At 52.7% G+C, this 124,917-nt stretch overlaps 2 protein-coding genes across 3 annotated transcripts; one reads left to right on the forward strand and one right to left on the reverse strand.

Moving 5' to 3' along the window:
* Positions 1 to 39,657: 39,657 nt before the first annotated feature.
* Positions 39,658 to 80,825, forward strand: GARS1 (glycyl-tRNA synthetase 1). Its single transcript, XM_062179297.1, has 17 exons — positions 39,658 to 39,928; positions 50,595 to 50,696; positions 51,311 to 51,413; positions 53,490 to 53,631; positions 54,859 to 54,947; positions 55,764 to 55,840; positions 61,877 to 62,022; positions 62,839 to 62,988; positions 66,058 to 66,220; positions 67,250 to 67,414; positions 68,967 to 69,074; positions 69,757 to 69,902; positions 73,690 to 73,775; positions 75,949 to 76,058; positions 78,527 to 78,620; positions 79,227 to 79,417; positions 80,537 to 80,825. Exons 1-17 carry the CDS (start codon positions 39,686 to 39,688, stop codon positions 80,660 to 80,662), a joined length of 2,241 nt encoding a protein of 746 aa, XP_062035281.1. The 5' UTR covers positions 39,658 to 39,685; the 3' UTR covers positions 80,663 to 80,825.
* A 10,426-nt stretch (positions 80,826 to 91,251) lies between these two features.
* Positions 91,252 to 113,059, reverse strand: CRHR2 (corticotropin releasing hormone receptor 2). Of its 2 annotated transcripts, none has more exons than XM_062178358.1 (12): positions 112,957 to 113,059; positions 112,719 to 112,844; positions 102,584 to 102,669; positions 101,893 to 101,999; positions 101,503 to 101,620; positions 100,314 to 100,467; positions 99,838 to 99,898; positions 98,352 to 98,424; positions 93,270 to 93,355; positions 92,970 to 93,105; positions 92,633 to 92,674; positions 91,252 to 91,432 (listed from the first exon to the last, which is right to left on the reverse strand). In XM_062178358.1, exons 1-12 carry the CDS (start codon positions 113,057 to 113,059, stop codon positions 91,292 to 91,294), a joined length of 1,233 nt encoding a protein of 410 aa, XP_062034342.1. In that variant the 3' UTR covers positions 91,252 to 91,291. The 2 variants fall into 2 exon arrangements, with proteins under 2 accessions (XP_062034342.1, XP_062034341.1); XM_062178357.1 differs by having other exon boundaries at positions 101,893 to 102,002.
* Positions 113,060 to 124,917: the final 11,858 nt, after the last annotated feature.

Consider the following 124,917-nt stretch of genomic DNA (forward strand, 5'->3'; position numbering starts at 1 on the left):
GAAATTTAAACTCAGTAGGTTCCTGGTATCCATATATTAATTAGCCGAGAGCCAAGAGTGTTCAGCAGGCCCCCAGAAGAATAATGGCTTTGGAATGCAGCCAAGCCTGAGCATTTGGAAATATTTATAGAAAGTGAGAGCCATGCTTGAGTTTGCTGCTTAATTAACATGCATGGAACTCATGTGTTCCATCTACCCGACACTCTCCCATCAATAATTAACTCTTCTCAGAGGCTGACGCTCAGACGAAGCACTTCAGTTGACCGTCAAAAAACTCTGGATGTTTCAGAACCTTTCCAGAATCGCTGATCTAGTGCTGATGTCACCTTTTCCCCATTATTTGCGGCCTTCACATGAGCACGACACCTCCTAATAATGGAGCTGCCGAAAGGCACCTCTACTTATTGTCTCTGTTGAACTCTTATTGGCTGAGAAGACAACAGACATTCTATGGAGCTGAGTAACTGGAAGTCAAATGGCTCACTAAAAATGCAGTTACTCGTGGGAGAAATAAGGGTTTTTTGTGTAGAGAAACTTGCTTCGTAAGTCATTCTCTAAGCTTTCTGAGGGTAATGCATTTTATATGCACCATTGTCAAATGCTTTAGAAATTATGTCTCAAGCTAGCTAAATCATGAACTGCTTAAAAACAGTTTTTTAAATTTGGGAAGCAGAGTGTGCTCCCACCCACTGGCATGCCCAAATGCCTGGAGTATCCTATGTGGGCAAGAGGAACCCAACTACTTGAGCCATCACTGCTGCCCACCAGGGTGTGCATTAGCAGGAAGCTGGAATCCGCAGTAGAGTGGGGACTCGAACCCAGGCACTCTGCTATGTGGCCTGAGCCTCCCAGTAGGCGTCTTAACCACTGCACCAAACGTTCACCCCCCATAAGAATAATTTACTTGCCTTAGGATTCCACAAAATTATAGCTGCAAAGTTTTATTTCTGTGACCCAGCAATGCCACTCCTAGATATACCTCCAGGTGAACTGAAGCAAACCACTTTGCCAGGAATCTTCATGGCAGCAGTAATCACAGTAGCTAAAAGGTGGATGAGTGGCTAAACACATGGTGGTCTATCCATTCCACCGAGTATTAGCCATAAAAAAAGATGATGTACCTACTGCAATGTAGATGAACCTTAAAATAGTGTACTATTTGAAAGAAGCTAGCTGCAAAGATGACTCCAGTTGTATGAAATACGCAAAACAGGAAAGGCCATCAGAACAGAAATCTGGTGGCTACCAGAGACAGGGATGACAGTGACGGGGCCGGGGGCTCTCCAATGAGATGTTTTATTGCGGTGGTGGAAATGTTCTGGACGTAGAAAGACAGGGAGGTGGCACAACATTTAGATGTACTCTGTGCCCTTGAACTGTTCTCCTGAAAATGGTTAATTCTATGTGAGTTTCTTCTTAATAAAAAACAAAACCCAGAAAGCCTTTATTCCCACAAAGTCTGACCAGTGATGGTTAGAAGTAATAGTTGAATGTAGGTAGCTAACTCGGACATCCAGTTCCTTTGCTGTGGAACAGGGCTGAGGGCTTTCAAAGATTTGATGTGTCTTCCTGACAGGTCCCTGTCCCCACCTTCCCTGCACTCGGTGTGGCGAGGCCCTTGTTGTTTGGAGAGGGGGTGGTGCCAGAAGACCTGAGCCCGGGTAGGGCCCCGTGGATCTCGTGGGAAGTGAAAGTCACCCTTGGCTGACGCGTTCTCTCTCTCACATTGTCCACTGCTCTGCTGACTCTCTGGGGTGTTCATGAATAGCAACTGCACAGAGCCTTTCCCATAGGACGATCTGTGGGACACCAGTCCCCCAGAGTGGTCCTCACACATGGCTTCTCTGCTCAGATGAGCTGGAAAACAAGGTGCAGTCATCATTTGGTCTCCTTGTGGAACTGGGGCCACAACCACCCCTCTCCCTAGCAGGCACCAAAATCCAAGGATGCTCCAGTTGCCTGTGTGAAATGACACAGTGTCTGCACGTAACCTGTGCTTATACCCCCATAGTGTTTAAATCATCTGCAGATTACTAACATAACGGAAGTGCTATGTAAATAATTGTTGCACTGTATTGTTCAGGGAATAATGACAAAAGCCTGCAGATGCAACATTTTTTTTTTCAAGTATTTTCAATCCATGGTTAAGTTCCAGGCTTCCAGCTTTGGCCCTGGCTCAGCCCCAGTCATTGCAGGCACTGGCAAACGAGTAGTAGATACTCTCTGTCTCCCAAACAAGAACTGGAAATTGGATGTAGGGCTGGTGCTGTGGCACAGTGGGTTAAAGCCCTGGCCTGAAGCACCGGCATCCCATATGGGTGCCGGTTCTGGTCCCAGCCGTTCCTCTTCCGATCCAGCTCTCTGCTATGGCCTGGGAAAGCACTGGAAGATGGCCCAAGTCCTTGGGCTCCTGCACCCACGTGAGAGACCAGGAAGAAGTTCCTGGCTCCTGACTTTGGATCAACGCAGCTCTGGCTGTTGCAGCCATCTGGGGAGTGAACGAGCGGATGGAAGACCTCTCTCTCTGTCTCTACCTCTCTCTGTAACTCTGTCTTTCAAATAAATAAAATAAATCTTAAAAAAAAAAAAAAAGAAATTGGATGTGCAGACCTGTGTGTGACTGCCTAGGGCTAGCAATGCACATTTGTAGTCTGTGGCGTTTCGGTCCATGGTGGAACCATGGATGGAGTACCCGCTGCATTCCGACCTGTTTCCTCTTGGGGAATCGGTAATGTGCGTTACTGTATGAAGGCACCTGAGAATTCCTGTGTCAGGTAACCTGTGGATCTCTGTTTTTCTGGAGTTTCCCAAACCTCTTTGATCACAGAACCCCTTTGATGTGGAAACCACGTGGCAGAGAACGTGGGGACGCTGCTCTGCAGTGACACGCTGGCCTTGATGCATTTAGGATGAATGACTCACAGTCAATACAATCCTAATTATCTAGAAAGTTGAAGATGAGCAGTAGTATGTCAGCTAGAAAGGAATAATCTCAAATCTCTCTATTGTTCTGCTTTGCTACCAACTGGCTCACTGGGTGGGAACCCCTTAGTACAAGATTGACTCAGAAATGTTGCATCATGGGACTGGCGCTGTGGCATAGTAGGCTAAGCCTCTGCCTACAGCACCAGCATCCCATATGGGCACCAGTTCGTGTCCTGACTACTCCACTTCCAATCCAGCTCTCCGCTATGGCCTGGTAAAGCAGCAGAAGATGGCCCAAGTCCTTATGCCCCTGCACCCACGTGGGAGACCCAGAACAAGCTCTTGGCTCCTGGCTTCAGATAGGCCCACCCTGGCCACTGAAGCCATTTGGGAAGTGAACCAGTGAATGGAAGATCTCACTCTGTCTCTCCCTCTCTCTGTAACTCTGCCTTTCAAATAAATAAGTCTTAAAAAGAAAAAATAAGTGTTGTATGGCTTTACCAATTAAATACCTGATAATCAGTTTGACTATTATATTATTATTTGGCTACAAATATCCATCAACTGCTATTAAATGCAATAAGGTTGCAACCTGGGAAAAATAAGAATCTGATGGCAAGGCAGGGGAGCAAATGTCACAGAGTCCCAAATTCTTGATTAAACAGGAAGCAGGCTCAGCTGTTAGGCTTCCCATTTTTCATCTGTCTCACTCGGGTCCTTTTTGTGTCTTTTGATTGTCAAAGTCTTTCACAGGCTGAGCAGAGCAGGTTCGACCACTTGGTGGAAGCACACTTGATTAGCATAGGGAACCATGACAAGTCTTGTTAGGCCGGTAGTTTCTTGAAACAAAGTGCTTGGGCTTACTCATGAAGACATTTGAGTAAGCGTCCGTATTGATCCACGCCTCTGAATTCCACTTTAAAGGACACTGCTGTAGCAAGTTGACGTGATTCAGAGTTTTGCGACATACTTGATCACTCATAATTGGCAATGACAAATCAGATGGTTGCATTCTGCTCTTCTGAGTCCTTCTGCCATTTGGATTTAGTGTGTGCAATACCTGCTGGTTCCCTGGATGGCTCCAAAGAGAGCAGATCACAGTAAGTGCTGGTCTGGAATGGAACAATGGTGTTTTCTGGGCGCTCAGCCAGGTCCCCAGAGAAAGGTTCAGAGGTAACAATATGGAGGCCATTTTTAGGAAGAATATTTTCCACTGGATTGGAAATTACAAGAAATTAAAAGACTCGTTCAGGAAGAAGACTAGAATACATGCTGTTTGTTTCTTGAGCTAATTTCATCCATTTTGTTGGAATTCATATCAGGATGGTGTTTGGCCTGGCAGTTAAGAGGCTTGCATCCCACATGGGAATACTTGGATTTGATGCCTGGCTCTGGCTCCTGACTCCAGCTTCCTGCTCACATGGATCCCGGGAGACAGGAGGGAATGACTCAAGTGGTTAAGTGTGGCCACCCATGTGGATGGCCTGCGTTGAGTTCTTGGCTCCCAGTTTTGGCCCTGGCTCAGCCCCAGCCATCATGAGCTGTCAGGGAATGAACCAGTATATGGGAGCTGTCACTCTCTCTGTCTCCCAAACAAAAAGCAGAAATTGGATGTTTGCTCTCTGTCTGTCTCGGACTACAGATGTGTACTTAAAATTTTTTTAATGCAAAAAAATTCTCTTGCAGAATTGTTTCGCATCTAATTTCGCCAGCTGATCACTCTCTTGAGAACAAAAGCAAAAGGAAACCCAAGAGATTAAAACCCAACAAAATATTGACACATATTTATATTGGCAGGTTGGCATTACACTGGAATGACAAAGAATCCTTCTAAAAATAAGATCCGTGGTATGGTTGGATGTGATCTGTTCTCCTAGGGTTCATGTGGCAGAAACATGGTCCCCAGTGTTGCAGCGTTAAGAGGTGGTGGGTCCTCTAAGAGGTGGGGCCCAGTAGAAAGTTATTGAGGATGTTGCTTTGGAAGGGATTAATGCTGGTCTCTCGGAGTGTGTGAGTTCTCTCCAGAGTGGGTTGTTACAGACGAAGGCCCCCCACGTACAAGGCCCCTTCTGCTCTCCCTTCCTTATCTGTTTGTCTGCCACCTTTGTGATGCAGCCAAGGGGACCCTCCAGAGAGGCCAGACAGATGACGCTGCCTGATCTTTAACTTCCAGACTCTGAAACTGTGTACTAAGTAAACTTCTGTTCTTTGTAAGCGCCCAGCTTCAGGCATTCTGTTACAGCAACCCAGAGAGGACTAATACAACTTGTCGGTAGCTTTGGCCTCCTGCAAAGCTCTTATTCCTTCTTCAAGATCAAACAAATGTTACCTCCTCTACCAAACCGTCCTCAGCTTACAAGGTAGATGCAGGCATCTATGCTAAGAATACTTGCAAAATTCCATTACTATTGCACTAAAACAATTTAAATTATTTTTTAACATGACACATTCCCCGTATTAGACTGTGAACCCCAAGGAGGCAGGAATTCTCAATCATTCAACACCTGTTGATCGCGTGCTTACCGTGTGCCACCTTGCTACCATTTTTTTAAAAATTTATTTGACAGGTAGAGTGATAGACAGTGAGAGAGACAGACAGAGAGAAAGGTCTTCCTTCCGTTGGTTCACTCCCCAAATGGCCACTACGGACAGCGCTGTGCCAATCCGAAGCCAGGAGCCAGGTGCTTCTTCCTGGTCTCCCAATGCGAGTGCAGGGCCCAAGCACTTGGGCCCATCCTCCACTGCCTTCCCAGGCCATAGCAGAGAGCTGGACTGGAAGAGGAGCAACCGGGACTAGAACCCGGCGCCCAAATGGGATGCTGGTGCCGCAGGCGGAGGAATAACCAAGTGAGGCACGGCGCCAGCCCCTGTTGCTACCCTTAAGACTGCAGCATCTGTCTCTTCACTCCGGACGTTAGCCCATGCCTATCCCATGACTAAGGAGGTGCTCTGTGAGCTGCTGCGTGATTGAACAAGGAGGGGTGAGAGCTTGAGTGAATGAATGGGCCCCATTGTGTAAGGCACAAGGGGCACCAGTTTTGCAGTTGCCCCATCTGTAGATAGAATCAGCACAGAGAGAGGCTTAGCTGCTGCAGAGAGCAGGACTCATCGCTCTGTAGGGAGAGGCACTCGGCTCCTGCTGGGCTCTGGGGTCGCGAGACCAGGGCTAAAAAGTGCTTTTAAAATACTCTTGGGGCCGGCGCCACGGCTCACTAGGCTAATCCTCCGCCTTGCGGCGCCGGCACACCGGGTTCTAGTCCCGGTCGGGGCACCGATCCTGTCCCGGTTGCCCCTCTTCCAGGCCAGCTCTCTGCTGTGGCCAGGGAGTGCAGTGGAGGATGGCCCAAGTGCTTGGGCCCTGCACCCCATGGGAGACCAGGAGAAGCACCTGGCTCCTGCCATTGGATCAGCGCAGTGCGCCGGCCGCAGCCCGCCTACCGCGGCGGCCATTGGAGGGTGAACCAATGGCAAAAAGGAAGACCTTTCTCTCACTGTCCACTCTGCATGTCAAAAAAAAAAAAAAAAAAAAAAAAGAAAAGAAAGAAAGAAAGAAAAATACTCTTGGGAGAGGGTCATCCTGGTCTGGTCCTTTCATGTGCTGGGGGTCCAGCCTGTTCTGAGATGAAGACTAAAGACAGGGCCAGTGCTGCGACATAGCGGGTAAAGCCGCCGCCTGCAGTGCTGGCATCCCATATGGGCGCCAGTTCGAGTCCTGACTGCTCCACTTCTGATACAGCTCTCTGCTATGGCCTGGGAAAGCAGTGGAAGATGGCCCAAGTACTTGGGCCCCTGTATCCAAGTGGGAGATTTGGAAGAAGCTCCTGGCTCCTGGCTTTAGATTGGCTCAGCTCTGGCCATTGCTGGAGTGAACAAGTGGATGGAAAACCTTTCTATTTCCCCCTCTCTCTGCCTCTCAAATAAATAAAATCCTGGGCTGGCGCTGTGGCACAGCAGGTTAAAGCCCTGGCCTGAAGCACCGGCATCCCATATGGGTGCCGGTTCTGGTCCCAGCTGTTCCTCTTCCGATCCAGCTCTCTGCTATGGCCTGGGAAAGCACTGGAAGATGGCCCAAGTCCTTGGGCTCCTGCACCCATGTGGGAGACCCGGAGGTAGCTCCTGGCTCCTGGCTTCGGATCGGCGCAGCTCTGGCTGTTGCAGCCATCTGGGGAGTGAACGAGCAGATGGAAGACCTCTCTTTCTCTCTCTCTCTTCTCTCTGTGTAACTCTGATTTTCAAATAAATGAATAAATATTTTAAAAAAAGATGGCCCAAGTCCTTGGGCCCTTGTACCCACGTGGGAGACCCGGAAGAAACTCCTGGCTCCTGGCTTCAGATTGGCGCAGCTCTGGCCATTGAGGCCATCTGAGGAGTGTACCAGCAGATGGAAGACCTCTCTCTCTGTCTCTACCTCTCTCTGTAACTCTGTCTTTCAAATAAATAAAATAAAATAAATCTTTTAAAAAATAAATAAATAAATCCTAAAAAAAAAAAAAGACTAAAGACTGGTGGCCAAATCAGGAGAAACTGCGGGGCTGTCCTCTAATGACCAGTGAAGAGAGGGAAGGCAGGAACCATGGGAAGCCACATTGCATTAGCCCAGTGCGGAAGGCCAGCTGGTCCCACATCAGCTCAGCCTTTAGTGCAGGATTATCCAGTTTGAACTTCGACCAAGAGAGAGTGTTTGGACATCCACCAACTGTTCAAACACTCCCAGAGACACAAGACTGACCGAATCATTAAAGCTGAATCTGAGAACTCTTACTAAAAATGACTTTAGAACTCAGAACCTCATGTAAACGTGAGCCGTCCAGGAACGATGTGAACTCGGAAAGCCCAGGGTTTAAAACACCCCGCAGACCTGCCGTCCAATCGGGAGAGGTCTCTGAGAGCTCCACATGGCCTGCTCATTTCCACACAACAATAACTCGTGTGCAAGGCAGCAACTTGCAGCCTGCAAAAGCCAGCAGAACCCACCGGAGAGCTCAGTAAGGCGTGCACGCAGCCGCCTGTCCCCGAGCACGCCCACACGCAGCCATAGGAAGCCATCTTCTCCAAGAATACGCCTTTCAGAGGAGCCATCATCATCTCACAAGACAGCTGCCAGCAGGAACCCCAACAGGAGGTAACACGAGGACACCTTATGTGCCGCTTCTGTGGCGACAGCACAAGACGAAGAAGATGGCTGCCACATTTCTTTGAAAAGCACTCAAGTACATGACAGCATTACTAGTCACGGCAATGGATCCTCTCCCTGGTCACTCTCCAGGAAGAGAACTGTGCCAGGCCTATGGAGGGATGTGTGTCTTTCAGGACCCCACACAGCTGCAGAGGGCGGAGCCAGGCACCTGCGGGGAAAGGTGCCCAGAGCCACACTTCATCAGTCCAGCACAACGGAGGTGAGACCATGGCTTTTACCCAGGCCATGCAAGTCCTCACATGGGCCTGTCCCTACCGATCAGAGCAACGAGGGGGGAGCTCCACAGGTTGGGGAATCCCAAGAAAGATCCCCCAAACCCTTAAAATCTGAGATCTTTAGAAATTTCTGTCCCCTATTAGCCCGTCAGAGAAGACACGGAAATGAGAGGTTGTTGTTTGTGCCGAGTGTCACAAAGGCTTCTTGCAGGCTCCAGACCTACATGGGCATCAAATGACTCCCAGAAGAGAGAAGCCCTCCCGGAGCAGTACTTGTGAGAAATCTTTCAGCCGCAGAACCCACCCGAGGGCTCACGAAAGACATCACACGGGCGGGCAAGCCTGTATGTGTCCTTTGCCAGCGAAGCTACCACCAGCCAACCACACACCACCGCCGCCAGAGCGTGCACTGAAACACTGCCATCAAAGCGTTCCCTCATTCCGAAGCCTCCAGGCTTCCTCCCTGATGGAATGTGTGCTTCTGTACTACCTATCTGTTTAGAAGATACCAGGAGGCCGGCGCCGTGGCTCAACAGGCTAATCCTCCGCCTTGCGGCGCCGGCATACCAGGTTCTAGTCCCAGTCGGGGCGCCGGATTCTGTCTCGATTGCCCATCTTCCAGGCCAGCTCTCTGCTGTGGCCAGGGAGTGCAGCGGAGGGTGGCCCAAGTGCTTGGGCCCTGCACCACCCCATGGGAGACCAGGAGAAGCACCTGGCTCCTGCCTTCGGATCAGCGTGGTGCGCCGGCCGCAGCGCGCCTACCGCAGCGGCCATTGGAGGGTGAACCAACGGCAAAGGAAGACCTTTCTCTCTGTCTGTCTCTCTCTCACTGTCCACTCTGCCTGTCAAAAAAAAAAAAAAAAGAAGAAGAAGATAGCAGGAAAGTTCCTGCTCAAGTTTCCCATGTGTCTCCATTCCCTAAAACGTGAGGGTCAGGAGAACATGAAATTTGTCCATTTGCAAGAGCCTAGAAAAGTGGCTGATACGTAATACATCCAATAGATATTTGTTAAATGAATGACAAAAAAAAAAAAAAGAATTCTGCAAACCAGAGGCATTGGAAGACCAGGACCCTGCAGTGTGCTTGCTACAGACTCCATAGGCTTATGGGGTTTCCTCTTAAAAACCTCCCTTCTGAGAGCCTCCCACTCATAAATAATGCACCGAACTCCATCGAATGGTTGCAAATCGCTTGTGACAGCAGGGAGCACTTGCTCGGGATGGGCCTGGAGCAGCCCCAGCTCTGACCTCCCCAGGCAGCAGTCTGCCCACATGAGCAGTCTCTTGGGCCGACTGCCACTGAGCTTTACCCTGGACACAAAGGCTCCTCACGCTGTGAGTTCTGTGGCTGGGTTTGGCGAGAGGGCAGGCAGGTGCACTGGAAAGCCGGGCCTCCCGTGTGCGCTGCTCGTCTCCTTCCCTGTGTTCTGCGCGGTGGCGCTGCCAGTCCCTTGCCAGGTCATCAAGCCCACTCGTTGTCAGCAGCTGATGCGCCTCGTGTGTTAACTTTACAGAGAAAACGGAGACCACCAGGCACCCCACCTTCTTTCCTTTCTCTACCATGCACCTGTCACTCTGTTCCTCTTCTGTCTCAGACAAAAAGAAGGCACACTGGTTATTCACTGCTATGTAATAAATGAGTCCCAAGCTTAGCAGTTTAAAAGAACAGTTGGGTGCAGCCACTTCCAAGCTGGTGCACTTGGTCTGCACCACACAGGCCTCCTCAGGGTCACTGTGGTGTTCCCCTGAGACATCAGGTGGCTTCCCCCAGGAGTGAGCCAAGAGAACAAACATGGAAGGAGTTGCAATGCCTTTAGTAACTTACTCTGTTTTTTTTTAAAGATTTATTGTATTTATTTGAAATAGTTATAGAGAGAGGTAGAGGCAGAGAGAGAGGTCTTCCATCTGCTGGTTCACTCCCCAAATGGCCACAATAGCCGGAGCTGCACCCATCCAAAGCCAGGAGCTTCATCTGGGTCTCCCACGTGGGTGCAGGGGCTCAAGCACTTGGGCCATCTTCTACTGTTTTCCCAGGTGCATTAGCAGAGAGTGGGATCAGAAGTGGAGCTGCCAGGACTCGAACCAGCGCCCATGTGGAATGCTGGCACTTCAGGCCAGGACTTTAACCCACTGCACCACAGCACCAGCCCCAAATAACTTATTTAAGTCTTAAAAGCTGTGCTTCTGGGCTGGCACTGTGGTGTAGTGGGTGAAGCCACCATCTGCGGTGCTGGCATCCTATATGCGCACTGGTTCAAGTCCCTGCTGCTCCATTTATGATCCAGCTCCCTGTTAACATGCCTGGGAAAGTAGTAGAAGATGACTCAAGTGCTTAGGCCCGTGCACCCAAGTGGGAGACCCAGATGAAGCTCCTGGATTCGGCTTGGCCCAACCCTGGCCGTTGCAGCCACTTGCACTTGGGGAGTGAACCAGCAGATGGAAGGTCCATTTCTGTCTCTTCATCTCTCTGATCATCATCTCAGATCCACGTTGACTCAGGGTGACCACCGGGACAGCAGCGCATGTCTTGATGCAGTGTGGTCCACAGGAACGTCACTCAGCTGCACCCTGGGCAGGGCAGGATGCTGGGGGGTTGTCAGGAGGCCTGAGGATGATCATGAATGCAATAACAAACATTTGGAAGCCACTTTGCATCTGGTTTCCTAGCTGGCCTAGGCCTAACCAGGAAACTAGTGCGCTCTCTCTCTCTCTCTCTTTTTCCACAGGCAGAGTTAGACAGTGAGAGAGAGAGAGAGAGAGAGAGAAAGGTCTTCCTTTTTCCGTTGGTTCACCCCCCAAGTGGCTGCTACGGCTGGCGTGTTCGCTGAAGCCAGGAACCATGTGCTTCCTCCTGGTCTCCCAATGCGAGTGCAGGGCCCAAGGACCTGGGCCATCCTCCACTGCCTTCCTGGGCCACAGCAGAGAGCTGGCCTGGAAGAGGAGCAACCGGGACAGAATCCAGTGCCCCAACCGGGACTAGAACCCAGGGTGCTGGCGCCGCAGGCAGAGGATTAGCCTAGTGAGCCGCAGCGCCGGCCGTGTGCTCTCTCTTTTTATCTTCTTTTCCTCGGATGGCAGCTAATGGGGCACTGGGGTTCAGCTAAGACCTGCAGACATGCTAGCATGCCCTTTAGAAGAGTCCCAAGTCATACGGCAAAAGCATCCATTGGAACAATTGGCAGCCGTCGCATGTGCTTGAGCTGGGCTAATCCTGGAGTCAAGACAGCTGAGAGAGGAGCGAAAGGGACATGACGGCCATCTTACGATTAAGCTTGTCACCCCAGAGTGACAGCAGGAAACAAGTCACTAGCTGCAAGCCCTCATCACAACACTTTATCCAAAAGTCCTGACTGGAAACTGCCTCCCCTTCCTGGAACAGCTATCTCTGCGGCTGGGTGTATTCCCAGTGGGACTGGATGTCCGGGTGGTAGAATCCTTAGCTCACCCACCCTGGGAATCATGAATCCTCCAGTTTGAGACCAGTGCTTGTGGTTAAACGCACTAGAGATGACCTTGCCAAGGACGATGTCGTGGTGTCTTTCCCAGCACACCCAGGCTCCTGGTTTTAGATCCTGCAGCGTGGTGTTTGATGGCATCATTTTGAAATCGCAGCTTGCACCTGCTGGGCATGTGACTATGTGCCTGATACTGGTTTCGACAATAGCTGACAAGAACGGGATGTAGCGAAATCCAGTCTATTGGAGAAGGAGGTGGTTTGAGCCACATGGGTCTTCTAAATGTATTTCATATGAAGACAGTTTGAGGTCCTGGGTGCACTACGTTTTCATTAGGATAAAGGATAGAACTTTAGGACAAGCCAGATAGAACTTTTTAAAAAATCTGCATGGTTTTGATTTTGATATTTTGAGTGCAACATCATGAGCTTGTTTTACCTTTCTTGAACTCTGGGGAGAATGTAGACAAGGAGTTCCTGTTTTATTTGAAGGTTCTACAGAGTTCCTTAAGTATGGACCCATCAAGTGAGTTCTTTGATCCACATGGGAGAAAAAAAAAACTAAGTGTTTTTGGTACATTTAATGCATTTCCTGTTAGCAGAAGAAAGCTTCTATCCCAACCAGAAAACATTTTAGCTGACATGTAAGAACTGTTCATATTTATGGAGTAGAGTGTGATGTTTTGATGCACATTTACATTGTAAAATGGTCAAAGCAGGATAATTAGCATATCCATAACCTCAAGTATTTATCAATTCTTCGTGGTGAGAACCTGGAAAGTCCTTCCTTCCAGCTAGTTTTAAATCTACAGAGTGTAATTATTGAGAACTATACGTTATCGTGCTTTATTGTTAAGTGTAGGCTCAGGACTGCGCAGCAGAGCACAGACCCCACAGTAACCCCACAGTGCTCCCGTCTCTCCCCTCGTGGTCTCAGGTGGTGACTGTTCTAGCCCCACGTTTCTGGTGTCCACGTAGGAGCGGGATTATGCAGGATCACTCGAGTTCATGTCTTGTAGGTGCACCCATGCTGTCACAGGTGACAGGATTTCATGTTTAAGGCCGAACAGTATTCCACTGTAAACGCATATGCCACGTTTTCTTTATCCGTTCACCCCCTGATACACACTTAGGTTGCTCTCATATCCTGGCCCTTGCAACAATGCTGAAACAGACACGAGTACGTGGATACCTTTCTGACACACTGACTTCATTCCCTGCGGTCATACACAGACACCCGGCGGTGAGCGGCTGGACACTGTGTGCCTCCATGTGTGATGTTCTGACGAGCCTCCGTGTTGTGTTCCGCAATGGCTGTCCTGGGTTACACTCCCAGCCACAGTGGGGAGGGCTCCCTTCTCCCCACGCCATCACCGACACCTGCTGTCTTTTGTCTTTTTTAATAACCGTCCCTCTGACTAGTGTGAGGTGCTCTCACATGGTGCGTCTGACTTGCATGTCCCCTCGAATATATTTAAAGTGTTGTCACTTGTGCAATAGAGCAAATCCACTTACGGATGCTCGAGTGATTGTTGAGGTGGGCTCTCAGGATTCTCGCTGGCTTTCTTTCCCGGCCGGCAGGGAGGTTTCAGGCCCTGGGTGAGGCTGGAGTCAAATTCCCTCACCGTTGTTCATGTTTTGGCCCAGTCACCCATGGCACAGTCCCAGGTAGTCCCATTAATAAAGGTCCGGAGATGCACCTGGCAGCCCCAGGCGCCCATCTGGGGAAGTCCCACATCCAAAGCTCCACAAGAAAGTGTTTGTCTAATTTCTTTTTATTTAATTTTTTTACTTATTTGAGAGATAGAAAGAAACAGGCAGATTAACAGGCTCTCATCTGCTGGTTCACTCCCCAAATGTCTACCGTGACCAGGGCTGGACCAGGCCAAAGCCAGGAGCCCAGAGCTCAATCTGGGTCTCCCAGGAGAGTGGCAGGGGCCTGACCAAGTGAACCATCGCCTGCTGCCTCCTCAGGTGCGCGTAAGCAGAAAGCTGGACTCCGAAGCGGAGCTGGGGCTTGAACCTGGCACTCTGGTATGGGATGCAGGCATCCCCAGTGGCATCTCAGCCACTCTGAAATGCCTGCCCCAGACCACTGTATTAAACAAAGCTTCGGAGCCAATGGCATCACGCTGAGGAATGTTTCTTACAGTACCGATCCTGGGGACTCAGCAGAGGCTGCCTGTCTAGCAGAGACGGTGAGGGCATTCCCCTCAGCCTCAGACGGGTGTTTTACGGCGTGTGCTCCAGGTTCCAAGTGATGCTGCTTTCAGACGTCGATTTACCTCTAATGAGTCATCATTTCATTTTCCGTTTTTGATTCAGGTGCCCAAGAAAGCGAGTCAACTCAGGGGTTTTTGTAATATGCCAAACATCTTGAACAAACTGAAGACATACTACTAATACTACTATCAGTGAGCGGTTGTGAACGCTTAAATCCTTTTTTTTTTTTTTTTGACAGGCAGAGGTGGATAGTGAGAGAGAGAGAGAGAGAGAAAGGTCTTCCTTTTTGCCGTTGGTTCACCCTCCAATGGCCGCTGCGGACGGCGCATCTCGCTGATCCAAAGCCAGGAGCCAGGTGCTTATCCTGGTCTCCCATGGGGTGCAGGACCCAAGCACTTGGGCCATCCTCCACTGCCTTCCCGGGACATAGCAGAGAGCTGGCCTGGAAGAGGGGCAACCGGGATAGAATCCGGCGCCCCAACTGGGACTAGAACCCGGTGTGCCGGCGCCGCAAGGCAGAGGATTAGCCTGTTAAGCTTAAATCCTTAACAGGTGGCGTAGTCTTACTAAGGGTCAGAGAGTTCAGGATCACAGCATATGCATCACGGAGTGTACTTGGATTACTTTGAAGATAAGAAGCATGAAAAACTATGTCAGCACTGGCCAAGGCAAAGGTAGTGAGGGACTGGGTAAACTTGCTTCGGTTGCTGTGGCTGCCCATTAGCTGGGAGGCGAGGAGATGTAATTAAAGACAAGCTACTGGCTGGTGCTGTGGCTCAACAGGCTAATCCTCCGCCTGGCGGCGCCAGCACACTGGGTTCTAGTCCCGGTCGGGGTGCAGGATTCTGTCCCGGTTGCCCCTCTTCCAGGCCAGCTCTCTGCTGTGGCCAGGGAGTGCAGTGGAGGATGGCCCAAGTGCTTGGGCCCTGCACCCGCATGGGAGACCAGGAGGAAGCACCTGGCCCCTGGCTTCGGATCAGCGAGATGCGCTGGCTGCAGCGGCCATTGGAGGGTGAACCAACGGCAAAGGAAGACCTTTCTCTCTGTCTCTCTCTCTCACTGTCCACTCTGCCTGTCAAAAAAAAAAGACAAGCTACTGCCAGTGGGCGGTTATTTTAATAATGACATAGGACATGAGATGCTGGTCCGCGCTGGAGAAACTCACGCTCTGCAAGACTCCCTGAAGAGGGTAGCCGGTGGTTCTGAACTTCCTGTTTGGGTGCAGACCATGTGCAGATTCGGATGACTGTCCCCGACGGAAAAAGCAGGTGCTTCCCGACACATGGCCCCTGGCCTCCTATGCCAGCGGGCGTGCACAGACGCCTCCAGGGCCACAGCTGAGCTCTGGGTCCTGGTCCTGCTCCTGCTCTCGGCACACACCTGGGCCCAGGCTTCCATCCACCTGTGGCAGCAGATGCAGGGGCACCCTCATCCTATCTGTCTCGTTGGCGCAGATGTGAGCTGATGATCACACGTCTCTCCATTATGTTAGAAACAGGGGTAGCAAGGGGAATGGAGGCGAGCCCTCAATGTTCACAGGCAGGCGCTTTTTCTGTCAGTAGCGCTGAGTTGACTGAGGCCCTGTCTTTGCAGACAAGGGGTGAAATGCACAGACCTAACAGCACTTTTTGGTCATCTGTTCCCTGCTGTCCCTGCTGTCTGTGGCCTGCAGAGGTAACTTCCTTGTAAGGAAGCACAGACGAGGCCGGCGCCACGGCTCACTAGGCTAATCCTCCGCCTTGCGGTGTTGGCACACCGGGTTCTAGTCCTGGTCGGGGTGCCGGTTCTGTCCCGGCTGCCCCTCTTCCAGGCCAGCTCTCTGCTGTGGCCACGGAGTGCAGTGGAGGATGGCTCAAGTGCTTGGGCCCTGCACCCCATGGGAGACCAGGATAGGCACCTGGCTCCTGCCATCGGATCAGCGCGGTGCGCCGGCTGGGCCATTGGAGGGTGAACCAACGGCAAAAGGAAGACCTTTCTCTCTGTCTCTCTCTCACTGTCCACTCTGCCTGTCAAAAAAAAAAAAAAGGAAGCACAGACGAAAATGCACATACTCTGAGCTTCTCCAAGCCCCACCTGGAGGTGGGGAGAGGCAGGGGTCACAGCAGCAGTTCTAAGGCTTCTTCCCATCCCTCCATACAGGACGTGCAACGTCTTGCAGACTTCTCTCCCAACATTTCTTTTCCATTCCAGCAAGTGCCTCTCCCTCAGGGCCCAGAGTCCTACATCATCATGGCCACCAGGTGGCAGCACAGCACCAGCCGGCACGGGCTTCAGTGTGACCGGAGTACTGCTCTTTGTGTCGCAATGAGACAGTTCCCAAACAGTTGTGAGTGTGTGAGTGTGTGTGTGTGTGTGCGCGCGTGCTTAGCGGGTGATACAGCTTGTTCAGCCCTTGTCTCTGCGTAGGAATCGGACCGCAGTCCCCTGAATGCCAAATCTGGGCCACGGCCCCTTGGTCTCTGTCAGTTGCTTCGCCCTTGTGGTGACAAAGGCTTGGCTGTGGCCCTGCTCATCAGAGAGCGAGGGAATAAGCCAGACTGCGGGAGAGCCTACCCTCGGCCACTCACTGGGTGTGAGACTTCGGACACTTGGGCCTCTCAAAGCCTCTGCTTTCCCGTCTGTAAGTGGTGCCCAGTGCACTGACCCCGGCCCGTGGCCTGCAGTGCATCTGTGTTGTGCCCCCCGGTCATCATTAGACCATGAGCACCAAAGAGGTGAAACAGTTATACGCGGGCCTTTCTGAGCCAGGACCTGAGATTCTAATTTCTCCTTCACTTTCCAAATTCTCCGCAGCAGGCGTGTGTTGTTTTCTGGTCATATAAAAGGGGGGGACTCAGGTAGAGTCAGTGTCAGGGCTAACTTGGGAGAGGTGCGGCGCTAGAGGGGTTTGACGTTGTGCAGCCTCCACGGACCTGCGTGGTGGCAGCCCCCGCTCGGCACAACTTCTGCCCGCAACCCATGGACGTCACAGCGTGAAGCCCAGGAGGCCAACGCTGGCTGGACGGGGCGCGTTGTTTCACGGTTCCTGTGTTTTTGGAAGTAGGAAGGTGCGCACTCTAAAATAACATCCACAGTGTAGCTAGCATCAGCCATCGTTGGCGAATAGCCTACCGTCGTTGTCAGGCGTGGATGTCTGTTCCGTCAGTCCACGTGGCTGGCAGAGCAGCGGGCTTGTTGACAGCACAGCAACGACATCACCAGGCGGCAGGAGTCTCTCAGCTGCAGTGCAATCGTGCAGGGCCACCCACGGCCGTTGCTGATCCATACGTGGTGGTGCTGCAGGTGTCATATGTGATTCCTGGCGCCGGTTCCTTCTTGAAAAATTTTGTATATTGTTTTTATTTATTTGAAAGGCAGACACAGAGAGAGAGAGAAAGAGAGAAGATATCTTCCATCAGCTGTTTCACTTCTCAAATGCTTGCCACAGCTGGAGCGGAGCCTGCCTCCCAGGGTGTGCGTTAGCAGCTGGAACTTGAACGCAGGCACTCTGGTGGGAGACGCAGGTGTCCCAAGCTATGTCTCAGCCACGGTTTCAAATGCCCACCCTGGGCCCAGTTCTTCATGATTGCCCTGAAATGTTCAAATACTTTCTTCAAAATTTTTATTCATTGCTTTTTATTTCTTTGAAAGGCAGAAGAATAGAGCCAGAGATCTTCCATCTGCTGGTTTATTCCCCAAATGCTTGCAACAGCCTGGAATGGGCCAACCCGAAGCCAGGAACCCCAAACCCAGACACTTTCTCCATTGCTCAGTGAGTTCCTGAGGAATTCCAAACCTTAAATCCACCATCAGACAAGCAGCAGGTAATCCAGGATCGCTTTCTGAGCAAAATCTCCTAGGTAATCGCTCAGGCTTCCCCAGTGTAAACCAGCATCTTTTTTTTTTTTTTTTCATTCCAAGATTCTCTTTTCTCATTGAGCTGTGACTTTGAATCCTTTTACCAGATTAATGGAATCTTCTCCAGTCCCTCCCGGGCCAGATCCTGCTAAACTGCCGAATTGGCTTTAGGCAGGTGTCCAGAAAGCATTTCACCTGCACTCCCTGAACCAGGCGGGGAGTGGGGAGGGCTGGGGTCCTTAGGCTCACATCAGATCTTGCAGTAGCTGGATGAAAACCTAAGGGCCAAGCTAGCCTCGGTGATATAACGAGATCACACAGGCAATAGATGCTTCCAGGGGTGTTTGCATGTTGGGTTGAAACGCATGGTGAAGAACGTGATTGGTTTTCACTCACGTGTTTCTGCTGGTACTTGTGGCCGTTTTTCCAATTTGGCTCCTTTGATCTTAATTTTGCATCAGTGACACTGTCCAGACGTCCTCTTGGGAGGACAGGCACTACCCACGATGCATCAGGGTTTCTTCTACAAAAGAAAAACCAAAATAGGAGCGGGCCTCTGGAGCAGCAGCCGAAATGCGGATTGGGATGGCCAAATCCCACATGGGAGTGCCTGGATTCAAGTCTCTGCTCTGCCCCTGATCCCAGCTTCCTGCCAATGTGCACCCTGGAAGGCAGCAGGTGAGGGCTCAAGTACTTGGGTCTCTGCCACCCACACAGGAGACCTGGACTGAGTTCCAGGCTCCTGGTTCCTGGTTTCGCCTGGCCCAGCCCTGGCTGTTGCAGGCATTTGGGGAATGAGTCAGCAGATGGAGGATCTCTCTCTCCCCTTCAAATAAAATGAAAGCAAATAGAAATATTTTTCAAAATGCAAAACCAAAACAGATGACATTAGCCCTTAGCAGCTGACATGACTGGTTCCTTCCTCATATCATTGATGAACCTGCGACTCTTTCCAGGCAATTTGAATCTGAACAGGAGTCCAAAGATGATCACACTGAGCCACTCTGGGGTGGAGCCCCCAAGAGGCCCAGGAACCTCCTTCGTGGCTCCGTGTGTACACAGCCTGGACACACAGCTCTTCTCTGAGCCTGCAGCGCACACCCAACCTCCACTGAACACCAAGTGATGCAAATCTCTCCCCAAGGCCAGGGCTTCGACTTCAACATCCCCTCCAAAACTCACGATGAGTGTAGGTGTTGCCACTGAGGCTCCGCCCACACAGATGGGTGTGGCTCCATGTGCTTCCTCTCCACCAGGCTGGGACAGGCAGGGAAGCCCTCATCAGCGCTGCTGTGAGCCTCCAGGAGTGCAGGAAATACCTCTGTGCTTCCTAACTTAGGGGAAAATGATTTATTTATCTTCATCCATTTGAACACAGAGAGACAGAGATCTCCCATCTGCTGCTTCCCCAGGTGCCGCAGCAGGGCCAGCTCCACTTCTGACTCCTTCCAGCTCATGGGCACCCTGGGGGGCAGCAGAGGATGGCTCAAGGACTTGGATCCCTGCCACCCACGTGGGAGACCCAGATGGAGTTCCCAGCTCCTAGCTTTGACCTGACCCCAGCCCTAGCTGGTGTGGGCGTTTGAGGAGTGAACCAGCTGATGGAAGATCTGTGTGTTTGTGTGTGTGTGTGTGTCCCTCTTTGTCACTCTGCCTTTCAAATAAATAAACCTTTAGGAAAAAAACCAGAGCTGGGACTTGAACCCAGGCACTCTGATACGGGATGTGGGCCACCCAAGCAGCACATTAACTGCTGCGCCAAGCACCTGCCCCATGTTCTTTTTAAATCACCCAGTCTCAAGTATTCTGTTGCAGTGCAGAAAAGGAACCAAGGCCGCCAGTACCTCTGGGTTGCCAAACGTGCCCAGACATGCCTACGCTGAGAAGCACAGGCTGAGGACGCTCACGCCTAGAACCCGGGTCAGGGGAAAATTCCAGCAGACAGAGTGTGCTCCTGGCTCCTAGCAAGGAGCTGATTCGGAAGAAATTCCACTCACTCCAAGATGAGTCAGCACAAAGGAAGCCACGGAGGACCTCTGCAAGCCCAGGAGGGAACAGGAAGGGAAGGTGCGGGCTGTCGCCTGGAAGCTGCTGCTGCAGTACGAAGGTCGAAGGTCGCGGCCAGGTGACTGCCAGGCACTTGGCAAAACCCACTGGAGCATCAGAAAGGAGCCTGTGCACGTGTTGGGGATGAGGTGAGAGTTCCCGGCTGAGGAGAACAATGCTTTCTTTGGGAAGGAAAGTAGCAGCCTTGCAAGCAGCCCAGTATTTCACTCTTCAAGCCGCCCCAGGAGACTTCTCTGTGCTCAGCACCAAATGGGTTACCCAGCCTGCTCGTAGTCTGCCTGCAAGGAAGGCGCCCTAGGGGAACCACCTCTGTCCTGTGCCCTGGGCTCCCAGTCTGACAGCACTGAGTGGTAAAACCTTGGGAGGAATTTTACCCAATTCATACCCAGCAAACCCTCTCCCCAGGAGAAGGGGGAGGTGGGGGAGGAGAAATGGCTGGGCAGAACCAGACCCCACTCCCTTGTAAGTCCCTGTGTGAATGTGAGCTAAGCACTCCCTCTCAACTTCCGTCCGGAGAGGCGCCCATTCGTCCTGGGGGATGCTCTACCCTTCAACCTTGCCACTTGGCCGACCACTCCTCTCTGTCTCACGTCTGAATTCTTTCCTGCATGAAAACAAGAGCACCATGAGCTCTGGGGAAGGATGGCAGATAGCAGGAGGAGGAGAAGACTGTGGGAAAAGGAGGGACTATGAGCAGGGGCAAGATGGAAATCAGCCCAAGGCAGAGGCAACCACGCTGAAGCTGGGGCTATTTTGAGAACATTAAAGGGAAAGACAGACAAAACCCCCACAAAGCGAACTGGAAACAGAAGAGTTGAAAAGAATGAGAGGAGGGGCCGGCGCCGTGGCTCAATAGGCTAATCCTCCAACTGCGGCGCTGGCACCCCGGGTTCTAGTCCCGGTCGGGGTGCCGGATTCTGTCCCGGTTACTCCTCTTCCAGTCCAGCTCTCTGCTGTGGTCCGAGAGTGCAGTGGAGGATGGCCCGAGTGCTTGGGCCCTGCACCCCATGGGAGACCAGGAGAAGCACCTGGCTCCTGCCTTCGGATCGGCGCGGTGCGCTGGCTGCAGTGCACTGGCTGCGGCGGCCATTGGAGGGTGAACCAACGGCAAAGGAAGACCTTTCTCTCTGTCTCTCTCTCTCACTGTCCACTCTGCCTGTCAAAAAAAAAAAAAAAAAAAAAAAAAGAATGAGAGGAGGACATGGTATGGAGGGGCAGGCAAAGACATCCATTGTGCAGTAATTTATCGCTTGGCGTGCGGCGCCAGGCACCACTGCAGCCCGGGAGCAGAGCTGCTGCTGACCGACCCTGGCCCTTGAAAAGACACTGTGTCTCGTGTCCGGCTCTCCAGACCTTCGGCATTGGTGATGCGCCTTTTGTGGCGTGGGCCATCCAACAAAGGGCCCACGGTCAAGCTGCTGGTGTGCACCTGTGCTACCTCCGGTCTTCTAGCACCTGGTGCCCTCTGCCCTTGGGGCAGCCTCCCTGACAAGGTACGCGTGAAGTCGTCACCCCACACCCTCTCCCTGGCCCAGGCACTACCGGGAATCACCTTGGTTCTGGCTTTGCACTGGATCGTGTTTTCCCCAAATTCCTGCGCTGAAGCCCTGATGGTGTGTGTGATGGAGGTTAAATGAGGTCCTTAGGGACAGAAGGGAGAGCCCTGATCAGATGGGAGTGGGGTCCTCTCTCTCTCTCTCTCTTGCTCTCCCTCTCCCTCTGTCTCAGGCTGGGCACCGTGGAAAGGCCAGTGAGGACATAGTGAGAAGGCAACAGTCCATGAGCCACTAAAGGGCTAATGTTTCCAGACACTGAGTTAGCAACACCTTGATCATGACGTGCAGCCTCCAGACTAGGAGAAAACAAACGCCTGTTGTTTAAGCTGCCCAGTTCCTGGTTCTTCGTCACGGCTGCCTGAGCTAAGACAGACACTGCATGTGGCCGTCCCCAGACGCTTGGGCCACTTCTGGAGTCATGACCAGGACATTCTGACCAAGGACGGGGAATAGGATAAACCTACATGGAAAGTCTGGGATCCTATTCTAGCCATTCCTGGGTACGGGGCTTCTTCCTTCCCCCTAAAAGCAACACCAGGCCGTGCTCCCAGGTGCAGCCCCTCCGCAGATGGATCCGATTTTGCCACGTGGGTTTCCCTATTGGACTGAGCAGTTCCATTCGGCAAGGGCACTGCTCCCTGAATCACTGGGGTCTCTGGGAACTGTGAAACTGTTTGGGAATAAGGGTCTCCCTTGTTATTCCAAGTCCTCGCCCCTGACAGAGACAAGAACTCAAAGCAGAGACGTAAGTCAGGTGCACAGGTGAGAGCAGGATTTCTATGTCAGAGTGAATGGACACGCACAGGCCGTGTGGGCCACCTGCCGTGGAGATGCACCTGCCCAAGTGGGCCAGAGAAGGAACACCAAGGGCCACTCCTACCGGTAGCAGTTTGCTGTGTGAGGCAGGGGCTGGTGCCCTAACTGGACCCACAAATGAGGCGGAGTTTGAATGGGGTTTAGCGTGTGTGGGGAGCATTCTGGGAGCTTCATGGCTCCTCCACATGGGGCTTAACAGCTCCTCCACATGGGGGTTAACGTCCACAAGGCCATAATGGCCCCTCCTGCTTCCTAGTCCCGTATGGGACACAGGTGCATCATGGGAAGGTAGGTGCATCATGGGAAGATTCACAGGTAAGAGATGGTGTTACAGGGCAAAAAGTGAGAGAAATCTTCTAGCTCATCTATTCCAGCCTAATCCTCCTGTCCATTTCCCCCAGGCGAAAGCGGGCCTTATGTTCTCACTCCTGACTCTGCTCAAGAAAGCTGCAGGCTTGTGGGAGTGACTGAAGGACGGAGAAGCTGGAGGTGCGGCCGTGGGAACTGCCAGTTTTTTTTGTTTTTTGTTTTTTTTTTGACAGGCAGAATTAGACAGTGAGAGAGAGAGAGAGACAGAGAAGAAAGGTCTTCCTTTTTCCATTGGTTCACCCCCAGCCCCCAAAGTGGTCGCTATAGCCAGTGTGTTGCGGCAGGCGTGGTGCGCCGATCCGAAGCCAGGAGTCAGGTGCTTCCTCCTGGTCTCCCATGGGGTGCAGGGCCCAAGGACTTGGGCCACCCTCCACTGTACTCCCGGGCCATAGCAGAGAGCTGGCCTGGAAGAGGGGCAACCGGGACAGAATCTGGCACTCCAACAGAGACTAGAACCTGGGGTGCCGGCGCCGCAGATGGAGGATTATCCAAGTGAGCCACGGCGCCGGCTGGAACTGCCAGTTTTCTGGAAGGGGAGAGGAATAAGAGCCCCAGCCCTTGTCCACCAGGGCCGGCATATCACAGGGCCTGCCTGTGTCCAGCGGCAGCTACTGCTGCATTCTGACTTCCACAGGGTTTGTCCTTACTGCCCAGGTGCTATGGAGAGAGGAGAATTCACGAGGAAGTGGCCTAAACTGTTCCACACCTGATGCCATCAATAGCTCTGGAACACGCCTCCCCACAGTGCTGCTCAGACCAGGACAGGGGCAGCACTGTGCCACATCGACTGAGAGCACTGATAAGCATCTGCTGATGCCCAAGTGATCGCAGGGATACACGGCAGTGAAGGCTGCAGAAGTCAGCGACAGTGTCCGCACAACCTACTGTACAAGTACTAACCAGCGTTCTTTAGAGTAAGGGCACTAACACACACACACACACAGAGACTGGTTTTAAGGAATTTGCTCACACACTTACAGGGGCAGGCAGGCCCAAAAAATCTCCAGCAGGCTGCAGAGCCAGGAGAGCCAGTGCATAGCTCCTGTCCCAAGGCCCTCTGAGGGTAGAATCCCCTCCTGCTGGGGGTGGGTCACCCTGTGGTTCCACGCAGGCTTTCCTCTGATCGTCACGGAGAGTGACCTGCTCTGTTCAAAGTCCACCAGTTTAAATGTCCATCTCATGCACCACACCCTAACTGAAACGTCCCAGATAATATCTCAGCAGATTATCTCGGCACTGCGGCCCAGACAAGCTGACACATAAAACCAATCATTGGGCCGGCGCCATGGCTCAACAGGCTAATCCTCCGCCTAGCGGTGCTGGCACACCGGGTTCTAGTCCTGGTCGGGGCACCGGATTCTGTCCCGGTTGCCCCTCTTCCAGGCCAGCTCTCTGCTGTGGCCCGGGAGTGCAGTGGAGGATGGCCCAAGTCCTTGGGCCCTGCACCCCATGGGAGACCAGGAGAAGCACCTGGCTCCTGCCTTCGGATCAGTGTGGTGCACCGGCCGCAGCAGCCATTGGAGGGTGAACCAACAGCAAAGGAAGACCTTTCTCTGTCTGTCTCTCTCTCACTGTCCACTCTGCCTGTCAAAAAAAAACAAAAAAACAAAACAAAAAAACACCAATCATCATCCTTAACCACGCCAATGTAAAGTGACTCAGGCCAAACCTAACGCAAAGGCTAAACTGAGCGATGCAGGTCCTTTTGTCCGTATGGGAGAAAGGGTCACAGAATTTCTTACCACTGGAGATGGGGGCTTGGGCTTCCTCTACTGCCTGGCATCATTACTGGTAATGATACCAAGTAGCAGGCCATCCAACTGGAGCGGGCCAGGCTGGACTCTGGACTGGCACTAGATGACATCATGGCTGTCGGGACTAAGAGCTGCTGCTCTCCCCGGGACGTTCTCTCAGTTCGATAAGCCCAGGACCCTGGGGGACAAAGGTGAGATCAGTATTGCCAGTTGGCCTCACTCTGTGGCCGGGAGATCTGCTGTTAGTAACCTTAACTTTTTTTTACATTAAATATTTACTGGGGGCCGGCGCCGTGGCTCAACAGGCTAATCCTCCGCCTTGCGGCGCCGGCACACCGGGTTCTAGTCCCGGTCGGGGCACCGATCCTGTCCCGGTTGCCCCTCTTCCAGGCCAGCTCTCTGCTGTGGCCAGGGAGTGCAGTGGAGGATGGCCCAAGTGCTTGGGCCCTGCACCCCATGGGAGACCAGGATAAGCACCTGGCTCCTGCCATCGGATCAGCGCGGTGCGCCGGCCGCAGTGCGCTACCGCGGCGGCCATTGGAGGGTGAACCAACGGCAAAAGGAAGACCTTTCTCTCTGTCTCTCACTCTCACTGTCCACTCTGCCTGTCAAAAAAAAAAAAAAAAAAAAAAAAAAAAGATAAAAAAAAAAAAATATTTACTGGGTCTGGCGCTGTGGCACAGCGAGTTAAAGCCCTGGCCTGAAGCGCCAGCATCCCATATGGGTGCCAGTTCTAGTCCCAGCTGCGCCTCTTCCAATCCTGCTCTCTGCTATGGCCTGGGAAGGCGGTAGAAGATGGCCCAAGTCCTTGGGCCCCTGCACCTGTGAAGGAGACTCGAAAAAAGCTTTTGGCTCCCGGCTTCGGATAGGCGCAGCTCTGGCTGTTGCAGAGTTGAACCAGCAGATAGAAGCTGGGGAGTGAACCAGCAGATGGAAGACCTCTCTCTCTGTCTCTACCTCTCTCTGTAACTCCATCTTTCAAATAAATAAAATAAATTTTAAAAAATAAATATTTACTTATTTATGTGAGAGAGAACACTTGTACCTGCTGGTTCTCTCCTCTAATGCTCATAATGGCTGGGGCTGGGTTGGGGCCAGGAAATCAATCCAGGTTTCTAACTTCTTGAGCCATCACTGATGACTTTCAGGGTCAGCCTTGGCAGGAAGCTGGATTCAAGAGCAGAGCCAGGAATTGAACCCAGCTACTCTAACATGGGCCGTGGGCATCTTAATCACCGGGCTATAGGCCTGCTGCGGTGGCCTCAACTTTAAATGCTGCAGGAACCAAGGTGAGTGAATTAGTCTTGGCTCTATTGGTCAGACTAACAAGAGTGATGATGGAGTCAGATACTCACGAGAAAACATGCATGTGGCCAAGTATCTGTGAGGCCAGTGGGGATTTTCGTGTGAGGCCGTCGGTGCACCATCGGCCCTGGTTGTCTCTGGATGTACTTGCTGGGGGCGGCAAGAGTGCACGGACCTGACTGCTCCTTGCTGGACTGTTCGCCAGGGGCCATGTTGAACCCTCACCCCACAGACAGCAGGCTTGCTCACTGCCTGCTGCGCATGGCCTGTTCCCACCAGCAGGGCTCCTTAACCATAACAGGAGCTCACTGCACCCATGGCCCTGAGCCCCTCCACCCCTCTCTTGTGGGACATGTGGATGTCGGGAACCAGTGCAAACCGACACATACCTCCTGCACCTTGCTTGGCTGTGAATGAGGACATCCTCTGTCTCCCACCCAGCCTCATGTCTCCTGCCAGCACGCAGGAAACTGTAGCAGGCCGACCTACAAACTTGTAAGATGTGTAAAATCCCTGACTTTGGGAAAGGCTAAACTCCCCCCGCCCTTCTTCCCTCTGTTAGTTTATATGCACATTCTTGGAGGTTATCTTTACAAAGTAACTCTTGCTAACAGAATGTTTAATGGGACTGGAATTGAATCCCAGGTGCAATTAACACAGCCAGAGAAGGATGCGACAGTGGTTGGCACTGTGTCTTCTCTCTTTGGGGTGAGGGTAGGGATGCTTTTACCTATAGGCAGCATAGAGGTTTCCTGTCCTGCTCACAGAGCCGCTGTGTGCAAGAGTGTGTATCTGGAGGCTGAGTGACACTTGACAGGTGCACAGCACACCCAGGGCTGTCACCTCCCGGCTCCCGTGAGTTCTGCTGGCCTCTCAGCCAGCTCTCCAGCAAACATGGAGTTCTCCCCGCAGGCAGGTCTACAGCACACTGTGGAAGCCCTGAGCAGCTGCCCCATGAGTCCCACAGGTGCTCTGGCCGTTGGTGCCCCAGGGAAATGAAGGCCTGCGGAGCTGCAGCAGCACTTCAGCATGGGCAGGCAGTGTGGACAGCAGCCCTGGGAGTGGCCATATAGGAGACAGAAAGAGCAGCAGAAATGCTGGAGGAACACCAGCAAGTGGCAGGCTCTTAGCATCACGCTCATTGTGAGATCCAGAGAGGGTTATGCAAAAGAGAGGGGAGGCAGGAATCGGAGGCTGGCAGATGCTAGCAGGCTGGGCGTGAGGCTGCAGCTGACTGCAGCGAAGCCTGGCAGGCCTTCGCCCCATGTGCTGCTCCACGCCTGTCTTCTGCACCCTGGGGTCCCCGTGCTCTGGCCATGCCCAACATGCCCCAAAGGTGCCACAGCTCTTAAGCTTCTCTCTTTTCTCTGACCCACTCCAGTTCATGCTCTTGACCAACTCCAGCTGATTCTCCAAACTTCCACTCCAGGGTCAGCATCGCACTCCCAAAGAGGGGGGAGCTGCTCCCCTACACCTGCAGCCCTCCCTTGTTGGATCCCTGACTGCTGGGCACGTCTGTGCTCCTTAGAGCCCGCCACTCGGGCTTCTGCATCTCCGTTCACGCACTCACTGCACGGCCTGAGCTGAAAGGAGGTCGGTGCGCATGGATGAATCAGGGCCTGGGGGACGCGCTGCTCATCCCATCCTGCTCTGATAGGAAGGCATGATCTGGTTGCCATGGCGCTAAGAGACCCTTCCTTACACCTGCTGTGTGCAGGATGAGCAAATCATGTTCAGCTGACCTCACTTGGGCATCGGGCCCGCAGCTCTGCAAAAGCACGCAGGATGGATGCTGGGCCGACCCTGAGACAGCAAAGCTGCCTCTCCAGCTACAGAGACCTTGCCACCCTCCTCTCGGGCAGGTGCATGGCTGTGTGGCATCAGAGAAGTTCCTCTTTCTGTCCCTGGAAGATGTAAAGGCTCCTCCTTTGTCTGTGTGCCCTCAACTCTCCTGACAGTCTTCTCTCCACTCCAGCACCGTCTTTTCCATCTTAAGCTGTCTGCTGCTGCCTTAAGACAGGCGCCCACAAGCGAAAGCCTGGAGGTGGAATTCGGTCCACAGCCTGTTTTGGTAAATAAAGCGTTACTGGGACGCAGTCGTACTCGTTCACTGACGTATGCCTTAGGAGGCTGATGGTAGAGACAGAGGTTGCGTGACTGCCAAGCTGGAAGTACCGACTGCCTCGTCCTTCGTGTAGAAGAGGTTTCTGATCCCCACGCTGGAGAATGAGCCTCACGTAGTGAGAGATGATCCGCAAGTAACGCAGCGGAAATGGGAGGAGTGTGGACAGGGAAGAGAGAAAAGTGGAATACACTGTTTCTGATGTATGGGAGTGGGGGGGAGATGAAGGGGACCATCTACAAATCAGACATGGAGGGCTTAGGTAGGAAGACAGGAATAGAGCATAAAAAGGTCTGCATACAGGCCAGCGCCACAGCTCACTAGGCTAATCCTCCGCCTGCAGCACCAGCACCCTGGGTTCTAGTCCCGGTTGGGGTGCCAGATTCTGTCCCGTTTGCTCCTCTTCCAGTCCAGCTCTCTGCTGTGGTCCAGGAGTGTAGTGGAGGATGCTGCACCTGCATGGGAGACCTGGAGGAAGCGCCTGGCTTCTGGCTTTGGATCAGCGCAGCGCGCTGGCTGTAGCAGCCACTTGGGGGGTGAACCAAAGGAAAAGGAAGACCTTTCTCTCTGCCTTTCTCTCTCTCTCACTAACTCTGCCTGTCCAAAAAAAAAAAAAAAAAAGGTCTGCATACAAAATAACAGCTAGAATATAACGATAAACCTTCCGAAATACAACCATTTACAATTTTATTTGACAAAGATGAAGGTAGCTCTCATTTGCCAGGTCACTCCCCAAATGTCTACAATAGCCAGGAGCTGGGGACTCAGGTCAGGTCTCCCACATGAGGGGCAGGGACTCAGACACTTGAGCCGCCACCTGCTGCCTCCCGGAGTGTACATCAGCAGGAAGCTGGAGTGAGGATATGGAGCTGGGTATTAAACGCAGACCCTCTGGTATGAAATGCAGGTGTTCCAGCCAGAATCTTACCAAGACACCAAACATCTGTCTCCACTTTTTTTTTTCTTTAAAGTAAAAGAACACACTGCACAGGAAATATAACAGATACAATACACAGAATAAGTGTAAAATACTAAGAGTGGAGGCCCCAGAGATCAGCTATACCAGAGAATAGGAAAGGGCTCAAGAAAAAAATAAAAAGGGAGGGATGCTTTATTTGAAGCCATCCAGTCAGCTCCAGTTCTCACCCCTCCTCTGAAGCTGCTCCTGCCTAGTTAGCCAAGGCCCTTCACAGACACTGTACAGTGCTCTGTGCCCCGTCCTCGTCCCCCTCGGTGTCTCAGCAGCCGTGGACCAAGGTGACCGGCCAGGAAGCACTTCCTCCACGTGACCTTGGAGAGAGCCTTCGTCCGCTCTCTCCTTCCCGTGTGCAGCTCGGTGCTTCCCGCTGCAGTCTCCTCCCGTTCCTGATCTGATCAGATGCCAGGTCTCTTCCCCGGGACCACCGTCCCTGCCTTCAGTCCTGGCCCAGCCCTGGCTGCCGCAGGCACTTGGGAATGAACCAGCAGATGGGAGCTCCGTCTGTCTCTTTCTCTCAATCTGCCTCTCTAGCTCTCAGAAAATGCTAATTGAAAGGCTGATCTTCCTTCCAAAACCTGTTACTTCTGAAGCACCGCTCCAAAGATTTGTATAATGTGCACACAGGCTAATTACTATGCACTTTGTCTGTAAGAACACTCCCTGTTGGTGCAGTCGGGCCAGGAGCTCCCTGCTGTGCGGTGCGGCAGTGCAGACAGCATGGACTGATGCGATGGAAAGCCCGTCCTCCCGGTGACTCTGTCTACGGCTCCACAAGTGGGAGTGGTGATTTCTGACTCCCAGGGCCCATGCTGCGTGCTCTTGCTCGGAGTGAACCCTGCGCACCAGCAACGTCTGGAGGTTTACGGTGCCCACGTGGGCTGCATTAGTCGCAGACAGTGGCTTAACTCGACACATCACAATGCCGGCCCCTCTTCTTGGCTTTTCAGCCGTAGCTTCCGGAAGGTAGGCACACTGTGGAAGTATTGGCTGGACCTTGAAAAGAGGCTAGGGCCCCAAGGGTGCCAGCGTTTGCCCCTCTGCCGCTCTGTGCTGTCTTGCCGTCCTGGGGGGCTGGGGTCAGGAGGGTCCTCCCCTGGCCTCATCTTGCTCCGTGTGCCAGTGGAGGAGGGAGTTGCAGGACAGCTGGGGCCCAGCAGAGCTGAGTGGCGAGAGCAGACTCTCTAGAATGGGGAGAGCATGACAGGAACCACAGAGCCTAGACCGCACAGCTCTTGCTGTGTAACACGTGCCCCTTCGGCAGGCATTTTCTAGAGGATAATGTCAAGCAGTAAACAGAGCGGGGGAAGGTGGCATTATGGCGTAGTGGGCCAAGCCACCTCCTGTGATGCCGGCCTCCCATGACAGAGCGCTGGTTCAAGTCCCAGCTGCTCTGTTTCCGATCCAGCTCCCTGCTAATGCGCCTGGGAAGACAGAAGAAAATGGCCCAAGTACTGCCACCCATGTGGGATACCTGGATGGAGTCCCAGGCTCCTGGCTTCAGCCTGACCCAGCCCTGGTTGTTGCAGCCAATTAGGGAGTGAACCAGTGGATGGAAGATTTCTTTCTCTCTCTCTCTGTCTCTCCCTCTCTCTCTATAACTCTATCTTTACAATAAATAAATAAATAAATAAATATTTTTAAAAACTGATTATTTAAATGTTAATCTCACCAAAAATACACCTTCACAGCAACATCAAGATGTGTTGGACCATGTATCCGGGGCCCGCGGCCCAGCCACACTGACACCACACCCTATGGCTCCTGCAGAGGGAGGCCCCACCCTCTGGGGCCTGGCCCACACCCTGTCACTTCAGCCTCCACCCCCTTGCCCAGGGAGCCCGAAGACTGGCAACTCAGGAGCCACCTGGAGCTAGCCCTGTGGAGGAACTCAGCTCCAGCATCCTGGGGCCTTGCTCTCCCCTAGACTTCCCACCACGAGGCTCCTGCATAGACAAGGGGAAACAGCGCTGTGCAGCCCTGCCTGCTCCTCATGTCCCTGTTACCTGCAGGCAAACGTGCCTCTGACGGACAGACCACTCGCTGCTTCCTGGCCAGCCAGACTCTCCTGGGTCTGAGCAGCCTTTTTGCTTTTTCCTTAAAAAGAAAAAAGGACATATTATTTATTTATGTATTTTAAAGACAGAGTGGCAGCGAGAGACTCAAACCCAGGCCCTCAGACTTGGGCTGTGGGCCTCCTGAGTGGCCTCTTCATCACCGCAGTAATGCCCGCTGCAGAATCTCCCCCTTCTGAGATAGACACTGGTCCTACTGGACTCGGGGCCCACCCTACTCCAACACCAGCTCACCTTCATGGAATTAATTACATCCGCAAATAAGACCACACTCTGAGATTGGGGGCGGGAGCGTGGAGAAACACGGTTCAAATCCTGGGTGCACCCAGCTGGAGTCCTGTGAACCTGGCCATGGCGCCTGGCTTCTGGGAGGCGTCACGGCTTTTGTCTGTCTTTGCCTGTCCTGTCTTCCCCGCTTAAGTAAGCCTCCTCCCTCTGACGCGGCCAGAGCACCACTGTTATTTGGTGTCTGGCCCCGCTTCTCTCTGCAGAAGAGAATTACGGAATCTGACCTGGGAAGGGGCTTGGAGGACTCCCTGGGGGAGGGTCCCTTCTGCTTGCAATCTTTGACCCAGAGCCTAGAGTTTTCCGGCACTGAAGGCAGAGCCAGGGTCTAGCTGCATGGCAACGCCGGTTTTGTCCAGTGGCTGTATGTGGGTCTCTACTCCCCTCTGCTGGACAGAATGAAATCTGCGGGCCTTCTATTTCTTGGGGATTTTCTCTTTAAGCCACACTGTCACAAATTCATAGTTGGAGCTAGAAGGGACCAGAAGGTCAGCAGGTCCAGCTCCCCTCATTGATCAGCTGGGGAGACCGAGGCCAGATGGGGAAGGGCTGTGTTTAAGGTCACACAGGTTTGGAGGAGGACTCCTTCCCTGCCACACCTGATTCTGGGGAGCACTCTAGGATCCGGGATGTGCGGGTGGAAGAAAACCAGGCTGGGCTCCTGGGAAGGCAGCCACACCCTGGTGTGCAGAAGGTGCACAAGAAAGGTGGGTACGCGGGTTCTTGGAGAGACCAGAAAGCTGGGGAGACTGACCCAGAGAGTGTACCCATCACCACCAGCTCAATCCACTCACACGGGCTGGGCCCCAGCAGCTGTGTGAACCAGCTCAGCTTTGCCCAAGTCCATGCTCCTTAGTAGTCACCTGTAAATAGACCTTTTATAAACTCAAGTCGCCAGCCAGCGCCGTGGCTCAACAGGCTAATCCTCCACCTTGTGGCGCCGGCATACCAGGTTCTAGTCCCAGTTGGGGTGCTGGATTCTATCCTGGTTGCCCTTCTTCCAGGCCAGCTCTCTGCTATGGCCTGGGAAGGCAGTGGAGGATGGCCCAAGTGCTTGGGCCGTGCACCCGCACGGAAGACCAGGAGAAGCTCCTGGCTTCGGATCAGCACGATGCGCCGGCCGCAGGGGCTATTGGAGGGTGAACCAACGGCAAAAAGGAAGACCTTTTTCTCTGTCTCTCTCTCACTATCCACTCTGCCTGTCAAAAAACAAAAAAAACAAAAACAAAAACAAAAAAAAACACCTCAAGTCACCTTTTTACCCTCTCTCTCCTCTTACATATCAGATGCAGCTTTTGTGGCTCTTATGTGTTTCTGTGAAAGGAAGGGAAAGAGGGAGAGAGATAAAGAGAGAGAGAGAGGAGAGAGAGAAGGGATTTGCCATCCACTGGGCTCACTCCCAAAATAGCCACAACTGCCAGGCCTGGGCCAGGCTGAAGCCATAAGGCAGGAACTCCATCAGGGTCTCACACATAGGTGGGTGGGCATGAGTATTTGGACCACTGCTTGCTGCCTTCACAGGTGTGTTAGCAGGGAGCTGGATTGGAAGCGGAGCAGCCTCTGGCACTCTGATAAGGGTAGCTGGTGTTGCAAGCTATGGCTTAACCTGTTGAGCCATAACACCAGGCCCTGGCAAATATGCATTAAAGAAGGAAAATGAGCAAGTTAAGGGGTGGGTTGGACTGCTGGAAACCGTGGAAAAGAGCAAGAGCAAAGCAACGGGAACAGCCACAGAGGTCCAGCCTCACCTTCCTCTCCACTGCAGGGGGATCCCAAGGCTTCTGGTGCCTGGGGACAGAGCATGGCTTGGGAAGCAAGTGGAAGCAGCGAAGACTCCGTTGGGCCCCAAGGCACCTGCTTCAGCAGTCAAAGAGCCGCTTCTGTTCCAGGCTGTGCTGAGGGCCTAGAGGAGAAATCTTCCTTCCCAGCAGTCTCTGCGGCCCTGAGCCATTCTAAGCTGAAGGCACCTGGGGAGGTTTTTGGGGAAGGCCATGCCACTGGCAGATCCCTGCCCTCCACCCTCAAGGTAGCTCGGAGTTCCAGAAACCCAGGGCTCTCAGAGGAAATGGTCACGAAGAGATTTTGCAATGTGTTGGGGAATACGAAGGGAAAAACAGATGCCAGCAAGGAGGCTGGGACATGGTGACTGTGACCATTGCAATGGCTGCATGTTATCAGAAGAGAGGGGATTCTCAGACACAGCTACTTGAAGGAAGAGACAGCCCGTGGGGCAGGTCCTCTCTCAGATGAGGCAAATGGACAGTGCCAAGGTAGCCTCACCATGGGAGAGTCGACTGTCAGAGGCCTGACCTGATGGGTCTGGGGAAGCAGAAGCCAAGACCACATCCAGTGGCCTCTCCATGCTCCGAAACTACTGAGTCTCTTTGTGATGCTGGGACAGCCCTCCCTTGTCGGTTCCTGGGCCATTCTTCAGCCATATGATGGCTCTGGGGCTGGGGACACATTTGTTTCTAAATCAGGTGGATGTGGAACCAGTTTGCCATGGATTCTAGATTCTTTAAATAAATGGCATTTGCTATGGTTTCGAAATGGCTTGTCCTACAAATGTTTGGGTGCTAAAAGCTTGGTTCCTAGTGGTGGTGTTGAAAAGGTGGAACATTCAACAGGTGGGGCCTAATGGAAGGCGGTTAGGTCCCCAGGAGCACCACTCTTGGAAGGGATTGATGTAGTTCTCACGGGACCCCGGTTAGTTCCCTAAGAGTGGACTGTTATAAAAACAGCCAAGCCTGGCCTCTGATTCCTTCCTGGGTCTTGTCTTGCCCACGTGACACCTCCCTTCCTCTGGTTTGTGTTCCAACCATATTTTATGTAGCCATAGAGCCCTCGCCAGAGGCTGGGCTGCTGGGGCTGCCTGTTCTTGGACTTCTCCCTCCGTACGAGTGAGTTAAATAAGCTGGATTTATCAATATCCAGAGACTGTGACAGGAACAGACCAAAACAGCCTATGACAGCCCTTTCAGTTTCTCTGCCCCGAGGGATTAACACACCTGCCTGGGCTGGAGGTGCTGACGGAAGCTCCCCTTCACCTAAATACAGAGACACCCCCTGCCTGAGCCTGAGCAGCAGAAGAAACTGAGGCAAGGAGGAGGCTAGGACCTGGAATTACTGCGTCATCTCGAAGTGGTGAGTGAGTTTAGCGTTTGAGCCTCCATTTCCCACTGGGGACTTTACAACAGCATGTTGTTTCTTGTAGACTCTGGCCTACACCAATGCAGGCATCGACTTGGGGGTCTGCATGTTGTCCTATGGATCCCATTGTGGAACTGTGATGAGCTCCGCTGGATATGTGGATGCTCACAGTTTGGGATGGGAATGAGACTAGGGAGGGGACTTTCAGCAAAGGGGTATAGGATTTTAACTGAAGCCTGGCATTTCCCACGGGAACCCAGGCTCACACTGCCCTGTCTACTGGGTGTGGCTCATCTCCTATTCCTGAGTGCTCGCCCTCCCTGGGCTCTTCCAGAACATTCCCCCTCCGAATGGTAAAGCCTCCCTCTCCCAAGGCTCTCGGCCCTCATCCACAGCAATGCCTACCACCTTCATCTTCCATCCTCTAGCATCCTGGTCTCTGCCTGCCTCAGTGAAGACGGCCCCTGGCCTTAGCCCCCCTCACCACCCCAAGTCTCCTGTCAACCACGCAGTCCTGTGAAGGGCCCTGCTCACCCGAGCACCCTCGTAGCTTCAGCCTCTGCATCTGCAATGACCCCAACTGCACTCTAAGTGCCGTTCTCAGGGACAAGACTTGGGCTTTGTCACTATTCAGAACTCCCCACTTCTGAGATATTTGCTTCCCAAATCCGACTGTCTGACCTCAAACTCCCATTCTTCTACTTCTCTAATTCTCTTCTTTCCACTTCACTTCTCCTTATAAAGTCTTGGACATGCAGCCTTGGACTCAGAATTCCAGAGCAGGGCTTGTTGTTTGTAAGAACAGCATTGCAGGGAGGAAAAAGGAGGCTGAGGCCATGGCCCCACATTGCTCCGCACATGGGCAGGGTTGGTTTTCTTTATGAATATTTATTTATTTATTTTTTATTTTTTGACAGGCAGAGTGGACAGTGAGAGAGAGACAGAGAGAAAGGTTTTCCTTTGCCATTGGTTCACCCTCCAATAGCCGGCGCGGCTGGTGCACCACACGGATCCAAAGGCAGGAGCCAGGTGCTTCTCCTGGTCTCCCATGGGGTGCAGGGCCCAAGCACTTGGGCCATCCTCCACTGCACTCCGTGGCCACAGCAGAGAGCTGGCCTGGAAGAGGGGCAACCGGGACAGAATCCAGCGCCCCAACCGGGACTAGAACCCGGTGTGCTGGCGCTGCAGGCGGAGGATTAGCCTATTGAGCCGCAGCGCCGGCCTTCTTTATGAATAAAGGGTCCTCCCTGAGAAGCACCTTGTGGTCAGCAGATAAAGGGCCCTTGCCCACTCAGAACTGGGGAAAGTTCACAATCTAATACAAGAAGGGAGGAGCAGACTTTGGGGACAAAGGGTTCATAAACTGCAATTCCATACAGTGAAAGGAGCTACGGAATTTGTCCAGAAGGCACTCAGGCCTACCCTAGGGCTACAGTTCGTCCTACAGTCTAAAACTAAGGAACTGTTTACTGAGATTCAGCTTCCTCTTACTCCTGGCACAGTGTTCGGTCACGGAGGGCCGATGTCCTCACAGTAGGTTCTGATGTCCTACTCTCCATTGCTATTCATTCTCTCTCTTCCCTTCCCTCCGTTTCAACCTGGAAGGCTGTATTGCTTGGCCCAGGCTGCCACAACACATTACCGCAGTCTGAGTGGCTGAAACAACAGATGCTTATTTTGTTTCACAGTTCCAGAGGCTAGAGGTGCAAGATCAGAATCAGGTCCTTACACAGCACTCTTCTGGCTTCTTGCACACGGCCGCCTTCTCACGGCATCCTCTTGTGGCAGAGGGAGATAGTGTCAGCACCAAACTCATCATGAAGACCCCCCCCCCCCAAGCCCCAACCTCGTCTACATCTAATTACCCCCTGCCCCCCAAGGCCTCATTTCCAAATATCATCATATTGGCCACTAGAGCCTCAAAGTGTGCATCTGGGGGCTGGTGCTGTTGTGCAGTGGGTTAAGTTGCTGTGTGCAGCACAAGCATCCCATATGGGTACCGGTTCAAGTCCCAGCTGCTCTACTTCTGATCCAGCTCCCTGCTGACATGCCTGGGAAAGCAGCGGAGGATGGCCCAAGTGCTTGGACCCGTGTACCCACATGGGATACTCGGATGAAGCTCCTGGCTCCCGGCTTTCACCTGGCCCAGCCCTGGCCATTTAGGGAGTGAAACAGTGTATAGACGACCTCTGTCTCTCTCTCTCTGCCTCTCCCTTTCTGTAACTCTGACTTTCAAATAAACAAATCTTTAAAGAAAAAATATCGGGGCCAGTGCTGTGGCACAGGAGTTTAAAGCCCTGGCCTGAAGCACCAGCATCCCATATGGGCACCAGTTCTAGTCCTAGCTGCTCCTCTTCCGATCCAGCTCTCTGCTGTGGCCTGGGAAAGTAGTGGAAGATGGCCCAAGTCCTTGGGTCCCTGCACCCATGTGGGAGATCCAGAAGAAGCTCCTGGCTTCGGATCGGTGCAGCTCCGGCCATTGTGGCCATCTGGGGAGTGAACCACTGGATGGAAGACCTCTCTCTCTGTCTCTACCTCTCTCTGTAACTCTGTCTTTCAAATAAATAAAATAAATCTTAAAAAAAAAAAATCAAGGAGTGAATTTGGGGGACACCATTAAGTCCAAAACTAGTTATTCAACATACAAACTGGGGGGAACATGATTCAGCCCTCACAGTCTCCAGCCTCGCTTGGGCCTCCCCTACTGGCCTGACTCCTTCCCACATCTCCCCAGCACAGTTCACTCTACTGTTCCCCACAGGGGACCTCCCAGATCTGCTGCATCCCACTCAAGGCTCCAGCCCTGCCACCTCTCCCCTCCCATGCAACCAGTGACTCAGAGAGCTGCTCAGGAATGTTCTAGACAACATTAGTCACAGGGCAGTAAATTACAGTGGGTTCATACAGTGGAATCCTACAAAGGAATATAAAGGAGGAACTGCTGATACACAAAACATGGGATAATTTCTCAGAAATCTTGCTTAATAAGAGAAGTCAGACACACACAAATAGAATCTCAGCATAGAACAAAAGACAGTAGTCTAAGAGGAAAGAAATCAGAATAGTGATCGCCTGCTTGTGGGGGACAGGACGAATTAGGGAGGCACACAAGGGAACTCTGCCGGGTGTGGGTTACAAGAGGATATTATCTTGTGAAAATCAGCTGAACTGCATGCTTGGTTGGCTCAACAAATGCAAAATTTATTTATCTCAAAGAAAAAGGACTTAAAGAAAATAAATATGAGCATGCAAGGACCTCTTCACGGGCTTTGAAAGAAAGCCTTCCAGGGAGGAGCCCCAGGCCACTCCTGGCCTCGCTAACTCAGGTGAATCTGCTCCATGGGCAGAGCCCATTCTGGGGCCCTGCACAAGCTGTGCTGAAGGACACGTCTCTAAACCGGGAATAATTATGGGGTCTACCTCCCTGGAGTGATAGCTAAGTCACACGAGATCATTTAGAACACTAACTGGTACACAGCGAGCCCTCAACACCGTGAGCTGCTATTACTGTCTGCAGGTAACAGTTTTCAAGGGGAGATTGTTTCAGGAAGTTCTGCTCAGGGCCAGGAAGGGCCTAACCAGACGTTCCCTGGTCAGAGTTATCTTTTAAAATTATCCCCGATGAAGGAGTGAGGAGGAGCAGGAGGGGGCTGAGGAGGACCAGAGCCCCACAGGAATGTCCTCACGTGAAAATGGGTGAGACATCATTGCTCTAAAGAGCTGAAAACAAAAATTAGATTCCAAGGATACAGAACTTGAATGCTTTAACAAAAAGGAAATAAAAGTTAACACTGAAATATTTTCACATTTAAAACTATTAAGACTTAAAATTTCTGGGGCTGGCGCTGTGGCATAGTGGGCTAAGCTTCTGCCTGTGGCGCTGGCATCCCATATGGGCACCAGTTCATATCCCTGCTGCTCCACTTCCAATCCAGCTCTCTGATACGACCTAGGAAAGTAGTGGAAAATGGCCTAAGGAGCTCCTGGCTCCTGGCTTTGCATTGGCCCAGCTCCGGCCGTTGCGGCCATTTGGGGAGCGAACCAGCGGATGGAAGACCTTTCTCTCTGTCTGTAACTCTGCCCTTCAAATAATAAATTTAAAAAATCTTTAAAAAAGATGGGAATTGAAATTCAATGAATTGATAGCATGCTGATTTGAAAAATTTAAAATTTCATAAAAATTATAACGAGTAAACACCAAACCTTGACATAAAAGGTTTACAAATGTGAATTGTTCAATATTGCAGAAGGCTCTATAGCCACCTGCCCTGCTTAGAGCCAATAATGGGGACAGGGAGGAAGCTACACTCTTCCCCTGGAAGGCGTGCGTGGTCAGCTTGGGCAGATCCGCCCTGCAGCTGCCACTCCACACCCCCCAGAGCAGCCTCGGGCTGTCCCGCAGATCACTTGGCATCTTCCATCATCTTCACTGTGGCAGTGTTTGTGGAGGTAGCACAGTATTTTCCTCTTCCCATTCTGTGTGCATGTTGGGGGGGGGACCCAGCTTTTGCAGCCAAGCCGTTGTGGGGATATAGGGACCCCCGAATTACGCGGGGTGGATCGGGAGCCCTGAGTGGACTCCCAGAGATGGTCCAGGGTCTTGTCTTCCCGCGTGTTACAAATACACCGGAGCGACGCAGATCGCGGTGAGCAGAGCAGGATTCACGGACACAGAGGTGGGGCACACTCCGCCCCGGCTGGGCTCAGGGCAGGGCCGGACCGAGGGTTCTAAGGAGGCAGGGCGTGGGTGGGGCTGCCGCGCACGTGGGGTCCGGCCGCGAGGATCCTGGGCTCCCGGCAGGTGCAGAGCAGAACTCGCCTTCTCCCAGGCCTGCTTCGCTTTGCGCAGCCTGGGTCCCGACAACGGCGGGCTCGGATGCGTGCCGCCCGGCGAATCACTAACCTCTGGGGGCCCTTTTCCCTCTTCCGAGCTTGACCACCACCGGGTCCCTACCTGCCGTGGAGGCTACGACCCCTTTAAAGCGCAGGCGGCGAGGGAACAGGCACCGAGTGTGTGCGTTCCGGCGGTCCAGGCAGGCGGACAGGCCCCCGCTGCCGGTGCCTGGGCACGGCGGGTGGAGCCGTGGCCCCCCAGACGACGCTCTGCTCACCCTCCAGAGCCGGCCCGGCCTGCCTCTGCGCTGACCCCGCCGGCCCGCGGCCCTTCCCGGCACCCCGGTCCTTCCGGGACTTTGTGTCGAATCTGCCGGCGGCGAGCGGGCGCCGCGGCGCGCGGCGGCGGGGACAGTGCGGCTGCGCGCGCCGCGGCGTGGACGCGGCGATTTCATCATGCTCCGGGCCGGGCCGCGCGCGCCGCTTCCGCCGCAGCCCCTTGCGTGCCGCCCAGCGCCGCCGGCTCATGCCCTCTCCGCGCCCGGCGCTTCTTAGAGCCGCCCGCACCGTCCAGCTGCTGCTGCTGCTGCCGCCGCCGCCCCGGCTCCCGGCCCGGCCCTCGCGTCCACCCCGCCGGCTGCTCAGCGCGCCCGTCCGCGCCCCGATCTCCGTCCCCGCCGCCGCCGCCGCCGTCGCCTCCCGGAGCAGCATGGACGGCGCCGGGGCTGAAGAGGTGCTGGCGCCTCTCAGGCTAGCCGTGCGCCAGCAGGTACCGGCGTGCTGCGCCCTTTCCCAGTCCTGCCCCCAGCCCTCCCCGGGCGCCCGCCCGCCTCGCCGGCTGCCCCTCTTCCTTCACCCTTCTAACTCGCCGTCCCCGCTTGGGACCCAGGTCCCCAGTCGCCGGCCGACCCTGGCCCTCCCCTCTCCGTGGGTGGTGACCCCCTCGGACGTCCGGCGACCCTCCTTTCCCCTCCCGGCTCCGACGGGGCTGGAGTCGGAGCGTGGGTCCCCCTCGTGTCCTGGCTGAGGGAGCCCAAGGTGGGCTTCCCCGGCTGCGCGCCCGGGGCAGCCCGGGTGGCGGGGCCCTCGGCTGGGGCCAGGCGCTCCGAGCTCCGCAGGATGCGCGCGGCTGCTGCCTGCCGGCTGCCCGCCTGCCTTCGGGGCCGGGTCGGAGCGCGGCGATCGGCTGCGGAGGTGCGGGTGGAAACGTGGATGTGGGGAGGTGTCCAACTTTCTCTTCTGGGAAGGATGCGAGTTCCTCGCGCTGCGCCGCTGGCATCATCTCCGGCTGCGGTCGTAGCCCCGGGAGGCTGTGACTTGGGGCTGAGACCCTCGTGGTGGGGAGCAGGCCGCCTCCCCCTGGGGCTTCGCGTACACTCCAGAGGGGGCGAGGGGAGGATGATTTCAGATGGCTCGCACGTCCGCTTGGGTAGAGCCAGAAGCTTGGAGGAGGACCCCAGGGATTGATGACCTGGTAGTAATCGCCAGACGGGTTTCTCCTGCGCGGGCGCCTGATGCAATAATTTGCCTTTGCTGCGGAGCGTGGAACTCGGACATAATCCGCTGGGGCATAGCTGCTGTAAATTCAGTGACTCCTGCCACTCTGCAGTCGCTTCTGTCTGCTCTGAGCCCGAATGACTTAGAGTTCTGATTTTGAAGTCTCGCCATGAGCTGAAGTTTTAAATGTATTGTTTCCAGCTTCACCGACCAAATAAAATTAGGTGTGGTTCCTTTGTCCTTTCTGTAACTGTCATTTTTTTTTCCCCTTCCATTTAGAAGGGAGAATACATCTGATTTGGAAGGAAAAAAAAAAAAAATCCCAAACCCCTCCCTCTGCCACGTTAGCCTGGAACCGCAGTGCAAATTGTCCAACTTTAGGAAGACTGCATCAGTTAACTGAGTAAACTTCGATTGTGGAACAGCTTTCGTTGCTGCCAGCTCCTTGTGTATCGGCTTTGTTGGCTTGATTGCTTTTTCTTTTTTTTTTTTTTTTTGGTACTTTAAAATATTTTCCTTTACTAATATCCCAAGACCACACATATGTCAGTTACGTGCCAGGAATTTTGAATCATACTGAATCCAGGGTCAGTGGAAGGGAATTTGAATTTCATCTGGGTAAGCCTCCTGCTTGTGCGTAAGGGAAATGAGACCTCCTGTCACCTCGACCTGTCTTACAGATTTCCCTCGGGAAGCTGGTGCTCTTGCAGCCGACCCTGGAGTGGGGTTTTAGGGTGCTTAATGACTCATTTAGAGAGTGGCGTGTGCTTCATGCATATGTGCTTATTTGGGAAATGAATGAGCGAGCCTGTGACTTCAAGAAAACAGCTGTGTTTGTGGCCAGTGGTAAAATTCAAGTGTTCAGGAAATTTTAGAATTGTGGGAAACTTGTGTCTGTTCTGTGCCCTTGGCGGCTGACTCCTTGGTACTGAAAGATTATTGTGATGAGTGATGTTTTTAACAACTGTGGGCTTTGGGGGTGCAGTGTAGTAAATGGGGGATATTTGGAAGACCTGCATTACTCAGTTAACCTGTATTTTCCAGATACTGTAAAATCAGGTATTGGTAAAAAATCAGCTCAAAGTCTTAAGATACATTAATGGATTTAATAGAATACAAAAAGTTCATTACTATAGCTTCTGAGTTAAAAGTAATCTTTAAAAAGCTACCACCTGTGGGAGTTTTGATAGAGTATTAGAAAGTCTGTAATACTCACTTCCCACATAAGGTGCCTGAGTTTGGTGCCTGGCTCCGCCCCCATCTCCAGCTTCCTGCTACTGTGGACCTTTGGAGGCACGATCATAGCTCAAGCAGTTGGGTCCTTGCCACCCACTTAGGTGGCCTGGATTCAGTTCCTGGCTCCTGGCTTTAGCCTGGCCCAGGCCTAGCATTTGGAAAGTGAGCCAGGGGCTGGGAGCAAACTCTCTCTCTCACTGTCTGTCTCCCAAATAAATACATTTATAAAGAATATCCATTATTTTCTGAAAGGCTTTTAAAATTCTTTTTCTAACTATGTACGAATCTCTAAATGTGCTTTATCAAGACATGATATTGTAAAAGAAGCAAGTATGAAAGTCTAGCTGTCTTGTATTAAACTAGAAATTAAGATATGCAGAATTATCGCTGTTCTCACTATTCTAAATTTTATTTTGGAAAATACTTATTTTCACAAAATGTTATTTTATGCATGTTAGCATATATTAAGCATTTTAAGAATGAATTAGTATTTTTCGGGGTGCCGGATTCTGTCCCGGTTGCCCCTCTTCCAGGCCAGCTCTCTGCTGTGGCCCGGGAGTGCAGTGGAGGATGGCCCAAATGCTTGGGCCTTGCACCCCAAGGGAGACCAGTAGAAGCACCTGGCTCCTGCCTTTGGGTCAGCGTGGTGCGCCAGCTGCAGCGCGCCGGCCGTGGCAGCCATTGGAGGGTGAACCAATGGCAAAGGAAGACCTTTCTCTCTGTCTCTCTCTCTCACTGTCCACTCTGCCTGTCCAAAAAACAAAACAAAACAAAACAAGAATGAATTAGTATTTTTAAACTTCCTGTTTTAAAATTTTTTAAAGACTTATTTATTTATTTATTTGAAAGACAAAACACCAGAGCGAGTGAGATCTTCTATCTGCTGGTTTATTCTCCAAATGGCCACAACAGCTGAGGCTGAGCCAAGCTGATGCCAGGAGCCAGGAGCTCTATCCTGGCCTCCCACATGGGTGGCAGGGGCCCAAGCACTTGAGCCATTTTCTATTGCCTTCCCCAGTGCATTAACAGGAAGGTGGATTGGATGCCACCGAGGCTGGAACTGGCCCTCGTATATGGGATGCTGGCGTTGCAAGCAGTGGGTTAAGTTGCTGTACCACAATGTTGACCCCTCTTTTAATTTCTAATAGAGATGCTCTTCAATTTATGTTGAGGATTATGTCCCAGTAATAACATTGTAAATTGAAAATATCCTAAGTCAAAAATGCTTGAGTGCAGCCGACTTGCTGATCACAGCTCAGCGCCACAGTACAGGGTAGGGTGCTGGTTGTGTCCCTTTGTAATCATGCGGTTGTCACCCGCCCAGCAGCAGGAGAGAGTCATACTGCATAGCTTACCCGGGAAAAGATGAGTTCCAAGTGCAGGCTCAACTGAGTGCATACCTTTTTTGCACCATCATAAAGTCACCTGATAGCCTACATAAACAGAAGCTTTTGGGGGTTTTCAGTGATTTTTGACAGTACAGAGAAGTCCAGAGACTCCAAGATTTGAATGACTGCTCTAGGTGAGTGGAAATGTCTGATTTTTATATGAAGAAACATTTCAAATGCTGTCTAGAACACAAGAGTTCCCCAGAAACTCCCCCTTCCCCCAGCTTGTGGGTTTTTTTTTTTTTTTTTTTTTTTACCTTACAGCCTTGGTTTTTCTCCTGTACCCTTAATGTCTCTACTTTCTCCTGTTCCCACTCTGCCTTTGGTCCCCACCATGGCCCTTGCCTTGTTCCCCAAGAGGTACTTTTCTGTGATCAGCACGTCACATTTGGCCTGTCTCCTGAATTTATCTGTGGACTACTCTGTGCTGTCGCGAGTTGCTCCCCCTACCGTGGGATTGTTTCAGTGTTAAGTGAGGTCTAGTCTCGAGGTCTCAGTGTAAGGCAGGACCTGTTGAAGTGACTTACGTCTGATGTGGGAGATTATGGGAGAACTAGTGTGGAGATGTGGTGAGCTGTTTTCAGTGTCACTGTCTAGATTTGAAAGGCCTCTCTGAAATGATTGAAGTAGGTGTGACTTGATTGCCCTAACAAAACACCTATGGAGAAAAATAGCTAGGAGGGATTTTAAAAAGTGTTTATTTATTTTCATCTGCTTGAAAGGCAGAGAGAGAGAGAGACTGACTTTCCATTCACTGGTACATTCCCCCAAATCCCCTCAACAGCCCAGGCTGGGCCATGGTGAAGTCAGGAGCTTGGAACTGTATCTGGGTCTCTTGTGTGAGTGGTGAGAGCCCAGGCACTTGGTCATCATCTGCTGCCTCTCAGGATGCATCAGCAGGAAATGGGAGGCAGAGCAGTGGGGACACCCACCAGCACTCTGACACGGGGTACATCAACCAACACTCTGACACAGGGTGCACCAACCAGCCCTCTGACACAGGGTGCACCAACCAGCGCTCTGACACGGGGTGCACCAACCAGCGCTCTGACACGGGGTGCACCAACCAGCACTCTGACACAGGGTGCACCAACCAGCACTCTGACACGGGGTGCACCAACCAGCGCTCTGACACGGGGTGCACCAACCAGCACTCTGACACGGGGTGCACCAACCAGCGCTCTGATACGGGGTGCACCAACCAGCGCTCTGACACGGGGGGCACCAACCAGCGCTCTGACACGGGGGGCACCAACCAGTCTGACACGGGGTACATCAACCAACACTCTGACACGGGGTGTACCAACCAACGCTCTGATACGGGGTGCACCAACCAGCGCTCTGACACGGGGGGCACCAACCAGCGCTCTGACACGGGGGGCACCAACCAGCGCTCTGACACGGGGTGCACCAACCAGCACTCTGACACGGGGTGCACCAACCAGCGCTCTGACACGGGGTGCACCAACCAGCACTCTGACACGGGGTGCACCAACCAGCGCTCTGACACGGGGTGCACCAACCAGCGCTCTGACACGGGGTACACCAACCAGCGCTCTGACACGGGGTGCACCAACCAGCGCTCTGACACGGGGTGCACCAACCAGCGCTGTGACATGGGGTGCACCAACCAGCGCTCTGACACGGGGTACATCAACCAGCACTCTGACACGGGGTACACCAACCAGCGCTCTGACACGGGGTGCACCAACCAGCACTCTGACACGGGGTGCACCAACCAGCACTGTGACACGGGGTGCACCAACCAGCGCTCTGACACGGGGTGCACCAACCAACACTCTGACACGGGGTGTACCAACCAGCACTCTGACACGGGGTGCACCAACCAGCGCTCTGACACGGGGTGCACCAACCAGCACTCTGACACAGGGTGCACCAACCAGCGCTCTGACACGGGGTGCACCAACCAGCGCTCTGACACGGGGTGCACCAACCAGCGCTCTGACACGGGGTGCGCCAACCAGCACTCTGACATGGGGTGCACCAACCAGCGCTCTGACACGGGGTACATCAACCAGCCCTCTGACACGGGGTGTACCAACCAGCCCTCTGACACAGGGTGCACCAACCAGCGCTCTGACACGGGGTACATCAACCAACACTCTGACACGGGGTACATCAACCAGCGCTCTGACACGGGGTGTACCAACCAGCCCTCTGACACAGGGTGCACCAACCAGCGCTCTGACATGGGGTACATCAACCAACACTCTGACATGGGGTGCACCAACCAGCCCTCTGACACGGGGTGCACCAACCAGCGCTCTGACACGGGGTGCACCAACCAGCGCTCTGACACGGGGTACATCAACCAGCACTCTGACACAGGGTACATCAACCAGCACTCTGACACAGGGTGCACCAGCCAGCGCTCTGACACGGGGTGTGGGTGTTCCAGGCAGCAGCTGAACCCGTGGCACCATAGTGCTTGTCCGGGGAAGGATTCTTTTAATTTTTTTTTTTTTTAAACTCGTAGTGGAACTTAATAATTGTCCAGATAGGAGAGGATCTGAAGAATTCCTAGGTGAGCTTTTTTGTATACCCTTGCCTTTTTTTCTGTGTTGAAGAGAATGAAATACCAAAATTCAGCCTGACAGTTCAGAGTGTAGGCTGTGAAGTGACCTTTGCAGAATCTGGATCCACTCTGTTGTCTGTAAGCTGGTGACTGTAGCTTTCTGTGCCAGGTCTCTTCATCTGTTACAGGGGCAGGGACCTGTATGCGTTAGAGGGAGCACGTTCCTGTACAGTGCTAAGGAGGCTGCCCATTGTCTATAGTAAGCCTTGCTTATTGCACTGGTGGTTTTAGCAAACCATCGCCGGCATGAAACATTTTCTTGTGATTGTGAGCTTGGTAGCATTTTGAATCTTTGGAAGAGAATTGATATGTGTTGAACTTGGTAAGATAAGATAGAAAAGCCCTTTTTAATGATCTGTTGGGAGGTCTTTAAATGATGAGTTACTGTCTAACTGTATGAGTAGATGTCTGGATAATGCCATGTGTGTTTCAGCACTTCAGGTCTCCTTTTCCTGTAATGGGAGCGACAGTAAAACTCAGCAGAAGTAGTGAGAATTGGCACCAGAGTCTTGTGTTCTTCTCTCCATTGCTTTTCTGCACTGAGAGAGCCTCTTGAAGTGCTTGCTTGGTCTACAAAGGGCAAAGGGAAAGTTTGTGATGCTTTTGTCCATAGTTACAAGATTGGGAAATTGGAGATGAGCTCCTCAGTTGTAAGAAGAACCTCATAGCTGGCTATATAAAGCCAGAGACCTTACAAAGGAGAGGGACTGAATGTTTTCTGGTTTTTCTTGGCCTGTGTGGTGATCACACTCTTAGTTTGATATACCCAAGGCAAGAATTATCCGGGAGCTAAGCTTCTGGCTTGTGATTCCGGATAGTACTCTAGAGGTGTTGAGGACACTTCATGTCAGTTTCATTCAGTGTACACACTAGAAAGCACAAAGAGTAGTTGGGTGGTGGATACAGAGAAGAAAAATAATTAAAAGTGGAAATCCTTAACCACTTAGTTTCCACGTCTGGATCACCTCTGATTCTTTTGTTTTCAAGACAGGATCATTATAAATCATGATTTAAATGTTGCAGTGTTCGGAATAAACCTGTTTCCTTTGTTCCCTGGGACTTCAGAGATGTTGATAAGCTAGCCTTGGTTTGAACCTGTGTCCCTGATTCTGTGCCCGAAGCTTCAAAGACAAAAATGTGATTCAGGACAGTGAATTTTAAATTCATCCTGCCTGTTTACTTGTGACTTTGCTTGCGGGTTCCCTTTGCGAAGCTCAGGAGACAATGGATGAAATAGCGGGTGTACCAGTACCGGGACTCAGCATGAGGGAGGCCTTCAGGACAGTGACTTGCCTGCTGCCTTCAGACTTCACAGGGGACTGGGGACTGCTGCTGCCTGTTCAGAGCACAGGCGCTCATGGGCTGCTTCTCCCCATCAAAGCGCAGGTAGTGAACGTGGGAGACAGGTGTTCTGACAGGCAGAGAAGGGACAGAGCCAGTGCATGTTGATTTACTGAATACTAGGTGCTAGGCTCTGTGCTAAGTTTTGGTTGTGATACCAGTCAGCAATTGTGAGGGTACTTCAGGAAGTTTATGGAAAAATTGAATTCAACATTTATCTTGGTGCAGAAAGTTTTTGAAACTCATGCAAACTGTTTTCATGATAAGCATTTCCCACAAATATTTCGAAGACCCTTTATGTTTGAGTGCCAGAGTTGACATGCCAGAATTCCTGTCCTAAGAGAGTGTATCTTATAATGGTAGGGATAGATGAAATGCATGTAAGTAACTAAGCCAGGGTTCAGAGGGGGATTCCAGGTATTGTGGTGAAGAAGACAAGTGAGTGACCAGGTGTGCAGCATCCTCAGCATCTCTGCAGTGCCCTTGAACAGCTCAAGGAACATCAGCCAGGGGCTGCCGGTGCTGTGGTCCAGCTGTTGAAGCTGCTGCCTGCAGGGCTGGCATCCTATATGAGCGCTGGTTCCCGTCCTGTTATTCCACTTCCAATCCATCTTCCTGGTAATGTGCCTGGGAAAGCAGTGGAGGATGGTCCAAGGCCTTGGGCCCCTGCACTCATATGGGAGACCCAGAAGAAGCTCCTGGCTGCTGGCTTCAGACGGCCCAGCTCCAGCCACTGTGGCCATTTGGGGAGTGAACTAGTGGATGAAGATCTCTCTATCTGTGTCTCTTCCTTTCTCTCTTTCTCTCTTTCTAACTCTGCCTTTCAAAATAAATAGAATCTTAATTAAAAAAAAAAAAAGAAAAGAAGCATCAACCAGAACCTTAAGCTGCTGGGTAAACTCTTGCCATAAGTATATTAGAACTAAGAGTCTGATTGCAAAGCGTGTAGCAGAATAAAAGCTGCTAGTGTAATAACAGACCACGTGCTTTTGGACGTAAGAGAATAATCCATGGTTCTCAACTATGTCCGACCCAATATCCCCTTTTTATAACAAATACTTTGGAATTCCCTATTACTATCCTTAATGAAATTCATACAAAATATCTACCTAAATTTAACCAAAGGAAAAAAATTGGTGCACCTAATGCCCTATTTGTAATACAAAGAAATAAACTAATGTGTAACACATTTATAATAAAGCAATAATGTATTTGAACATGTAAACTCTTAGGTGTGGCCCAGTGGGGGTTATGCACAGTGTGCACATGCTTACACTGTGTGTGGATGTACTCTGAGTGCAGCTGCTATAAATGTCATTTATGCTGTGTAGGCTGCATAGATGTCACAGCAGCATTGCTGTTGGCAATGTGTTTTCAAATAGTGAACAACGTTTCCTTGAGGAATGAACTAATCATTGTAAAATTCTAAAGAAAACCAAGTGTAATCTTCCTTTATACTAATTTTCCTGTGTGCATTCCTGGAAAATTCAAGGTATGTTAACACCATGGGAAAATATTTTTGATTATAGGAATATTCAACAGAGTTAGTTTAAGTTTGAGATAATTTAAAAAAAAAATCATTCACCTATTTACTTGATAGAGCGAAGCGAGTATTCATCTATTGGTTCGTTCCCCAGATGTCCAAAACAGCCAGGACTGGGCGAGGTTGGAGCCAGGAACTCAATCCAAGTCTCCTATGTGGGAACAGAAACCCAATGACTTCAGCCATCACTGCTGCCTCCCAGGGTCTTTTTAGCAAGCAGGAAGCTAGAGTTGAGCCAGTGCCAAATATTGAACCTGGGTACAATGCTGTGTGATGTGGACATCTTAACCTGTTTCTTAAGCGCTAGACTAAATGCCTACTGCAGTTCAGATGATAAGAGCCACCTTTCACCTCCTGCCTGGAGCATTCTACAGTAGGGTGAGTCGTGGAAGAGGGAGACTGTCAGTGGATGAGGGGAGTAAGTGGAGCTTGGAAAATGCCAGCAGCAAGAGAAAGGGGTGATGCAGGCTCCTCGGGGAGCTGGGGTTTAGGAGGAGCAAAGAAGGATCATTTTGAAAGTATGGAGTAAGAACATTATCCCACCTCAACCCCTGAGGAATATGGGAGAAATCCAGCCCGTACTCAAGATAGGTTCAAGGCGACAGTTGTCAGCTTGGAATATTTGAGGCATGCTTGTTGGAGGGTGTGGAATGTCATGTGGAAGGCAAGTGCTTCTGAGTAGGAGAGTAGAGTCGTTGGGGGAGGAAGTCACCTTGTGAGAGGTCCTGTGTGTAGTGCAAAGGCCTGCAGAGCGCTGGCAAGGTGTTGTGAACGAGGGTCATTTGGGGCCAGCTCTAACCTTAGTGTAGACACTTTGGAATGTGTGACCAGTGGTAATCTGCTCTAGCAATCTGGCCTGTGAGGGCTGAAAGGGAGAGATTAGAATGGAGAGTTTGAAGTCAAGTTGACTAGATGATGAGGTAGAGGGTAGCTTGATGTTTCTGGCTTGAGAAATGGTAGATTTTGTGGCCGTTAATATATGGGGACCATATACAAGGGAAGGAGTTTGGGATAGAACAAATCATTCTGTTGTGGACAAGTTGAGTGCTTTTTGTCCACTGTGTGTTATGTGCTGTTGAAATTACTTTATTTAAAGTGTTTGACAATTCAGTGATGTGTTATTAGCCAGATTTTATAGTTGAGGAAATTCAGAGAGGTATAGAACTTGACCAGGGTTTCATAGTTAACTGATCAGAGATGGAAATCTAGGTGTTTAACCCTTCTTAAAGTCTTTTATTACAGCTTCTCTTGGTGTGATTTTTTTGTTTGGTGTAGCATTTAGATTTTCTTATGCATCCTGAACTGAGAATTCATGTCTTTGAGCAGTTGTAGAAAAGTCACAGCCATTATCTCCAAATATTGCCTCTTAAAATTTTCTATATTCTTCTGCATTCTGGTTGGATGAGAGAGGTAGACTCAGTCTTCTGTTTAACTATGATTCTGGGTGTTTTCTCTAGGTCTGTCTCCTAGGTCATTAATTCTTTCTTTAACTGTGTCTGAACTGCTGTTTATCCTCTCTGGTGTGTCTTTAATTTCAGTGATTGTTTTCCATAAGATGTATGTGGTTTTTGTTCAAACTGCCTCCTTCTCCATCTCCTTCCCCCAGAGAAAGAATTGGCATGTGAGTGTAGTTACTTGTGACCTTTCTGTATCTTTGGGACTGTAAAAGCTGAGGGCAGACACCTTCCGTTGCTCACAATGACCCCATGTACCAAGCACTGGAATCGCATTGTTCTTACAGTTACCTCTTTTTTGAAAAGCATGCTTCAAAACACACTTGTGCATTCTTGATATATGAAACCAATCCTGAACATGACTTTTCTTTGTTGACCAGGGAGATCTTGTGCGAAAACTGAAAGAAGATAAAGCACCCCAAGTAGATGTAGACAAAGCAGTAGCTGAACTCAAAGCCCGGAAACGGATTCTGGAAGCAAAGGTGAGTCTTGGGTGCTAACATAGAAACATAACTAGGTGTGGGATTGTTCATCTTCGTTTAACATCTGATCTTCGGAGAGACCTGGACAGCCTCCTGAACAGTGTCATTGGGTTTATCTGTTTACCCAGAATGCCTTCTCCTCATCCACCTGGCAGACTCTAGCTTTCCTGGAGCCTCTCTGCCTCCTGCCCCCAGCCCTACTCCAGGACTTAGTGCACGGCGTGAATGCCTCTGGGGCACGCTGCACACTTTCTGTGAAGTCTTACACACTTAGGAATAATAGTCTTGCTAATTTTTTTTAAGGAAGTCTATTCACTGAGACTGCTCCCCAACTTTTAAAACAATTAACCTCCCATTAACAGACTCAAATAGTTTGGAGTTTCAAAGTTATCACTTCACTGTAGTGAGTCACTAAGAATTCAGGTTTTATTTATGTTGCAACCAAGTGAGCTTGGAAATGGCCATGGACTTTCCTAAGTGATTAAGTAAAGGGGTGGGGGAACTGAGGCTTCTATATTTTTAAGTTTTATGTTCAATGTGAACTAAATTCATATATATATATGTCAAAATTGCATTGATCCCTCTAATCACACATTTTTATTAATCTCTTATAGGAGTTGGCATTACAGCCCAAGGATGACATTGTAGACAGAGCAAAAATGGAAGATACTCTGAAGAGGAGGTTTTTCTACGATCAAGCTTTTGCTATTTATGGAGGTAGGGGATTAATGGTAAAAAGAACAATTGTGCTGTTAGTAGTTTTAATATTCTTAAGTCAGGAAAATGGCTTGCCAGTTGGTATCTAATTCTAACAGGTCACATAAAACAGAGGATACATCCTTTTTGTTTGTTTGTTTGTTTAAAGTTGTCATTTGTTGTTACTTGTCTCTACCCTATTTGTGATTGAAGTCTGCTTTTTTTTTTCCTTCATTAGAACCTAGGGAATAGCAGGAGGCAGTTGCATATTGTATATTAAGTATGTGGCATGTGTGTGTCCTTCTGTATAGTTTTCTTTTTAAAGATTTTTTTAATTTATTTGAAAAGCAAAGTTACAGAGAGGGAAGGCATGAGGGAGAGGGTGGAGGGAGAGAGAGAAATTTCCATCCTGTTTCACTTCCCAAATGACCATGACAACCAGGGCTGGGCCAGACTGAAGCCAGGAGTCAGGAGCTTCTTCTGGGTCTCTCACATGGATTGCAGGAGCCCAAGCACTTGGGCCATCTTTTGCTGCTTTCTCAGGTGCGTTATCAGGGAGTTGGATTGGAGGTGGAGCAGCTGGGACTCAACTGGTCCTCATGGGAAGTGGACATTGCAGGTGGTGGCTTAACTTGTTGCACCACAACACTGGCCCCTGTGTGTTCATCCTAGAATCCAGTGGAGACCTAGGAGTAGTGGAGAGCAGTGGTCGTCCCGGCTGACTGTGTGTGCCCCTCCCTACAAGGGCAGTGGTGAAACAGAGGCCTTAGGTTACTGTCCATGGGCCTCTGTCAAGAAAAATCATTCTTCTGAAGTATGTGGTTCAGTCACATCTTTCTCTCTGCTTTGTGAAGGCATATAGGTGAATATCATTCATTGATTAAATGTAGAATTATGTTTTTCATAATCAACAGAGATCATTATAGCAATGTTTGACTTAGTACTTTGCACACCAAAACATGATTTGAGTCTGGCTAAGTGATCTCTAAATGCTTAACTTCTTGAAATTTAAATAGTGGCATATTGGTCGGCGCTGCGGCTCATCAGGCTAATCTTTTGCCTGCGGTGCTGGCACCCCGGGTTCTAGTCCCGGTTGGGGCGCCAGATTCTGTCCCGGTTGCTCCTCTTTCAGTCCAGCTCTCTGCTGTGGCCCGGGAAGGCAGTGGGGGATGGCCCAAGTGCTTGGGCCCTGCACCTGCATGGGAGACCAGGAGGAAGCACCTGGCTCCTGGCTTCGGATCAGCACGGCGTGCCAGCCATGGTGGCCATTTGGGGGGGTGAACCAATGGAAAAAGGAAGACCTTTCTCTCTCTCTCTCTCTCTCTCTCACTCTGCCTGTCAAAAAATAAATAAATAAATAAATAAAATAGTGGCGCAAGGGGCCAGCGCTGTGGCTCAGCAGGTAAAACTGCCGCCTGCAGTGCTGGCATCCCATATGGAACCAGTTTGAGTCCCAGCTGCTCCACTTCTGATCCAGCTCTTTGCTGTGGCCCGGGAAAGCAGTGGAAGATGGCCAAGTCCTTGGGTCCCTGCATCCACGTGGGAGACCCAGAAGAAGCTCCTGGCTTTGGATTGGAGCAGCTCTGGCCTTTGTGGCCAACTGGGGAGTGAACCAGCAGATGGAAGACCTCTCTCTCTCTGCCTCTGCCTATCCTCCTCTCTCTCTGTAACTCTGACTTTCAGATTAATAAATAAGTCTTTAAAAAATAAAACAGTGGCACAAATACCCAAGAATAAGGCAACTTGATGTTAAATTTTATATCATTGTTAACAGCTGCTATGATATTATTTTCTAATTTCTGTGGCAGAAAACTATAACTTTTCTGTTTCTTTTATACAGAGGAACTTTTTTTATTTTCAATTTTAGGCTAATCCTACTTGAAAGTACAAATGTGGAGCCAGTAAAGGGAGAATGAGCTTTTTGGTTTCACTGCTGTTGGCTACCTGGAAGTAGAGCGCTTCTGTACTGAGGGAGCTGTTGACTGTAACATGCTCTTAGGGAGGACGTCACGTCCTGTAGGTTTCACGTGTCTCCTTGCCTTCATTGTTGTTCAGAATGGCAAGATAAGATGTGTGTTCTCTGCTCATGTTTAACAGGTGTGAGTGGTCTGTATGACTTCGGGCCTGTTGGTTGTGCTTTGAAGAACAACATTATTCAGACCTGGAGGCAGCATTTTATCCAAGAGGAACAAATTCTGGAAATCGATTGCACCATGCTCACCCCAGAGCCAGTGTTAAAGTAAGATCCTGCTTGGCGGGGAAACTCCTTAATGTACATACTTAAGTAGTTTTCCAGTTACAAAGGATTACCTTTTGTCATGTAGAACATTTGAAAAACACAAGACATAAAAGAAAATACATCTCTGCTGTCCACAGATAGCCATGGAGAAATCGCTGGGTTTGTCTTTCTGGTCTTTGTCTTTCTGGTCTTTGTTCTGTGCATCCATATGTATGTATCAGTGTTGGCAGCACGCTGCCGTGTCTGCGTGTAATGTAGACTAACATTTACTCGTGTCGTTAGATGTGTCTGAGGCATTTTCAGTGGTAGCAGTAGTATTTTGTGGGTTTGTCATAATTGATGAACTACGTAAGTTTACTTAAGTATTCAAAGTGTTGTTGCCTTCTGACTGCATTGAACATCCCAGTGGGTGGACTTTGGTGCGTATCCCTGATTATTTCCTTGCTATACGTTCTCAGAAGTTCTGAGAGCATGGCTGTATGCATTTTCAATCTAATATTTAGATGTTCACATTGAAGTTGAGATTATTGCTTCCTGTATTGTTGAAAGTAGGGCAAGAATTCTTGAACATAAAACTGTGAAAGAGGAATTTTATTAATTAATTCACCTAATGTTGCCAGGTAAAGAGCTGATTATTAGTAATCATATCCTTCAGACTGTCTCAGCCAGTATAGATAGGATGAATTCCTTATGATGGCTCTGAAAGATCTGGGCTACCTGTTCTTCAGCCACTTGCTCTGCTGAGAGAAGCTGTGTGGAGATACTAGCCGTGTCCATCCAGGCTCCATGACAGAAAAGTGTCCTTAAGATTCAGTGTCCAGTGTCCACCCTGAGCCATCATAAATCCTGAGCTAGTCAAATTTCTAGTGGTTTTGGCCTTTGTTTAGGTCACTGATGATAACAACATAGGCATGGAAGTTGATCCTGAAAAGTAGTAGGACTTCATGATACCTTGTGAACAAGTATAACCTAGCTAATGTCTTTTTTTCTGATGAGAAGGAAGAACTTGGGAAAGGGTGAGAATAGATTTGAGGAAGAATGTCCTGTGACATACATAGCTGTCTGGCAATGGTATGTCATTACCGCAAATATGGATGCTTCTGTGTTTGAGCTACTCAGACATGACCATAGATAAAGGTATTGAAGGGGCATTGTCTTAAAGGGTGATATCTATCTATGTAATAACTGTTATGAGCGTGACAGAGTGACTTGCACTTGTTAACTTAGGACCTCTGGCCATGTAGACAAGTTCGCCGACTTCATGGTAAAAGACGTGCAGAATGGAGAGTGCTTTCGTGCTGACCATCTATTAAAAGGTTTGGTTCTTCATCTCCTTTAAGTAGAGTTAATCAAAACAAAGGGTTTTTAACTTGTTTCTCTCCATATCTTTCCATTCATTTTTTTAATTGAGGCATATACAGTACAATTTTTTTAAAGGATTTATTTTATTTATTTGAAAGAGTTAGAGAAGGAGAGACAGAGAGAATGAGAGATCTCCCATCCTCTGGTTCACTTTCCAGATGACCACAATGATCTGGGCTGGGCCAGGCCAAAGCTAGGAACCAGGAGCTGCTTCTGAATTTCCAAAGTTATGTACAGTTAAATTCACTATAAACAGAAAATAATTTTTCTAATTAGTAAATGAATCGACACTGTCATGACTGTTCTATAAAATCAGTCATGGGGACTAAACGTTGGTGCAGTGGTTAAGATGCCACTTGGGACAGCCACATCCCATATCAGAGTGCCTGGGTTCAGCCCTGATTTCACTCTCAGTGACAGAGTCTTGCTGATGTAACCCTGGGAGGAAGCAGGTGATGACTCAAGTAGTTGAGTCCCTGCCACCAATGTGGGAGACCCGAAGTGGGGTCCTGGCTCCTGGCTTCAGCCTAGATCAACCCCAGCCATCATGGGCATTTCGGGAATGAACCAGCACATAGGAGAGTTCTCTCAGTCTCTCTGTCTTTCAGGGAAATACATTAAATGAAAGCTGTTAAAATGAAATAACCATAGGATTCATATAAATTAAGAATGTTATCTTTACTTTTTTAGTTGTCCAACATTGAAATTCAAAATGCATTGTCCTTTTTCTCATTGATTAAAACTGATGCTTACCAACACTGTCCTCATAGCTCATTTGCAGAAACTGATGTCTGATAAGAAGTGTTCTGCTGAGAAGAAATCAGAGATGGAAAGTGTCTTGGCCCAGGTGAGTAACCTAGGTAGGTGTCGCCTTGCAGTGTGTGCGAGCTGTTGAATTCCACGTTGTGCTGAACCTTGCCACCCTTGTAAAGAAGTGGAGTTTCCCTATTGTCCTCGTAGCATGTCTTTTTGCATTTCTGTTTTCATCTGTATCTTATTTCCTTCTGTACTTTTTGTAGCTAAACCTTCATTTTAACCAAAGTGAGGAAATCAGTGTAAATAGGCATTAAATTTGCTGTCTCTTCTTAAAAACTGGTTTTCTGGATGTTGCAGCTAAACCCAGGGAAGTATTCAGTGCAGGTGGGAGGTTTGGGGGCAGATGACGTTATGGGCCTTGCCTCCCTTTGGGTCTGGTTACGCTGACCCTGACTGCGCACTCTTGTTTGTAGAAGCTGATGAGAAGGCCCTGCTCTTCCGCCTTTGCTTGGCCCAGTTTGCCTACAGACTTGCAGTTTTTTAATTTGTATTTAAGTTGACAAATTTCCAGGGAAACTGAAAGAGACCATGGAAATAATTAATTCATACCTTTTGCAAAGGATAGGAATATTTTGTATATTAGAAATGGTTTTGGCCGGCGCCATGGCTCACTAGGCTAATCCTCCGCCTTGCGGCGCCAGCACACCGGGTTCTAGTCCCAGTCGGGGCACCGATCCTGTCCCGGTTGCCCCTCTTCCAGGCCAGCTCTCTGCTGTGGCCAGCGAGTGCAGTGGAGGATGGCCCAAGTCCTTGGGCCCTGCACCCCATGGGAGACCAGGAGAAGCACCTGGCTCCTGCCATCGAATCAGCACGGTGCGCCGGCCGCAGCGCGCTACCGCGGCGGCCATTGGAGGGTGAACCAACGGCAAAAGGAAGACCTTTCTCTCTGTCTCTCTCTCACTGTCCACTCTGCCTGTCAAAAATTAAAAAAAAAAAAAAAAAAGAAATGGTTTTTACCCTTTTTGAGTCACAGACTACTATAAGAATATGAAGGGGCCTGGCATTGTGGCGAGGTGGATAAAGCTGCCGCCTGCAACACTGACATCCATATGGACACTGGTTCAAATCCCAGCTGCTCTACTTCTGATCCAGCTCCCTGCTAGGGTGCCTGGGCAAACAGCAGAAAATGACCCAAGTCCTTGGGCTCCTGTACCCACGTAGGAGACCTGGATGAAGCTCCTGGCTCCTGGTTCAAGCCTGGCCCAGCTCGGCTGCTGTGGCCATTTGAGGAGTGAACCAGCAGGTGGAAGATCTCCCTCCCTCCCTCTCTGTAAATCTGCCTTTCAGATAAATAAAAAGAATATGATGAACTTCTCCAGGAAGATGCACCTGTCCAGGTATATATTGCAGGACTCTGACCTTTTCTTCAGCTGTTCCATTTAAGCGAAGTACATTTCAGTAATACCATGTTTAGTCAAGAGGTCCACTAAGGCTCATCTCTTAAATGTTTGCTTTTTTTTTTTTGACAGGCAGAGTGGACAGTGAGAGAGAGACAGACAGAGAAAGGTCTTCCTTTGCTGTTGGTTCACCCTCCAATGGCTGCCGCGGCCGGCACGCTGCAGCCTGAGCACCTCGCTGATCCGAAGGCAGGAGCCAGGTGCTTCTCCTGGTATCCCATGCGGGTGCAGGGCCCAAGGACTTGGGCCATCCTCCACTGCACTCCCGGGTCACAGCAGAGAGGTGGCCTGGAAGAGGGGCAACTGGGACATAATCCAGTGCCCCGATCAGGACTAGAACCCGGTGTGCCGGCGCCACAAGGTGGAGGATTAGCCTATTGAGCCATGGCGCCGGCCAAATGTTTGCTTTTTTCCTTGGGAAATTACTGGATACTTTCCACTATTGCCCTGTTTGGTTTTTTCTTACTAAAAATTTATTTATTTGAAAGACAGCTAGAGAGAAAGAGAGAGATTAATTGATTGATTGATTGATTTTCTATCTACTGCTTTACTCTGCAAATGACCACCATAGCCAGGCTGAAGCTAGAAGCCAGAAACTCCATTGGGGCTCCTATGTATGTGGCAGGGGCCCAAGCACTTTGGCCGTTTTCTGCTCTCCTCTCAGTCACGTTAGAAGAAAGCTAGATTAGAAGAGGAGCAGCTGGGTTTGAATTGGTGCTCCAATATGGGATGCCAGCATCTCAGGTGGCAGCGTAACTTGCTGTGCTCTAATGCCACCCTCCCCCCCCCCCCATTTAAAAAAAAAATTATCCATTTGTGAGGCAGAGAGAGAAAGCAAGCACAGTTGGGTGAGCTGTCTGTTGGTTCATTCCCCAGATGCCAGAAGCTAGGAGTTGGGAACTTGGGCCAGGTCTGCCATGTGGTGGGTAGCAAGAACCCAATTGTTGAGACACCACCACTGCCTCCCAGGGCCTGTATTAGTAGGAAGCTGATTTTTCTCTGTGGTGTCTAGCTTTCCAGAATTAGCTTAGAAATTTTCTCCTTCATTTAAATTGAAAGCTTTCTTAATTTAGATGTTGAATCATCTGCCAATTTATTTTGCTCTTTTGTGAAATATGTTTTATCCCCTGCTTGAAAAGCTCATTGCTTTTAGTATTGTTTCTCATGGTTTAGAAAATAGTTTCTTGTATGTTGATGCTGTTTCAGCCATCCATTCATCTCACTTCTTTCCATTTCCAAAGACATGACCTTTATTAGAAAGAAGAAATGAAAATGACGAATTACCACTAAACCCTCTGTTTGCTTGCAGACTTTCAGACTTACTAAGGTTTTATGTATCTCTGTCCTTGATCTTAACAGTGTCAATCATTTCCTAGTAAACTGTCAGAATTGGAAAGTAACACGTTGATTTGATAAGTTATAATTTCTAATTGGAGCACTGGCTTTCTGTTCCATGCTCTAGAAGGGCAATCAGTTTTTTGATTTGCCATATTAGATATTTATGTTCTCTCTCTCTCTCTCTCTCTCTCTCACACACACACACACACACACACACACAAGCATACCTACAACAGCTGTCAGTATGATCCTCAATAAAAACCAAGAGACCCATAGGAAATGGTATAATACTTAGAGCCCTGATGGATTCAGTGACCCAACACCCATGCATTGTTTCTGCACATAATAACATTTTGTGCACCTGCTGGTGCCTATGGTGCCTTTTTAGCTTTAGGAAGCATGATAGCTTCATTAAAGGGCACTGATTCACCTTCTGAGGTAGAAAGAGCATTGTTCCTGTTACATGGATTTAATAGCTCAGAATTAATTCTCTTGTTTCTCTTCTCTGTTTTTGCTGATCCATCTCTAGATGTGCCAGTTTTTAAAATGATCTTTAAACTTCTTAAATCTTAAACATCTAAAATCTTTTAAACTTAAAAACAAATATATGTATTTATATATTATATGAGATTCTTCTACCTTGCTGGTTCATTCTCCAAATGCCTGCAGTGCCAGGGACTGGGCCAGACTTGGAACCAGGCATCCCTCCCAGGAGCTCTGGTCCTCAGTAGATGGGGCAGGGTGTTAATTGGTCATTGGCTTTAGGTCTTTTTTCAGTAGACTGAGTTAAGAGCTTGGTGTTTTTTAAAAGATAAAATCATCATGATCTAATAGTGATACTTCTAGTTAAAGTTGGGTTTATTTGTTACTTCATTCATCTTAAATCTATTTCACTTATACAAAAATCTTAGTTTTCAGCAGCATCAGCATAATTACTGATAAATCTTATCCCCACTGAATACGTTAATGGTCTCAGAATAGCAATACCCACTCCATCAATAATGTGAATTTTTTTTTTTGTTTGGATACACTGGTGTTGTGCAGTCACAGTGACATAATTGTTGAAGCTACTTGTAGTCACCCCCTCTGAATAGTTAGTACACCAATTCAGTATAGAGTTCCTGTATTTTGTTTTAGTTTAATTTTTAAAGTTTCATATTTTTAAGTATTATGTCAGATTTTCTTTCTTTCTCTCTCTCTCTCCCTATTTGGGAGGCAGAGAGACTGAGAGGGAGAGAAAACTTCCATCTACTGATTCGCTTCCCAAATACTCGGGATGGCCAGGGCTAAGCTGAGGGCAAACCAGGGGGAGCCAGGAATTCAGTACAGGTCTCCTGTATGGGTAGCAGGAATCCAATTGCTTGAACCCTCCCGGCTACCTTCCAGGGTCTGCTTTAACAAGAAGCTGGAGTCGGGAGCAGGAGGTGGTTATGAGTCCGGGTACTGTGATACGGGATGCAAGCATCTTAACATGTGTCTTAACTGCTTAACCAAATGGCTGCTGCAAGTTACATTTCATAGTTTCAAAGTCAAATCTAAAAAACAAGGCTATTTGAGCAGACCATGATGTGTCTCTTCCCTCCACCATATTCCTTCCTATCCCATGGGTAAGCAATTTTTAACTTGAAACAAAAGAACTTTCTCTTTGTTTATTGGAATACATAAACAAAGACATGGGTAACAAACACACGTTTGCATGTCCACTTTCTAGGTAAGTGGTAGCGTCCCCTAGCACTTTCCTGCACTGTGGGGATCTCACATAGCAGTGTCTCAGGCGTGCTCCATGGTAGCATATGACAATGGACCTCCTTCCCTTTGACAGCTGCAGAGCTCTGCCTTCTGAGGATGTCATTTCTATAACAAGTTCCCATTGGTGGACATCTGGGCTGTGTCCCGTCTTCACCATGACAGATAGTGCTGCACTGAGTAGCTTTGTGCTTGTATCTTTTCATATTTTTGTTACTGTAGCTTTAGAATAGATTTCTAGAAATGAGATTGCTAGGTCAAAAGGTAAATGCAGCTGTGATTTTGTTAGCTGTTGCTTAATTTGTGTGAGGGTTTTGATTCCTGTCTGTCCTCTAAATCATTTTCTGCCTGAATTCTTTGTTTGTTGTTCCCTCTACCGAAAAGCAGTACATACTCGTTACTTAGCATGGGAAAGAGTGATGCTCTCTGGCTCTGTAGCTTTGTCTTCTAAAAGGGAGCCCAGCTCATATGTGTGGTGTTTGTACCTTGGATGCCCTGGGGACACTTCCCCATAGATCCAGTCTCCTGAGTAATGGTATGAAATATGGTATTTTAGGAATTCTCCCTAGGCATTTTTTAGAAATAGAACCAGAAGTCTTAATTTTTAAAACTGTTCATTGAAATCCGTGGTTAATGTGAGTTGATTGCTTTTTATTTATTTTTTGTTTTAAAAATTTATTTTATTTATTTGGTGGGGTTGGCATTGTGGTATAGTGGATAATGCCATCGCCTGTCACACCAGCATCCCATATGGGTGCCAGTTCATGTCCCAACTGCTCTACTTCTAATCCAGCTCCCTGCTGATGCACCTGAGAAAAGCAGTGGAAGATGACCCAAATGCTGGGGCCTTTGTCACCCTTGTTTGCGACTCTGATGGAGCTCCTGGCATTGGCCTGGCCTAGCCCTGTCCATTGTAGCCATCTGGGGAGTAAACCAGCAGGTGGAAGATATATCTTTCTTGTTCTGTAATTCTGACTTTCAAATAAATAAATAAATCTTCAAAATAAAGTAAAATTTATTCATTTGAAAAGTGGATTTGTCATCAGCTTTTGAAATTCTTGAACTGGAGGGTATACATCATTTTACAGGGTTTCATACTGGTCAGTCGGTCATCAGTGTGTAGAAGGTGCAGTGCCCTGGAAAACACAGAGATGAGTAAGACATGGCTTCTGCCTTCTGCCTTCCAATCTAGTGGTACAGGAAAGTGATGTGCTCATCTCACCAGCAGGCAAGAGAGTGCACCTGACTCTCAAATTTGTGCAGTGATAAAAGTCAGCTTTGAAAACTTAGATGATTTTAGATCATTGCCACCCAGTAGCTATCAGAATTGAACAAGAAGTGTGGGTTGTTTTTATCTTTCATTCTGAGTTGGTGAATGTGAGTTTTAGGCTGGTTCCAAGCAGGTATTCCGAACTCTACTGGTAAATGGCAAGTGTGTCATGGTTTTAATATGGATATCCTGAAGGTTAGGTTGATGCTGATATTCTTAAATTTTGTGTGAGTTGTAAGGATGGGTGGATTCCGTGCTCTATTTTAGGCCTTCTTTTCTCTTTTCTTTAACACTATTTTCTTGACATACCCTTTAGCTTGACAACTATGGACAGCAAGAACTTGGGGATCTTTTTGTGAACTATAATGTAAAGTCCCCCACGACTGGAAATGATCTGTCTGCTCCAGTACCTTTTAACTTAATGTTCAAGACCTTCATTGGGCCTGGAGGAAACATGCCTGGGTATGTATCACTCAGTATTTATTTATGAAATGAAGCTATTAAAATGGCTTGTATAAGAAGTATCAGCGCTGTGAAGGAGGAATTTTAAAAAGTGCTAACACAGAAAGTGAAGATGGATGAAGAGAAATAATGAAATGTAAAATCCATGACCATAATGTCTCCTAGTTATAGCATTATTTTAATAAGATACCAGATTGGTTTGATCTTACTGGCACTGTGTAAGATACTGTGTTTTGACCACTGGAATAAATAAGAAAAATCCCTTTGCTAACAGCAGTGTTGCCATACCAGTTGATCCATTTCCTTCCTCCCTCCCTCCCTTCCTTCCTTCCTTAACAATTTATGTATTTAATTGAAGGCAGTTAGAGAGGGAGAAAGAATGACCTTCCGTCCACTGGTTCACTCCCCAAATGGCCACAATGGCTGAGACTGGGCCATGCTAAAACCAGGAGCCAGGAACTCTCTCCAGGTCTCCCATGTGGATGGCAAGACCCCAAGTACTTTGCCAGGCTCATTAGCAGGGAACTAGATCAAAACTGGAGCAGCTGGGACTTGAACTGGCTCACATATGGGATGTTGGCATCATAGGCAGCAGCTTAACCACGTGCCACAATGCCCACCCCACTTAATAAATTTTTTAATACTTGTTATGAGATTGTTTGCCACTGAGTAAAATATCTATTTCTAAAACTTTGTTTTAGAGCATGAAAAGCCTTGTTGGAAATTGGTATACTTCTAGAATTTGTATGTGGAATTTCAGGTTTGGTGGACAGTATAATCTTTCTTTGTAACAGAATTATTTACTTAAATTTATAGGTACTTGAGGCCAGAAACTGCACAAGGGATTTTCCTGAATTTCAAACGACTTTTGGAATTCAACCAAGGGAAGCTGCCTTTTGCTGCTGCCCAGATTGGAAATTCTTTTAGAAATGAGATCTCCCCTCGATCTGGGTTGATCCGAGTCAGGTACTGCACATGTTACTTCTGTAAAGTGGGCACCGAATGGGAAATGAAAGCTTGTTATTTTGAAAAATTTCTGGTTTGTAATCCTAATTATGGGTTGGTTTTTATCTTCTCTGTAAAGAATTTTTACAGTTGTAATCTGCACATATAATCTCTCAGACGCAGGCAGTTTGGAATGACCAAAGTTAATTTTCAGGGCAAGGAAGGAGGCTAGAAAAGACCTTGGGTTTCTTACTCCTCCCGATTTATCTTTTTCCTTTCTCCTGTGTTTGAGGATGGTAAGATCCTGGTAGTCTGAACTGAGGAAGTTCTGGGAGTGGTGTTGTGTGTAAGTGCGGCTGGGCTGGGCTGGGGTGATGGTGATGGTGATGGTGATGGTGATGGTGATGGTGATGGTGATGGGGGAGGCTCATTCTGGGTGTCCGGTGGACACCGCGTTGCTGGATTTGGGCTGAGGCTGTTTCAGTAAGTTGGTGTTCTGGACACAGCTTCCAGAATTTGGAGGTCCTAGAAGGCCAGCCAGCAAGCCTGTCCCCTACTCAAGTACAGACACTCCCTGTCTCCTAATGCCCTATTTTGTCTGATGTGACCAAGAATGCGTGGGAAGCTGGTTTTAGTTTAGTTCCACTATTCTTTAGAAACTTACCATGACTTGAGCTTTTTGTGATTTTTCTACGTTTTCTTTCTGCTCTCATCTCTTGGAGTAATAAGTTCCGTATAAAAGTAGATTGTGTGGCCACACTGAGCTTCATTAGGCTGTAAACGTATTCTCCCAGCCCCAGCATCCCACCTTGTCCTCTGTTCTTCCTCACTGTAGTCAGATTTGGGCCACAGCCTAAGCCAGACACTGACTCGACTTCAAAGCACCCACAGGGCCTGCCTGGTCTTGTTGGTCCCCACGCTGCCTCTGCGTCCTGACCCAGCTTGAAGCTATGGTTAGGAAGGAGTCTGCACAGCGTGGAGAACCTGTGGGGCTTCTGCGTAGGATGATGAAGTGATCGAACTTCCACCAGGTGTCCTAACAGGGAGACCCTCCCAGATTCCAGGCTGTTTCACTCCCCAGGGTCTGGGCTTGTCTGTCTTGGTTTCCCGTGTTGCGGTTGTGACCAGCGAGCAGGCATCCCAATCCCAGGGAGGTGTGTAAGGCTGGCCTTGTCTACAGCCAGCCTGGCGCAGAGGATTCCCATCGATAGAGCAGCTGTGGGAAGGTGGAAAGAACCGAGACCTAAAGCAGACTCTCAGGCCTGCAGAAGGGAAGCGGTCAGGCGAGAAGCCAGGCTGGAGCAGAGGGTGACCCCAGGGGCTTGCTGGGAGGGGCCCACGGCTGTTTAGTCTGACAGTTTGTTCCTTGGTGTCACTTCCGTGTCCTGTGTGGATTTTGGCAGGTTTTGCAGAGCAGCACTGCCAGTTTCCGACCAGAAATCCACTTATTCTTTCATGAGCCGGCCGCCTCGTGATTTGTTCCGGGGTGGGACTCGGACAGGTTTGTTCAGGGCTGTGAGTTCTTGATGACAGAGTTATCAGGTGATTAGTCTTTGTTTGAAAAGCAGAATAACACACACTGAGAATCAAAGAGAGACAGAGACATTTTCTTCTCTCTGCTAGTTCACTCCACAGATGCCAAGGGCAGGAGCCAGGAACTCTGTCTGGGTCTCCCACAGAGGTGGCAGGGACCCTGCTTGGAACATCATCCTCTGCCTCCTTGGGCGGGCGTTGGCAGGAAACTGGATGGAAAGGGGAGGCAGGAGTCCTGCTTAACCTGCATGTTAACCCCCAATGTGAGGTTTTGATGTGTGTATATATTATGGAATGATTACCACAGTCAAGTCAAGCTCATTGATGTAATCCATCACTTCACCTAGTTCCCTCTTTATTTAGGGGTGAGAACACTCAGAAAATTTCAGTGTTATTAACTGTAGTCACCAAGGTGATTTCTTGACAAAACAGATGGAAGGGCTTTAGCTTTTTTGGGGTTCTGAGCAGGGCCTTTCATTCATTCACTACCCTAAATGACAGAGGTTCAGTTGCTGGCCATGGTGAGCTAAGTCAGAACAGACCTCTGACATTTCTGTGTACAAGAAGTTGCTTGATGTTTGTTGAGAGACAATTAAAACCCAGGCACTGTAGGACCCAATAAGAGAGACCATTAAAAAATAAAATTTAAAAATTGAAGCTCATTTACAGTGCATTCATGTGTTTTCAGGACCCACTGGAAGCAATTTTTATTACTTCAGAAACATCTGAGATAATGATGGAAGTGCACCAGCCAGTGTGATTTTTTTTTTAAGAGAGATTTGATTTTGACTCATAAAATTAACTTAAACCATTTCCCCCACCAGTAGCTACTAAATTGCTGTTCAGAGAACTCTCTTAGGAAAGCCATTACTCTGTGCATGTTGATTCTGTCTTTATGCAGTTAGCTTGATGTTAGCTTGTTCACTTCAGGCCTGCTGTCCTTGGCCTTGAATAACACTTCATTTAAGAAGCTCCTGCTCCAAAGAAACCAGCTGTCTGGTGCCATTATCAATCATTTACTTATTCATTGCCGTAAAAATGAAGTAATCAAGCTGCTCTCAAAGCTAAAGAGCCATTTTAATTCACTTTTAATTTTCCTTTCGCTTAAAAGTAAATATCGGGAACTTCATTTAGTATAGAATTTATAAAGGCCTGCTAATGCTTCAGAGAAAACCATTTTATTTGTCACTATTTAGTATCATTTCTTTGTGTGTGTGTGTGTGTGACATTTAAAAATGGTGTTAATCTGCTTTCCAGAAATTATTTTCCATTGAAAGCTGCCATCTTTGTGGATATGGCTAGATGGGAGGAACAGATGTTTGAGAGAGGTTTCATTGTGTGTAAATAGCGAGTAGTAAAGTTTCATTAATATGTTTAAAGACAACAACCCTAATCTGAACTGTTCTTGCCCATTCCCTTAGCAGCCCATTTCCTTCTAGGGAAGAGACTTCTGGGTCTGGGCCTTTGCAGTGTGGAATGCATTAGGAAGCGGGGGCCCTGTTTATTGCTTGTTGAAGCTGAGCGTGGGGGTTTATCCCCTTGTGTTTTTGCTTTCAGGGAATTCACGATGGCAGAAATCGAGCACTTTGTAGACCCCAATGAGAAGGACCACCCCAAGTTCCAGAATGTAGCAGATCTCCACCTGTGTTTGTATTCTGCGAAAGCCCAGGTCAGCGGGCAGTCTGCTCGGAGAATGCGCCTGGGGGACGCTGTGGAACAGGTACGATTCCAGGCGTGGGGTAGATGGCAGTGCCAGCCAGGGCTTGCGGCGCTAACCTCTGTGCGGCTTGGATGACACAGTGCATTATTTTAGCAGCCATTTTGTGTTGCAGACTGTGTTTATTTTTATACAGAATTTATTCTACAGTAATATTATAGTGGGAGAGTATCTCCTGAATATCACAATTTCTGAGCCACCGGAGATAACATGAAAAAAATTGTCTGACCAAGCACTAGGAAAATAGTTCTTGGTTTGAACTGTGCCTTACTGATTCCACTTTTAGCGATGTGTTCAGCACTGGGGGAGACAGAGTTTGATTCTGAGAAAGCATGCTTTCTGCAGTTTAAGTTCTGTATTGCCCATGGCAATCGGGAGATGGGTTTACAGGTCACAGAATCCCTAAATGTTTGGAGAAATGAGTGTTTGGAAACTTGGAATATAGCTGCTGCTTAGGAGTAGACCAAGTTGCCCTGGGAAGCAGAGAGCTTCCTGGCCCTGAAAATACTCCGGAAGATGCAGGTGGACACTTGTCAGCCATTTTGCTAAGGAGATCCCGTGGCGGGTGGGAGAACGGCTGGGAGGTTTCCTAGATCTTCCAGTGCTGAAGCTGTCATTCCAGGGACCTCGTGGGGCTCACACGTCTCACTGTGTAGGAAGACCTTAGACTCTTCCTGACATGTCTGTCCTTTTGCTAATTCAGGGTAGTGGTCACAACTGTCGTTTTCAGTGCTGTCAGGTTTGGAGGTGGGAGCTGCAGGGCTGAACTTACTGGTCCAGTGAGGATGCTGAACAGATGCGTGAATAACTCCGTGGTTGTCACCTTGTTAGCTTGACAGTAACCCTTTAAAGATAACTGAGGGCACATTTTGAGTGTTTGAAATTCTTCCAGAAGCAGGAAAATATAGTGTACTTAGTGTTTGGAATTTTTTTTTAGGAGATTATGAGTAACTCAGTGGGAAGTGGTACTTTGTTTTCAGAAGCATTAACCGTGTTTCCCCTTCCTCTGTGCTTGCCTCCTGATGCCCTCAGGGTGTGATTAACAACTCAGTGTTAGGCTACTTCATTGGCCGCATCTACCTCTACCTCACCAAGGTTGGCGTGTCTCCAGAGAAACTCCGCTTCCGCCAGCACATGGAGAACGAGATGGCCCACTACGCCTGTGACTGCTGGGATGCCGAATCCAAAACATCCTACGTGAGTAGTGTGCAGTGGTCTTGACTGTGTGTTTTTCATGCTGTGGGCTTAGAAACATGGATATCAAACTTAGAAACATGGATATTTGGGGTGTGTTATGTCAGAGTAGAACAAGAGAAGAGACAGGAGATCTTTTCCTGAGCAAATGATAAAAAACAGATGTCCCCTGCCTTCCTGAAAGGAAGGGGCTACTCTTTGTGTCCAGAGTCTTTTGTAGATGTAGACAGCTTCTCGAAGTTGAGGGAGAAGGGAGGGAGAGGGGTGGAGTGTTACTGGTTGAGGGGCATGGGGCATGGGGTTGAGTGAGAACATCGTGGTTCTCAGCTTTAAGTGCTATTTGGTAGACTACTCGATTCTCATCTCCTATTTAGGAACCGTCTTTTCTCAAATTCTATGTATTTAATAAAAATTCAGTGCAGTGGGTTAAGCCATTTCTTGGGACATCTGCATCCCCCATCAATGCTGGTTGGAATTCCAGTTCCTCTGCTTCTGATCCAGCTCCCTGCTAGTGTGCCTGGGAAGCAGTGGATGATGGGCCAAGTACTTGGATCCCTGCCGCCCATGTAGGAGACCCAGATGGAGTTCTGGGTTGTTAGATTCGGCTGTATCCATGTAGACAGATTCGCTCAGCTCACTCTGCTCCCACACACCCTGGCTTTCACTTTCTGGAGCGGATTTTTATGGATTCACTTTTTTAAAAAATAAAAATTCGTCATACTAAAAAGCAATGGCTCCCTTTTGTAAGAAAAAAGAAAAAGACAGTTCTGAAGACTCTGATATAGTCACTTCATCACTCTGATGAAGTGAAACCTCCCCCCTTGTGCCTCCCAGAAGTGTTTCATGGCTCTCCCCTGTGCTGGAGATGGACTAGCCTTGGCTCTAAAGGGCCAACTAGTATTTTCAGCTCTGCCAACCACATGTGGTCGGTTGGTCTTCTTGCTGTTACAGATGGCCATCATCTCGTTGTGCCCTGCATGATACAAAGAGCCCTCAGGTGTCTGAGTAGTTTATGTGTTATCAAGAAGTAAAACCTGACACAAATGTGGTCATCATGCTGCTACTTAGTTTTGTCTTGTGACTTAATCTTTACCCACTCTTTACTTCCTGCTCTTTGGTTCAGTAGAGAAAGTGATGGGGCACTAATGCCCGTGTGTGGCCAGCTGAGGAGTGTGTTCTGTCAGTCATCTGGCGTCCAGTGGTGACAGCAGTAGGCCCTTTATCCAACACAGTTCATTCTGAATCCTGCCGACCAATTTGAATCAGATCCACAAGTCTTGTCTGGGTTCCTGGGATATACTAGTTGACCCCACAGCCTCAGTATGGCAATGTCTGTCTCTCTGGGAAATAAGACTGCTTGATGCGCAGTGTGAATTGGGTTTTACAGGCTTGTCAGCCTCCTGATGTACAAAATATTTCTATTTCCTGTACTGATAAGGTTTGAATGGAGATTGGATAGTTGAAGTATCCTGGAATACCTGAGTTAGAGTCCATGTGTAGTTTTGAGTGAACTGAATGTAAGTAATAAATGCTCTGATCTCTTATGTCTTCTTAGGGCTGGATTGAAATTGTTGGGTGTGCCGACCGTTCCTGTTATGACCTCTCCTGTCATGCCCGAGCCACCAAAGTCCCATTGGTAGCTGAGAAGCCTCTGAAAGAGCCCATATCCTTTCTGGACACTCCAAACACTCGGGACCAAACTAAAGTATGAATCCAGCTCTGTCTTGTTCTGTGAGCAAACTAAGATGTTCTGGATGTAGTGGTTGCACTTTGCAGGCCTGTTCACCATTTCACGGCTTCTCTCCTGGACTGTCTTGTGCCTGGCAGGTGCCCATTGTTTGGCCTGCCTCGAGCCACTTTTCTCAGCCATTTCTGAACTCCATTTATCCACACCTGTACCTACCTACATGCTCCTCAAATAAAGGGTAGCAGGCAAATGCTTTTTCTTTAAAAGATGAGTGTCATTTTATAATAAGTGAAATAATAACTTTGCTCAGTTGATGTATAAATCAGCACATAGAATTTTTTCTTGTTTAATACCAGCAGTGAGGTTGTGAGTTGGTTTCTTAGAGCTAGGCTAGGGACAGGAAATAGATTTTGTTGTGTTGGGCATTTTAGAAATGAAATTGTTACCATAACTTTAGGTCGTGGATGGGGTTAGATTGCTAGTTAGACAATATCCCTCTGACTGCACCGCAACTGGAACATGTCTGCTGATGAGTGTGTGTCAGCATTAGCAGGATCTGGGGTGCTGGTGGGAACGGGGGTGGTTTTCCCTGATGACAGGTTGTTTTCTAAAACACCAAGGCAGTGCTCTGTGTTTGGATTCCTTGACTACTTCCTACAAAACTGTTCATGTTGTCCAGTTTGAACCCAATAAGGGAGCAATAGGGAAGGCTTACAAGAAGGACGCCAAGCTGGTGATGGAGTACCTTGCCGTCTGTGATGAGTGCTACGTCACGGAGATGGAGGCGCTCTTGCGTGAGAAAGGGTAAGATTTGGGGTGTTGCCTTGTGTGTGCTCCCTCAGATACGCCTTGTCTGCCTGGTTCCAACAGTTCGAGTGAGGTCAGTTTGTTCAGGAATTTTTTGCAGGTGAGCACTGCCTCTTGGCCACATTTAAAGAACCGTCTGCTGTGGTTTTTGACACGATAGCGTGGAAATAGATTCGAAGTGGACTATATAAAGATCTACTTTTTAGTTAACTCTCTGAGAGGCGGCAGCTCGCTCAAGATGATGAAGCTGCATGTCCTCACAAGTCACTGCTGCTTTTTGGAGGTTTGCAGTACTCTAGAACTTTAAAACGTAAATATAAAAGCAGTAAGAGGCCTTTAAAGGAGTATAGTAAAATCTAGCACTAACAAGGGGAACAGTCAGCAGAAAAACCAAACGCAATGACCACTGGTAAGGCTGTGAGAATAGTACCGTGGATGCGCTTCATGTGCGCCTGCAGGGTGAGGGCTGCCAGATGGATAGAAGAGAACCGAGTGGGATGGCTGAAGGGACAGTGTCGCGGGAGAGCGTCACTGCAGAGGATGGACCGTGACACAGCCGTAGAGACTGAAGTGAAGCCTGGTCTGAAGGAGCGTGGGGTAGGACGTCCTGTGGGGCCGCGTGCAGGCGTCCAGGAAGAACAGCAGACAGTGCGGGAGCTGAAAAATTTCCTGATTTAACGAGGCTGTGACCCCACCTTCCAGACGCTGGGCCCCAGAGAGGATGAGACAAAGAAAGCCATGTGTAGGCAGGGGAAGGGGCTCACCACGTAGAAGTGGACAAAGATGACAACCGTTGGAATTCTCAGAAACTATGCAAGCCCACAGCACAGTACACTGCAGTGGAATCTTTAACATGCTCAGAGGCAAATATCCTGAACCCAACAAAAATATATTTCAAAAATAAGAGGAATGCTTGCAGACAGATAGAAGATCGAGACCTCATGTCCAGGAGACTCCTCTGCAGAAAGGTGCAGAAGTAAAACGTGTGCTGTCAGCAACCCAGGGGGCGGAGCCAAGACCTGGGCACGGCCGTCTGGGAAGTGTGACACTGTTAAGAGGTGGGCTGTGATGAGTTGAAAAAGGCAGGAACAAGCTCCAGAGCATTCACCTGGGAAAACAGCAAGCAAAGGAGTATCACGAATAAACCAATATTGGAAATAAGATAGAATAATAAAAAATACTCCAGAAGAAGATAACAGAGAAAAGGAACAAAGAACAAACGGGACAGATGGAGAATGACTAGTGAGGCGGCGAATTTTTTTTTTTTTTGACAGGCAGAGTGGATAGTGAGAGACATAGAGAAAGGTCTTCCTTTTTGCCGTTGGTTCACCCTCCAATGGCCGCTGTGGCCGGCGCATCTCGCTGATCCGAATCCAGGAGCCAGGCGCTTCTCCCGGTCTCCCATGGGGTGCAGGGCCCAAGCACTTGGGCCATCCTCCACTGCCTTCCCGGGCCATAGCAGAGAGCTGGCCTGGAAGAGGGGCAACCGGGATAGAATCCGGCGCCCCAACCAGGACTAGAACCCAGTGTGCCAGTGCCGCAAGGCGGAGGATTAGCCTGTTAAGCCACGGCGCTGGCCAGGCGGTGAATTTAAAGTCAGAACTAGTAAGAGTTACAATGAGCTAAACACTGGAACCGATAGCGTTGATTGTCCAACTGTTTAAAAATTTCAAGACACAGTTAAATGGTATTGTACAGGGAAATCTTTGTCGTTGTAATTCCTAAGTAGGTGCAAGAGTAAAAGGATCAAAGACTTTTTTCCTGAAAAATGTTAATTCGGTTCATCTCAGACAGTGTTTACCATCAGAGAAAATAAATTTGAGAACAAGGACAGTTACCAGGAGCAAAGGGAGTGCTTCATGAGGATAAGGGGTGAGTTTATCAAAAGCATAGCCTCTGATTATACAAAGTGCAGTTAGTAGGTGGAAGGAAAAAGACAAACTCACAATCAAATGAAGATTTCTGTACCTTTCTCTCAGTAACTGATGGAGCAGGCGGACAAAAATCAATAAGAATTGGAAGATATAGACACTACTGATCAACCCCATTGCCTTTAATAAAGCAGTCTGATAACTGGAGTACACGTTTTTAAAAGTTCCCTTGAACTGCCTATTGTAATGTTCTTGGGAGATTCCCAGTAAGAATGATTTTTGTATTTTCAACAAAAGCCTCCAAAGAATATGAGAGACTACATATGGCCTGCAAATCCTGAAACATTTCACATCTGACCCTTTGCAGAAAGATCAATGCCAACCCCTGTCGTAGCTTTAGACCACGTGACGGAAGCCGTACACAGCAGATGCTGTGCTGCTCAGCTCCAGGCATGGCAAGCAGATCCCTGATGGACTGGGAGTGGGGGCTGACAGAGGGGAGTCCCAGGGAGCCTTTGGGGCCATGATGGTTGTGTGTTTCTATATGTTTGTTGGAAAAACTCATATAAGGTGAGCTTTTTCAAGTTGAAGTTAGGATTATTCACTCAGTAGGAAAATTTTAAAACATTTCTGGTCTTCCAGAATTAACATTTATGCTAAAATGACATCAAAACCCATTAAAAATGGACATAATTTTATCACTAGTTAGATGTCATTATTCACAAGAAAGGGAGGTTTCTGTATTCTCAAATAATGGTTGTCTTCCATGCTAATTGCAGTTCTTAAAGCTTTTTTTATATGCCTACCCTACCCTGGACTGTGCTCAGAGAAAATACATATGACACTGTATGTATTGGTACTTTTCTGTTTTTTAAGATTGATTTATTTACTTGGAAGGCAGAGATAGAGAAATCTTCCATCCAGTGGTTCACTCCTCAAATGACTGCACTGGCCAGGGTCAGGCCAAGCCAAAGTCAGGAGCTCCATCTGGTCTGCCACATCAGTGGCAGGGGTTTAACTACTTGGGCCAACTTCTGCTGATTTCCCAGGCGCATCAGCAGGGAGCTGGATCGGAAGTGGAGCAGCCGGGACTCTCCTAATGGCACTCCTATGGGATGCCAGTGTCTCAGGGAGGGGTTTAGTCCACTGCACCACAATGCCAGCCCCTCTAATGGTACTTTTAATGCATCCGCACAGAGAGCAGCGGAATGGAAGCAGTCAGTGAAAAGCATTCAGGTGAGGAGCGAGCTCATCACAGGCAGCAGCAAGCACGATGTAATAATGTGTGCTGCCCACCCTACAGCTGTGGAGACAGCCACAGGGGGGCGCTCTCCTGGCACTGAGCTGCGGAGAAGGAGAGAATCCAAGATGGTATTCATGATGTGAGCTCAGACACAGGTATCGTGTGAATGTTGTGTGCAGCTGAGCTCTGGTAACATGAAACTGGGCCTGTCTCGGGACGTGAACACGTTGTGACTGCAGTAATCCAGATTGGCATCAAGCACTGTTAAAGCTGATCTGACACGTGAGTGTCAGAGTTTGTGTGGACGGGTGTGGGAATCTTAGAGTCACTCTGTGAGATGATGAGTTGGTTCATTGCAATACTTGTTGGGACCTTACACCAAGTGAGAGAAGCAAGGGATTTGGTTAAGTCACTTATGGAATTTTGTAAAACTAAGTCACATTTTTGGATTCTTTCCCAGAATCCTATTTGATGCCATGTTTGGAATAATGCTTAATTTGTTGTTCCTGTGGAAATAATGTAAATTTCAAGTATTATTTCTAGGCAATCAAACACATTGTATTATACATAAAAATAAAAAAAAATTAGCAGACTGTAAAACTTGTCTAAAAATTAAGGCACGGGATACATGTTCTAACTAATATAGAATATGTTTTGTTTTTTTTTGTAGGGAATTCACTATTGAAACTGAAGGGAAAACTTTTCAGTTAACAAAAGACATGGTCAGTGTGAAGAGGTTCCAGAAAACACTACATGGTAAACTTGTAAAATACTTTAAAAAAAAACCATTAGTCCTTGCGTTTTTTTAAAAATTTATTTATTTATTTGAAAGGCATAGTTGGGTCCGGCACTGTGGCATAGTGGGTTAATACCCAGGCCTAAAGTGCCGGCATCCCATATGGGCGCCGGTTCTAGTCCCGGCTGCTCCACTTCCGATCCAGCTCTCTGCTGTGGCCTGGGAGAACAGTAGAAGATGGCCCAAGTCCTTGGGCCCCTGCACCCGTGTGGGAGACCCAGAAGAATCTCCTGGCTCCTGGCTTGGGATCGGCGCAGCTCTGGCCGTTTTGGCCATTTGGGGAGTGAAACATCGGATGGAAGACTCTTTCTCGCTCTCTCTCTCTACCTCTCCTCTCTGTGTAACTATTTCAAATACATCTTTAAAAAAAAAAAAAAAAAAAAAAGGCATAGTTACAAAGAGGCAGAGCTGGGGAGAAAGAGAGAGTTTTCTTCTATCCACTGTTCACTTCCCAGATGGCCACAATGCTTGGAGCTGCACCGATCCAAAGCCAGGAGCCAGGAGTTTCTTTCAGGTCTCCCATGTAGGTGCAGGGGCCCAAGGACTTGGGCCATCTTTTACTGCTTTCCCAGGCCATAGCAGAGAGCTGGATCAGAAGTGGAGCAGCTGTGACTCAAACTGGCACCCATATGGGATGCTGGCACTGCAGGCGGTGACTTTACCCACTATGCCACAGTGCCAGCCCCAGTCCTTACATTTTTAAAAAATGTTTTATGATATAACCATTTAATTGAAAATTTGGAGAGAGAAAAAATTCCTTAATGCCACACCACAAATTTGATAAATGTGTTTGAGACACTCATTTGGGCCTTCTCTTCTTTTTTACCACCTGTTATACTCACCCTCAAAGATAATTCATAATCCTACCTTTGATTTTCCTGGGGCTTGAGGTGTATGTGAAGATTCTCTTTTATTAAAACTTCCTTTTTTCTTATTAAAGAAAAATCATTTTATTTGTTAAGCAAAAGAGGGAACTTAGCCCTCATGCTTTCTGGCAAAGGAAGTTGTTAACATCATTTGGATCAGTGACCTTTCATGCTTTTTTAAAAGTGAAGGAAGTGGGGTTGTGGGTTTTTTTTTTTTTTTTTTTTTTTTTTTTTTTTTTTTTTTTTTTTTTTTTTTTGTAGAACAGATTCTATGAATTGGCAGTGAGTATTTTGGAGCAGGTGTGAAGGGTGCTGATGGTTATTTGTGCTGAATCGAATGAAGCTCCTGGAAGTGGGATAGCAAGTGGGTGCTTGAGCGCTTGTGGCAGCACAGGGAGGGGCCGCCTATGCCCTGGTTCTCTGCTTGCTTTGTGGCCAGGCCTCCCTGAGCAGTGCCAGGCTGAGCAGGGGCTCCTTTGTGCCGGGGGCTTTGTAGCCAGCATCACAGAGCTGCCTCAGAACTGTACTCGAATGAGCGGAACAGTGACGTGGATGACTTGGCAATATTTCTGAAGTATTATTCTTTATCATAGACAAAGGAAACAATCTCTCTCCCCTGGATACGTCAGTTTTTAGTGCTAGTTTACCTCCTTTCCTTCCCCTAAAGCGTAAACCATCCAAGGTCATGGTCAATTGTCTTAGACCTGGAAAGTGCTCAGTGCTTCCTTTGCACGTCATCAGTAGCAATTATCAGTGTGGTTCCTGCGTGTACCATAGGCGTAGCTTCAGCCTGGGAAGAGATGTAGCAGACATAAGAGATGTAAAGCAGACATAAATCATGGTACTTGGTACAGGCAGAGATTGTATTTGTAATTTTGCCAGCCATGGTAGTAGATTTTTAATTCTAGAAAAGTCTTAATCAAAGCTCTAGATTTTTTTCTGCTCTCTGGATGGGCAAGGCCGGTGGTTGAGACAGTGTAACTGGTTTATGGCTTACCAGTTGGGGAGGACATGCTCAGGCACCTCGGTTCATTTTTGTGTTATGTGAACACAAGATTTCAAGATTTTTTACTCCAGCTTTATCTTGAAAGGTGTCCTGTTTCCTGCCTGCAAGTAGCTTTTAGGAATGTTCTGATTTTGGTCCTAATGTGCAGAGGCCATAATCCACCCAGAAAAGGTATTTTTAGTGCTGAGAACTGTTGAGAGCATCTGTGGTGGGTCACGTGGCATTTGAGAGACTGTTACTGAATTTCCATCTCTTCTGTAGTGGAAGAAGTTGTTCCGAGTGTAATTGAACCGTCCTTTGGCCTGGGCAGGATCATGTATACGGTGCTGGAGCATACATTCCACGTGCGGGAGGGAGACGAACAGAGAACGGTGAGTTGTCAGAAAACAGGACGTGAACAAGACTCTGCGGCGATCAGTTGTTCCTTGCCATGGAGCACGAGTGATGTGGACACCCAGCCTTGCTTAACTGTTCACAGGCATAACTTGAGCATGTTATTTTATTTGGGCTTTAGGATGTGCAGGCTATTTTAGAAGCTATTTTAGCTGTCTGGTGCTCTGTGTTCAGAAGCTATTTCTTTGAGGCACTGTCTGTATCCCCAGTGGAAGGAATGGAAGTTTCTGGTTGTGCTCTCCTTTTAGAAAATTGGGAAGGGCGAGTCAGCTGAGAAGGTATTGAAGGGAGCCCTTTGAATTGCAAGAAATTGCGGTTCTCTTGGGGTGAAGGTGTGAATCCCTGGATTCTGTCCCAGAGATGCTGATTCGCTGTGTCTGAGACCTAGGGAGCTGTGCATGAGCCCTGGCTGGTCCAGTGTGGGAGACGGACAGATCCTAGGTTGGGCAGTGGTGTGTGCGGCATAGCCTTCCTGGTATCCCAGCTCTGGTGAGGACAGATGTTGGTGAGAGGTCCTCTTGGCTGCTGCCTCTGCTCTACTCTCCTCAGCCTGCCTTTCTTCACCTTCCTCTCTGCAGAAACTATACTGCTTTAATTTGTATATACATTTCTAGAAAAACCCATCCAAAGAATGATTTGGAAGGAGAGGTCACATATATCAAATTAATTGAAAGAAATAATTGCATCCACGCGACCATTCTAAGGCTTGGGTGTGTATACAATGTTGGATATCAACTCTGTGATCCTTTCTGGGTCATTGAACATTGAAGAATGTACTGATGAGTTCCTGACACTGGTGTTTTATTTTTTAATTTTTATTTATTTGAGAAATAGAGAAAGAGAGACAGATCTCACATTCGGGGTCACTCCCCAGATGCTCACAATGGCTGGGGCTGGGCTGAGGCCAAAGCCAGGAGCCCATACTCAATCCCGGCCTCCCACGTGGGTGGCAGGAACCTGGTTGTGTGAGCCGCCAGCACTGCCTCCCAGAGTCCGCATTAGCAGGAGCTGGAGTGAGGAGCCAGAGGCAGGCACCAAGCCTAGGAACTGCAGCATGGGACACGGCGTCCTCACCAGCACCCACACTGCTGTAATGTGCAACCAAAAAACTTAGCCTTTCCATCGCTGCCCTAAAGTTGCAGCTCCACTTCCTGACGCTGAGGGTGCAGCTCTCGTCTCTCCCAACGATAGTAAGAAGCTGGACGAAGCACCAGACGTGCCACCTGCAGGCTGGGTTCTTCCAGAGAAGCAATGATGCACGTACAGCGCAGGGGTCAGGTGGACCTCACGCTTTTCCTGCTTGCTTTTCTAATAAAAAGGGTTTTTAAAAAATCTTTTAGCTGTTCCCTTGGATCTAGTAATACTGATGGAATTAAAATGTTAATGGAAGCTTCATAAGGGCTGAACACAAATAAATTAGTCACAGTGTTTTATGAATTAGATCCAAAGTCCCATCAAGCTGAGAAATTTGATTAGGCTGTGGGAAACCTTTGGTCCATTTGCCTCTAACTTTGGTATAAAAGCATTGCCAGTGAAAATTTAGAAAGTCTTTCTTATGAAGCAGGTTGCTGCTTCTCTCGTCTATGAAATAGAATTGTCATAGCATGGAGGAGGGAGAGAACTCTGCCCTCTGTGGTACAGGCGGCCTTGTTGGTGGCCAGCAGGATACTCATCATTGATTGGCATTCATTGTTTTGTAGAACAGGTTTATTCCAAATTCCATGTTCCTGCCTTCCAACCTTCGTCTTGTACAAATACGTAAGAATTGCCTTCAGCTCTCGTTTCCAACTGAAATTGGTAGACTGTTTTGCCTCCCACAGAATATCTTGGCTGTCTCATTTCTGAGTTACTCAGAAACCTGTTCCAGCAACAGGTTGGTGGTGGCGGGTTGGAGGGCTGTACTTAGTGTAAGTGTACAGAGCACCTGTTTCTGTTTTGTCCTCTGTCTTTTGGATCAGTGCTGTGTGGGCTAATGAAGCCCTCCTTTTCCACTCGATCCCAGTGTATAGATTCTTCCCCTAAGGGCCTGACAGGTTTTTGGGCTTGGTACTACCCCTTGTTAGTGAGTGAACTGGGGACAGATCCTTGAGGTGCTCTCTACAGGAAAGAGTGGGGCTTTGATATGGAACCAGAAAATTCTGTGTTATGCATGTGTCACTTACACCCCCTTTGACTGTTTTTTAACAAACCTGTGCATATAACTGACCTGTGCAGTCAGCAGCGCAGGGGTTGAGAAGGCGAGATTGAGGGGAGGGCTTCGAATTCGGAGCTGAAACTCTGTGTCTGATTCCAGTTTAGCTGTGGGTTCTTTTCTGTCATTCTGCCCTTCATACCGCGTTTCCTGGCGTAGTGGAAATACGCATGGACGCCCACTGAGGGGCATCAACATTTGTATATTAATAAACTAACATGCCTTGTATTTTTTTTGTTTTTTAACATCATCCAGTTCTTCAGTTTCCCTGCTGTCGTCGCTCCATTCAAATGCTCCGTCCTTCCACTGAGTCAAAACCAGGAGTTCATGCCATTTGTCAAGGAGTTATGTAAGCAAACCCAATTGCCTAATCTCCATGGGAACATCACCAAGTAGACCAAATTTTAGGAAATATGTCATTTATTTCAGTAAAAATATAGATTGAATAACGAGTGATTCTAAGGGATTTTAGCCGTTGTATCTGGGAGGGTGTGCTTGCTCAGGGTGTTTCTGCATGACAGGGCCCGACAGCCAGGCCTGAAGGTTACCTGCCCACTTCATCAGGGAGTCTGAGCAGGGGTACGGCCCTCGTAGGTCTGTACGCGTTGAAGGCATCCTGATAGATCCTGGGGAGCAGGTTGTGCTGCTGAGGCCATGTGAGTGACCACCCCTTGGGTGTGGACTTGGTCTCACCTCCTACAAGTCGACCTGGGTGTGGACTTGGTCTAACCTCCTGCCCCTGCAGCCACAGCGATGGAGGATGAGGGAAGGTTTGAGCTTTAGCAAGAGATTTACATAACTTCTGACATTTTTCTTTCTCTTGCAACTAGGACTTGTTGCTCTCTTGTCTTGGTCTCTTTTCTAAGTTTCTTAGCTTAGAAGACAGGTAAAAAAGCATTAGATGACACTAGGACTTACTCCATTGTTTGTAATTTTCTTCATGTATTTTGGGTAGCGGAAGCCCTGACCAGGAACAGCGTGTCTCACAAAGTGGATGATTCCTCCGGGTCGATTGGAAGACGCTATGCCAGGACTGATGAGATCGGCGTGGCTTTCGGCATCACCATCGACTTCGACACAGTGAACAAGACCCCTCACACTGCCACGCTGCGGGACCGCGACTCCATGCGGCAGATCAGGGCAGAGGTACCTGGCCTTGTCTCTGGGCGCTGCTCTCCCTGACTTGAGTTGGATTTTGCTGTTTCTATGCCTCTTTCCATTTGCTTATTTATTTATTTTTAATTTTAATAATAGGTTTGTATCAGACAGAACCCAGACTCCCAAGTCCCTTTGGTTTAATTATGAAAGTATCCATTAGCACTTCTCTGTTATTCATAGCCATTTGTACGGCTCTGAGCTCATTCCCCGGCAGTTTGGTTTTATAGTTGTTTGTTTATAGGGCAAGAGAAACATGATCCCAGGAGCTTGTTGCCATAGTTTTATTGGCAGGCTTTTGGGGGCTGAGACATTTTTATCTTCCTATTTCTATAGAAACATATGCGTGAGTATGGACAAGTGTTTCTGTGTAATCCATTCGAAAGTGACTCAGCTACCAGCGACTTGACGCGGTGGGAAGGAGTCGTGGAATGGGAGCAGCACAGGGAGAGGAGGGTGGTAAGGGCACACAGAGGCCAGCTGGGGGAGCGCCGCTCGGCCCTGCGTTCATCCACTCTGAGCGTTTCTGTTTAGAGTGCCTGTTCTGTGCTCAGCCCCATGCGGAGGTAGTGACCGGGAGAGCAGTGGAGGCTGCTTTTTCCCAGAGGGTGGAATAATCTGGAAGCCGTGGGCTCTGGCTTGTCTTTTCTCAAACCCTGCCTGGCTGCCCTGCACCTGCATTCACAGTGTGACCCCCAGCAGCGGCCGTGGCAGCACCGCTTAGGAGCTGGGTAGACGGCCTCTCTGCCCCAGCCCTGCCGGCGCGGGCAGACTGAGGGCTTGGGGAGCCACTGCCATTTTGCCAGTCTCCCCTGGCCCACTTCCTGTGTGCTACTTTCAACTTAGGTTGACGTGGAGGTTTAGGATAGGTGGGAAGGCTTTGCGGCAGAACTGAGTTACCTAGGGGGGCCAGGGAGCACAGTGGGCTGGAACGATGACCCAGGCCTGTAGTGGGGGCAGGGAATGAGTGCAGCTAAGTGGAGACTCGGGAAGTACTCTGCGGAGCTCAGCTGGTAAAGGGCCCTGTTCGGTTTCCTGGGTTCAGTGAGTCGTCTCCTGGAAGTCTTAGCAAGTTAACTGATCTTGGGTTTCTCTTTGCTTTTGCCCCAGGTCTCTGAACTGCCCACCGTAGTGCGCGATCTGGCCAGTGGCAGCATCACATGGGCCGATGTGGAGGCCAGGTATCCCCTCTTTGGAGGGCAAGAGACTGGTAAAAAAGAGACGATCGAGGAATGAGGACAATTTTAGCAACTTTTTACTGCTTGTGCTAATAAATAAAAATAACTCTTATCATGTCCACTTTACCAAAAAACAACATCCTTCATGGTTGCCCGAGACTGTGTCTCATCCCCAGTGGCCGCCGGATTTTACCCCCACAATTAAAGTCCAAGGAATTCCATTTGCCTGTGTGGTTCTTTTGCATTTCTCCCATTGTTTGACATCCACATGGCTTAAGGGTCAACACAATTAGCACATCTGTTTAAGTTAACAGCGTTGTTGGAGCTGTAGGAATCACCACAGCTGCTGGGACGGCCTCCCCAGCACAAGAAAGCCTCACGCAACCCTTTTCCCATCGCTCCCCACGCCAGCCGCAGCCCCAGGCAGCCACTGATCTCCTTTGTGTCTCTGTGGATTTGCATTCTCCCCTTCTCTTTTCATGGTGAAGAGCTGACAGCCCCCTGTGGGTGGAGCCGCTTCTGGGAAAGGCTGAGGTGGGGATGGGGTAGCAGCCTGTGTGCTGGTGGGTGGGGGAGAGAGGGCAAGGGCTGCTAGCCCCAGGGCTCTAAACAGAAGTCTGCTCCACTGGAGGTTCCCAGAGGGAGCCCGTGACAGAAGCACCCATCGAACAGCGCCCTTGTGCTTGGCTCCACAGGCTGCCCTGGACCCTGAGCTCCAGACGCTGCTGGAGCCCCACCTGTCTTACCTGGCATGGCAATTCTCAGCCGTCACTGGGTCTTGATTCTGACCTAGTAATTTGGGGTCAGCTTTTAAGGTACTCCATGTTATAATTCGGATAGGACGCTGAGAAGACCGGCGCTGATTTGTAAAGAAGAGGTTCCAGGCTGTGTGAATGTGAGCAGCTGTTTGTAGCGAGGACCTTGTCTGGTGCCCCCGCCTCCTGCTGAGCAGAGCTGGGCAGGGTGGGTGGCTCCACAGCGTGCTCTTGGCTGTGAAGAGCAGTGAAGCTGTGATTTCTTAGATGCACAGTCGGCTCCCCCCCAGGGCCTCTCTCCCCAGGTGTCTCATCTCCCAGGATGCCGGCCACCGAGCTGAAGCATAGTAGTAGATACTCACAAGTCTGTGAGTCTCAAATTTCCAAACCAACGTCTTTGGGAAGAGAGCTTTACAGTGAGGTTTATTCCTCCCCTGACCGGTGCTCGGAGCAGCATTCATTATGAACTGGAAGGAGCTGGGTTTCACATGAACTGAGCCCCTGTTTTCTCGCTTGTAGGCTCTGACCTGGGCTCAGATCCCGCGCTCCCACCTGTCTGCTTCCCACTGACGTGTTGACTGCCTTTCACAGCAGGTGCCTCCCTGCTCAGCAGCACAACCTGAGACATCATTATGAGCTCATTAACGGGGAAAGATGTAGTCAGTCCATAGTGGGATTCACCTGCGTTGGCTCGTAAAGGGATTGGAGTCGGAGAATGCATCCATCATGAGTTCCAGACTGGATGTGAAAGCTGCCAGCCCACCTGGCTCCAGTCCTTCCCCCAGGGACAAAGTACGCTTTCTCCTAAGAGAACACCTATCTCCATGATTGATGACCCGAGTGAGACAGCCGGGCGGGCTAGCAGCAGAGCTCTCCGTCCTGTGTAGCGAATTCTGCTGTGAAGCGGGAGCAGGCAGAGGGTGGTTTTTCAAATGCAGAGGCTCTGCCTGTGGGTTTGTGTGTTGTGGTCAGGCCCGGGCTCTGAAGACTGGTGTGGCCATAGGTATGGGACCGTGAGCGAGCTAAGAAGAACGAGATGGATAGTGTCGGCTCAGTGAGGTTACTCCTGCTCCTCCCTCTCCCCAAAATGAATGCTGGGAGAGGTCCAAGTACCAGCTGGTTCCCAAGTGTGCAGGAACACTTGGGCTGGGGTCTGAGGCCTTCAGTCCAGTGGAGTATGGAGTTGTTTGGAGAGGGCTGTGTGCCTGGCTCTGTGCATCAGGCTCTGAACAGACCCTGATGGCAAAGTACTGTGTGCAGATGGGTGTTCCAGAGGAGGAGTTCATCACCAGGTCATAGGAATACAGGAGCGGTCTCGCCTCCTGAAATGGTACTAGAGATGTCACATGTCCCAGGGTCTTTGTGACAAGTTACTTTGTGTGTAAAGTGACTTTGTTCAGGTAATCACTTGCTGTAGATTTCCTTCTAGATCTTTCGGTACTGCTCCCTTGATCTGTAGGTTCTCAGGGTGGCAGTCAGTGGAGTCTGTTCCTCAGAGGACCGATGTCCTAGAGAGAAATGCACATTGCTTTGGCTGCACCTCCGTGAAGCGCCCTGGAGGGAGAGGCGTGGAGAGCACTGTTCTGTCTCAGAGCCTTGTGCCAGCAGCATCTTTGCTGATTCTCTGTTAAGGCAAGTGTTTCTGGCGTTGGGCCAACACCACAATGAAATCTAGTTGAAAATTCAGTAAGTGAATGGATGAATGATTTTGCTGTGTCTGGAAATTCACCTCTTGTTGCCTGTTCAATAATTCTTGGTTACTGGGTAGCCACTGAGCTGTAATCGAGTTAAGACCATGGGGATGGAGTTCATGACTCCTCCAGAAATTGGGGCATGATTTGGGAGCTGCTCTCCCATCTCACCCAGATGGTCTGTCTGCCTCGAAAGTTCAAGGGCACACCTTTTAAAACCTGTGGCTGCGGCACAAGGCGTGACGGCAGTGATTCTCAACATGCACAGGCGTGGGCCCCACCTCTGATTTAATTGACTTCCCTGAGGCGTGGCCTGGGCATCAGTATTTCTTGTCACTGCTGCGCCACTAGACTCATGAGCTGACTTGCCACATGGAATGCTGGATCCGTGGCTTTGCCCAGAGGGGTTTCCTCTGAGGCCATGAGTTTGTAAGAACCTTGAGTGCAGTGAGGAAAGCAGGTGTGGGGGCGGGATGGGGGTGTGGCCGCCACACCTTGCTGGACGGTGATGGGGGCTGGGGTGGCCAGAGGGCAGGGGCTGCGCCGAGCTCTACTGGAAATAAAGGGGTTGCTCTGGGCCTTGGGTGTCTCATGGTCAGCTGGGGTGGCTGCCTGCTTCCCCCTTGCCTCTGTCCGAGCCACAGCCTGTACCCCGTGGCGCCTGCAGGAGCTGGAGGCTGGGCAGGGAGACCTGCAGGGAGTTTTTTGCCAGCCAGCTCCTGCATGGTTAGGTCTGGAAACTCAGTCACTGACAACGAACGCAAAAGCAGTTATGCTAACTAAAACAATTTAGGCTAATTAAAATCTTTGGCTCATCAAAACTCACTGTTCCGCATCTGAGTGAGTTAATTGACAGTGAGATTAAGTGGAATGAAATTGTGGGAAAGGAAAAAAACCTCTGTTAACATGGGAAAAATACCGAGTGCAGCCTGGCGTCGTTTTAGGAAGGAGACTGCAGCAGGCGTGTGTGCTGATACACGGGGGAAGCCTGGGCTCCCTTTCCTCACCGGCCACTCATAGCCCAGCAATTCCTGCGTATTATGGATGTAGGTGTTTGAAAGGCAGGAAGATCTTCCATCTGCTGGTTCACTTCCCAAATACCTGCAAGAGCTGAGGCTGGACCAGGCGGAAGCCAGGAGCCAGGGAATCCGTCCACGTCTCCCATGTACTTGGCCATCACCTGCTGCCTCCCAGCATGCACATTAGCAGGAAGCTGGAGTCCAGCAGAGCCAGGACACTTACCCAAGCCCTCCAATACGGGATGTAGCTGTCCCAAGCCATGTCTTGGCCACTGTGTCGAAACACAGGGGCTTTTAACCTTGAGTCCCTGAGTCCTTCAAGGATTTCTGCAGAAATGTCATGCACTTTTTTACTACAAAATCTATTTTCTTAAAAGATTTATTTATTTATTTATTTGAAAGAGTCACACAGAGAAAGAAGGGGAGGCAGAGAGAGAGAGAGAGAGAGCGAGAGGGAGGTCTTCCATCCACTGGTTCACTCCCCAGCTGGCCGCAATGGCCAGAGCTGTGCCAATCCGAAGCCAGGAGCCAGGAGCTTCTTCCAGGTCTCCCACCTGGGTGCAGGGGCCCAAGGACTTGGGCCATCCTCCACTGCTTTCCCAGGCCATAGCAGAGAGCTGGTTTGGAAGTGGAGCAGCCGGGACCAGAACTGGCGCCCATATGGGATGCTGGCACTGCAGGTGGCAGCTTTACCCACTATACCACGGTGCCGGCCCCCAAATCTGTATTTTTCTAGGGCAAAGAATCTGTCACATTCCCAAGGGGCACTGCCCGAGTGCAGTCAGATGGGGCAGCGGGTCATGTGGTGAAGTGTGCTTCCCTAGGCGGCACTCCCACCATCTCTGGTGGCATCTCACGGAGGCAGGCTGGGGAGGCTGCCCAAAATCTGCTTCACGCCCAGGATCGAGATGCCTTTGGAGACAGTGGGGCTAGCAGTGTTCATCTGATGAAGAGCCAGGGATCCACCCTCCACAGAGCGACTGGGGCAAGTGGGAGGTACCAGGGTGGGGCAGCAGGGGTGAGCAGGAAAGGTCTGGACCCCGAGAAGCTGGAGACGGGAGCTGGGGTTGGAAGGCAGCAGTAATGAGTCTTAAGCTCTGCCTTCCCAGGCACAGGGCCCTCCGTGGGGATCTGTGAGGCTGGATCGCTTATCCTGCTTGGGCTTCAGGGAGCCAGGGGGTGTTCTGGGCGCCCCACAGAGCTAATTAAGAAGCACAGTTAATTACTTGGTTGTGTTTGCGGCAGAGGCTGGGGGACAGTTCTCTTCCGGAGCAGGAATCTGCAGCCCTACCTGCCCCTGCTCACACACACACACTGTGGCAGGACGCTGGACTTCACCTCTTACGTCCCTGCCACGTGGGCTCTTTCTCCAATGAGCAGGAGCCGCTGTTCAGAACGTTCTGCGCATGTGGCTTTCGTCACTCATCCATTCGAGCAGCATTGGTGGCAGGCGCAGGCAGAGTCGGGCGATGGTCCAGACCAGGACAAGTGTGAGAGTGAGCAGGTGCTATCCATCACTCCGGGTGGCAGGTGCAATCCGGTCCCTGCTGGAGCAGGCCCCGCCTCTGCCCACTGCCTCTACCCACCACTCAGTGAAGAGCTCTCTGGGATTTCTTTGCCTCTGCTCTGTCTTGCTCGCCCCGGGCTGTGGCTGTGAGTGTTCCAGGTCTGGGTGGAACCGGCAGGAGAGGCAGCTTAGTCAGCAGAGGTGCTGTGGGCAGAAGGAGCAGCGCGCTGATGGCAGCAGGAAGGCATCCTGGGCGAGGGCTGTGGAGTGGGCAGAGTTTGGGAGGGGGCTGTGATGGAGAGGCCACGACAGCTGCGTGGGGGACGCCTCAGGGCCCTAAGCAGAGGCCCCAACAGGAAGTCTGGCGCAAACTCAATTACCACCGGCGGTGATGTCAGCTCCCCTCTGCCCGTTCCTCCCACTGACGAGCACGTCTCCAGTGGCCCAGCCTCTCCAGAGAATCAGGGGCACCTGCGGGCAGAGCCCGGAAACTGCAGGGGGCATGTTGATGGGTACATTTGCGTGATGCAGACACGCCGTCTTCCCCTAGGGCTTCCAGAAGCAGGTCACTGGCCGTCCTGTTCTGCGGCTTGCACATGTGTGGTGGGAACAGGACGTGGGTGCTGGCTGGCTGCTGCTCCCACACCAACAGCTGTCACGTTCACCTGGGGGCTCCCTGGTAGATGGCGGCTCCCTGGGCTGCACCTCCCCCTCAAACCCGGACGCCCACCGCCTGCTGCATGCCTCCCGTGGCAGGCCCAGGGCCGTGCTCGGAGCAGCGGGCCCTGGGCCAGGCTCCCTGGCTGGAGGAGCCTCAAGTATTTCAAAACTGCCGTCTCAGCCACACAGCTCTTTACCACAAAACACTCCCAATTCTGGCTGAGCTGTCACAGACCCCAGGGCCTGTCCTCCTGAATGTGCCTCTTCCACTCCCTGCACCTGTCCCTCCCGGGACAGCCCCTCCCCCTCCGGCCTTCCTACCTGCTGCCCACCTGCCCATGGGCTCCGAGATGCTCAGGGCAGCAAGAGCAGCACCTGCTGAGCTGCCCCAGGGAACGCAGTCTGGCTGGCGAGAAGTAGCAAAGAACAAAGGAGAGCAGCTGAGGTTCTTGTCTTAGTCTGTGTTTCTAGAACAAAATACCTGAGGCTAGATCATGGGTAGAGAAAAGAGGTTTTAGGGGCCAGTGTGTGGCACAGTGGGTTAAGCCGCTGCCTGGGATGCTGGCACTTCATGTCACAGCCCCAGTTCAAGTCAAGAATCTAGCTTCCTGCGAATGCTCCTGGGAAAGTAGTGGAAGTTGGCTCACGTACTTGGGCCCCTGCCACCCACGTGGGAGACCCAGATGGAGTTCTGGGCTCCTGGCTTTGACCTGGCCTGGCTCTGGCCATTACAGTCATCTGGGGACTGAGCCAGCAGCTGAAAGATCTCTCTTTCTCTCTCCCTATCTCTCTGTAACTCTGCCTTTCAAATAAACACATCCTTTTAAAATTTTTTTGGTTTAGTTCAAGGTTCTGCAAGCCAAAGAGCGTAGCTCTAGCATTGGTGTTGGCAAAGGCCAGTGGTGGCAGGAGCCATGAGAGAATGAAATATCACATGTCACATGTCAACAGAGTAAGCAAGGGCCGAGCTGAGACGGCCACACTCACCGCGTGACAACTCAGGCTGGGAGCCCTCGCCCTGAGACTCCGGGTCAGTCCCTCTGAGTAGGATTTAGCCCCCGGCCTCATGCAGGCCTTTGAACCCCAACGTCATGTCAGTGGTTAATGGATGGATGGCAGTGGCTGGTGGCTTCAGGGTGGAGGCTTGATTGTCCAGGAGGGAGGCCTTGGGGTCACAGGGGGCTTCGGCTGGGCAAGCGCCCTGGGTCTCTCTGCTTCCTGGCTCCCTCTGTGATCATCCCCTGAGTCAAGGGGGCTGTCCCATCTTGGACTGTGACCCTCCAAAACCAGAAGCTGAAATAAACCCTCCTCCTTCCCACGAAGCTCATCCCGGGGGACTTAGGTAAGTGAGGAGATGCTGACTAACCCATCTTCTGAGGCCCCGAGACCTGATGACCTCCCCACCGAGCCCCTCCTCTTAAAGGTACCACCACACCGGCAAGCCAGCCTCCAGCTGGGAGCCCCTGGGAGCCCCATCTGTGCTAAGGATGAGGGCTGGCTGCTGGGCTGCCCTGCCTCTCCGTCTACCCCGCCATGCAGGAGTGGATGCGGGGAGAGCCACCCAGGCAGGACGCAAGCTCAAGTCCTCAGGCCTGCTTTTCCCGTGTGCTGTTTGCAGAGCTGTTCCTCATCAACTAGATGTTGAGTGTCTGTCTGGGTCAGAAACTTGTTTTACTTCTGTTTCACACCTGGCCCACAGAGGTGTTGCACACATGGGGAGTGAATGACAGGCAAATGTGTGAGGCTCATCTCTCTGTGTCTCCTCCGGTGTTCTTGGGAGGCTGGGGTCACAACGTGAGTCACCCCAGCCTCCCGCTGCCGTCCCAGGAGTGTCTCCCTGTCTGTGGGTGTCCCTGTGTGTGTCCTAGCTCCACCATAGACCCCTTTTTCCTACTGCTGCTGCCAGCCAGCCCCTGGGCCCCAGGGTTCTGGAGGGTCCACCCTCGCACAGCAAGCACCTCGGGCCAGGGGCCCCTGGGGGGGACACCACCCTCCTCGTTCACCTCCTGCCCTGCAGATGCTCCATCTCCTGCCCCTCCTGCTGCCACCTTTGTCATTTCTGGGCTCACACCGCATGGCAGCCACTCTCTGGCCCCACTTGGACTTGGAGCCAGGCTTCGGTCAGGGCACTGTCTGCTCTCTCCCTGGGAGTGGGACCAGGAGACTGGCGTGAGGAATAATTGTGGGCTGAGGCCCTGCCCAGCATTAGGAAGCAGGAGCCGAAGGGTTAAACAGGACAGCCTGAGGGCCTGCAGAGCCTGGGTGCTCCAGGCCACTAATGAGGCCACTTTCCAGGAAAGAGACTTGTGCGGGCAGTAGCAGGCACTAATGAGGGCTGGCGGGGCTGCCCGGAGCAGGTGCCGAACGAGTGGAAGGAGTGGGGATTTGAAGAGGTGGCCTCATGGCTCCCGTGGCATTTCAAGGGCAGAGCTCTGCAGGGCAAGACCAAGGGCCCAAGTAATGAGGGGATGCGGGACTGGGCCGGGAGGAGCCTCTTCAGGTCCAGGTCAAGGCAGGCCTCTTCACCTGGGCCGGCCCCAGACCCTGCAGGGAGCACAGGGTGGGCGGGATCTTGAGCCGAGGGTGGCCCCTGGGGAGCAGTGCTGCAGGGCTGGGACCTAGCACAGAGCCTCTGCTCTATTGAGCCCGGCTGCGTCTCTTCCTGCACACAGAGCCCTCCTCCTGGGGCCAGGCCATTGGCAGCTCCTGGGCTCTACTGTAGCACCAGAGATGCTGATGGAGGTGGCTGTGGCTCCACTGCTGGCTGCACAGGGACACTGCACGATGTGTGCGATTTCTCTCCCTTCAGGGCACCCGGACAAGAGGAGCTGAGCTGGCATCCGCCAGGCAGTCTGCTGCCAGGGCTGGTGGTACGACCCTGAACGAGCTACTGCAGGGCTCATCACTTTCAAGTCACTTTTTCCTGCCAAACTGTGTGTGGGGACTTCAGCGTGTGACTGGCCCGCTGCAGGTTGGGGCGCAGCTGTCAGCAGTACAGAGAACTGGGCGACAGAGCGAGCGCACCGAGTCACTTGTTCAGAGGCTTCAAGGCACACAGCTCCAAAACACACACAAAATTCACAGCCAGTCCTAATCCATTCAGACAGTAATTATTTCCGTAGATGGATTGCATCTCCACCCATTCCATTCCAATGTATTTTCAGGGAGGGACCTTCAGCCGGGGTGGGGGGGAGTGGGGGGGTGTGGGGGTGGGTGGGTGGGGTTTAAGATGCTCACTCCCCTGCTGATGCAGACCCTGATGACCCAAGCAGCCACGTCCCTGCCACCCACGTGGGAGACCTGGATGCAGTTCCAGGCTCCTAGTTTTGGTGGAGACCTGCCCAGGCCTTTGTGGGTATTTGGGGAGTCAGCAGGTAGATGGGAACTCTCTGTCTGGCTCTCAGATAAATTTCGATACATTTTCCTTTTTAAGCTCAACAATTACTTGTGAAATTGTTTCATTTCCAATCAGTTGCTTGCTGCATTTTACATCAAACGATAGATGTGGAGGCCAGCGTTGTGGCATAGCTGGTAAAGCAGTGTCCCGTATCAGAATACTTGTTCATGTCCTGGCTGCTCTGCCTCCCATCCAGCTCCCTGCTACGGTGCCTGGGAAAGCAGAGGAAGATGGGCCAAGTGTTTAGGCCCCTGCACCACGTGGGCTATTGCAGCCATTTGGGGAGTGAGCCAGCAGATGGAAGATTCTCTGTCTCTGTAACTCTTTCAAATACATAAATACATCTTTATAAAAGTTAAAAGCCATAATAACTTTTTTAAAAACCCTTAGAACTTTCTGTCCCAGGAAACCAAATATTTTAATTCAACTCATAAATTTATTTTGTGGCAGAAAAGTGAGCGATAAAATACTTTCAACCAAAGAAACCTAGTATAAATTCTGGGAAATGGAAGTGAAAGAGAGAGGGAGTGTTGTCCAAATTCCAGCTGCTAAAGACGAGATGGTTCCATGTGTCTGAACAGATGAGGTTGAATGTGGTACATCGCTGAGGAGCTTAGATTCCAACCGATGGATGTCTTTTGAAATGTGGCAGTTTTATTTTGAAATGTAAATGTTGACCAAACCCCTTCATGTGTTTTTTTTTTTTTCTTTTGACAGGCAGAGTGGACAGTGAGAGAGAGAGAGACAGAGAGAAAGGTCTTCCTTTTGCCATAGGTTCACCCTCCAATGGCTGCTGCAGCCAGTGCACCGCACTGATCCGAAGGCAGGAGCCAGGTGCTTCTCCTGGTCTCCCATGGGGTGCAGGGCCCAAGCACTTGGGCCATCCTCCACTGCACTCCCAGGCCATAGCAGAGAGCTGGCCTGGAAGAGGGGCAACCGGGACAGAATCCAGCGCCCCGACCGGGACTAGAACCCAGTGAGCCGGCGCCGCTAGGCGGAGGATTAGCCTGTTGAGCCACGGCGTCGGCCCTTCACGTGTTTTAAAACGTAAAAAATATAAGATGTCAACTTAAAACTGGGAAGATGGGACACAGAATTTTCCTTAGTTTATTTCAGGGAAGGTGCCTAGGGCAGAAGCCCTTTGGGAGCCAATGGCCCGAGGGCTTCTCTCTCCCGGAGCCCAGCCTGCGAAGCCACGCCCAGAAACCTCCCCATTGGTTGTTGCCTTGCCCGGGGAGGGGGTGGGTAGAGGAGGCTTCTCCTGGTGACAGCCCTGGGAGGACCTAGTTCCCGCCTCCACCACCTGCAGAGGACGCCCAACCACCACCGAGCTGCTGGCACGGAGTGGTAACTGACTGTGGCCCTGGGCGGGCCCTTCCCCGCCCCAGGCCTCATTTTCCTCACCTGTTAATGGGGCCACATGAGGCTCCAGAGCGAGAGGCAAACGCCCGAGGAAGCGTGCCCAGCTCTTGTCAACGTGACGTCCCTCTGTTCCCAGCGGCTCTGGTCCCCGGGAGCCCCCTTCTGCTGAGACACCAGCTCCTTCCCTCCGGTCCCCACCAGGGCCCCGTGCAGCAAGGAGAGCCCAGAAAGAACAGGGAGGGGACAGGGAGCCGCCTCCACCGGGGAGGAGTGTGGGGCCGGTGGGCGGCCGGGGGTCACACAGCGGCCGTGTGCTTGATGCTGTGGAAGCTGATCCGCGTGGGTGATGTGGGGATGGACATGCCCCGGGCCACGGGCACTCGCAGGGAGTGGTGATCCTGCCAGCGATGCCATCTCTTCCTCAGAGCCGAGCGCACCTGCGGGGCCAGCGAGGCTCAGCGGCCTGCGGGGGCGGAGCCTGGGCCTCGGGACAGGGGGACAGGTCTCCCCAGCTCCCTGCCCCTCGCTGGGCTGCACAGGGCGGCCCCTACCCAGGGCCACTCTCATACTGCAGGACCTCCTCTGACCAAGACCCTTCCCCTGGCCCCCACCTCTTCTCTGCAGCTACGCTGGGGCCCCCTCTTCTCCCCTGTCCTGGAGGAGCCTGGCGCCCGTGCTCTCTTTGTGACCGACTCTGCCGCTGGACTTCAGCGTGGCAGGCCCAGAGCACCCAGCTCCCAGGCCCTCACCAGCGCACACAGCTGGCTCAGGTCCTGCCCGCCCCTGCCCTTCCCTCCCGCCTGGCAGGGAAAGCTGACAGTTCCAGTGGCTTCTGGTCCAGACCCCACCTGGTGCCTCTTGCTCCCATTTGCACTGTCACTGGAGTGTTTTACTGTAAAACGTGTCGCTCCATCGCCCTCAGCACCTGGCTGGGACAGCATAAATGCCCGGATGCAGGCCACCTCTCAGCTTTTGTGGCCCTATCTCTCTCTACCCTGCAGCCAGCCACACACTGGTCTCTGTTGGACTTGGCATCTGGAGTGGGGGGTGCTTTAACACTCCCGGCCCTGTGCAGGTGTGGCCGCAGGAGGGCGCTGCGTCCCTCTGGAGTACTTGCGAGCTCCTGGCCCTGGAGCTGCGTCTGCTCTTGCTTAGGCTCCCTTGGGTGCAGCCTCCCCCTCCCCCCACTGGCCCTGTGTGTGTCTCTCTCCCCAGCCAACTGCAGGGGGGACACTGCACCCCGTCCTGAGCCAAGCTTTACCGCCTGGGGGTGTGGCCTATTCAGCGGTGTGGGAGGGGTGGACCCTGTATGGTCCATGCCTCTCCTCTTTCTGGAAGCTTCCTCCTCTCACTGCCTCTGCCTTTCTCTCCCCTGAGGTCCTGCAGCCGGGGCACCCTGCCCACCCTGCTCCCTGCACCCTGGCTCCTGGCTCCCTGGGACTTGCGGCCTCCTCGGCTGGCTCTAGCCCCTGCTCCCCTAAGGCTGGGGCTGTTTCTCAGGCCTCCCTCTCCCTCCTCCAGGGCAGAACTGAACAGAGCCAGAGACCTGGCTCTTCTGAAAGGCTGGGCGGCTGGCACTGCCCTTGAGTGGAGGGTGAGGCCCGGAGCCCAGGCCACCCCAAGAGCCACCCTCGTACCTCTCCATTGAAGAAGCAGTAGAAGACGGACACAAAGAAACCCTGCAAAGCAAGGAGGCGCTGGTCAGTGCAGGGACAGAGCTGGGTGGGGCCTCAGGACACAGACAGAAGGGGGTCCAGCCTGGGGTGGGCCTCGGTAGAGCAGGTGTGGGGACACCTGAGCTCTGGATGGGGCTGACAGGGCCTGGGCTCAGAGCAGGGCGCTCCAGCAGCGGGTGGGGCTAGGGGCCAGGAGTGCACCTGCTTTATCTCCACCCATGTGTCCACACTGAAGCCCACGTGTGCCAGTCCTGGTTCCCAGGGCTCCCCAGGGGCTGCAGCCGGCCGAGCGCCTCACCTGGAAGGACTGCAGGAAGGAGTTGAAGTAGATGAACACAATCTGTGCCAGGTCGTCCTCCCCGGGGTTGATGAAGAAGAGCATGTAGGTGATGCCCAGCAGGGGCAGGAGGACCAGGGTGGCCTTCACCGCCTTCCTGGGGACGGCAGGGTGGGGACACGGGCCTGAGGCCACGCGGCAGGCAGGCAGGCTGGGGAGGCTTCTTTGGGGGCCCAAGCAAGCTCCTGGTGGGGACCTATTGGGCGTGGCCTGCAGTCACCAGGGCTGCTCATTCCGCCCGGGCACCGTGTGCTCACGCACCTGTACTGCATCGTCTCCGAGGTGGTGGACGCTCGCAGCTTTGTCATTAGGATCCTGACGATGTTGAACAGAAATACAAAGTTTATCTGGAAGGAAGAAGGCAGAGAAGGAGCCAGGAAGGAAGGGCCTTGGCCTGGGAATGAGCAAGGAGGCAGTCCCCTCCCCCAGAGCCCCGCAAACCTACACCCCGGCACACCTGCTGGGACCCGCCGCCTGGCCTCCCCCTTTGGCCCCATTAGATCCAGCATCTTCCACTTCTCTACCTCCAGACTCAGGGGGGAACAGCAGTGAAGCCGAGAGCGAAGGCTTCTCTCCCCCGGACACGGTTCCCAGAAGGCCCCCAGCCCGACCCCACACTCTGAGGCTCTGCCCCAGCCCTGGCCCCTCTGCTCAGCAGGCTCCCAGCGAGCTGCCCGGCTCTGGGTTAGCCCCAGGGCCTGCCACCTGCATGGAGTGATTAACAAGCTGGTGGCCCCACTCGTGATTCATCTCTCGCCACCGGCTTCCGAGCCAGGAACTCCAGAGCCTCCGCAGACACCTCGAGGCAGGGAAGATGGACGGGCCGCTGGGCGGATCTGGGCTCCGGGAGGGGCCTCATCTATCTTCGTTCTACGCTTCCTTCCTTGTCAGAGTCTGGCCCTGAGCCTGCTGCGTGCAAGGGCTACCGTGTCACCCCCCTGCTGCACGGGTCTCTGTGGGCTTGGGGCGTCTGTAGACCCGTGCTGCGTGCATGCGTCTGGGGCCCGGGGCCCGCCTGCGCTCTCTGCACTCAGTGCACGCAGGAAGGAGTGGTAGTGTGTGCAGGCCAGGCTCTGGGACCGTCTCCTCCGAAAGTGCTCACAGGCCAGAGAGAGCTGCCTGTGGGCTCCTGCATGCACACACATGTGAACACACACACGTGCACACACACGCACACACCCTCTGAGTCTCTGCCTAGAAAATCTACTGCCCCCTAAGCCCGGGCTGGGCCCCACTAACACCCTAAGTTCTGGATCCCAGGCTGGGAGTGGGAGACACGGGCAGACATCATGGGACTGCCATCCCTGTAACCTTTGGGAACTCCCAGGCTTGAGGGTGGCTGTGGGGCAGGAGGGCTCAGGGTCCCCTTCAGCTGTGGCCTGGCGAGCCCAGCAGAGCCTGCAGGAGGGTGACCACGGCCTGCCACTCCTACTTTCTCTGAAAACGCACCCAACATCTAGCTCCTGGGCTTCTGGCATCTTCCCTTGGATCACAGGTCATAAGTCACCTTAACGCACTGATCAATCCTAATTTTCTTACACAAGTAATGCAAAGTACTTGACCTTTCCCGATTCTTCCTGACTTCTCTGAGTCTCTACTGTTGAATAAAAATGCATCCTCATTTCTGCCACATTTCTTTGTATTAAAGATTATTCACCCAGCACCCATCAATACACTAACTAGTTTATTTAATTATCCACTCAGTGCTCCATCCCTCCACCCACCAAGTAATTTTATCCATCTTCTGCCCATCTGTCCGTCCGTCCGTCCGTGCATCCCTGCAGCAAGCAGCTCCTGAGCACCCCGTGGCTACAGGGCCTGCTCCTTGTGCTGAGAGACGGGCAGGCACAGAGCCTGTGTCAGGCACTGGGGGACCAGGCCTGAGCCCTCCTCAAATGAGGCAGGTGTTTCGTGAGCCCACCCCACCCTCCTCGGCTGTGTTCTTTGCTTTGGAGCGAGTTTCCCAGCCTCCCTCTTCACAACATCAGGGGCAGCGCTGCTGCAGACGCTCCCTTTCTCTCCAGGGAGCTTCTGACCGCCCTGGGCTCCCCTTTCTTGGACTCCACCCTTCCCTGCCACAGCACCCCAGATCTTCACTGTACACTGCTGCTGGACCCTAACCTTGTCAAGCTTGGTTTCTGCTTCTCTTTAATCATTCAGTGAATCAACTTACCATGTGGCAGGCTCTGAGTTGACATGGTCCCTGTTTGGGGCCTAGCTGAGGATGGGTGGCACGGGGGTGGGGTGGCAGGTTGCCTGTTTCCTAAGAGGTCGGGAAGGCCTGGGGAAAAGGCCAGAGAACTGGGCACTGAGAAGGAGGCAGCGTGGGCTGGTGAGGGCGGCCTGCTGGGAGGAGACGGCCCTGGATGGCAGCCGGTGTGCCTGTGGCTGCGGGGGACATAGCGGGCCCTAGACCAGTGCAGCTGGGAGCCGGTATGGTAAAATCCACTCCCTTCTGCAGCAAGCCCCTCACAGGGCTACCCAGCCTGGAATGTCCTCAGGGTGGCCTCTGCAGGGGTGGGTAGGGCACAGCCCAGGCCCCTGGAGGAGCTGCCCTGAGCAGTGGAGCCTGCCTCAGTGCCCTCTCTCCTGGCACTGGCAGCTCGGTCCCCCATGGCTGTGGACACCTTGTGCTCCCTGATGTGGGTCGAGGCCTTGCACCCTCCCTGGTTCTGTTCCTTAGGCAGCAGCCTTGTGAGGCAGATACCACCATGAGCCCCATTTTACGGATGCACAAGTTGAGGTTCCGAAGGGTACGTAAGTTCCCCGTGCCCTGGAGTTGGCAGGGGGTGGGGCTGTGCTTTGAACCCAGGCAGCTGGCTTCAGCAGCTTCTCCTAACCCCTGCGTCACCCTCTGCTCCTGCAGCAGCCACGCGCAGGACCCTGGGTCACCAGCGTGCACCCCCAGTCCACGAGGCCTCACAGTCACTCGTGAGGCAGGGACACCTCCCCGTGTTGCAGGTGGGACACTCAGGTGCCAAGAGGGCAAAGGGCATCCTCAGGATCGAACCCCAATTCCTAGGGCCCGCCTCCTGGGGGTTCCACGATATACCACATGGCACCTGCCCCTCTACAGCAAAGCAGAGAAAAAGAAATGGACCCTGCCCACTGGTTCTCAGTGCCCAGTGTGTGAGCCACCCTAAGACCCTGCCACACCTGCTGGAGGGCCAGGGCACTTGCTAAGTCACTGTGCCACGGTGTCTCAGGTCTCGCTGTCCCTAAACCTTCACTGTGTGCACTGTGCAGAAACAGGGAGGGCAGCAAAGAGAGGAAGGGAAGAAGGAAGGGTGGAAGGGGAGGGAGGGGGGGAGGGGTGGGGAGGGGAGGGGATGGAAGGGGAGGGGGAGGAGGGGAAGAAAGAAGAGAGGAAGGGAGGAGAGGGGAGGGGAGAGGAGAGAAGAGGGGAGAGGAGGGGAGGAGAGGGAGGGGGAGGGGAGGGGAGAGAAGAAAAGAAGAGGGGAGAGGAGGGGAGGAGAGGGAGGGGGAGGGGAGGGGAGGGGAGAGAAAAAGAGAAAGGAGAGAGGAAGGGAGGGGAGGGAAGGGGAGGGGAGGAAAGGAAAGAGGAAGGAAGGGTGGAGGAAGGGGAAGGGAAGGGTGGGGGGAACAGCCAGGTGTCCTGGCCCACCTGTCCTTCCTGGCTTGGGAGGAGGTCCCGCCCTTGGGAGGGTCTCTGTGCTAGGTACCAAGTAGATTTCCTGCAACCTCACTCAGGTCTTCTCACCCCTGCCCAGCCTCAGCTCCCTGCCCCACACATTCACACACCTGTCTGTGCCACAGGGGTCTGTGTGGCCCTGTGGTCTGTCCCCAGGGAGCCTAGACCATGGGAGATGGTGCCCCAGCAGCCGGGAGTAGGGGACAGTCTGTTGCTTAGCCCCGGATTCTCACGGCGCACCTCTGGTTTTCCCCTCCTATTGGCATTTTCAGGGCAAATCTCAAGGGGCTCAATCCTGAGTGTTACTGTGCCCCAGGCTCTGGCCGGACTGCGGAGCAAGCCCAGACCACAGGCACTGAGGGTGTGAGGACCGAAGTTATGAGGACAGAGCCTGTGGCGGGCTCAGCATGGAACCTGGAACCACGCTCGGGGGCCAACTCTGGACCCAAAGGGAACAACAAGCAAAGGGTTCCGAGCTGAGGTGGGGGTGGCAAGAGAGAGGGCGGCGGACAAGAGCAAGTCCTGCGGCACACCTGGCCCAGGCCCACGTCACTTCCTCATCACCCGTCCACATCCGGCCGTCACGACTGGCTCACTCCCCGCCACGGCTGCCATCTGGGCCAGCCTTCCTTGGCGGGTCCCAGGCTCCTCAGAGCCCCTGTACCTGCCAACAGCTGGCTGGGAGGGGACATGTCTCATGGGGTTTCCGCACACTGAGCATGATAATCCCTGCCCCTGCTAACTGCTGGCAGGGACTGGCTCCTGCCTTCCGTGAAAGCAGCCATGAGGTCGGTTTCAGGCAGTGGGTGGCAGCCTCCTTTGTCCTCTAGGGGCAGGTGAATCGGGAGGAGAGCAGGGACAGAAAGGAGATAAGCAGCTGTCAGCAAGGGAGGCAAAAGCACCCCCCGTGAGGCACCTGCTGTGGGCAAGTGGCCAGTGGCCATTCTCTCCGAGTTAAAGGAGCGTGGCCCTTTAAGGCAGCTGGTACACACAGGAGCCTGAAATTGCCGAGCCTGAAATAAGTCTTACGTAAATGCCAAGTTCTTATGGGGCTTTTTGTATGTTTCTTTTTTTTTAATGTACAATATATAATGGGCTCTTTTTACTTTTTTTTTTTTTCCAGAATGAGGCCTCTACTTAAACTCTGTCTTAATTAAAGCTCGTTGTGCATCAAAGACATGGAGGCAATTATACCTTAGACGTGGATACATCTGGGAAAGGGCGGGCAGCTGGACGAGGAACAATTGTTCATTACGCTTCCTTCTGGGATGGCTGCTCCAGGCTGGGGGCGGTGGGCTGGGCCCCAGAGGGGAGGGTAGCATGGTGGGCATGGGGGAAGGTGTGCAACGGACTTAGTGCTGGGCCCTTCTGTTGCCTCAGGGACCTGCTCACCTGGCCAGCTCAACCTGGTGCTAGCAAGTGGACCCGGGACAGCTAGAAACCCCGGGGTCAGATCCTTTGTGGGCCCAGAAGAAGAGTTCGAGGTGCAGAGAGGCACAGGGGCTGCCCCAGGGCACAAAGCATGAGGGAGAGGCCGGGGTCCCAGGAAAGCGCAGGCTAGGAGCCAGCAGGCAGACTGGGTGTGGAGAGCGGCCCTGGCCATGTTTTGCCCAGAGTCTCTGCCTGGCTGGGTCCTCAGCTGTCCTCCCAGAGCCCAGCCACATCCGTCCCCGCCCCCACTGAGGACCTACCAGGAGCACAAGGATGATGGGGCCCTGGTAGATGTAGTCCACGAGGTCGCCGGGCTCCTTGCCAAACCAGCACCTATGGAGATGGGGGTGGTGGTGCAGTGAACGGTCAGTGGAGGAGGAGCCGGGTGACCACTGCAGGTGTGGGCTCAGGGTTCTCTGACCCCTCCTGAGCCCCAAGCTCCAGGGCTGCCCCTTCTTCAGTGGACAGCGCAGCCCCCTGCCCATCCTTGCCTGGCCCCCGGCTGTCTTTTGCTCTACCTGGTGGGTCTGGTCTCCCTAGCCAGGTGGACGGCAGACTCTGGGTCTCCTCTACGTCCCCCTCCGTCCCCTGTGTCATCTCACACTGCTGGATGCTGAGCTGCGCACGCAGGAGGCACAGGAGTGAAATGAGAGCCAGGCTCCCCCTTGCTGGCCCAGTGCCCAGCTCGCTCTGTACCACCTGTTCCCCCGTGGCTGCAAACCCATGGCTCTGTGTGCCAGGCGCTCAGCTGCACACAGCAACAGATGTGGAGGTGGAATGCCCCCCCCTCCGCCAAGCTGGGTCTTCAAGCTGAGCCCCCAGCACTCCACAAAGGGAGCCTGCTGCCTGGCCGGCCTCTCTGGCTGGCACACACTTGTTTATTCTCCTGGATGCTAGTCTGGGGAGAAGGACGAAGAGCTGGGCCAGGAGGACCCAGGCGAGCTCTGCCAGCAATTACTGGACCTTGGCAAAGGACCATGAACTTCAGCAAACTCAGAGGGCATCCAGGGCACACTGGCCTCCACTAGGAGCCTCCTGGCTGCCTCCCAGCACTGAGGTTTCCATCTCTGCTTGCACACCCCGTTTGAAGGAAGCTCACTACCTACCAAAGAGGCCCTCTTTTTCTTGGGCAGTTTTCACCTTTACAAGCTCTTTCTAAAGTAGGGCTTCTGGGACCGTACCCCAGACCCCTCTGCTCACTCCAGCCCCAGAGACCCCTTGGAGACTTGCACTTGGAGAGAGATGATAACCTCTTCTCTCTGCTCCTGGCATCTGACTTCCTGGCTGCTCTCACTGGCCGGCCTGTGGCCACAGCTGCTGCCTCCTGGGCCACGGCTATCACAGTCTGGGGCAGGGACACCCTGGCGTGGGACACTGTGCCCACGCAGAGACTAGGGTGTCAGCTAACACAAGCTCTCGTCGACTGTTCCATGCTCACTGATGCAGCCTGGGATGGTGTCTATACTGCACGCTCCAGGCCTCCCAGCACTGCCCCATCCAGCTTTGAGGAACAGGCTTACCCAAGGCCGTAGGCATCACTTGAAAGAACCATGAGTCCTTACTAAACTCAGTAAACAGTCACCATGAGACCTGTCACGCGAGTACCCCGGGTGCCCAAATGCTTAAGGACAACCAGAAAGTAACTCTGTGCTGGCAGGGCCCCAACGCTTGGAAGACCCCAGGGCTGACCTGTCCCTGCTCCCTCCCCGCCACGCCCCCATGGCCATGGCCAGCCCGCCCACTTACTGCTCATTCTCATAGTAGAGTTTGCCGACAGCCCAGGCGATGATGATGGGGCAGGGGATGCCTGGAAGAAGAACAGACATGCGCTGCCGTGGGCAGACAGATGGACAGGGACCCTCCTGTAGACCACGAGAGGCTGGGATCCCATTTCGGCTCTTCCCAGTGGGGGTCACGCAACTCCCAGAGGCGCCCTGTTGCGAGATCACCATCCCCACTCTCAGCCACTCTCTCTGAGCAGGAGTGGCAGCCAGCCAGTCTCCCTTTGAAGGCAGAGACAAGGTTCTATGGGCTGGTCATCACAGGCTGGGAGGGCGACTGCCTGGAGCATCCTTTTGGTACTTTGTCCCTACCAGCTTAGAGGAAATGGCTACACCCTCAGGTCGGGTTGGGTTCTGGTCCTTGGACCAAGGTGAAGGGAGATGACTCTGCCGGCCATCCACCCCCCACCCGCTAGGCCCCACTGCCCCCAAGACCCTCACACCATCCGATGAAGAGGAAGAGCCACTTGCGCAGGCGCTCTGTGGAGTAGGTCATGGCGATGGCCGTGTGCAGGTAGCAGCCCTCTACGAACATCCAGAAGAAGTTGGTGACCACGAAGTAGTTGAAGGTGGCGGTGATGCAACGGCACCACACCTGCTCCCGGGGCAGGGGCTGTCAGTGGCTGCCTGGGGCTCAGGCAGGGCCATTCCCACCCCCAGGCAGGACCACGGCTTCCAACCCGACTGCCGCTCGCAAGGGAGGTGTTCTTTCCCGGGTCTCTATCACTCCTTTGGGTTCAGCTAAGGAACCCTTCTCCCCTGGACTGGGGTGCTTTCAATTCTCCCCAACTCCTTCCAGTGTCTCTTTTTAATAGAGAGAGGGAGCCTGGCTCTGAGCTTCCTGCAGGCACAGGCTGGAACAGACGCTCTGTGTTTTCATCTTCATTGGACTTTGCAGTCGCTTCTCCCTGGCTGGCTCTCACAGCCCTGGGCTCATGCTGAGCTGCCAGCGGCTCTGGAACTTTCCCAAGGGTCCCATCCCTGAAGACACCTGCCCCCCACCCTCTGCCTCACTTCTTCTCCAAGGTAACGACGTCTGATTCATCCAGGTGAATGTGGAGCTGGAAGGCTCTCCATGTGTAACTGAACTTGTTTGGGGCTCAATGGGGGGCTGTTAAGGGTCACAGCTGGTGGGCGTTGGCCCAGGTGCAGGCCACCCAAAGGAAATGTGTTGAGATATCTTCACGGTGAGCCAAAGCATTCCGTGTCAGCCTCACTTTGGTCTACAGTTTTACAGGGACCTGGACGAGTCCAACAGTGATTGACAGGTGCGGGGTAGAGATCTGATGTGACGGGGAGGCCTCATGACAGCGTGTGCTCTGGGTGAGCCCCTTAACCTCTTTACACAGTTTTCATGGCTGTGTCATGGAAATTAGTCCCCATAGGTGTCCATTTTCTTCCCTGAGGGGTCTTTTGTGTGTGTGTGTGGGGGGGGGGGTGGTGGAATCGGCAAGACCCAGATAACCCAAACCTGGTCTGGTTAACCCAGCTCCTGAGTCCCCTGTCCGGCAGGCCCGCCCCTGCACCCAGCCCTGGAGGCACAATGCATCTAAGTGCAGGGCAGAGAGGTGGGCAGCCCCACGGCCCAGACCCCACCCCCAGGCCCAGCCCACGTGTCCCCGGCGGCGACCTCGTTGCTCTCGTGCACTTCGTGGTCGATGAGCTGCAGCAGGAACCAGGCGACATTGCGTAGGATGAAGGTGGTGATGAGGTTCCAGTGGATCACGTTCCGCAGACAGCGGATGCTCCTGTGGGCGGCCGGGCCAGGGCTCAGCGGGGCTCAGCTCTCCGATGCGGCAAGAGCAGGGCTGCCCTGCTCACCCATGGCGGTCAAGGTCGGGCTTCTCAGAGCCCAGCTGCCCCTTGCACCCCCAGAGCCTGGTAGTGGGCAGTGCCCTGGCACCTGGTCCACTGGCCCCTGGGCCCCTGGGGCAGGGGGAGGTCAGAGTGCCCAGGAGAGGTGAAGGGGCTGCTGGGGGGACAGGGGCGAGGAGGAAGCAGGCCAGGAGGGTGGACTCACCGCAGGGCCAGGAAAAGCAGGAAGGCGGCCACCAGGGCTGCCATGGAGACGCAGTGGCCCAGGTAATTGACAACAAGGGCGATACGGTAGTGCAGGTCGTACTTCCTCTGCTGGATGGACAGAGAGACAGACAGACAGCTCCCGTTATTAGCAGCACTTTCTCCAGGCAGGCAAATGCTTTCCCTCTGAACGTGATCTTCATCTGGGGAAAAGTTCCGGCCCCTTCAGGGACTGTGTTGGGATGGAGTTGGGAAGTTTTGGGTCAGAAACTGGGCGTGGCTTTAAAGGGGAGGAGGTTGGTGCCCTGGTCGCACAGAGCAGGGAGCAGAGCTGGGCTGGGCTCAGCAGGGCGTGGCTTCCCAGGAGCTTGGCCGCTGTGGGGCTGCACTGCTGTCCGGGTGGAGTCACAGACTCAGAATGAGACACGGAGGCTGAGGGGCAGCCTGTGCGATGCTGGGAGCAGGGCTCACCTGGCCTTTCCCTTTCAGGGCCACCTGTCGCCTGTGCCTGCTGGTGACACGTGTGCCTGGATGAGTGCTCCACATCCCCCTTCCTGACCCCACCACAGTGTCACTGAGCCCGGGGTAGGACACCAGGGACAGGAGGTGCAGAGAGGAGTGGTTGGGTGACACAAGGGCTGGCTCTGAGTCCAACCTGTGTCCTGACACCTGTGCGAGGACCGGCCACTCACCTTGTCATCAAAAATGGGCTCACACTGAGAGTAGTTGATCCTCAAAGCCCACGTCCCATTCTCCAAGCATTCGCGATAGGCATTCCCTGCAAAAGATGCCAAGCGCCAATCAGGCCACTCTGCTCCTCAAGAACCATCCCTGGCTCCCTGGTGCCCTGCACAGGGTCCTTGGCTCTGCGGGGCCAGGAGACACAGTGCATGTGTGGAAGCCGACACGCGCCGCCTGTGTGGAAACAGCACCAAAGGCGTCTCTCACAGAGTAGCTCCAAGAGAAATGGCTACAGCCCATTTTAGGTGTAATCTGCGACTAGCAATTTGTATACTTTGCTTCATTTTGTTTCTTTGCTTCAAAGCTGAACCTGATTGTGAGAACTCGGGTGCAGCTGAAGATTCGCAGCTTTCAGCACCAAATAACCCCCATCCTTAGGGCAATCAACTCACATTAGAGGCCCTCCTCCCCCACTGTAATACGAGCTTCCCTGTGTGTGGCACGTGTTTGCCATGTACCCAGCCCCTTTCTGACTGCTCAAGACACGCTTGTCCGTTTAACACGACAACTCACACAGTGTTAACCCATTTCACAGAGGAGAAAACTGAGGCACAAAGGGATGAAGCTGCCTGTCAAAGAGACAAAGAAGACGAGAGGATTCCAACCCCTGAGGCCTAGCTTCAGGTTTTGTCCTCAGCCTTTTGAGTTGCGGGGACCTAGGAATGAGGGAAATCAGGGGGCACAGCGTGGCGCAGTGCCACTGCCTGGGGCCACCACGGGCCAGGCACCAGCCTCTGTATTGCAGCAGGAATGAGGGATGGGAAGACACTTGTCAGCATCAATGCCTGGTTTATAGAAGTGCAGTTTCAGCAAAGGGAATGTGTGTGTGGGGGGGAATCTTGAACTTGCCTTTCTCTCGGTCCTAACTCTGACATCCAAGATCTGGGTCCTAAACTGCCCCCTGTGGCGAGCCCACCCTCCCAGTGAGGACACTGTGGCCCTCAGCCTGCCTCTGCACCACATCACGTCAGTGTGCACCCTCCGCCCCCCACTCCTCCCCAACCACAGAATCCACCTGCTCCACTGTTGGGGCGACTGGGACCAGGAGATTTATTTATTTATGTATTTGAAAGAGAGAGGGGGAGAGACTGGGAGAGAGATCTTCCATTCATTGCTTCACTCCTTAGATGGCCACAGCAGCCAGGCCAAAGCCAGGAGCCAGGAGCTTCATCCGGGTCGCCCACGTGAGTGGCAGGGGCCCAAGCCCTTGGGCCATCCTCTGTTGCTTTTCCCAGGTGCATTAGCAAGGAGCTGGATCAGAAGTGGAGCAGCCGGGACACGAACCGGCACCCACATGGGTTGCTGGCATTGCAGGCAGCGGCTTTACCTGCTATGCCACAGTGCTGGCCCCCGTTCCTGGACGTTTTGACTTATGTTATCTATGTGTATGTGATAAGGCCAATGAGAAGAATGAGCTCACAGGGCAGAGTCACGGAGCGGAGTGGGCACTGAGGGTTCAGCAGCCATTCTGCAGTCCTGAAGTTCAGGCGCAGCGGAGGGGGCTCTGTTGCTCAGTCGCTTTCTAATCGGCTGCCCCGGGCTCACTGAAGCCTCAGTCCTGGGGTTGCTCCTGGCCAATCCCTGCCTCTAGGCCTGTCAGTGTGTGGGCCATCTTCTCTGGCAGGGCTCCGTGTGAGTCAGCCAGGGCACCCCCAGAGGGAGGAGAGCTGCTCTCCACCCCGCCCACGGCGCCCGGGTCCACTGGTAGGCGTGGAGGGCCCTCTGCTTAGGGACATTCACGCACCTGCTGGGGAGGGCCGGGGAGTCCGTGGGCTGGAGGAGTCAGGAGGTTGGGGAAGGCAGGTCTTTCCGTAAAAGGAACTGTCCCTTCCTATAGGGGTCCAGAAACCGTCTGGCAACGTCCAGATGCGACCTGGGTCCTGGCTATGGCTCAGATGCAGACACATTCCCCTTCTGAGGCTGCCTACAGTGATGTGATCTTGCTCCGCTAGGTCACTTCCTCCAGGAAGGCCTCCTGGATTGCTCTCATCCCACAGCTCTTTCTCTCTCCTGAGCACCCCTACTCTGCCTGCGCTCCACACTCCAGCCCTGGCCTTGTAACCAGCACTCAGTCATTGTTCTCTCTGATGACTGTGGGGGCTCCCTGAGGACGGAGCCTCAGAATACATACTTCCTAAGTGTGCTATCTCTCGTGTGACGCTGACCGTGGGGCGGGCTGTAGACGGGAGGGGGTCAGGGCAGAGACACTGCTGCTCACAGACCTTTCTTCCTCCTCAAACCAGTGCCCTTGGGTCCCAAGTCCCACGGGTCCTCTCTCCCTTCCCTGTTTCCAGCCTCCCCTCTTGCTTCCTCGCTTCTTCTCTTGACTCCTTTGCCAGGCTGCTCCCCGCCATGCACAGCCCTTCCTTGCTCTGAAGAATAAAGTCCAGCTTCCCTGGCGCGACATCGAGGGCCTCGCCACCCAAGCTCCCTCCCTGCCGCTCTACATGGTGCTTGGCATTTGCATGAACAGGCCTGGTACGTACCCAGCTCTGTGCTGAGTCATCGCTTGAAGCACGCTCCTCACTCTCACCCCATGCTCCCAGAAAACCTCCTACGTATCATGTAAACCCCAGCTCAACGCCACCTCCTCCATGGAGCCTTCCACAGCAGCCTGGATCTGACACAGTCCTTTGTTTTTCCCCTCTGGGTTACCTCCTCTTATAACACAGGCCTACAGATTTGTTGCCCTCGAACCCCCACAACATGTACGTTTTACGTCACAATCCAGTACCCACACGCCCCTGAACCTAGTTTCAAAAATGTGAAATTTATGTTGATCACAGCTATGACACTTTTCTTCTGTTCTGAAATATTTGGTTCACTTCCTGTACAAATGCTGGTCGTGACCACTACACTGACTTCACAGGCCGTGGCTGCTCCCCAACCATAGTTCAAGAAGAGACGTTATTGGAGAGCGTTTGCTGTAATTCACAGTGCACTCGGTCTCTTTGAAGCGAATCCTTCTTTCCTTTGCTCCAGGACGCTGAGTTTCCTAGGGACACACAAGTGGGCAGAGACCATATTGGAGCCACTGGGTCCCCCGAGGAGTGAGCCATTGAGTTCCTGTGGGCTGAATCAAGTTGACTGAGGTCTGTTTGATCTTGGAAGGCAGAGTCTGAAGGGTGGGATGTGGAGGGAGGGGCCTTCTCCCTGGGGGCCCAGCCCTGCCCGGGGATGGTGGCTGAAGACAACAGGTACCGGAGGACCAGGGGACAGATGTGCCCTGCTCTTTGAGGGAGCTGTCCACTGCAGCTAATGAGGGCACTGAGCCCTCAGGCACAGCCATGCACCGGGGAGAATAAAGCGGGAAGAGCACACCTCACCCCGCCCAGGGAGCCACAGGGGGATGGACACAGAACACAGGCAGGAGGCTAGGCCAGAATTGCGGGCCTGGATGAAGTGAGGTGGGTGCCCGTTACCACAGCAACCCAGGGCCTCTGCCAAGGATCGATGTCGGTGGTGTGCGGTGTGGCCTGGCAGGAGCATTAGGGTCTGGAGGGTGCGGGCAAGGTCTTCTCTGGCAGGGCTCTATAGTTAGGAAGCCTGAGCCCTACACCCAGGTGGCCCCGGCCTAATGAGAGCCCCCAGGGCAATGGTCCACCCCTGTTTTCAGGTGCCGACATTTTGATAAGAATTCCTGACCTGTGGGATGACACGAGGTGGTCCGGGGCCTGGCTGGGAGGTGGGGAACTATCTTCCTGCTGTCATTTTACCTCTAGCTGGATGGACGGGTGATCCTGACTAAGTCCCTCTTGGCCTCTGTTTATCTCCTTGGAAAAAGTGATGTGAATTGGTTCTCAATCATGCTGTTTGCATCTGCTGGGAGTCAGCTGATTTCGAGGTGGGACTTCCAGATCTCCTAAATGCCAGCAGCTCCTCCAAGCCATTGTGACAACCCCAGATATCCTTACATCACTTTCAAATGCCGCCCAGGCTGGCACTTCTATCTCTGGTCCTCTAACCAGTGTGACACGCACCATGGGTGCGTGGTAGCCATGGGGGAACCAGTGAGGGGACTGTGATGGAGGGGCATCAATGTGGCCATCAGTTACAGGGAAAGAAAGTGACAAGCAAGGGGGAGGAGAAGTTGATGGGAGAGAGGTGAGGAGGGCTAGAATTCTGCCCTATTTACTGAAGGAACGAGGTCATTGCACAGGTCCAGACCTTCAGCACCACGGACAGCAAAATGCTACAGCTCTCTGCCCTCCACGGTTTCAGCAGGTACCAGACCTTGGAGAGCTCCTGGGATCCAGCCCTTCCACTCTGCATTCAGATCGTTGTCCTGGACCCAGCCCATGAGAGGCTTCCTGCAGAGGGTGGGGGTGGCCCTGTAGGTCCTGGGGCAGTGGGGATGTCACATTTGTTGAGGAAACGCTCTGTGCCTGGCTAGGTTGTGAGCCTCAGGGATGGTCCCAGACAGCCATGCCCCATGAGTTGAAGCTGAGAATCCAGAAACTCAGGGCTGCATTTGTGTTCCCCAGGGACCAGAAACCCCCTGAGTATGAGCCTCTCAGGCTTCTCCAAGAGCTTCTGTGATAGCTCCAGCTCCCTGAGGGTCCAGCCTCTCACTTCCAACTGACTTCACACTGGGTTGGCATTGTTGTCTCTTGTTCCTAACCAGCCCAGGGGGCTCCCTGCAACAGGACTTTCCCAAGCTGAGAGTCCCTGAGAGCAGGGCTTGGGTGGCCTCCTTTGGCCTTTTCTTCAGAGACGCACAGAGCTGAGCACACAGAGGCCTCAAGATGGATCAGAGCTGATGCTGTTGCCTACGTTACCGTGGAACCCAAAGAGGGTGGGACTTGGAGTGGCGCAAGAGGATAGTCTGGCATCCTTGGAAGCCCAGACTCCAGGCAGCTGCATGGGAGGTGTGGAACAGCCACACGTGTAGGCAGGCAGGAGGCACCTGAGTCTCACACACACCCAGTGGACAGGAGGGGTTGACCCTGCTGCCGGGGCTGCTGACCTTGCAGTCCAACCCCACGTCAGGACAGTCAGTATCCTCTGGATTCCAGGCATGGAAGCCCTGGCCACTCCAAGGAAAGCACAGTGGGAATTTAAGATGGGGAGGTAACTTCCCCTTCATTTGGTTTGGTGGAGCTCAATGAGGAAAACAAAAGGTACTGTTTGGGGTCACTAACCAAGTCAAGAGGTGAGCAAGAAGAGCTCTCTGCCCCAGGGTAACTTTCTGAGGAGGAGACCTGCAGTTGATATTTCTAGAAGGGAGAGACCCTCTCTGCCACCCTGTGCTCCAGCAGACACAGCCAGTGGCATCTCCCTGCCGTGGGACAGTCCCTCAGGGTCCAGCCTTGCGCAAGGTTGTGCCCACCCCCACTGCCTGAGCTGGGCTCCTCCACATCCAGCATCTCCTTCCCACCTGACTTGGAGTTTTGTTGGGAAATCCTTGACTCTGGTTTTGGGTCATCTCTCTTAACCTTTTGTGCAGAAAAATCTTCCAGCTAATTTCTCCTCCCAGCCTGGCCTCTGTCGTCTGGCTGGGGCAATGGTGCTGCGGTGCATGGCTAATTGCTTTTCATTCCATCACAGGGGAAGTGTGGCCAGAGATGGAGCAGTCAGAGAAACAATCATGGTGCCAACAGTGCTGTTTTCCAAGCTTCCCCAAGTTGCATTTCCCTGAGCTCACACTCATGCATTGTCCTGATGCTGCAGCCGTCAACTCCGGGTGCCCTCTGCACCTTTCTGTCTTGATCTGCTCACAGCACCTTGATAGTGGGGAGCAGGCATCTGGGGGTGTTCACCCAAGCTCAGAGCCAGCCTGATTTGGGAAAGGTGCTGCATTGGGAGACTGGGACTCTGTCATTGCCAAACCCAGTCAGTAGAAGGGAGTGGTTTCCCTGGGGCCATCTGTTGTGACATCAAGGGTTTGAGCCAGGGAATGTCTCCACCTCCCTGTGTTGCATGGATGCTGCTCTGGGGGCATCCGTCCTGCACTCTGGACCTTGGGAAACCCTGTGCTACCTTTTGCACAGGACTTTTCACTCAGGATGCTCTGTCATCTTCGAGTGGTACGGCAAGACTAACAGTCCATGCTGACAGGAGACAATGGGGAAACTGAGTCACAGAGGGACCAAGCAGTTTAATGGCGACTACAGTGGAGTGGAGATGGCCAGGTAGGGGTGGCTGAGGGTCAGCTCAGGAGAGACCTGTGGGTGGACACAAGGTAGCTGGGAGCCCCCAGGCCATGTGATTGTTAGACAGCACAGGGACCATGGGTGCAGGCTGCATCTTTCCCAGCAGGCAAACAGTTCTCATACTCAGGGGGTTTCTGGTCCCTGGGGAACACAAATGCAGCCCGGAGTTTCTGGATTCTCAGCCTCAACTCATGGGGCATGGCTGTCTGGGACCATCCCTGAGGCCCACAACCTAGCCAGGCACAGAGCGTTTCCTCAACAAATGTGACATCCCCACTGCCCCAGGACCCACAGGGCCACCCCACCCTCTCCAGGAAGCCTCTCAGGGATCCCCCGGCCCCCAACCTCCTCTTTGCAGTCTGTGACTGTTGATTTGTGCAAGTCTGACCTTGAAGCAGCCCAGGGATCCCTGAGGGCAGGCCCAAACCTTTCTTGTCACCCCTGCCCCCGGGAAACCACTCAGCTGTGTGTAGCCACTTCGACCCAGCCAGTGCCTCAGCATGGCACCAGAAAGGCATTCTGGGAACTGAGGGCCTCTGCCTTCCTCATGGGACAGGGCTAGTGTGATGTCCTTCTTCTCTGTGCTGGCAGACATAGAGGCGGGCCCAGTCCCCCACAGAAGGACATGGTGGAGCCTGGGGTCAAGGAGGCGGAGGCTGAGTCAGGCTGCCCTTGGAGATCCCACAGGGGACGAGGGGCTCTGTCCAGGAGGAGGCAGTGCAGGATCCTCCTTTGCAGCCACAAGGTCCACAGGCAGACATGGGGGTGGGCGTGCCAGAGAGGGGCAGATAGAATGAGGATGGGGCAGGGAGAGCCAAAGGATTTGAGGAGAGGGGGAGAAGCAGGAAAGGAAGGGGGAGGAGGAGAGAGAGGGAGAGCGAGAGAGTGAGAGAACGAGAGAGCAAGAGAGCAAGAGAAACACCCTAGCAGAGAAAGAAAGACAGGCAGAAGGCACATAGAGAGAAACAGAGACTGAGACAGGGAGACAAGAGAGACATGCACACAGAGGTGGGCTCCGAGGCGTCTGTGTGAACTGGAATGGGAGGGGAAAAGAACGGAAGTGTCCCCTGTGGCCGAGGCACTGCAGAGCTAACCTGCTTCCCTCCCAAGGAGATGGGACCTGCCCAGGTTCTAAGGCAGATGGACAGTAAGGGTTGTTTTTGGACAGCCCAGGATTTGACCTTGGGCTTAGGAATCTCTGGGACAGAGGGGATACAGAGACCACCCTCTGACACAGAGCTGAAATGCCAGAGCCTTCCTTGCAGCCAGAGCTCAAGTCTGGGACTCAGGGCCCCACATGCCCCTCTCATCAGATGCACCTGCCGCGAGGGAGATGGGGAACAGCACTTGCAGGGACAACTGCATGGAACTTCAGACAGTGGTGGCAGCAGGACTGTGGCTGCTCAGAGAGACTGGGGTCCCTCTCTGGGCCAACTCTGCCCAGCATTGCTCACTAGGGGCCCCAAACATGGCTCTGTTGTCCATCTCAGAGGCAGCATGGAGCTGTGGGCGAGAGTGCCCTGTGGAGTCCTCTGCCTGCACTGGGGCACAGGAGCTGATCAGACCTGGAAACAAGTTACTGCATGCCTCTGAGCCCCAATGTTTCCATCTGCAATGTGGGTAGAAAATCAGTCCATCTCTTGGGGTGAAGGGAGAGTGAAATTATGGGTGTAAACTTCTCTCTGGGAGAGCTGGTGCCTGGCAGGTGATCAGTATGGAAGGCTTGGTGCTGATTCTCTGTGCTCAGCTGGGTTGAAGGGTCCTGTGACTAATGCCTTCATTGCTCTCCTGCTGACCCTGGGATCCCTGTTCTCTAAGGAGTGAGCCTTTGGGTGTCGGGGGGGGGGTGTCTGTAGCATCTCACAATTGGAACAGGAAGAGGAGCCTGGACTCCCTCGTCTTCCCCCAGGCTTCTCAGTTTCTGCATGTGTCAGCCTTTCAAAAGAAAGGGTCCCACTGAAGAGGGGAGTGGAGGAGGCAGAAGCAGCCCCCACCACCACCCCCGCTCCTGGAGGCAGGGCAGCAGAGACATCCATCTGCCTTAGCTCTTCCCACCTGGGTTGACCCGTCACTCCTCTGTCAGCTCCAGGGAGCAGTAAATGGCCATGCTCCCCCCACCCCCACAAATTGCTTCTCTTGTTCCCCAGCAGTCACAGCATTTTGGTTCACATGAAGAAAATTGCTCATTAGCTATCAGGAGCTAATGGGTGCCACATTTACCAACCTTGATGTCACCCTGATCTTAGCTCACTCGAGTTGATGTCAATGCTCTATGCCATGGTACCTCCTGCAGGAAGTCTTCCCTGCCCGTCCCCATCCTCACCCCCAATAGTCCCCAGCTCCTCCCGACCAGGGCATCATCACTTTGCATTTCCCTTGCCTCAACAGAGTGCTAGTGTGAGGGCCAGCACATAGTGGGTGTTCAGGAAGTTGCTCAGCTCTGCCACGAAGAACAGAGCCAGGCCCTGACCCAGGGAGCTCTGGGCTGGCTGGGAGAACAGGGTGTAGACCAGGCTGGGCTAAGACCAGGGAGCTCTCCCTCAGGTTCACAGGTGTGGGTTGAGATGCTGTGATACCCCCTAAGCCCAGCTGACCCTCGGTCTCCAGGCACACTGACCTCCACTCCACCCCACCCCACACAGCTCACAGAATCCTGAAAACACAGTGCTATGATGTCAGGCCTGAGAAGGAGCAAGGGAGCCGTTCCCTCCACTTGTATTCCTCTTGGCCCAGGGAGCTCACTTCCTCCCAGCGAGTCACTCACCCACAGGAAGCATGCTCTCAGGCCATGCAGCAATCCGCCTCCAGGATCCCACTGCCTCTACCACCCCCTCCCATCCGGGGCACCTCTGCTGAGCTGCAGAGTATAAGGGCAAAGCCACTCCTAGGGCCCACCAGAGCCCTCAGCTGGTGCAGCTGGGGGAGTGCAACGAGGCAGCCTGGGCAGCCCTGCTGTCTTGCCTCATCTGGCCACCTCTCACCAGATAGGGTGCAACCTCTAGGAGCCTGGACTGGCGCGTGTGCCTGTGTGGTGATGAGGCATTCGGGCCACCCTGAAGACACAAACAGCACTTGCTAGGATGTTTCTGGGAAGAGGGGCTTCTGACAAACAGCCAGGGGAGGTAGGGCCCCAGGGGGTGCTCAGCGGCTGGGGCAGGGCAGGAGGTGTGAGTGGCATCCAGAGAGGGCCCCACAGCTGCCATCAGAGCTCACAAGCGGCTCCCAAGGGCATAGACATCAGCACCTCCGCACCAGCCCCTCCCCCTGGAGCAGAGCCCACCCCGAGCCTGGGGAACTCCAGCAGGCTCTGGCCCGCAGAGCACCAGCCAGTCGGTTACTTGAGGAATTCAGCACAGGTGGTTCTCTTGGGAGGCGGCAGCGCTCCTGATCCAGAGCTACTGCTGGGGTGCAGAAGGAATGCGCCCCAGCAGGCCGGTCCCGGGATATCTCGATAGGTACCAGAAGGTGCACCTGCCACCGGCCATCTCCGCAGAGTCTCCGGGCTCAGGCTCCCCCAGCTCCTGCGCCCGCCCCATCTTTCCTGCCGCCCGCCCTCCTCCCGTGTTCTCCAGGTGTCAGGGGTCGGATCACTCAGCACGCTCGCGCCAGGCGTTGCGGACTAGCCCGGAGGGTGGGGGCGCGATCTCTCAGTGAAGAGAAGCACAGAATCTCAGACATCGGAGCCCTCAGGATCCCTGGCTCCGCGGTCTGCGCTCCCACCGCGCGGAGCACGGGACTGTAGCAAATCCCTACCTTAGAGCTTAGCAGCTGTGCTGTGGATGGGGCAGAAGACGCGCCCCCAACATCAGAAGGGGTCTTTATGGCCAGCGGTGTGGCGGTACGGCGGCACGCAGAGGTCGCCAACCCAGGTCCAAGCCCCCTCGCTCCCTAAGCTGTGTCCCCCGTAGGCAGCGGCGGCCGAGGGGGCACTTACGGGTCGTGTTGTACTTGACGCCGTTGAAGTACTCGGGGCACGGCCTCTCCACGAGGGCTCCGGCCGCACTCCGGGGCCAGCACGTCCCGATCTGGTCCAAGGTCGTGTTGCAGTAGGAGTCGGGACCTGACGACGGGAGAGCGGAGCGGGGCTCAGAGGAGTCCCCTTGCGGCGCCGGGCGCTCCGAGCGCACGGGGAAGGAGCCCGCGCCGCCGCGGTGCGCTCGCCTTCAGCCTACCCTCGGGGTCCAGAGGCTGCCCCCAGCCGTCCAAGAGCAGCTCCTCGGCCAGCACCAGGCTGCAGTTGGCCTCCAGCAGACTGTGGAGCAGCGCCGCGTCCATCGCGCCTCGCAGCCGCGCGCACAGAGGGAGTGGGAGTGCGCGCCCTGCGTGGCTGCCCGGGAGCGGGTGCCAGAGTGAGCCGCCGAGAGAGCGCAGGCTCCCGGCCCCTGCCGGCCCAGCGGCGATCACCCGGAGCTGCCAAGTCCGGACCTTCCCAGAGCTGAGCGCCCGAGCGCACCCTGCAGCGGGTCCACCGCCTCCGCCGCTGCCAATGGCGGCTCCAGGGGGCGGGGCCGGGCGGCCCTTCCGCGCTGGGCCCAGCCTCCAGACCCCGGCCCCCAGGTCTGACCCGAGCCCGCCTTCTCAGGACCCGCGAGGTCGGAGCTGGGGAGCGGAGCGTGAGCTCCTGTCCCGGAGCCGCAGGGGCTGCGAAGTGCGCCGGCTTGGGGAAACCCACAGCCTTCCTCCTAGGGGGGATATAACTGCCGGCCGAAGTGGGGCCTCAGTTTCTCCTCCCTGAGCTGCCGGGGGCGGAGTCCACGTGCATGTCTGCACCCAGGCCTGGGAAGGAAACTGCGTGCCTGGAGGGACTGATGTAATCAAGTGGCCCGAGTGGGTGGAGACCCGGGCGGGGCGTGGGAGCTGGGATCCTGCGAGGAGGTTTCAGAAGGAGAGCAGGGTCCTGGAGAGGAGGGGCTGGGCATGTGGCTCTGACAGGACCTGCGAGTCGGGCACAACCAGGTAGTCCGCCCCGCGCCTGGGCCCCAAGCATTGCCATTTGATGAGATGTGGAAGTCTCCAGAACTAATGGCTTGGAATTATCCGGAACACTCAGGTCTTGGTGCCCTGGGCCCTGGAGAGACTGAATTGAGAAGATGCCACCCTTCCTCCTGGCTCAGCCGTGCACCTGACACCCATTTCCATACCAGCGGAGAGGAAGAAAGTCAGGTGTGCAAAGCAGTGTCTCAGGGCTCGCAGCACTGTCTGCCTGATAATTCGTTGTGTCCCTCCAGTGCCACAGGTGAGTGACAGCTCAGGAAACAGGGCCTGGAGGTGGCATGCTCCAACTCGGGCCCTGGCCTGGCCCTGCCAATGTGTCTCCTCTCCCTGCGGTGTTTGCCCAAGCAAACACCTGTCTTTTGGGGATGTCCTCTCAGCCCGGAAGTTCTGAATTAGGAGTCAAAGCTGTGCATGTATGTGTGTGTGCATGTATATGTGTGTGTGCGTGCGTGTGTGTGTGTGTGTGTGATCTCTGGGGGGCAGGCAGAGCTGGGCCCAGGAACCAGTCCTACCCCCCTGCCAGCTCCCCTGGGGACCCAAGCTGCTAGAGAAGGCTGAGAACCCTGACGCTGCACCTGAGCAGGGAGAGGCAAGGAGGCGGGCTGGGATGTCTCTGTGTCTTCCGGTCTCCGCAGGCTCCATATTAATGCTGCTGTCACTGCTCAGACAGCTCGAGTGAGGCAGCCAGCGAGCGAGCGAGCACTGACACAGGGCTGAGCCCTGCAGGCTCTCCAGGGCCTGCTGACTGGCAAGGCCTGGGATGTGGTGCAGAGCAGCCAGTGGGGCCTGTCCTCCTGAATGGACAGTGAGCGTCTCCCCCTCCCCCGGGGTGGGGGGGAGCTGCAGAGGCAGAGCTCCCTGGTCTCGGCAATGACCAGAGCCAGGATCGGCGAGGAGAAGGGGGGGGGGGGGTCCCAGCCCCATCCTAGGGCCTGATCCTGACCCCAGGCCTCCGCAGAGCCCTGTTTCTGGTTCCCAGACAGAGCCCTGTCCCTCAGCGTGCCTCGGAGGTCAGAGTGTGGTTGGCTGGTTCAGCCGAAGTCTCCCCTGGGAAATACTTGGGGGTGGAGCGAGAGGAGGGAGCAACCCGGCTGAGCTTAAGTGATTGACTTTGCCCAGAGTGGGTGGTGAGCTCCAGGGTCCTGAGGCCAAGGGCTTCTGGCTCATAACCGACTTCTGCAGACCCGAGCGCTGGCCTTGGGGGCCTGGAGTGCTCCTAACGGGAAGAGCACATGGAATAAAGGTCCCTCGGGGAAGTGACCGCTTCGGAGGCAGAGCCAGAGGCTGTGCTGCTTCCAGAATGGCCGGCTGGGGCCTGAGCCCAGACCCACAGCCCCTGGGTTTGCAGGATGCAGGGCCGTCTTGGCATTGATTTTATTATTATAGGCACGCTTCTAAGCTGTGACACAGGAGAAACTGGAGAAGGTAGCGGTTTGGGAACAAATTGATTTTCTACCTCCCTTTAGTGTTTGCAAATAGATAAATGAGGAAGAAATTGGAAAGAGCTGAATTTTTCCTCAATGAGATTGAACCCAACTACCAACAAAGTCTAGGTGTTTTTGCAAAATAAGGTCACAGAAGTGGGTGGGAGGACCCTGGGAAAGGGGGGGGGGGCCTGGGGCTGCAGGCTGGCCCTGTCCCACACCTATCAGTGGAGAAGCGTTTGGGACAGTCTTTGTGTCCTCAGGCTGGTGGGGACAAGGGCAGATGGGCAAGCAAGTCCAGGTAAGTGTGACAGGTGTTGTAGAAGAGCCCTGTGTGTCACTCAAAGCCTGGGGGGAGGCAGGTGCCTCTGCTGCTCTGTCTCATGCCTGGGCCCACCTCGGATGTGGGCTGTGCGCTGGGGGATGGTTCCAGGCACACCTATTGCAAGCTATGCATGGTATCAAGTAGCCATGCAGAGGACAGCAGAGACACCCAGAGTCACAGTCACAACCAAGTCCCACTCTCACTCAGCCCCTGCCACTCAAGGATCAGCTGGAACACAAGGCTCCAGGGGACAGGGTGGCCTTGCATCCTGCAGGGCTGTCCTGGGTCACAGGGCACAGACCGTGAGGCAGCTCAGGCAGAGATGGGACCAAGTCGTGAGGCTTCTTGGGAGTTAACCACGTGCCTACCGGGCTTGGAGGCTCACCCTGGTCCTGAGGCGCTGGGGGCTGTCCTCCCCGGCCAGAAGCTTCTCTGCTGCCGCCCCTCCCCCCCACCTCCCGCCATCCCCACTCAGCATTAGAGCAGTGGAAGTGGCTTGGAGTCTTCATGTTGAAGCTTGGGACCAGGCAGGGCTTTCACTAACTGGCCAGCCCCACATTCTTATTACAGATGGGCAGTGGGATGCCCAGGGACAGAAAAGGACTTCATTTGTTGCCCCTCTCAGCCAGCCTCATCCCCACAGCAGCCCAAGGGCTCCCTGGCTCCTGCTTGTGGCAGGTGAGCAATGTTTAATCATTATGATCCTGTCCTCACCAGAGGGGCTCCCCATGGCCCGCAGAGTGTCCCCCACGCTCTCGCTCCTGCTGTTTGAGAGGCCTTGCAGACCATCCTGTTTGTCCCTAGAACCCCTCTGTACCTCTGCACCTTTGCGCATGCTGTTCCCTCTCCGGGGAATGCCCCACAGTGACCCACCCACCCCTCCACCATGCAGCCAAGCTCCCAGCTCCTCTGTCCTGTCTGGGTCAGGAGGCTCCCCATGGCAACCCCCTGCTGGGGACTGAGCCTGCTGCCTTTTCTCCCGTGTCCTCTACCGGCTTGTCACTCTCCAAGGGCAGGGCTGGTTCTGTTCACCAGCAGTCCCCAGCATCCACCAGAGTGCTCCAGGCTGGGGCTCAGTGAGTCACTCCTAAAAGAATGAATGTCTTGGCAGCAGAGCTGGGGGAAGCCCAGGTCCCTGTCTCCTGGACCAAGGCTCTCTTCCCATGTGACCAACCCTAGTGAGCATGTGTGTGGTGTGTGTGTACGTGCGTGTGTGTGTGTGTGTGTGTTGGATTGGAGAGTGATTTCAATAAGTCCTTGAATCCATTTGGACCTTGATCTTGTCTATGGGCAGAATAAATAATCAGCCTGACAATAGAGGCCCCACATTTTTCCTAAACTATGCAGATGCCTCTGTGATGAATAAAATAGCAGCCATTCATTTGCAGCCTGCTGGAAGTCATAATTGCTGATGTGTATTCTTCCTTTATTTGGACCTCAGGGGCTACAGCCAAATTGATTCCCGCCTTTGATTCATGACCTCTATCACACTTTATCTCATTCTGGTCTTTCCTTTTATGGCCATTTGTGGGCAGTACGGGCTCTCAGGGACCTGCTGCCCCATCCCAACCTAGATCATCACTGGTCACTTACGTATTTATCTATGAGTATGGTGTGCATCATTCCCTTGTTCGGTTTTCCTTCCTTCCCTCGCTTGTACAGGTGTCTCATTCAGAGCGCATGCTTTTGCGTGTTGCTGAACTAGTGTGAGTTGTGCGTTTTCCCCACCCCACGGCTTCTGAGGCCCAGGGGCATCCTAAGTGCCCAGACGGCCACTGCAGGGGCCTGGCTAGTGAGGAGCAAGCGTGCCCAAACTGGCTGCTAGGCAGCGCCACTAGCGACGTGGTGGACGATTGTGATGAATATTTAATGACGTGGGGAAGTGTTCACTGTGGGCCTTCAGAGGAAGAAGCAGGTTAAAAAAAATGATGGACACGGCGTCATCCCAGTTTGGTCAAAAAATTCAAATGAATAGAAAGCATGAGGCGCGCCAGTGCCGTGGCTCAATAGACTAATCCTCTGCCTGCGGCGCCGGTACCCAGGGATCTAGTCCCGGTTGCCCCTCTTCCGGGCCAGCTCTCTGCTGTGGCCCGGGAGGGCAGCGGAGGATGGCCCAAGTGCTTGGGCCCTGCACCCCATGAGAGACCAGGAGAAGCACCTGGCTCCTGCCTTTGGATCAGTGCGGTGCGCCGGCAGCAGCGCGCCGGCCGTGGCAGCCATTGGAGGGTGAACCAATGGCAAAAGGAAGACCTTTCTCTCTCTCTCTCACTGCCCACTCTGCCTGTCAAAAACAAACAAACAAACAAACAAAAAAAAGCATGAGGCATTATAGGTCCAGAAAGTCCTGGGGGATGGAAGACATTGGGAACATTCCTGTGCTGTGGGATAGGAGCGGGGATTGTCCTCTTTGCTTAAGAGAATCACCCCCCACCAGATTTGCATAAATAATATGGATCCTGGTGCACACAGCTGAGTGATTTCAGAAGTTAAGCAGGGGGTGCAGGGCTATGCTTGGAGAAGCGGGAACCCTCTGGGTTAGATTTGGAGACAGGGGCAGGGGTGCCAACCGGCAAGGGCTCAGGGGCAGGGTCTGTGCCACCTGCTGGAGGGGGTGGGAGGGGAGGGCAGGGATATGGTGGCAGTGGCTCTGCTGAGAGTGTGATGAGGGGAAGGTGGAGGGAGGGGGCCTCCTCTGATGGCTGCTGGACACGGCCAGGCTGGGTGTCCCCGCGGCGGCCTCTTGTTCAGACGTCGCTGTCAGACTGCAGGTAGACTGAAGGCATTTCTAACTGGTGCGGAGGCTCGGGCTCTGCTGGTGGTGTGGGCTGCATGGCTTCCCTGCTGGATCCACCTGCTGAAGTCCTGACACCCACGACGCAGAAGGCAGAGCTAAGGAAATTTGATTAGGGGGCCCCTGATCCATGAAGATCGGTGTCTTTGTGACAAGAAGGGACCAGGGCCAGCATTGCCTCCCAGTGGGCTAAGCCTCTGCTTGTGCTGCTGGCATCCCATACGGGCGCCAGTTTGAGTCCCAGCTGCCTCGCTTCCAATCCGGCTCCCTGCTAATGCACCTGGGAAAATAGCAGAAGATGGCCCACATGCTTGGACCCCTGTACCCACGTGGGAGACCCAGGTGGAGCTCCTGACTCCTGGCTTTGGCCTGGCATAGCCTCGGCCATTGCAGTCATTTGGGGAGTGAACCAGCAGATAGAAGATCTACCTTTGTGTAACTCTGCCTTTCAAATAAATAAAAATATCTTTATAAAAAAAGAAAAGAAGGGACCAGGACACACACACACACATGCACACGCACACACACATGGGCCTGGTGGAGACACAGAGAGAAAGTGGCAGCTTACCAGCCAAAGAGAGCAGCCTTGAAAGGCCAACCGTTATCTTGAACCCCAGAAATGTCAGAAAGTAAATTTCTGGTGGTTAAAGCTGCCAGTCTGTGGCATTTGTGACAGCAGCCAGGAAAACGAACCAGGTTGAGTGTTAGGACACTTGTGCATGGTGACTCCACTGCCCGGGAGAGGAGCTAGGACCCAGCCTGGGGTCTCTCTGTCCTCAATACCTGAGTTCTTGGCAGTGAGCAGGCAGCCTTGCCCTGACTCCTGACCCAGGCTGTCTATGGAGGCTGGGGCCCAATGCTGGCCAAGGCTCCTGTCCCCTCATGCCCTGGCAGCGGCTCCAGGCCCTGGGGGCACTCTCACCCCACCACGCTCTCCTCTTTCCCCCAGTGGTCCTGTGGATGCAGCCCTGGGCAGGCCAGGATGCTGGGTGGGGCCCTGGAGCCATCTCTGTCAGAGCACCTGAGAACCTGGCACCCTTGGGTGCTCAGCAGCAGCCACCCCGGTGGCTGGGAAAACTCAGCTGCTGGGAAACTCAGAGGCTCAGCACTCAGGGCCCAGCTGCTGCTCTGCCGACCTCACCAGGAGGCCCCACCTGTAGCCACGGCAACTGGAGCTGTTTTTATTCCTTCCACCTGTCTCATGTGAGGTTGAAAGCAGAGGACTCGCCCCTTCCTCGGGTTCCTGAATGCCAGCCCCCAGCTTCCTCCAGGGTCCTGTGCAGGGAGCTGGCAGCGGGAAGAGGAACTCCCAGCCAACCCCTCATCATTGAGGGAGACCCGGACACTCACGTGGGGAAGGGGCCTGCCCTAGGGCTCCCCCCCGGCAAAGCAGACGCCAAACCAGGGCTGAAGCCAGGTTCATCCACCACAACCACCCCCACGGAGCTTGGGCTGGCCCAGGAGAGCAGCTCCCTTCCCGCTGGCTGGCACCCACGGAGGGCAGCGGGGGCGTGCATACCAGGCAGGTGAGTGAGGGCTGGGGTCCCGTGGCAGTGCTGCTCCAACAGTGTCCACTGGGGCTGCTCCCTGGGTGCCTGGCTCAGCCCAGACGCCTAGGAGAGAACAGGGTGAGAGTGGAGGTCAGGCCCCACTGAGCACTGACAGCAGCTGTCGGGCACCCCCACCGTGCCCTGTCCTGTCACCCGGGCTCAGTCCTCTTACCTCAGCTGTGCAGAGGGTGACCTGGGGGTGGGGGTGGGGGAGTGGCCTGGCCAGGGCTGGAACCCTGGTGTCCCCTCAGAGGCAGGAGCAAGCTCTGTCCCTCCCCCCACCCCAAAGCTGTCTCCTCCTCCAGATGGGGGCTGCCATCCCTCTGTCCCCTAGCACACCCACTGAGTGTCAGGGCCTGGCTGGGGGAGCGAGCGGGTGTCCCTGGTGGTCCCAGGCCAGGGAGGGAACCACTGGAGTTAGAAAGGGCAGAAGGCAGGGGAAGAGAGTGTCACACAGGGAAGCAGGCAGTTACAGGGCAGGGTGTTGGTTAGGGTGTGAGAGAGACAGCTAACCTGGACTTGGGAAGACAGGGAAGGCTTCCTGGAAGAAGTGGTATATGGGAGGCAAGCAGGAGGAGGAGTAGGGGAATGGAGGGGACCACAGTGTCAGTTCTGACCAAGGAACAGATGTAACTGCTCTAACGATGGTGGTCCCACCAAGACAAAAAGCACCCAGGAGCCCATCTCCTGATCATCAGTAAGGGGGCTGGGTGCAGAGGGGCAGTAGATTCGGAGATGTCTGCCCTGGAGGGGAGCATCTTCTGGTGGGAAGATGGGTTGGGAACCAGCTTTACAGGAGAGCTGGGGTAGCCTCATGGAAGGGGTCAGGCCGCTGAGGGCTTTGCAGAGTGTGTAGGAGCTTGCCCCCATGAGGGCAGAGCCAGGAAGGGCACCCTTGGTGGAGAGCACAGCACTGCCCAGGGCAACTCGGCCTGCAGTTCTACCCCCGCCCCACCCTTCCCGAGACCACTGCTGCGCCCGTTCCTGACTCTGGGATTCCACAGGCTCCACTCCTCCTCTGACAACCCCCTCCCCTTTCTTCTACCTGTCAGATGTCCCCTTCCTGGGAGCTGGGTCAGTGTTTGCCCACGATATCCCCTGGGGCCAGAGTGCCCCCCCCCCCAGCACATTCCCCACATCGGGCTCAGCCCACTTCCTGTGCTGGGGCCCAGCCCACCTCCTGTGCTGGAGCCCACACTCCACTTTGAATGAACAACTCCACCTGGGCAGAGGGGCCTGTGCTGCTCCACCTCCTCCCGGGCCCGAAGCACTCACAGGTACGCACACTGCGCCTGCGTCCTGCCCAGGCGCCCACAACGCCAGGGGCAGAGGGCGACGCAGGGGGGCATGGGTGTGCGTGGTGTGTGCGTGCATGTTGTGTGTGGGTGCCGTGGTGTTGTAAGGGGCTGCCTGCAGGAATGACGTAGGGGGCAGGGCCTTGCTGGCGACAGGAAGTGGGGCCTCTTGGGCGCAGGGAGCCACCTGCTGGATGGGAGGAGCTGGGCAGAGAGGACCCTGGGGCCTTCCCAGGAGAGTTTCAGGCCCTCCCCTAGGCAAGGAGAGCCCTGCACTGCCAGAGTCCTGGGGGAGGAGCCCGCTCCCCGTGCGCTCAGAGCCAGGTTGGCATAACAGGCGATCACCTGCCTGACGGAGCCCCAGCGTTGCAGCCAGGGCCTGCGAGAGGTCAGCTGGCACCCAAGACGCAGGCCCCTGTCTGCTGAGCAGCCACGGCCAACACCACGTGCTTTGTGGCTGGGCCCTCCAGAACCTGGGGCTCACGGGGAATTCACCCCGGACTTGGGGCACTGCCAGCTGCTTCTCAGGCAAGACCAGGGGCTGTGAAGGGGGTGATGATGGGTCAGGCCTGAGCCCTCGCTCCCCCCAGACCCAGCACAGGGAGGGGCTGAGGGCTCCGCGGAGCAGGTAGGGGGGGCAGTCCCAGGGCTGGGTGCTCAGCCTGGCCCTGTGGTTGGGACCTGGGGGAAATGGCCGAGCAGATGAGAAGTGGTGTTGGGAGGAACTTCCAACTCTCAGCTCCACCCCTGTGACTTCTCCGGCACAGCCAGAGACACCCGCTCGCCCACAGGGCTGCTTGGGTGAGTTTGACTCAGTTCAGAGTTGGTGATGGCGATGGGTGGGCAGGAGGAGGAGGAGGCAGGGACCCGAGACAGCAGCTGGGCAATGGGCCAGGGAGGCAGGGACCCGTCTTGAGAGTAATCTTGTTCCAGGGGCTGGGGCTGAGCTCCCTGAGTGCGGAGTGCAGGCAGCCCAAAGTCCAGGGCTCTGCAGATGCTGCTTCTTAGCTGGGCGGCCTTGGCAGAGCTACTTGACTTCTCTGAGCCACAATCTCCTTGTCTTTAGTTTAGGGCTAAACAAACCCCACAGGAATTTTGTGTGCATTAAAGAAATGAGTATATGGGGGCCGGCGCTGTGGCATACCGGGTTAATGCCCTGGCCTGCAGTGCCGGCATCCCATCTGGGTGCCGGATCGGGTCCCGGCTGCTCCACTTCTGATTCAGCTCTCTGCTATGGCCTGGGAAAGCAGTGGAAGATGGCCCAAGTCCTTGGGCCCCTGCACCCACATGGGAGACCTGGAAGAAGCTCCTGGCTCCTGGCTTCAGATCAGCACAGCTCCGGCCGTTGCGGCCATCTGCGGGGGGTGAACCAGCGGATGGAAGACCTCTCTCTCTCTGCCTCTCCTGTTTCTGTGTAACTCTGACTTTCAAATAAAAATAAATAAATCTTAAAAAAAAAAAAAAAAGAAATGAGTGTATGGCGAGAACCTGGCATGTGGAGCTAAATGGTGATTCCTGTCAAGGATTTTAGGAGGGGCTAGTTAGGGAGTTCAGAGATGGGAGCTCAAGTCCCCAGGGTAGGGTACCCCATGCCCTGCACAAGCTCTTCCCTCCAGGAACGCCGCTTAGAGACCCTCCCCTCCTTCCCCAACTCTAGCCAGCCTGGGTGTCCCTCAGTCCCACCTCCCAGCAGGACTGGCTGCAGAGCCGAGTCTACCAGGATGAGACTCAGGCCACAGGTGAGTAGAGGTAAGGAGGGGAGACCGTGGGGAGGGGGCTGATCAGCACAGGGGTTAAGGCACCACTTGGGACACCTGTGCCCAGAGGGCCTGTTTCAAGTCCCGGCTACTCCACTCCCCTTTCCAGCTTCCTTCTAATGTGCATTCTGGGAGGCAGCAGGTGGTGCCCAAGCATTTGGGTCCCTGCCACCCACGTGGGAGACCTGCAGTGAGCTCCTGGCTATTGTGGGCATTGGAGAGTGAACCAGTGGATGGATGATCTCTCTGTCTCTTTGAAAGTAGATAAATAAAAATGTAAAATAAAGAAGAAGAGAGAGTGAGAGGGGCAGGAGCTGAGCGAGCAAAGGCTCAGAGGCAGGACAGCACAGAGCCTGCCCAGGGGCCAGCAGCCTCAGGCTTGGAGCGGTCTGGGGAGAAGGAACTGGGCGGGGAGGGATGCTTCCCGGAAGTCCCTCCTTGCTGTGTGCCACAAAGAGCAGCTGATTCAATAGAATAGCTTCTGCAGGAGCGAGGCAACTGAGGCCTAGAGAGGTGAGGTCATCTCTCAGGGCCACACGGTGGGGAAGAGCAGGGGCGGGGCTCCGGCGTGAGTGCGCTGGGGGTGGTGGCTGTCCTGACACCCACGGGAAGGCTGCTCCCAGGTGAGAACATGCAGGCTTGAGAGGCAAGGCTGAGAGGAGCCAGACGGATGGGGGCTGAAGCCCTTGCCCTGCCAGGGGAGGGGGAGAGGCAACGAGCTGGGTCCCGGGGTGTGTGTGTGTGTCGGGGGGCAGACCCCACTAGCTGAACAGGGCCCTGCTGGGTTCTCTGGTCTGAGCTTCCAGTAGCCCCCGCTGGGATACTGTGACTTAGTAAGAAATTGATAGCTGCCTGATTTCAGCCTTGATCTGTGGTTGGCGCCAGGTGGGGCCAGGCTTGTGCAACTGACCTTGACCATGGCCTGTGAGGTCCGTGCTGACTCCAGGCAGACAGCGTCAGAACTGAACTGCATCGTGGGACAGCAGCTGATGCTCCTGAGAAACCCCACGCGCCAGAAGCGGAAGTGTAGGGGGAGCCGAGAGGAGACAGCACGTTTTCTTCTGAGAGGGACATCTGGGTTTCCATATTGGTCAGCTCTTGTCTGTCCCAGGGCCAAGGGACTGCTCTCCATCCCCACTCTGCCCCATGAGCTGGACCACAGGCTATGGGAACCTGGGATCCGTGCATCTGTGTCCCCACATATTGAGCACTTAGCCAGGGCTCTATAAGCGTTTGCTGACTGACTGATGGAGTGGATGAATGAGATCGCAGTCCCTTTGATGGAGAGAGTCTCACCATCCGCCTGCCCCAGTTCCAGGAGCTTTTCTTGGGTCGGATTTCCTTCTCTCTGAGTTTCCACTTTGGGGCCAGCCTTGGGGAGGGCCCAGGACCTGCTCTGGCCCCTGTGTGCCTGGAGTGGGAGCGGCTCATCTTAGGTTGTGGGTCAGGGCCAAGACTCCAGCTGCTCTGCCTCCCGCTGGGCCCTGTCCAGGCAGGACCTGTGGCCCAGGAGCCAGACAGCCCTCCAAGGTGCCACTTCCCTGGAGCCAGGGGGTCTGGCCCAGCTTGGTGTTCTGTTCTGGGCCTGGCAACAGAGCTTCCAGCTAAAATTAGCCCTGGACTAAGCTGGGGAGATTGGCGGGACCACAGGTCCAGCGCCCTGGCTGCCAGGGACCTGAGGGAGAGCTGGGGGCGAGCACCCTCCTCCCTCCCTCTGCTGCCCAAGGTCAGGGAGGACTTGGCCAGAGGGGAGGGCTCCTCCTACCCTGCTTTCATTCAGCCACTTTCATTGAGCTGAGCTCAGGCCCTGCCCCTTGGGGAGGGCGGAGTTATGGGAGGCAGAGGAGGAGGAAGGGAGGGAGGAAGGAGAAAGGCGAGGGAGAGGGGACCACTCGGGGTGGAGGCAGCCTGGACCCTGCCCTGACAAGAGCAGCAGAGCTTCCGGGGCAGGAGCTGAAGGGAGTGGTTTCCGGAGCACCTGGGCAGGCTACCTGGA

Source organism: Lepus europaeus, chromosome 20 (assembly GCF_033115175.1).
Source record: "Lepus europaeus isolate LE1 chromosome 20, mLepTim1.pri, whole genome shotgun sequence".
NCBI lineage: Eukaryota > Metazoa > Chordata > Mammalia > Lagomorpha > Leporidae > Lepus > Lepus europaeus.

What these genes read in the sequence shown, in the direction of transcription:
- GARS1 (XM_062179297.1), top strand. Translation starts at nt 39,686, where the DNA reads ATGCCCTCTCCGCGCCCGGCGCTTCTTAGAGCCGCCCGCACCGTCCAG. An exon ending in CCTGGAGGAAACATGCCTGG is followed by an intron (nt 62,023 to 62,838) that starts GTATGTATCACT and finishes TTAAATTTATAG; the next exon opens with GTACTTGAGGCCAGAAACTG. An exon ending in TCTGGGTTGATCCGAGTCAG is followed by an intron (nt 62,989 to 66,057) that starts GTACTGCACATG and finishes TTTTGCTTTCAG; the next exon opens with GGAATTCACGATGGCAGAAA.
- CRHR2 (XM_062178357.1), bottom strand. Translation starts at nt 113,059, where the DNA reads ATGGACGCGGCGCTGCTCCACAGTCTGCTGGAGGCCAACTGCAGCCTG. An exon ending in AAGTGCACGAGAGCAACGAG is followed by an intron (nt 100,468 to 101,502) that starts GTCGCCGCCGGG and finishes CCCCGGGAGCAG; the next exon opens with GTGTGGTGCCGTTGCATCAC. An exon ending in TCGGAGACGATGCAGTACAG is followed by an intron (nt 93,106 to 93,269) that starts GTGCGTGAGCAC and finishes TGCCGTCCCCAG; the next exon opens with GAAGGCGGTGAAGGCCACCC.